The 111,287-nt window shown below is 31.7% G+C and overlaps 8 protein-coding genes, 1 long non-coding RNA gene and 3 other non-coding genes across 20 annotated transcripts; 4 read left to right on the top strand and 8 right to left on the bottom strand.

Moving 5' to 3' along the window:
• Positions 1 to 24,290: 24,290 nt before the first annotated feature.
• On the bottom strand, positions 24,291 to 34,079 carry LOC108483064 (regulator of nonsense transcripts 1 homolog). Its single transcript, XM_017786253.2, has 29 exons — positions 33,370 to 34,079; positions 31,932 to 32,183; positions 31,689 to 31,859; positions 31,529 to 31,579; positions 31,312 to 31,404; positions 31,074 to 31,169; positions 30,843 to 30,893; positions 30,645 to 30,763; positions 29,982 to 30,090; positions 29,754 to 29,876; positions 29,604 to 29,675; positions 29,425 to 29,496; positions 29,273 to 29,339; positions 28,908 to 29,050; positions 28,758 to 28,829; positions 28,536 to 28,664; positions 28,280 to 28,435; positions 28,002 to 28,115; positions 27,803 to 27,901; positions 27,625 to 27,702; positions 27,227 to 27,361; positions 27,022 to 27,096; positions 26,758 to 26,875; positions 26,210 to 26,571; positions 26,060 to 26,116; positions 25,906 to 25,977; positions 25,438 to 25,569; positions 25,239 to 25,358; positions 24,291 to 25,026 (listed from the first exon to the last, which is right to left on the bottom strand). Exons 1-29 carry the CDS (start codon positions 33,886 to 33,888, stop codon positions 24,895 to 24,897), a joined length of 3,789 nt encoding a protein of 1,262 aa, XP_017641742.1. The 5' UTR covers positions 33,889 to 34,079; the 3' UTR covers positions 24,291 to 24,894.
• A 7,010-nt stretch (positions 34,080 to 41,089) lies between these two features.
• Positions 41,090 to 45,166, bottom strand: LOC108480126 (nuclear intron maturase 2, mitochondrial). The gene is made up of 2 exons (XM_017783007.2): positions 42,723 to 45,166; positions 41,090 to 41,362 (listed from the first exon to the last, which is right to left on the bottom strand). Exons 1-2 carry the CDS (start codon positions 44,894 to 44,896, stop codon positions 41,323 to 41,325), a joined length of 2,214 nt encoding a protein of 737 aa, XP_017638496.1. The 5' UTR covers positions 44,897 to 45,166; the 3' UTR covers positions 41,090 to 41,322.
• LOC108480127 (putative invertase inhibitor) lies at positions 41,272 to 41,934 on the top strand. The gene has a single exon (XM_017783008.2). The coding sequence runs from the start codon at positions 41,272 to 41,274 to the stop codon at positions 41,806 to 41,808; it is 537 nt and encodes a 178-aa protein (XP_017638497.1). The 3' UTR covers positions 41,809 to 41,934.
• Positions 45,167 to 46,339: 1,173 nt separating the features above from the next.
• On the top strand, positions 46,340 to 47,530 carry LOC108480704 (transcription factor MAMYB). Its single transcript, XM_017783781.2, has one exon. The coding sequence runs from the start codon at positions 46,400 to 46,402 to the stop codon at positions 47,324 to 47,326; it is 927 nt and encodes a 308-aa protein (XP_017639270.1). The 5' UTR covers positions 46,340 to 46,399; the 3' UTR covers positions 47,327 to 47,530.
• An 814-nt stretch (positions 47,531 to 48,344) lies between these two features.
• Positions 48,345 to 51,319, bottom strand: LOC108482081 (vacuolar protein sorting-associated protein 55 homolog). The gene is made up of 5 exons (XM_017785188.2): positions 51,146 to 51,319; positions 50,567 to 50,697; positions 49,985 to 50,024; positions 48,792 to 48,876; positions 48,345 to 48,705 (listed from the first exon to the last, which is right to left on the bottom strand). The coding sequence occupies exons 2-5, from the start codon at positions 50,663 to 50,665 to the stop codon at positions 48,513 to 48,515; spliced, it is 417 nt and encodes a 138-aa protein (XP_017640677.1). The 5' UTR covers positions 50,666 to 50,697; positions 51,146 to 51,319; the 3' UTR covers positions 48,345 to 48,512.
• A 996-nt stretch (positions 51,320 to 52,315) lies between these two features.
• On the top strand, positions 52,316 to 59,335 carry LOC108480577 (probable methyltransferase PMT2). The gene is given in 15 exon segments (XM_053025714.1): positions 52,316 to 52,720; positions 53,578 to 53,705; positions 53,784 to 53,855; positions 53,969 to 54,114; positions 54,195 to 54,309; positions 54,395 to 54,475; positions 54,845 to 54,982; positions 55,132 to 55,219; positions 55,425 to 55,538; positions 56,956 to 56,993; positions 57,246 to 57,692; positions 57,694 to 58,123; positions 58,126 to 58,165; positions 58,675 to 58,752; positions 58,837 to 59,335. Coding segments are annotated over 15 exon segments (2,409 nt in total). The 5' UTR covers positions 52,316 to 52,473; the 3' UTR covers positions 59,084 to 59,335.
• A 24,581-nt stretch (positions 59,336 to 83,916) lies between these two features.
• Positions 83,917 to 89,093, top strand: LOC108480274 (two-component response regulator-like APRR2). 8 transcript variants are annotated; one of them, XM_053025696.1, is made up of 12 exons: positions 83,917 to 84,179; positions 84,825 to 85,007; positions 85,806 to 85,888; positions 86,104 to 86,170; positions 86,276 to 86,322; positions 86,489 to 86,566; positions 86,675 to 87,181; positions 87,264 to 87,404; positions 87,545 to 87,802; positions 87,927 to 87,995; positions 88,098 to 88,172; positions 88,645 to 89,093. In XM_053025696.1, coding segments are annotated over exons 1-12 (1,671 nt in total). In that variant the 5' UTR covers positions 83,917 to 84,178; the 3' UTR covers positions 88,807 to 89,093. The 8 variants fall into 8 exon arrangements, with proteins under 8 accessions (XP_052881656.1, XP_052881664.1, XP_052881658.1 ...); XM_053025704.1 differs by having other exon boundaries at positions 83,917 to 84,214; XM_053025698.1 differs by having other exon boundaries at positions 83,918 to 84,179; positions 85,848 to 85,888.
• A 701-nt stretch (positions 89,094 to 89,794) lies between these two features.
• On the bottom strand, positions 89,795 to 92,188 carry LOC108480472 (uncharacterized). Of its 2 annotated transcripts, none has more exons than XR_001870621.2 (2): positions 92,047 to 92,188; positions 89,795 to 90,224 (listed from the first exon to the last, which is right to left on the bottom strand). It is a non-coding gene; the product is annotated as an uncharacterized LOC108480472 (long non-coding RNA). The 2 variants fall into 2 exon arrangements; XR_001870622.2 differs by lacking the exon at positions 92,047 to 92,188 and adding an exon at positions 91,867 to 92,038.
• LOC128281750 (small nucleolar RNA Z101) lies at positions 91,701 to 91,797 on the bottom strand. Its single transcript, XR_008272015.1, has one exon. It is a non-coding gene; the product is annotated as a small nucleolar RNA Z101 (small nucleolar RNA).
• Positions 91,856 to 91,934, bottom strand: LOC128281763 (small nucleolar RNA snoR14). Its single transcript, XR_008272032.1, has one exon. It is a non-coding gene; the product is annotated as a small nucleolar RNA snoR14 (small nucleolar RNA).
• LOC128281757 (small nucleolar RNA U61) lies at positions 92,015 to 92,095 on the bottom strand. Its single transcript, XR_008272024.1, has one exon. It is a non-coding gene; the product is annotated as a small nucleolar RNA U61 (small nucleolar RNA).
• Positions 92,189 to 95,623: 3,435 nt separating the features above from the next.
• On the bottom strand, positions 95,624 to 99,479 carry LOC108481780 (protein NRT1/ PTR FAMILY 7.3-like). Its single transcript, XM_017784862.2, has 5 exons — positions 99,394 to 99,479; positions 99,150 to 99,267; positions 98,311 to 98,528; positions 97,120 to 97,682; positions 95,624 to 96,559 (listed from the first exon to the last, which is right to left on the bottom strand). The coding sequence occupies exons 1-5, from the start codon at positions 99,418 to 99,420 to the stop codon at positions 95,683 to 95,685; spliced, it is 1,803 nt and encodes a 600-aa protein (XP_017640351.1). The 5' UTR covers positions 99,421 to 99,479; the 3' UTR covers positions 95,624 to 95,682.
• Between the last annotated feature and the right edge of the window lie 11,808 nt (positions 99,480 to 111,287).

The raw sequence follows: 111,287 nt of genomic DNA, 5'->3' as shown, positions 1-111,287 counted from the left end.
TAGAAAAAAAGTGTCAAACTTATGTACAGTAAGAAAATTGAGAAATTAGTTCATCAATTTTAATTTGCTAGAATTTGATCATTGTATATTACAAAAACTAGAAATTAGTATTAGAAATCGGAAAAATTTATGAAAAAACATCAAGAAAAAAAATCTAAAATGTACTATAAAAACAGACAAAAACGTGCCATAGAAACATACCTAAGTTGATCACCATCAAAATAAAAGATTTAAATTAGATTCAAGTAACCATACAGCTGGGGAACAAATCTAATCTAGGCATACAAAGAACATAGATGATCTGTCAATCTCCTTTTTTTGCAAGGAAATCTGCCTAGCCATTAGCTTCTCTAAAGGTAAAAACGAAGGAAATGTCATGTACCATGCTCACAAAATGATCAATTGACTTGAAAGTTTCTGCTAGTCTCCATGGTCATGTCACCGAGTTCGTACACCATGCGTAAACAACCAATGAATCAGTTTCAATAATCAGTTTTCGACAGCTCTCTCACCTTGAATTTGTAAAAATGCTTAAAGCATGCTTAATTGCAAGACGCTTTGCTGCAGCTGAGTCCCATCAATGTTCAACTTCATACAACTAGGTTGGGGTGGCGACTGAGTCACATTGCCTCTATCATGTCTCATCCTCATTATACATTTGTTGAGTGTTTGTTTTCCTGGGTCTCCTTCAGGTAGCTAACATTCATATATATATATATATATATATATATATATATATATATGACACGGTTTCTTGATATGATGTGTTAGGGTAATTAAGTACCATGCGTAGCTATACATTATCCTTCTTAAGAATTATACCTGTCTTAACAAAGAGCTTGTAAATCGTGATGCACTCAACGGCCTGTATTGAATATCAGATATGACGAACTCTATTGAACATCGAACAAATTAACACATGGTATATGCTTAATGAGTTGAGTTAACATGTGACCATTCTATATTATATATATAACAATTATCAACTTTTTATGCCAAACTTTATATATTCAACATTAAATTATTACTAATGATATATCACAAATTATCAAAGTCGAAAGTGTATAATGCAATTATGCAAATAATCTTTTTTTTGTTTTTACAATCATAAATTGATTTGAAACCTTTATTAAAGAGGTGGCAATTAATTAATTTTTTACTTTTTTTAAAGCAATATTTTAAAAAAATTATTACATTTAAAATTTATAATTCATTTCAACCTAAAAAGATTTTAGAACAATTGTTAATACAATTTATAATATTAATATTAATCTTTTGTTTGAGGGAGTTAATTTTTGTGTGTTGTAGGCTTGTAACTTACATTTTCATGAGAGAAAAACTTATGTGTGATGTGAATCATCATTAATTTCCAAGAAATATATATCATATCATATAAACTCATGAAATAAGGAGCATTGCCTTTGGGTTGAAGACATAAACTTTGCTTCATATATTTTTTTAATGCTAATCCAACTAATTTTCATTTTCTTGTACAATTCATAAAAAAAATCTTCTTTTTTGTAGACAGAAACTTTCAATTTTAATATTGAGTAAATTAATCCCACTCAAAAAATTGAAATAATTTAATCCCTATCGATTTCAAAAATGAGCAACTAAGTACAATTAATCATGGTGTTAATGTTTTTCATCAATTGTAAATATTACAGGCTGAATTTATTAAATCATGATCAAATTGACAAAATACATAAATGTTGCAGGCTAAATTTATTAAATCAAGCCCAAATTGACATATTGTGTAAACTTTGAGAGCTAAATTTATTATTATACTATTAAAATTTTTGCAACATTGTGATTAATTATCCTTAATTACTCAATTTTGAAATTAACAAAAATCAAATTAATTTTATTTAAAAAAAAGTCAATTTACTCAATATCATACCTTGATTTTTCAATTATCTCAATCTCTCGTTTATTTTCCCACCTTCCAAACACCAATATCTCAACCTTTCTCTTTCCAATATTATTTTTCTTTTTTCCTTGGACTTTGCTTTCTTTACATTGGCATTTGGCATTTGGCATCATCCTTATTCCCAACACTTCCCAACAGTCTTCCCACTGCTTTTGCCTTTTCTTCAAACTAATTAATATAAAATCACTGCCAACCTTACCCATTTTCCAATCCACAATATACTATATATCATTTTCCATGTCCCAATATATATATATAAATACATTTGCATTGCAGCTACTACTATTTTTAATTTTCAATTTATTTTATCTATCATTTTCCATGTCCTAACCCCCTTCCCGTTAATTGGTATAACTTGAGTGCTAAACCTATGAAATTCATCATGATAATAAAGAAATTATATTGCTTGATTGTAAAATTCTTAGTTTTAGAGGATAAAATTAGATGCTTATATGTTTGTTTAAATAGATTTTACATATATTTCATTAAAAGAATTTTTGAAACACTTGAGTAAACAAATAAAGATAATACATCTGAATGGTTTGATTATTTCATACAATGCATGCTTATATGTATAATATTAATATGAATTAGTGGGTTGATAGTTGATAAAGTCATGATTAAGAGTGATAAACTGGTTGTTAGTTGATATTATTGGGAAGAATTCGAGTCTTGTGTCACTTATTTAGTTTGATAAAAAAAATGAAACATAAAAATCATTTTCATATGCTTAATTTTAAATTAGTGGTCTCCAACTATACATTTGTTGTCAATTTAGTAAAGAATTGATACCTAATTCAAGCCAATAGGAACCTCTCAACTATTTCCTAATAGGTTTGCCACTCCTTAATTGGTTAATGAGCTTATTGCTAAAAGTAATGGGAGAGTGAGATAGTGATTGATTATTAACATTATTATAATATAATTAAGTTATTCAATAATTTTGATTTCTAAGCAAGACCCAATTGTAATTCACAAAAAGAAAAAAATAAGTGGGATTTACCTATTTCTATTCTTTTTACAAGAGCTCCATGTATGCTTTATTGATCTTAGAGTTCTTGTAATATATACATTTGGAATTGGTAAATTTGAAAAACTTATAGATGGTGAAAAACCATTGATGTTTTGATGGCAAAGTATGAAGTAATAATATTTTTATTGAAAATAACTTGGAAAATGGCAAGAAAAAGAGAGGTAGAAATAAATATTGATGATAATTTCAATAGGGAGGGAGGTGGTTGATATAGTTGATATAATTAATTATATGAGAGAGCCTTGAAAGTACTTTGGCATCTCTTCTTTTTCCTAGTGATAATGCTAGTCACAAGAAAATGGGCAACAACAAAAGGGAAAAACTTAAAGGAAAATGAAATAAAACAAAGAATTAATTTGAAATTGAAAGTGGTAATGTATATATATGTATATGTATATGGGTGGAACATTGCATTTGCTGCAAAGAATCAAAGCTTTCACTGCAAAAAAAAAAAAAAAAATCCTCTTTCTATATTGATTGTGGGCACATTATCTGTCATTTGTTGGCTCCCTTCGTATCTAATTAATTTTATTTTAAGATTTTCATTAGCCAAATCTTGATGAATTAGTACTGTAGTCCGAAATTAGGGTATCCATCATTGACAATAGCGACTAATCTCTTGGTTTTAGTATTCTTTAAAGACGTAAACGGTTAGCCACAAAATGTGTTTTATTTCAATGAACGAGGATCGAACCCCCGACAATCTTTTTGCTTTGATGTTCTTTGAAGAGGTAAACAGCTAACCACAAAATGTGTTCCATTCTTATGAGCGAGAATCAAACCCTCGACCATATGATTAAGGGATAAAATAAGTAACCACCACGACGCACCTTGTGATTTGATTTTGATACATTAATTAATTATATACTGTTGTAAATTAAATGGATGTCATAACCCCCTTTAAGCATATTAAAGTAATGAGACAAAACTCTTTATTTAATTTATAATCAAGAGATTATTAAATAGAGTAACTAAGAAACTTTAATTCATTAAATGTAATACCTTTATTAATTGAATGTAAATGAACTTATAAATAGCACATTGTAAGTGAAAATAAAATAATGAAATTCTCTCGTATTTAATTTCATCCTCTTTTATTATTGTTTTATTAATTTTTCTATAACACATTATCAGACGAGCTTCTACGAGTTCATAGTGAAGTTCACGTCATTTCGACTTTATATAATTTGCCCGTATAACTCCCGTTAAACTATATACGGTATAATATTTTCATAATTCTTTTATTTTATTTTCTAGATGAAATATTTGCTTTGGGTAACATTTGCACATTTATTTTTACAACTAAAATCTAATAATGATAATTATATATACATGTTTTTTTTATTAAAAGAAATTTCAATAATTTAATTTGTGTTAAGTTATTATCATGACTATTCCTCTTTATGCCAATATTTGACATACATATTATTATTTAGCAAATTTGGTATATATAATTGAATTATTTTACGATTGAGAATACTTATTAATTTACTAATATTTTTTTATTTTGATTCAAGTGATTATAATGTCAAATCTTGCCAAACTTGAATTTATGCCTTAGACATCTCGGGCAAGAACTATTTGTCATGGGTGTTAGATGCTGAAATTCACCTAGATGCTAAAGGTCTAGGAAATACTATATTAGCAGATAAAGAAGCATCTAATCAAGACAAGGCAAAAGCAATGATTTTCATCCGTCATCATCGCATGAAGGATTAAAAGTGGAATATCTCACCGTGAAAGACCCTCTTGAGTTGTGGAAAATTTTGAAAGAACGATTTGACCATCGAAACGTGATACTCCCTAAAGCTCGTTATGATTGGATGCACTTACGGTTGCAAGATTTTAAGACGTAAGTGAATACAATTCAGAACTTTTCAAAATTAGTTCTCAACTAAAATTATGTGGAGAAAACATAAGCGATGAGGACTTGTTAGAGAAAACATTTTCAACCTTTCACGCTACTAATGTTCTCTGCAGCACAATACCACGAAAAAGGTTTTAAAAGGTATTCTGAATTGATTTCATGCCTTTTGGTGGCTGAACAAAATAATGAGCTATTAATGAAAAATCATGGAATTCGCCCCACTGGTTCTGCACCATTCCCTGAAGTGAATGTAGCAGTACATAATAATTATGAAAATAGAAAATATAGAAGTCGCGGCCGTGGTAGTGGACGTAGTGGGGGACGTGGTCGAAGACGTATTAGTAATTGTTATCATGGTGGTCATAACAATGATACTTCTAACCACCAGAAAAAGAATAACAATGAAAGACAAGAAAGAAGTGGTCAAAATAATCCTTCAAAGATTGTTGAGAATATATGCTACCAATGTGGTATGAAGGGGCATTGGTCACGTACCTGTCGTACGTCTGAGCATTTAGTGAAACTTTATCAAGCATCCATTAAAAGGAAGGGAAAGCATATGGAGACAAATTTTATATCCCAAAATGATGAAATAGAGGCAAAAGATGAAGATATTCACTATAATAATAAAACTGACCATGCCTACGAGGATGATAAATTTAATGACCTTAATAATATAACTCACCTAGATGTGGTAGATTTCTTTGAGAATCATTAGAAAAATTGATGTTATTTTGACATTTTTTTAAAGTATATTTTATTTTCTTGCATAAAAAAATAATTTATATATTTAATAAATATTTGTAATGTTTCTCATATTATATTTTGTTTGTTTTTATGAAGAATATGAATATTCAACAAAATTTCGATAGACCCAAAATCAATGAAGACATGTGTCTTGCAGATAGTGCTACAACACATACGATACTCAAAAATAAAAATATTTTTCTCATTTGACAATGAGTAATGCCCATGTTAATACAATATCGGGTAGTTCAAAACTTATTGAAGGCTCTCGAAGAGCTATTATATTATTACCTAAAGGTACAGAATTTATTATTGATGATGCTTTATATTCCACCAAGTCTCAAAGAAATTTATTGAGTTTTAAAGATATTCGTCTTAATGGATATAATATTGAGACTATGAATGAGAAAAATGTTGAATATCTATATATTACAAATGTTGAATGTGGAAAGAAATATATTTTGGAAAGGCTACCTACTTTTTCATCAGGTTTATATTATGCACATATTAGTGCAATTGAATCATATGTTACTACAAACCAGAAGTTTGGAGAACCACATACTTTTACTATTTGGCATGACCGATTAGGCCATCCCGGATCTATTATGATGCGAAAAATCATCGAGAATTCAATTGGACACCCATTAAAGAACCAAAAGATTCTTGAATTCAAGGATTTATCTTGTGTCGCTTGTTCTCAAGGAAAATTGATTATTAGACCATCACCAGCTAAAGTTGGGATTGAATCTCCAACATTTCTAGAACGTATTCAAGGTGATATATGTGGGCCCATTCATCCACCATGTGGACCATTCAGATATTTTATGGTATTAATAGATGCATCTAGTAGGTGGTCACATGTATGCTTATTATGGATTCGCAACCTGGCGTTTGCGAGACTACTTGCTCAAATAATTCGATTAAGAGCACAATTTCCAGATTATGCAATCAAAACCATTCGTCTTGATAATGCTGGTGAGTTTACATCCCAAGCTTTTAATGATTATTGTATGTCAATTGGGATAAAAGTTGAACATTCTGTAGCTCATGTTCATACACAAAATGGTTTAGCTGAATCATTTATCAAACGCCTCCAACTAATAGCTCGGCCATTGCTTATAAGAACAAAACTCCCTGTTACAGCTTGGGGATATGCTATTTTGCATGCAGCAGCACTTGTGCACTTAAGGCCAACAAGTTATAATAAGTACTCCCCATTACAATTGGCTTTTGGTCAGGAGCCAAATATTTCCCATCTTAGAATTTTTGGATGTGCAGTATATGTTCCAATTGCTCCACCACAACGCACAAAGATGGGTCCTCAAAGGAGGTTGGGAATATATGTTGGTTATGAATCTCCTTCTATAATTAAATATGTTGAACCATTAACTGGAGATTTATTTATTGCATGATTTATTGATTGTTATTTTGATGAGACAATATTCCCAACATTAGGGGGAGAGAAAATACAACTGGTCAAAGAAATTACATGGAATGGATCATCATTATCTCAATTAGATCCTCGTACAAGTCAATGTAAACAAGAAGTTCAAAGGATTATACATTTGCAAAACATTGCCAATCAACTGCCAGATTCATTTACTGACCTAAAGAGAATTACAAAATCTCACATACCAGCTGAAAATGCTCCAATACGAACTGATATCCCAATAAGGCAAATTGTTAGTGCAAAAGAAAGTAATCCACGCTTGAAGCGTGGAAGGCCAATCGGTTCCAAAGATAAAAATCCTCGTAAAAGGAAAGGATCAATTATTCAAGATGGTAATATTGTGGAGGCAAATGCCCCAGAAGAGTCCAAAGATATAACTAATCAAAAAACCCCAGAAGAGGTTCAGGTACCTGAAAAAGATCTTAAATAAATTTTATATGGATAAAGCACATCCATTGGGTACCCCGATGGTTGTACGATCGTTAGATTTTAATAAAGATCAATTTCGTCCTTGTGAGAATGATGAAGAGTTTCTTGGTCCTGAAGTACCATATCTAAGTGCCATAGGAGCATTGATGTATCTTGTAAATAACACAAGACCTGATATAGCTTTTGCTATAAACTTGTTAGCAAGATTTAGTTCTTCTTCAACACGTAGACATTGGAATGGAATTAAACATGTATTTAGATATCTTAGAGGGACCATTGATATGGGGTTATTTTATTCAAATGATTCAAAATCCCTATTAGTTGGTTATGCTGATGCTGGATATTTATCGGATCCACATAAAGGTCGATATCAAATGGAATATTTATTTACATGTGGAGGTATTGCCATATCATGGCGTTCGACAAAGCAAACATTAGTTGCTGCCTCTTCAAATCATGCTGAAATAATTGCAATGCATGAGGCAAGCCGAGAGTGTGTTTGGCTAAGGTTACTAACCCAACATATCCAGAAGATATGTAATTTGCCTTTACAGGAAAATATGCCAACTATCTTATACGAAGATAATGCAGCATGTATAGCTCAATTAAAAGGTGGTTATTTCAAAGGTGACAGAACGAAATATATTTCACCAAAATTATTCTTCACTCATGATCTTGAGAAGAAAAGGTGATATAGAAGTTCAACAAATTCGTTCTAGTGATAATTTAGCAGATCTTTTTACCAAGGCATTGCCAACTTCAACATTTAAAAGACTACGAAACAAGATTGGAATGCGTCGACTCAAAGATATAATGTGATGTCGCCATTAGGGGGAGTCTAAAACATGTTGTACTCTTTTCCTTTAACTAAGGTTTTGTGCCACTGGGTTTTCCTGTTAAAGGTTTTTAACGAGGCAACTTATAATAGGAGATTGTGTACTTTTTTCCTTCATTAGGTTTTTATCCCACATGGTTTTTCCTAACAAAGGTTTTAATGAGGCACATTCTTATTTAAAAGACATCCAAGGGGGAGTGTTGTAAATTAAATGGATGTCATAACCGCCTTTAAGCATATTAAAGTAATGAGATAAAACTCTTTACTTAATTTATAATCAAGAGATTATTAAATAGAGTAATTAAGAAACTTTAATTCATTAAATGTAATACCTTTATTAATTGAATGTGAATGAACTTATAAATAGCACATTGTAAGTGAAAATAAAATAATGAAATTCTCTCGTATTTTCATCCTCTTTTATTTATTGTTTTATTAATTTTTCTATAACATATACTAGTTTTTAAGAATATGTGATTTGCACTTGTATTTATGTGTTTAATTATTTTAATATAATTAAGTGATAATCAATTTAAAGTATTAAATATAATTTAATATAAATTTAAATTTTAATTAAGTGATAATAATTGTAACACTTGTAATAAAAAATCATTTAAAATTCTTGATAAAAAATATAATCTAAAAAGCTTTAAACATAATTTAAATATAGTCTAATGTAATAAAAAAAACCCAAAAATTTGATTAATAAAATTGCTTATATTTCAATTAGAGATGTTATAGAATTATAATAAACCGATTGAGTTGGCATTGACATTATTGACAAGACAGGAGGATGTAGATTTAAACATGCTAAAATATATTATTCTCCTATTTAAGGGTTGAAAAAAGCTATGGGTAATTATAGACATTGTATAAATAAAAATAAATATAATAAGAACTTATAATAATATTAATGTTACCATAATAATATAATTTCTTAGAACCCAATTTAAGAATTTTGAAAATTTCCTATTAATGCTAAGAGCCCCTCCCCGCAAAGAAATTCAAATTCGTATCATTAATAAATATCACATTTTTTTATGCAATGGAAAAAGAAATTTTTATATATAAAGAAAATCCCTGAAAATATTACACCATTCATAATGAATGTTGAGAAAGTTTGGTTAAAGAGCAGAAGTCATAAATACAAGGGAAAGAAAACAGTGGTCATTTAATCCAAATTATAAGTGATCGTACAAGGCTTAACTATGAACTTAATTGGTAATTTACATTTTTAATATTGTTGATTCATTGGATCAATGGATTTAGTGGTGGAGGAGATTCTGATCTAACAGTAGAGAAGAAGAAGTCGGTCCTCTCTTTTAAAATGTCTGTAGAATTTTTATTATATAATAAGGGTCAGACCCCGAGTTGGAGTCCGGATCAGATTATTTTTATTATAATCATATAACAAATATAAAATATTTATTGATATTAATTAAGTTAATATTAGTATAAATTCTTTTTAAAAGTGATAATTAAGTAATAATTTGGTTAATGGGTGACTATCTATCTATATATTTCTATAATATTCGGCTTGAATTGATATCATGAGTTAATCTATCATCAATTCGATTAAGAAAAGATTTAAAATTATTTTTAGAAACTATTTATACTATTATTATAATAATAGGGTAAAAAGATTTCTCGGTCTATTTTAATTTCTAAATTGAGTAAATTGGTCCTCTCAAAAGAATTAGAGTAATTTAATCCTTGTTAATTTCAAAAGTGAGTAATCAAGGACAATTAATCACAACATTAATGTCTTCAGTCAATTATACATAATTTTGATTGTATAATTACAAATTTAGCCTTTTTGTTTACATTTTTGTCATTTTAGCCTTAATTCTAAAAATTCCAACAAAATCAACCTCAACATTTACACATTTGCACAAATGTTGTGGAATAAATTTGTTAAATTAGGATTAAATTGACAAAATGTGTAAACTTTAAGGGCTAAACTTATTATCATACCAATCAAAATCATATACAATTGATGGAAAATATTAACGTCATGATTAATTGTCTTTAGTTGCTCACTTTTGAAATTGACAAGGATTAAATTGTTTTGATTTTATTAGAGGGACCAATTTGCTCAATTTCAAAATTGAGAGGGACTGAAAAGATTTTTTTATCTAATAATGACTTTTTTTTTCTTTTCACATATTTTTTAATGAAATTTTTAAATAAAACAATTAAAAATACCAGATAAAATAACTAAGAATCCAAAGATGGAATGGGCAAAAATAACAAATTAATATGTATGTGGCAAAATCTAGTATTAATTAATTGTACCAAACATTTTTCTTACAAAATTTGAGATATTTTTTCACTGAGACCCTCCATACTCATTGCTGACACTAAATCTCAATTAAATTTAGAATGAAACAATTGGTTTAAATCTAAGGCAAAATTCTTTCAATTTCAATTTTTGAAATTTTATTTATATAAAACTTTTTACGTACTCAATAAAAATTGACTTTCACTCTGACATTTTATCTCTTCTGGCTACTGACACTGTAGCACCAATTAGGGTTTGTATGTTGGGGCCAACTTTCAAGGACACAATTACCCTTGCAGTTCTTGCCAGTCACAATTAAGAATGTGCTTCAATTTGAGAGCTTTTTTTATCCCTTTTTTTGGGAATATATAACATCAGCATTTCCATCTTTTTTTAACAAAATATTTTATAGTTTTTAGAGTAAGTTTATAATTGTGGTTTATGATTGGTTAATTAATTAATGAAATATTAAAATTTAAGTAAAAATATATTTAATAATTAAATTTTATATAATAAATAAGGAAATTATTATAATAGACGTTGATAATAAAAATATAGAGTCACTTAATTTTCTTTTCAAAAGTTAATTATGCCTCATTTACTATTCTTTTCGAATTTTTAAAATTCAATTTATTTTTATTTGTGCTTTGAATTTAGTTTTATTTATTCAATTTAAAATTAAATTTTAATTAATAACATTATTAATAATTTTTTTAAATTTAAATGTGGTATTTAAAAATTTTAAGGTTTAATTTATAAATTAAAATTTAATTGATAAAAATATTCACATTTAATAAAAATAATTAATAGCATCATTAATTGAATTTTAATTTTTAAATTTATACGGAAAAATTAAATTTCGAAAATTAAGGCTTTGTTTAATATAAAGGATGATTTCATGTGCTTCCTAATTGTTCCTAAATGTGTTTCCTTACAAAATGTCTGATTCAAAACAACAAATGGATTAAACTATATATTTTTTTACAATCTCAATTGGTTTTTTCCAATTTGGTCCCTGAATTTTTTTTTCACTTTAGTTTTGAATTTGAAAAATTTTCTTAATTTGGTTCTTTTCATTTAAAAGTAATGACGTGACATTATGAGATTATGACATAATCACCTGAAATTAAAAAAATTATATAAAATCTAAAAATACAAAAAAAATATTTTTTATTGAATTTAATCTTTGATAAAACTGGTGCTTTGATTTTGATTGTTAGATTATTAGATCATATCAAAATTCAACTAGTAAAAAAAATTCATTAAGGCTAGATCGAGTGATGAAGAGTTAGATGTCTTTAAGTAAAGTTTTGAGTACGTATGAGTCTTATGAATAAAGAAAATAATATTAGAAAGCTTTACTCCACCTATCTTGACTTAAAATTGAATCATAATCAATTTTAACTATCGATTATGGGATTCATCTTACATTTTAAACCAATAAAAACTAAAAAAAAAACAAGTAATCTAATCCATGAATAAATACAACTTCAACCATTACCTGTCTTTAATTTTACAATGTTTAATAATAATCAAACACCTAATTGATAATATCAGCAATTGATCATCATTTTGGTCAATTTTGGGGGCAAATAATTAAAATTGTCACTAAACCATGAAACTGAATCCCAAAAAGATTTCAGCCAATAAAAAGGAATCCCAAAAAGAAAAGAAAATCATTTTTTAAAAGGAAAATATGAAAACGCCATGCAAATTGTCAAAATTGACATTATGAAAGGTGTTGGTTAAATTGATGTAAAGATTTGATTTGGAACAATAATTTAATTTGAAGATTCAATTAAAATATTTTGAAGTTTAAGAATTAATTTAAATTTTTTATAGAATTAAGCCTAACAAACCTAAAATTTTGGAAATAACAAAAAAAATTATATATTATAATTTTAGATATAATATCAAATACAATAAAAAAGTAGATTAATATATAATTGAAGTATTTATTAATAAATTAAAATAAAGTAAATAGATATAAAAAATTAATTTTATTTGTGGTTGTGGTGTTAAAAAATCATTAATAATATACCCAAGATGAACCTATATAAATAAGATTAATTATTCTTTATATTGGTAGTGAAAAAAAAACTCCACAAGTGATATAGGATTACGAAGTTAAAATATATTAAAAATTAAATAGAAAAGGATAATTATTTGATACACAATTAATAGAGTTTTTAGATTCTACAAGCAGATTAAGGATGTGACAAGTATCACGTTTATTTATATAAATATTTTTTTATGTTTTTTACTATACCTTATAATATACTTGTTAAAATCTCAACCCACTATAAAGTCTAAAAAACTCCATTAGTGGTGTATCAAATAAAACGAGTTGAAGGTGTGACAAGTGTCACATTTATTTATATAAATATTTTTTTATTACACTCTATAATACATTTGTCAAACCCTCAATTCGCTCGTGGAGTCGAAAATATTCCACTGATGCTCACATGACATGTACCTAAACTATTTGTCAAAATTTTAATTTCACTACAAATGTACCTAATAATAATCCTATAAATAACAATTATATTATAGCACACCCGTGATGTAGGTGAAAAATAGAATTATGTAAAAAATAATATAAAAATAAATGAGGTTTTGGTTGTGTATTTTTTATATATATAAAAGATACAAAAAGATAAAATACCCTCAAAATAATATAATTTACTTTGTAAAGCAATAATATTTTAATCATTATCCAATTGAATTGGTATTCGATTGACTTGCTACACCAACTCAATCTAGGGCGAATTTAAGGGTGGCAGGCAGCAACCTCAGCTCTCCTAAAAATGATAAATTATAATTCAGCCCTTTTATAAATAATAAAATTATAAATTAATATACGGTAAAATTGTACTTTGTCCTCCCAAAAATAAAAAAGATTATGTTCAGTCTTTTAAAAAAAATGATGAAATAAAAATTAATACTTGATAAAATTATATTTTCACCTTTCAAAAATTTATAATTCAATTTCGATCCTTTAAAAAATTTATGGGTTCACCACGGAATAACTTAATATATATTATAGATTATATAACTTTGTTTTTTCTATTTATATCTTATTTTTTTTGATGAGTAGATGAAGTGGTGAGAAAGGAAAGCTAAGTATGGGGTCACCCATGGCATTCATTGTGCTAAAACTAATAATATGAAGAAGGGGCAGGTACACCAATATAAATAGCCCTTTTTGTAATTAGGGCTAAATTGTCTTCTTCAACAAGAAAAGGGTCCCAATACTTTCCAAAATCTGAATCAATGTGTGTATCAGAATATATTTTTTTTCAGCAACTATTATAAAATCCATGATAGTTGAAATCAACCACATCATATGCTCCACATGTGACTAATTGGGACACATAAATAAAAGAAAAATTCCAAGTATTTTACTATAAAATTTTATCACATTTGGATCCATCCATCCATCCACCCATTTTAAATCTTCAATTTATGTATTCCAATCACTTTTGATATTTTTATATTGTATCTATACTATTATTTAACAATTTGATTAAGTTCGTGTTATATATCAATCAAGTCTCGATCTAATTATGAAATTATCAAAATTTTATTATTTTTACAAAGTAAGAATATTATTTTAAAGATATTTATCTTTTATGTAAAACTTAAAAAAATACGTACACATGATGAGATTCGAACCCAGAACAACATAACTTTCACTATCTGTTCTTTTTTATACAATGCTTAAAATTACTCATACTCGCTCCCCAACCTTTAAATAGGAGGATAATGCGCTTCAGCGCATTCAAACCCACATCCTCCTATGCTGGCAACAATACCCATACTAATTAAGTTAAGACTCAATCGACTACTATAATCTAATTTTAATTATTTTTTTATGTTGTATAATCATTCAAAATTATCTTCTTTCCCTTCCTCCACTTCATGTTTGATATTATATTATACATTATATACACATTATATTAAAATTAATATTTTAATCCCATGTCTTAATCTCTTCCTTAATTCTCTATTTTTATAGTGGATTAGGCTATTGCTTACAACTTGATTTTAGCAACAACCCCAAATTAGAAGGTGGGTTTTCCTTAGTTGTAGAGATTGATTACGAGACAATTTGAAAATAGAAAAAAATAATAATAAAGATGAGAAGATGAACATTTGACATTTCATCCATTTGTCCTCTTCTTTCGGTGGTGGTTTAGGGTTAAAAGAAAATTTGAAAGTTTAGTTTAAACATTTTTCTTCTTCTTAATTGGATTAGGTTAGGTATTCACCCTCTACCATAGGTGTTTTCGTTTATTTTATGATATAAAACTAATTATATCTGAAATAAGGTGCTATTTAAATAAAACCCTATTATTAGTGATAACTCTTAAAGCTAATACATTTTAATGGTAATGTTGAGGTCTTGAGATTTTAAGTTCGACTCCCACCATAATTTACTCCAAACATATTTATTTTAGTTTAGATCTAAATATAATTCCCTTACCAATTTAATTACCAATTTAATTGGTGCATGATATTATTGGTTCGGGTTATAATTATTTAAACATGTTATTTGTAATTATAATTAGACATATAATTTTTGTAATTTCTTAAAAATAATACATTATATAATTCTTTTAAATGATAATTAAAATAATAGTTAACCGAAACCTTAAACACAACTTAATTAAATCTTTAAAACAATTAAGAAGAAAATTAACAAATAATAATAATAGTTTATCTCATATGCTTGGGCTTACTCTAAGCAACTATGATTGGACAACAAACGATAAATATCATTTTCTTTAATGTGTATAAAATGATGATTCAAATTTTTATCAAACATTCATTTTACACGAATTCAAACCCTTTAATCCTTACCTCTTACCTCTTTTATAAGAAAAAAACATCACTACACCATCACATTTACATGATAGTTTTAATTACCAAATTGAAAAACATCAAATATATGGGACAACATAGGCACCGGCAATTAAACATGAATCCTCCAATGTCTTAATCAAATATAATAAATTATTATATTAAAAAGAGGGTTATAATTTGGGCAACTAATTTGTGGAATAAAATCCCTCCCTCTTGCTTCTTGTGATACCTACTTTGGCCATATATATATATATATCAAATTTGTCATTAGAGTCCAAAATTTCAAACTTATTTATGTGTTATTCGAAGGTAGTTTATTTTTTTGTGTAGTGATAAGATATATTATATTTTTAAAGGGAGATACAAATTTAAGGTTTGAAGATGACATTGCCGGAAATAATAGTTACAAATCCCGAACATGTACTGTAAAATGATCATGAAGAATACTAATAAAAATTAATCTCATCATTTTCATTTACTAGTTAATCTCTTTAATTGAACTTTTAAATAACATAATAGTCCTAATATCACACGCTAATGATAAGATAAAATTGTTCTCATAAGGATCATTTGCATTAATTTTAAAAATTTTAAGCAGGTGTTTCGTTCGTGATTCATTGTCAATGTATAAATTTATACATTAATAATTTATTAAATACAAATTTTATATATTGATTTATATTTAATCAACTGTTAATGTAAATATACATCTATACACTGACAATGAATTATGTGATGTACCTACTAAAAAGTGCAATTAAACTAGTTATTTTTATTTGTTTTAAAGATTTTAACAATTTATGGAAGTATAGTTTTGTTTCAATATGTAGATTTATATACCATATAAGCCTTATATATCGGAGGCGACACTGAGGGTTAAAGAACCATGACTCCCAAAAAATGAAAACTTTCAGTTTTGTCTCTCTAAATATAATAAAATTATAATTTAATCTATAGTAAAATTGTACTTTGACCTCTCTAAATTCGAAAATAACTCTATTTAGTCTCTTGAAAAATTAAAGGAATTATAAATTAACACATGATAAAATTACATTTTAATCTCTCAAAAATTTTACAATTTAATTTCAATTTTACCTTGGAAATAATAATTGTGAATGCCGACAACATATATTTATTGCATGTTGGTCCAAAGAAGATCCTTTTCACTTTAATGTACTATCCAACCTCATTTGAATTGTTTCTTTGCCCCAAAAAAATGTTTGTTTTCTTTGACTTGTCAAGTTCATTCCTTCACACAAAACTTAATGATCTGATACCTTTGCTCAGCTACTCATCCCTTCAACATTTATTTTTATTTTATTTTTATTTTACATATATATATTAGCTAATTAGTAGGTTTTCAAATAGCTTGAAAGTTTTACCAAAAAGTTGAAAATTCCAATCTATTTCCTATTCCTCTAATAAAATAATGTAAGAGATTGATGATCAATTTTTGTGCTAATGGCTAATGAGATTAGGCCATGGATCAAATTGACTAAATTCAATAATTTTGAATATAATATGGACAAAGTTGATAATTTTAGATTAGGAGATTTGGAATAAAAAGAATCAAATTCTAAGTTTTAAGTATCAAAGAAATAATTCGATTTTGTTTTACCTCGATTGGCATAGGCATTATTGTTAATGTAGGAGGATGTGGGTTCGAGTGCGTTGAAACGCATTATCCTCCTATTTATGAGTTGAGGATGGACTGTAGATAGTTCTTGGCATTGTATTAAAAAGAGCAGATATGATAGAACCTATAATGAGATTGTTGAAAAAAAAATCAAAGAAATAACAATATAAATATAATAAACTATCAAAGTCTAAAACATAAAGTTTTAATTTATTCAAATTCGTTTAAATACATAATTTTATAAACTATTATTATATTTAGGAGATATAATTATGGGTTAATCATTCTATTATGCTGAAATTTAAGATTTAATCCCTTAACTTTAATTTGGCATGATTCGATCCCTTTACTTTTATAATGTTATTAAGAGGTCCAAATTGATAACACTGTTAGTAGTTGTTGTTAAGTGATGATGTGGATTAATTTTTACAATTACTCAATCACACAATCAAGGCCATGTAGAAATGCAATCAAACATATTCAACATATAATAAATTTACATGTAAGTTGAATGTTTAAGATTATTTAAAATAAATTTCATTTAATCACTTTAACGGTTATAGTGTTATCAATTGAACTTACTAATAACATTATAAAAATATAGGGACTAAATTATGCGAAATTTAATCGTAATTTTCAACATAGTAGATGGACTAATGTCAGAAATAGACCTTTTTTTGGTGTGTCTAGTGCCTCAATATTATCCCTTACAAAATGTTTGATTCAAAACCACAAACGGATTAAACTATATATTATCCATAATCCCAATTTTAGAGATAAAACAACATTTAGTCCTTCAAATTGGTATTCATTTCAATTTGGTCCTTAAATGTTTTTTGTCCACTTAGTTTTGGAATATGGAAACTTTTCTTAATCTAGTCCTCTAAATTAGGATTCTGTTTAGGAGTAATGACGTGACATTCTGAGATTATGACATCATCACCTGGAAATTTAAAAAAAAAAAACCTTATATAAAATCTAAAAATACCAAAAAAAATACAAATTATAATTTTTTTATTGTTATAAATAAATTCAAGTGATGGCATGATACAATCTCAAAGTATCATGTTATTATTTCTTAACAAAATAAAAGTTCAAAAACTAAATTAAGAAAAGCTTCCAATTTTCAAAATTAATGTCCAGGGACCAAAATGAGAAAAAAATCAAATTCAGAAACTAAATCTTACTTTATCCCTAAATTTTATGTGTTCAACAAAGAGAGAAGCCACAAATTAATTAGAATATATGCTTTGGGCTAATGGTAAATGGGGACAAACAATTTTGTAGATGTTTTTAGGGTTTTTAAGGCATAGTAGGGACCATGAAGGGGAGAGGCAGGCACCGATGTTGAATATTTATTAATGCTTTTTCATTGGATTATCTCCTCGGCTTTGCTTTTTCTTAACTACCCTTTTATTTTCTTCATTTTTGGTCCCTTTCAATAATAATAACCTGACAAATGTTTAGAGATTTGGTTAGAATTAAAATTTTACCAAATTCTTTTAGTGAAGTTATTATGTTAGACTAAGAAATTGGATCAAATTAGTTGGCTCAGTCTTTGCATAGGATTCACTTTTTTTGACTGAAATGTGAAAATTATTTTAGGAGGACCATAAATGAATTATAAATTTAAGGGTCAAAATATAATTTTATCATTATACTAGTATGTAATTTCATAAAAAAAAATTAAAGAGTTAAATAGTAAAACTACTATTTGAGGGGCCAAGGCCACTGTCTGCCTCCTTTGCTTTCGTCTCTACCTGCAATTTATTTTAATTTAAGTTGGGTTAATTTAGATTTTAAATATTTTTAGTCAACTTTAACTCAGATTAATTTTGTGTTCGAAACATTTTGAGTTTGGATCGTGTTGGACCGTTTGGGTTCGGATTTTCTAGGTCGCATTATATTTGGTTCCGATGATTTAAAGTTTTATTATTTGAGTTTAACACTCAAGTTTGAATTATTTTGGGTTGAGGTGGTTGAAATTATTTCTATTTGTGTTTAACTCAGAATTGACGTGTCCACCCTGCATTAAACACATTTTTAGTTTTGTAGATGATTTCTTTGAAATAAAAGGTTTAATTGTGGTTTTAATCCTTTTACTATATGAAAATTTGATATTTTATCTCTCTCTTCTTTAATTTGGCATATTTTGACTCTTTACTTTTATAATATTAATAGGTCTAAATTGATACTTTTATTTAGGTTTAAATTTAAAAAATCTTATAAAATAATTTTTAAAAAATTAATTGAACCCCTAATAAAATACTACACTGAATAAGGGTCTTAATTGAAGACTAGCAATCATTTAAATTCTTGAAATGAACTTTTCCATTGAAGGCCCTAATCCGTTAAGTGATAACGTGACAATTAATTTCTATTATGACTCTAAGTAAGTTTAACTTCTTAATTAGTTTTTTTAATTATTTTACTAGAGTTTTTCTGACATTTAAACCTTAACATAATATGGTCCTTATAACTCTATAATGTTAATATTAGATCCCCATTCCCCACTCCCCACCCCACACCCTCCTCTCAATAAAAAAAATTCACGTCATCACCATTAATGATAGTGATTGACATTATTATCAATTTAGATTTATTACCAACATTATAAAACTCGATCAGTTATAATTAAACATTATATCAAATTATAAAGATTAAATCTTGAATTTTTAACGTAATAAAAAGTCTAAAACTATAATTAAACAAATAACTTGATTTTTCAATTAAAAAGTTTCAATGACATTTTAGGAGAATAATAAAGAGTATGGCATAATGGAACTAGAAGTGGGTCTCAAGGTAATTAAGTGATTCTTATCAACCAGATAAATATATTTGAAAATCGCGGATTTTGTATTGAGAATTTAATTGTATTTTATTTTTTTATAGAAAAATAGATAAATTGGTCATTTCTGTAAAAATTGCATTCATTAGTACTGTTAAAACTTGGTGTGGCTGACAGAATAACCGGACAGTGGCATGTGATTTGCCACATGTACCTCATACTTATGTACATAGACTGGTTTTGATAGTAAAAATAATGAAACTTTTAATGGAAAAATCAACTTACTCTTTGATCAAACGTACATGAACTAATTAGAGAAGACAAAATGTAATCTGACTCTTAATATAGAGATGTATATGTTACTTTTACCTATATTTGAAATATTGCACGAATAATGTTGAAACCCTCAAAGTGGTCCAGCGGGGGATATTGACAACAAGGCTCATTATCACTATGGAAAAAGCTTTGGCAATCAAACAGACACACACAGTTGGAACCATGAAAACCAGTGGCATTCAAATTTGGCCATCCCATCACAGCTCTAAAAATAAACATCAATGAATAAACAATTATAGAGAGAAGCCATGTCTCTTGGCTGCAAATACACATGGGAAGACTTTTCTATAAATATATGCTAACTCAACCAAACCAAAAACAATGACAGGAAATGATGATGCTTCCTTCTCAATCTCACCTTTCTTGATAATCACTAGGAACAATATATATATATATTATTTTCATATTTATAAATATGATTAGCCTTTGGAAAGCATGCGAGAGGGTAGAAGAATTATGGAAGTCATTGTATTAGAAGTTAGATTCTATTTAGAAAATGGACAAATTAGTCTCTATATGTTAGATCAAAGAGAAATTTAATTCTTTTTGTTAAAAATTTTATTCATTTATATTGTTAAAAACTAGTGTGGCTGACGGAATAACCAGACAGTGACATGTGATATGCCATGTATACCTCATATTGATGTACAAGGATTAGTTTTCATTTCTCGTATCAAACCGATGTACATAACTTATGTTTTAGTCTAAGAATAATTTTATTTAAGAGATATATTTTCAAAGTTTGATTTTGATGATTTTTTTTTATTTGTTTGAATTCATGTGTCACAATTGATCACTAAGAAAAATTGGGTTTTAAACTTTGATTATCCAATAAAAATTCCCCACTTAGGAGTAGCATTATCAAGATACTCCATAGCATTTTCTTGGCTATACCATTTATTTTGTTTTTTAAGGTAGGCTAATAATTTAGTCTTTAAACGAATCAAAAATCAATTAGGACAAGGAATCATGATTAAGATCAATTTGGTTGAGTGCACATTGGCCATGATAATGGAGTGAGGGTTGGATTGAAAGAAATATATATACCAAAGGTCCCTTGAAAAAAAGTTGATGTTGAGATGAGTATAGCCTTTGAAATTGAAAGCATTTGATAGCCTTGTTTCAGGGGGAGGAGGGAATTGGCCATTGATCTCCACCAACAAAATATGAAAAGGAATAAAGAAAAGAAAATAATTTTTTAAATAAAGGCAAATGCCCATTATGAAACCTACAACAAAGCTTAATGGCTCAACTGAATCTTGCAGGTAGTAGCAAAAATTAGGGAAGAAAAAGAGATGGAATTTCTTTGTCATAATGGGATTTGCTTTTAAACCCCAATTTAGCAATCTTTCTTTGAAGACTCAACTGGATTGTTTAACCAATATAACTTTGATTCAAAGATAAATAATGAATAAGGACATTTGATTGTCTCATTATTATTTTTTTTTCTCATTTTTTCTTTTTCTTTTTCAATTTCATTTTTTTAATTTTTTCCTAGTGGTAAAGGGTCGAAGCTTAGGATTTTTAAAAGATCGAATTAGAGATTGATATCAACTGAAAACTTAATATTAGTACTTTGTTATTTCACTCGTGATTCAATCAATATCCCATTGTTCAACTTGAACATGCCATTTTGTGTTTTTACGGCTAATATCTTATTTGGTACCTACATTTAGTTTTAATATTCAATTTGGTACTTGAAAATTTTTTTTGTCCTAATTTAGTACTTGAGTTTGTCTTCAATGTTCACTTTTGGTACTGATTATTTTCAATTAGATACTTGAGTTTAGCTTCAATGTTCAATTTGGTATTGAGCTTCTTTTTTTTTTTTTAATCCTAGTTAAGCTCTTATATTTTTTACTAAAGCACACATGCCAAACATCCATTATGTCGTGTGGTCTAGGTACCAACCCGAACATTGAAACCAAATGCATGTACTAAATTGGGATAAAAAAAAACTCAAATACTAAATTGAACATTAAAATTAAACACAAGTACCAAATAGTATATTAAAATTTTTTTAACAAGATGTTAAAGGTATTATCTAATCAAGGCACTTAGAAAACCAAAGTTTAACGGTATTATCTAATCAAGACACTTAGAAAACCAAAGAAAACAAAAGAAAAGCTTTGTCCCCATGGAATTAAGTGTCGATATTAATTAAGGACATGATACTATTGGGAAATCACAAATTTCAAACCTTCTTTATTGAAAGGTTTAAGCATAATATTTAGGCTTAAATATAAGATAATATTAGGGTTAACAATAAACAAATGGGGTTGACAAGTATAAAGATGAGATATGAAGAAAGTGAATGATATATATACTTTAAGGTGGTCGGCTAACTTTTACTTGGCCTAAAGAAAGAAAATGTTGAGTGCTGCTGCCATAAGCATGGGTTTTTTTTTTCTTTATTTTATTTTTTGGTTGGAAAGTCAAACATCAAACATCTAATGTATATTGATACTAATTTTATACCAGTAAATATTTGATATAATGGTAAGATATATTACATCCTAAATGGAAGAATTCAGATTCAATTTTGAATATGATATTATAGGAAAAGAAATCATGAACCACAAAATAATTAATCTTTATAAACAATAAAACAGACATGGAATACATTAATTCCAAAACATGGTTAATATACTACTTGGTACCTATATTTGGCTTTAATGTTTAATTTTATATTTAACTTTTTTTGCCATAATTTGGTACTCAAGTCTGGGTTTAATGTTCAATTCAGTACTTAAATTTTTCTTTTATCCTAATTAAGTACCTATATTTTTTACTAGAGCACACATGTCGAATACTTTATTGGGCAACATGATGTTTAGTCCGTCTATCAAATTGAACATTAAAGCCAAACTTAAGTACTAAATTGGGACAAAAAACTAAAACGCCAAATTGAACATTAAAATTAAATATAAATATCAAATAGTAAATCAACCCAACTAAATTATCTTATGACATGGATCTTTCAACTTTCATGTTTGTGATTACCTTCGGGCCGTCATGTTTACTGAAAATGAAGCATGGCTTGATTTTTAGGGCTTTAAAATCCAAAGATGGGAAAACAATTTCATGGGTTGATAACCCTCTCATTGTTAAACCATGGTGCTTAAGGTGGCAAACGGGCAGGTTCGAGTAAGTGAATATTAATGTTTAGACATTCATTGGACTCTAATGGCTTGAACCAAAGTAGCCGAAAATGTTCTCTACATCGAGCATTGATGCCCTCAACATTTCGTAAACTTACTTTTGACAATGTCTTTTTTTTTTTTTTTTTGCACCTTCATGGCTTATAATTAAAGAACATTCATGGATGTGAATCTTATGGCAAAGGGTTAAAGATATTTGAGAGAAATTTATGCAGAGAAGTGATTACCCATGAAAGTAGGGTTATCACATAACGTTCTGTATTAATCTTTTGATTTTTTCAGCTTTTTGTTCAGCATAAAGTTGAACTTATTGTTAAGAGATCACAAATCATTTTAGGAAAGAAATCTACCATAAAAACTCTTGTATTAAAAGTCAATTATATTTTGCTTTCTCCACTCAAGAAATGGATAAATTAGTTCATAAACATTAAATCAAAAAAATTTTAACCCATTCTGTTAAAAATTTCATCTATTTGTATTATTAAAAACTGGTGTAGATACAAAATAACCAAACAATGAGACATAAATGTCATTTGAATATTCCAATAACTTAGCTGAATTTTTACTGCAGATTCCCATACATTGCCATTTAACTTGCTTGATAGGATATCATGAAAAAATAAAATTCATCATTTGGATTTCTTGAGTACTAATAAATAAGGGGAAAGAAACATTGGTGTTTGCAGAGAGTCAGCAATCTCAAGTACACCTGTGTCTGAGTTTTAAAAGAAAGATTGAACACCAGGCTCATTATGAGCCATTATGACATCTCTACAGTCAAAACAAACCCAATTTCTGAACCGCAGCTCTTAACCTAACGGCACCAACTGTTCACCCCAACACCCATTTCGTGGGTTCGAATCACAAAAAAAACCCTGTTTGTGGTTTGTATAGTGTGAACTCATTGTATATATACGGAAAAAAAAAACAATTTCTCATAACAAAGCCATCAACAACATTTTATATGCAAAGTAGAGTGTCAACAAACACCAAGAACACTTTCCAACATATTGGCCTTGTCTACTAGCGGTAGTTAAAGAGTATAATTACATTTCAGGTTGAGCTGAAAGGGTCAGCCGATATTCCCCAGCAGCACGCTATACAAAATGTTTCTTCACCTGTAACTGCCTCTCTGTATCTATAATGGGTTTTTTATCCCATAAGTTAAACCAACGGGCTGCCATCTTTAATATCGAACCCTTTTGACAAAACCTACCATGTAATGCTCTTTTGATCAATAACATTTCTTCAAAATAGGTATTTGGGGGTTATCCTTTTCTTTTCACAGCCCTGGATGCACTCCCCAGTGTTTGCACATAGTCCCCATAACCATCTTACTCTTACTTCTATTTATACTTATTCCCACCATAAGGAATTGTATCTTACAGGTTATGGACAGAAATTTAACTGACCTCAAAACAGGCAAACGGTTAAGCATCTTCGGAGTTGTATGTTTTGGGCAAACAAGGACAGCACAAACCAAGTTGCTGATTGCAAAAGACTATAACCCATCAAAGCAATATGCATCTTTATTCTTAACCGTTATAGTGAAATTTCTGGTTTTGGGAGCCCTGGTCCTGCTGAGGCTGCTGTTGAGGAGCAGGCAAGTTCAGTGGCTGTGTGTTGTAGTGGGAAAAGGGCTGGGAGTAGAGAGAATTCATCAAGCCCTGGACACAGATAGCCATATACTCTCCGTTTAATACAAGAACGAAGATAAAAAACTCACATATGTAACATAATGATCTCACAATATTACTGTTCTCTAACTGGACAAGCATTAAAAAGCAACTTCCTAATTAGGAAACAGATTTTAAATATTGCCTACTTTAACATTTAGTTGACAATTATTCTCTATCAATAAACGAAGATATGAACCAACCTGGGACTGAAGCTGGTTTGGATTAGACACGCCGAAGTGGCTTTGAGATGCATCATCATGAGAAGGGTCATTAAAGCCAGCCTGAGTAAACAGGCCTTGTGATCCATGATTCATGTAGTCCTGTAAAATTATGAATTTTGTCAGGAAGGAAAAATGGGAAAAAATATAAACTAATCACACCACAGCACGTTGGGCAAACCTGAGACATGAAATCATTTCCAGAACCAAAACGAGAATATCCAGCTTGAGAATTCTGGTTTAGGAAGTTCCCTGGAAACCCGCTCTGTGCTCCTTGTGTAACGTAATCAACAGCATATCCACTCTGAGAAGCCTACAAACAAACACATAAGCAACCAAAATTTTAGAACAAGTTCTATTTATAGAACAAAGAGAAGAAAGAAATTTATGCAAAACAGATTATTCTGAACATATTCAATAGCCCTACAACGCCCTCAGGAAACATCCAGTTTAATTGCCATGATACTGCTTTTTTAAAATGTTTCTATCCCCTTGTTTATTTTAAGACCATAACACTGAGGATCGGCAAGTTAGCAATGACCCACTGATGCAATCTCTTATAAAGTTCAAAGTTGATACCAAGCAAACCCCGCTAACTGATTTATGTCATACTGAACTATTAATAAAAATACTAGTTAAGAGCCTATACCTGTGTAGAAAAATCAGCAATGTTATAAGGGACATGTGAGCCTTGGCTTTTGAAGTCTTCACCCAAGAAGTCCTGTGTGATTCTAAGTTGTTATCAAGAACATAAATTGCAATTATTGAAGAAAAAACAGAAGATTCCAGAAAAGAATAAGTACCTGGGACATTCCTCCCATTGAAAATCCATCACGGAAAGCTTGACTCGGCCCTTGGACCTATTATAGATGATAAACACACTTAGTTCCACAATGTCAAAGAGAAGGGACAAGAACTAAAACAAAAATAGAAGGGAACAATCAAGTACAAACATTGTTAACAAATCCAGGTTGAGATAATGGACCACCCACGGATGGCTGGCTATTTGGATTCTCCAGAGGGAAGTTGAAAGAAGATCCAATAGTTCCAATGTTTTGCTGTGTGCCTTGCTGCTGTGGAAGATGACTACCGATAGGAGCACCACCATTACCACGCCCAGCCCCAAAGCCTCGAGTTCCAGGTTGAGGTACCTGAGGAACAGCTCCCACTGGTCCATGTACAGCTCCACGAGCAGGAATAGCGTAAGGCTGAGGACCAGGAAAAGGTGGAAGTGGAACCCGAGGCATTGGGAACCCAGAAGGGTGCACTCCAGGCTTGTGAGTACCATTAGGTGGACCAGGAGGCATATAAGCACCTGTAATTGATAACATAAGAAGGTCCACAGATATTTATATCCGTTAACAATAATACAAGTTCCCAAGGCATATTCTACAGCTATTGTGCAAGTCAGTAAAAGACGCATCACTTGCAGGTGTCCAAACTCCACAGTGGTAAAATGAAATACATGTAGCATGCACACTCAATATACTCAAAAGCTTACCCCGAGCACGACTGCCTCTTCTATCAGCATTTGGACTCGGTGAGGCAGGAGACCCAAAATTATCACTAGGCACAATCCCAGGTCCACCTCCAAAGAAAAGTCTCCGGTCATTGTAAATCTACAAGAAACACAAACATCATTTAAATTCACATTATCCTTGACAACCTCTGATAACTAAAGGTAAATGAGAACGGCAATTAACAAAAGCAAAAGCTAGAAACTTGAACAGATAATAGGCACCATCCTTTCATTCCATGCACAAACCTTTTTGGGCTTTTGGAATTGAACCATACTCTGCTTCAAGTTATTGAGGGGTCCTTCAACCAGGCACTCATGTTCCTGCAAATTTTAACAGAAAGGGATCAGAGACAAAGATAGTAAAATTCTCAGGGCACAATTAACAACAGGCAACCTTAACATTCACATACATACTGTGCTAGCGTTGTTACAAAGACAAATAGAAAGATACCTTGTAATGTGTCAATAAACCGTTCCACAAAGCTTGTTTGCTAAGAACTTTAGGATTTCCAAGAATTACTATACCATATCGAGCACGTGTTAGGGCAACATTAAGCCTGCGAGGATCATTTAGAAATCCGATACCCTAAAAGATTGGACAAAACAGTTAAGCAACAATAGTTTTTCTCATATTAAAGCATAAATAGACAATCAGATAAGGTTATAGTATTAGTATTAAACATTGAATGAACACCATAACCAGAGGCTGATCTGAAATTATAAAGCAGGTGAAACAGTTTTAGGCTTTTAGCAAAACTTATGGATGCTCAAAATTGAGAATTACTTTGACATAAAAGACTGATAAATTCAGTCAGAAAGCAAAGCTATATCTCATATATGTTGACTAACCTGATGCTCATTACTTCTCACACAAGACAAGATGATGTAATCTTTTTCCCGTCCTTGGAAAGAATCGACACTTGCAACCTTATATAAACCCCCAAAGTTTCAAAAAAAAAAAAAGTTAATTACAGTACGAAAAACATCATAACAGCATTTATTCTTTAAATTCAAAGCTACAAATAACCTCGATTTCCTTGTAAAGCTGCTGTCTCAAAGCACCATTTCTTGACATATAATTCACAATATACGCCCTTTGTCCCTCATAAGGTGTTATGACCCCAATCTATAATATTTTAAAATAGTTGTTAACGAAAGTTATAATGCTGACTGATATAGATGTGTAAAAAAACTTTATTAAAAAGGAAAGAAGTCCACAAAATCACCTGACTAGGAACAACCCCACTCCTCAAGAATGTGGTAACAATCTTTTCAACATTTGCAGCCTCAGTTCTATTAAGATATGATGTTCCACTAGCACTAATCTCCTCTTGCCCCATCTAAAACAAAATTATGTAATTACAAAACAAACCATGGGATATATAAAGAACTCAACTGTAGGCAAATTAAATCAAATGTGATGCCCTTTCCATCCTCATCCCTCCAAACCAACACACAGCTATGGATAAAAAAGAATATGAATACCTAAACACAGTTCCAATACCTGTACATAAAAAAACATGGGACGATTGGGCACAGGCCAAGGGAAATCAATGCCCGAAGATTGCCTTTCATTGATTGTCACTCCATTTTGTAAGGTGCCCTCATAGAAGCTGTTAGAAGGAAACTCTGACAAACATGGGTGCATACGATATTGAACCTAAAAATAGAACAGAAACATTTACTATAAGACAGACATGTTTTCTATCAGCAATTACATACAAATGAAGGGCAAAACCAACAAAAAAATAGGGCATCACCTGCAATCTAATTGGCTTAACACCAAGTAAAATTAGACGTTCAAACAAAGACTGTGCTAATCCAGCACGGGCAGCTTTCTTGCACATAATAACAGGACCAAGTTGGCAATGATCACCAACAAGAACAACCTAAAATAAAAATACAAATGTTAGAAAACCAAGCAAGAAAATTTCAAGGGAAACAAGAGAAATCATATCTTGATAAGTTAGACAATCTGTTACCTGCTTCGCACCAAGAACTAAAGGAATGAGACACTCAGGTTCCGTCGCCTGAGTAGATTCATCAATAAGTACCTAATAAAGAGAAAAAAGGATATAAGAGCTTTTATTTTTTTAGAGATCGTCAAAAATTACATGTCTGATTTATTCAACCTGGCGGAACCTAAAATTAGCCAATCTAGGATCTCCAGCCCCAACACAAGTGCAACAAATGACATCAGCACTTTGGGATATTTCCCTCTCAGTTGCTCGCTTCAGTGCTTTATATTTTTTCTCATCACTGCTTGACAACTCACCTGTAAATAGTGCAATTAAACAAAATCCAGCATAAGTAAAATTTAATTTTCAAGCAAGACATGAACATTCATTGTCACTCTACAAGTTAATTGAAAACCTCCTTTTCATCACAGTCTAACCACGGCCATGTCCCAGTAACTCTAACTGGAACATTTTCATCAAAAAAATATCCATCTAAATAGATCATTTCTCATCATTAAGAACAGGAAAATTATCCCAACCTTGTTCATCTTTCAATTGTTGTAACTTGTGAAGTTCACTCTTCTCAGATGTGTCAAGATGTTGAACCTGCATGCAGTAATTGCCAACTTGAATAATGCTATGCACAACAAATGAGGAACAGCAGAGATAACGAAATTTAGACAACACAAACCTGATAATGCAGGGTCAAATGTTCAACAGGAGAACTTACAGCTTCTCTTGATTTTGCACAAAGTCTTACAACCTTTAGACAAAAGACATAATTAGGAACAAGTATCAATTTACATACAAATAAAGTAAGACAAAACATTGTCAATGCAATTAACTTGACCACCAGCAGAATTTCTCTACCTTTAACCCAGTGGCACTTATCTTTTCAGCTAGCTGATCAACAGCAACATTACTTGGAGCGCAGACCAGAACCTGATAAGAGACTGAAATATCAGAAACAGAGACAAAATAAAAGATGAACTATAAGAAGAATTGCATTGAAGCTCCTACCTGCCCCTGACCCTGTTTAGCCATGTGATATACAATGGCAGCAGAAGTAACAGTTTTTCCAGTTCCAGGGGGACCTTGAATCAAGCTTATAGGCTTCTGAAGAACACTCTTCACAGCAAAAACCTGTCCATCAAAGAAAGGTCAACACAACTTGACACAAATTCAAAGAAAAATGTTATATAGCACAAATCAACATATGAAGCCAAGAAAATGACAAAAGTGCCATACTTGGGATGCATTCAATTCAGGCAGACCAGGGGCACCAAAACGACGAGGCAGTGCATTGCGAACCATCTGCACCTCAACCTCGTGACCAAGCAGGTGATGGTAAATATATCTGCAAGAATAAACCAATTAATTTACATAGAAGGGACTAACAATTCAAGTACAGAAGATGCATGACCTTTGGGATAAATAACAAGACAGAAGCTAAGACTAAAGTGGACAACTTTTCCTTGAATAACAAGAGAATAAAATCAATGAGACCTCGTCGGCATCTGACTGAACAGAACAAATGTTTTATGACAAAACTTTATGTGATACAAAAAAGTATCTCAACCATGCCTAACCTATATCTAACAACCGTATCTGTCAAAAAAAAAAACCTATATCTAACCAAACTTAAAACATGCTTAAGAAACTATACCCAGAAAATATACTAAATATGAACCCTCAAAGTCGTAAATATAACAAGTCAACAAGTTAAACAGAACCATCTTTTTTTCTAAAGTAAAAATCTTTTATTTCCTCTATTGATTTATTAAAAATGCTACTGCGGTACATGAAGCAAAAGAAATACAAACAGAAAACTGGAAAATTTATACATAAGCCGCTAGTTACCGTAACAATATATACAAGCAAATACAAAGAAAACAAAATCAGCAAGCCTACCCACTAACACTAGTTTCATCAACTGCAAATGTTTTCATTGCCCCTTGCATTCGGTCAAAACTTGTACTCTTCCACACAAAATCAACACTGAACCCATGGTTCACATCAACAGGAACTCCCTGCACCAAAATAATTACCGATGTTTAAATACCTCCCAAAAGACAAAATCAACCAACAAAATAGAGAGATCAAAACTACCTGACTAGCACGGAGCTCAAGCGCAACCTCTTCTTGTGCCGTTAGCTTGATCTGAAACAACAGAAAGATCATCTATACGTACATTTCTCATAAGTACACCAGATGCACAAATCTTATTCAGGAATACCACAAAATCATGTTTTATACAAATAACACATAGAATCAATGGCACATATATACAGGCATATATTAACACAAGAATTAAATGGGCAAGCTCAAGGGGACACATACCACATGCCCAACAGACTGCCATGCAGGATGAGCAGCATCTCCTGAATAACGCAGACGCAACTCATCACCAGGTACTAGACGCAGCTCATTGTCTTCCTACAAAACCAGAAAATCAGATTTAACATTTATCAAACTCTAAAACTAAAAGAGACCTCATAATTCAAAGGGAAAGGTGGTGATGATCAGCCAAGAACACCTTTGGGTAATAGAATTAATTCAGAGAAAACAATTAAAGCACCTTTGGAAAGACAAAATATGCAATACGCTTCTTGTTTAACCCAATATCCCATCGAACTGTAACATTATCCTTGCTTTGAGATTCTTTCATCATCTGCAGAAAACAAAATTTTCAATTAGACATGAGTATATTTTTAGAAGATAAAAAGGATATTGCACAGACAATTGAACTAAGGGCACTTCGATGGAGATAAGAAGTGTGAACACAATATACATACTTTGTCATAATCAGCTTCAAGCTTGATAAGTGGAGCAAAAACATTTTGATACTGCAAAGGCACCAACTTAATTAGTAAACTACATTATAACAAGAAACTTCTTGTCTTTCCACAATAGTAAAGCACAGAAAAAATGATGCAATCTTTGCAAATTGGGAACCTGATAAGCATCTTCATACTTCAAGGCCACAGGCTGTGGTTCATCATCTACACCAGGCTTCTCAAGATCTTCAAGGGAGGCATCAGGATTTGTCTTCCAAAGCTCTTCTACCTTGTTTATTTGTTGAGCACTTATTTGCCGCGCCCGTAGCTGTTCTTTTTCAGATGGGATCTGTATAACTGAAATGTATTAGAAAGCCCTTAAATGAATTGGTTATTTTCATGTGATTGGGGAAATACTAACCTTAACCAGCCACTGGAGAAAGCACCTATCATCAATAAGGGGGCACCACTGACTCAAGTCCCAATTCATGTCTTTCAAAGCATTTACATTCAAACAAGGTTCTCTACAAAGAAGAACAACAACACTCTCTGTCTTAGCAGATATAAAACCAAGAAGGAAGACATTTCTGCATCCACAGTTGTAGCATTCAAGAATTGTTTCTCCCAAAGGACTATCCTTATGGAGGCAAACTTCCTTGTGTTTAGCTCGTACCTATACAGCAACAAAAAACAAACTCATTAATCAACAGCACCTGGTGACTAGCCCCAACTGGAGAATCTACAACACTAGTTCATACTCAATTTATCAGTTAATAACACATATATTTACTAAAAGCAATTCGTATGCAAATATATGTACAACAAGCTATAGAATGTACACAACTAAAGGGAATTTTTACAAATTGAATAACACCATGGCTATATGAAAATTGCTTGCCTTGGCAAGCTTGAGTAGCAAAGTACATTTTCGAAACTTAGTCAAGCAAGCAACAAAAAGTTGCCAGGTTTTGTGGGTTCACAAATGAAAGGTATACTAGAAGAGGAAAAAGAACAAACAAGGACGGCATACAGAAAAAACAGTCCAAGCTAAAGAAAGAAATGATTACAGTATGGGCATGCTTAACATTAGCAACAATGAATGGTGGTCCTCAGCATGTGTGAATGTATTTAAAAACTATTCCTAAAGCAAAGCATAATCGTAATCATGTTGCAATTCCAACAAGAAAAAGGTCTTGTCTCATGGTATAGAATAAAGGCCTGACTTCTGATTACCGTCTATTATCCTTTTCTGTCAACAACTATCAATCAGGACCTAATCACAAACAAGCCATAATCAAACATAAAGACACGTCTGAATATTTTTAGAGAATGTCTAACTGCTTTTGGTCTTATAAGCAAACTCTTTATTCAAGCGGGAAAAAGAAAAATTCTAAATACTAGCATCTCATCTCAAGTGTGTAACCGCTTCCCAACAATCTCAAAGGGAAAGATGGAAATAAATTGTCTTCAATAAATCAAATGTAAGTTTCATTAATCTTAGAATAGTTATAAGAGGCACGCATGATGCCATAATTTCATGTATCCAAGTAACTGAAACATAACTTCTGACCAAGAATCTTGCATTTTGTGATTGAATCAAAATTTGTTGCAGAATTACCTAGTTTAAACTTTAAAGTGCATCTATTAACTTGATGCCAGTAACAAGTACCAACAATCATCTCCTTTATCAATCTACGAACACATTTATAATAAACTCAACAAAATCCAAAGCAAACACCCTAAAAGAAAGGCACCATTCCCACTTAAGGGGAAAAAATATATGTTCATTAAAACTTAATCAGCACACTAGTTCTCAAACAATATATGTCAACGAATAAAAGGGGAAAAAAAGAACTCACAAGATGATTAACAATATGCGATCCCGACGTATTCCCTCTTGAATTACAAAACCATTTCCTACATGAAGGAACATTACAACGAACCACACAAGCCGGATTAGAAACCCCACAATATCGACAAGCGTGTTCCGCGAAATCCCCTTTACCATACTCATAACCGCCATCCTCATCCCCAACCGTCTCCTCAAAATTCAATCCACTAATCCCCGTCGCTAACGAATCAACCACGGCCACACTATTGCTAACACTATTGCTATTGCTGTTATTATTATTGCTCGTCGCGCCACGGCCAGCGCCTTTCGGAACGCTAGAAGGAGAAGAGGACGCGGGAGTGTCGGAATGGTGGTCTGAGGCTGAACGATCAGCGACAGTAGCGTCAGAAGGCGTCGGCCAAGAACGAATCGGATCACGGAAGTCGCCGTACTCGAAATCGGACTCTCCTTGGGTGTTGAATTCGAGGAAGGTATAAGCATCGGTGGCAGGGTCAGGTTGCGACGCCGTATCGAATTGAGAATCCATTGAATGGAAAGGTTTCAGTGCTCCGAATTCGTTAAGTTTGATAATTACTAATGGGATTTTTGGCTTTATTTCTTGAATTAGGGTTAGGGTTTGGTGGGGGAAAGAATGAAGTGAAAAAAAAAATCGAACTGGGGGAGAAAGGGAAAGAAAAAGAAAAAGGTGAAATTTGCGTTAAATATGGAATGTGCTTTAGAGAGAGTTGTGTATGAGCGCGAATAAATAGCGCGTGGAGGAAAAACGCTGGTGTAAGGGAAACGTTATCCACGTACACATAACGCGCGGTTTTATTGTGTGGTGGAGGGAAAATTCAGCTGAAATCATTAAATTAATTAACCTTTATTATTTAATTTAATTTAATTTAATTTAATTTAATTTATAATGGAGGAGCTCTAATATGTAAAACAGTTTCGTTAGTTTGCGTAACTGTGTTGTTGGTTCATCTAGTTGGGTTCATACAAAGTATTTATATTAATTTTTAAATTTAAATCTAATATAACTTGAAGTATAGATTTATTTTTACTTATATCCGACTCAATTTAAGAAAAATAAATTCAGTCTATTCATATTTGATTTTTTATGTTAATTTTTATTTAAAGATAATTTTTTAAAATATAATACATTAACATTAAAAATATTAAAATAAAAATTTTGTAACACATTAAAAATATTTATATTAAAAATACTACCTTCAATATAATAAATGTTTTATTATATTAAAATACAAATAAATACAATAAATATTTTATTGTATTATATATAAGTTTTAAAATTTTATATTTTGAGGTGGATTATTTAGTTAGATAAAAAATTATGTTTTGGGTTATGGGTTTAATTATTATTGGGTTAGGGACTTAATATAAATATAAATATATATAATTATTATTTAACATATATATAATTAATATAATGTTTTTTATAACATAATATATTCGGGTCAAGCTAAACTCGGGCAAAAAAAAAATCTTGCCCAAGGCCCGATCCATATAGAAAACATGTTTTAAATTTTACTCAAGCCCATTTTTCAGGCCTCATGTTTTGTCCAAAACCTCCCATTTCTTTGGTGGGCCTTCGGGTCTGGGTAGGTGACTTGACTTATGAGCAGGTTTAGGCTCCATCTATGGATTAGAGGCAATGTATATAGAATCGAACCAATGGTTAAATCAGTCAGGTCATGGATTCATCAGCTTAATTGGTTTGATTGATTCATTCGGTTCGATTAAATAAATTATTAAAAATAATTATAAAATATATATGTTAAAATTTTGGTTCAACCAACCAGTTCAATACCCTTTTTCGGACCAATTCCTTGTCCAAAACAGTCTGGTTCAAACAACCTTGATTAAAGGTGTTCATAGATTAGGTAGGGTAACATACTTTATGTTTACTCAAACCTAACCCGAAATATTTATATTATTTTCAATTTAATATTTAATTTTTATTTTTCATGTTTTAAAAATTTTATATAGATATCTTAAGATTTTTTAAATATTTACATTATAATGTTACGTATTACTATAGATTCAGTTTTTTATGTGTTATAAAGTAATAATATATAAAAATAACATAATATATCATATTATAAATATAGAAAATAGGTGGAGCTCGAACTTTGAATGTTCAAGCTTAAGCTCGACTTGTATTTTAAACATGCCTAATTTTTTTCCCCAAACTCATTTTTCTAGCGTAATATTTTTGCCTAAACTTGCTCAATTTTCGAGCGACCCTTCAGGCTTAGGTGGGTAACTCAATCCAATAATAAGTTTACTCTAGATTAAAAATAGTGTTGGTTGATGCGATGTCATTTTTAAGTTTGGTTGTTTTAATGTGATCACTCGACTTAATTTATATGATTGGCTCAAATGTTGGAGTACCTCAATGATCGAACATGATATCGTTCTTCTTTTCACTATTTATTGCATACCTCATTCTTTTTTGTTCATCAAAAAGTAAATTAAGTTTAGGAATAAGTTGCTAGAAACGTTAGACTTAATGCTTATATAAATGATCGGATGGTTCGTCCCAAGGACAAAGCCAAAACCTTTTGCTAGGAGGGCCTTAAATTAAATAATAAAATTTTAAAGGAATTAAGGTACAATTCTACTAATGTATTTACTAAAACTTGGTATGTGTATATGTATATGTCATGGGTTGCAGTTCAAACGCTGTAACCATTGCACCAAATGCGTCCAATGGAGGTCTATTGCTTATATGAGAATTATTTGGCCCACAAGAATTGGCCCGATTTAGTAAGCTATTGGAGAAGCCTGTCAGCTTAAAGCCTGGGTGACCCAATGATGAAGATATTGCAATATAAAGCTATATTGGTAAATATGAGAACTAATATTTGAAGATTGATAGGAATCATATCTTGTAAAGATTAGATTAGATTTGATATTTTGTAATATTGTAAATCCCTAAAATCAAGAGACAGGTTAATTTCGTCCGTCAATGTAACTTGATCTTGACCGTTGGTTTTGGGGGAGCTCAACTATAAACAGAGAGTCTCCCCTCACTTGTAATTCACTCTATTGATCCATTGTAACTTAAATTCTTAAGAGCAATATAATTCTTGGAGAGTATTTACTCAAACACCTCTCGTGCATTTTTTTCTATGGCTTTCTATTGTTCTTTTGTAGCTTATTTTGGCATAATTGCTTCCGCTATACAAATTAGTGCCTTGGAGGAATTCTAAAGAAATCCTCACTTGTGGTGGTTAGGCTGACTTAAGCGAGTTTGAAACAAACGGATTGTCTAAGGCCGTACGGATTGTGAGACAAAAGATCTAGTCCCGTGACATATACACATAAATATCATGCAAGTGAAATCTAATCGCTAGGAGCCATTGAAGATGAACTTGAGCAGTTGCAACCATTAAGTTTGTGCTGAAAAATGGCCTTGCAATCCTAGTATTGATACTTACCAATAGGGTATCGATACCTCTCGTAAAAGTAGTCATCATAAGGGCAGATATCGATTCATATAGAGTAGGTATTAGTACCTACTAGGTATGTATTATTACCTAGCCTCTCAATTTGACTCTAAGGTTACCGACTTTCAATGTATCGATACCTAGACCTCTAGTATCGAAATTTAGCTACCAAGATGCATTAAAAACATTTTAAACACATTGAAACAAATTGGTATTAACTCAAAAACATTTGGTACAAGTTGAAATACATGTTATTGAGTATTTTGCAAGTATTGAAAATGTTTAATTACTAAATGACTTGGTAATAAAATTGATCTTAAATGTTGCTATATCAAAAGCTTGAGATGTCAAAGCTAACAATTTCTCCTTCTTCTTCTTTTTTTATATAACAAAAGTTTAAGAGAATTTTGCATTTTGAAAATCCCAAAATCATTTAGATCCTTTCAAAATTAAAGTAAACGTATAACATTACAAATTGTATCAAAATTCATGTATAAATTTTTTTAAACATTGATCTTATTACAAGTTCATATCATATCTGCTCTTTTTTATACAATGACTAGAATTACCCATAGCCCCTCTCCAACCCTTAAGTAGGAAGATAATGAGCTTCAACGCAATCAAACCCATATCCTCTTACACTGACAACAATACCAATCAAGTTAAGACTCAATCAACAAATTCATATGTGATTTTAATATTTATCCCTAGTGATGGCGTAAGCTAATTGTGAAATACATAAATATTAGGTTTTATATTTAAGAAGAATAAGTTAAAGATGTCTACCAAAACAATAATCATTTTGTTTGCTACTTGTGAAGAACAATGGAAAAGGATGCAATGTTGGGTAGCTAACCAAATTGCACAATCTTGTATGGGAATTAGGACAATTTGCACATGAAAGAGGATTATAAGTTCCTTAAGAAATCAAAGCAATGTCTCCATCTTCTTTGCTGGGATTGTTTAGCCTTTAATTACTTCTCTTCAACCATCACTTTCTCATAACCTCCATTTAATTTAACATCTTCCTAGACCTAATCGATTTGAGCAGACCTCAATTAATGAGAGAAGTTTAAGTTTGATTCAAAACTCAATTCGAACTTTGATCAAAGGTTATTGTAAAAGTTCGTATTGAGAGTTAACTGAGTATCAACTCTATTAATAAAAGACTTAAAAGCTTTAAATATAAGTACTGGGTACAAAAAGTTTTTTATTCCACAAGCGGAATTGAGATTTTATCATGTGTTTTATTTATTTATTTTTTAAATACAACTTAAGGATACATGTAATCTATAATTATCTTTTTTAAATGTAACAAATATTTTATAAATATATTTTTATCAGAGATGAATATAAGGGCAGGTGGTATTGGCTCAACCCATAAAATGAAAAATTACTTTTAATCCCTTAAAATGATGAAATCATGAGTTAATACATGATAAAATTATACTTTTATTTTTAAAAATTATAATTTTTTATATAAAATTTTAAATAAAACAATTCACACCACAACTAAAATAAATCAGGTTTATAGAAAAACCTATTTCCTCTTCTTCTTTTTTAAACACTACTATTTTGTTTTAAAATTTTACCATTGATTTATATATATTTAGTCAAATTTTGCTGTTGGTCCTTATACTCAGTGTAAGTTATGAATTTAATTCTTATACTTTAATTTAATTAATCTTAATTTATGTACTTTTCAAATTTTAAAATTCCAGTCCTAATCCAAACTGTAGTAGCTAAATTTGTTTAGTTAAATTCTTATGATAGTCTTGTACTATGCATAAGATTGTAAATTTAGTTTATGTTCTCCAATTAGATTATTCTTACTCTCTATGCTTTTTGAATCTTGAAAATTCAATATTAATGCAAACAACAATGTTAAATCTACCAATTGATTTTTTGAAAGTAATATATGAAAATAACAAACTGACATAACATTACACATATGATAATATATTTGTTGCATTAAATTTTAGAAATAACAAAATTTAATAAATTTAAATAGCTACTATTAGACCAAAATTAAAATTTAAAAAGTACATAAATTAAATCCGTACAATTAAAAAACATTTAAAAGCAAATTCTCATAAATTATTAATTAATATATAAAAGAATAGTTGTGCCTTTTAATTTATCTCAAAATATGCTGAAAAAAACCTCTTTAAAAACTATTTTTAAAATACTACTATATTTCAATAACCCATTATTTATTTAAATTATGTTATAACTCACACATTATGAATGTTGATAACTCCTATAATATTTAAAGTATTTATTATATCAATGCAAAGATGCATAACCTTAAAAAAGAGTAACCTCTAATTTATTGTTGGTTAATTTTCCCATAATTATTTTTAATTTTTCGAGTTAATGATAAAAATCATTACGAGTTGTTACGTATACATTCGCTGCGTCTAAAGTATACACAACTATTTTTTTGTTTTCAAATATATATATTTTACAACGGTTTAATTTGTTTGTCTAAATATATTTTAGTTATCATAAAATCGATTGAAAAATAAATTAGCAACAATGTAAATTTATATTCTAAACCTTTTACACAACAATATTTAATTATTATCGAATATTATTTTGTGACGACATTTATTACATTACACAAAGATTAAATGTCATTGATAAAAATATTATTTTATTTTATGGTTGTCAAATAATTTACGGAACAACAATAATATAAAAGTTAAATTTTACGTAAATTTTATTATAATATTTTTATTTACTTTTTTTTTATATGAGTGTAGTATCATGATTATTAATTTTTGTTTTTTTGATACAATGCCTAAGAAGATAAGAGAATAATGCACTTCAACGCACTTAAACTCACGTCCTCTAATACTGATGATAAAACCGGTATTAACTGAGCTAAAACTCAATTTAATTATATATTTTGTTGATTAATTTGATAAATGAATGCCATCATTTATTTTGTGTGCTTTCGAGATGCCACAAATAATGACACAAACGAAGCTTGTAATTCACCTAAGAAATGAACGTAGAAGTTTTCTCTTTTACCTTTCTATTTTTTTTCTTGAATATATATATATATGTTAGTTAGTTTGTTTTATTTAATTATTTTATAATTTATATTTTTTAAAAAAACATTATTCATTTAAATTATATATCTATATTTATTTAAGTCTTTTTATATGCTTATATCTAAACTTTACAATTAGGTCTATATTGACACCTGAACTTTTTTTTGGTCCACTTTAGTCATTGAACTTGAATTTTGTCAATATTTGATGAAGCAATTAGTGTTACTAGAATACGATCGGATTGAATGGATCGGGAATTGATTGATATAACCGTTCGAACAAAAGCGTTGAATCGATTAACTTGGAAATTACTTTAAATTGGTAAAAATAAAAAAAAAAGTGGGACAAAAATTGATAATTGAAAAGGGTGAGCCAGTTTATTTTATTTTATTTTTATATTTTTATAAAGTTTAATTATTTATTTAGTTGTTGTTGATTCGAAAGTTGAACCAATTGAACTAATTGAATTAAGAATTGATGGCTTAACCTGTTCAATCGCCATCTAATTATTAAAATACTGAATATGAAACTCTAAAATTGTACCACATCCTCAATTGAAAATTTATACAAATGGCAAAATAGACAAAAAGTTGTCAAGCTTAGGGACCAAAAATCATATTATCCCTTTTATATAAAATCAAGAAAAAAAATACATGCTTATGATAGAATTTTAAGACACCAAATATTCACGATTCCAACTTTATTATTTCAACCGAAGTAGTATTTTATTTTTATATCAATTCTTAATAAATATATTGCACAATTATTTTCACCCACTTTCCGAGTATGCCTATATACATGTATATGTAAACGAGAGATCCAATATCTCCATCATATCAATCGTATAAAAATTACAAAAGGTGTAAAATAATACAATTGAATTGGTAAAATATTAATGTATAAAATTACAAAAATGTGTAAAATTATTTTAGTTTTATACTAATGTAAATGAATCAAGACCAGTAAATATAACCGGATATCACATGATATGATATTAATTAAAGTATTTAATGATAAAATTAAAAGAAAATTTTGCATTTAAAGTATTTACTTATACGAAATCCCAAAAATAATAATGCATTAATTATAATTCTTTTACTATATATATATTTTAACAATTATATTATTCATATTACTGAAAATGGAGACCAACCTTAAATACAGATAGATTGCTTGCCAAATTAGCCTTAAAATATGAAATTGCTCATAGCCATTCTTTTAACTGACCAATCTTTAAAAAAACAATGCAAGAATCCCAACAGAAAGCTACAATATGATACGTTACTTGTATCCCTTACTATATGAAAATTTCCATTCATATAAATTCTCAACATCACCACATCCATTTTCATTTCAACACACACATACACACATACATATATATAAACACCAAATATGAAGAAATCCCACCTTTTTTCTCTTGTTTTCTTCTACCTTCTGCTTGTTTCAGTGAGCTGTGATGTTATCCATGATTCTTGTGACAAAGCTGCAAAGGGTGATCCCAATATCAAGTTTGACTTTTGTGTATCAAGTTTTGAAGGGAACCCCAAAGCTAAAACGGCTACCGGGGTTGCAGATTTGGTTAAAGTAGCCATAGAAACAAGCATGGCTAATGCGACGAGCACTGGTTTGATAATATCTAAGCTTTTGGATAACAAAACCCTTGATACATATGCAAGGAATTGCTTAGAAGATTGCTCTGAGCTTTATTCAGGTGCAGGGTCTAGTATACAAAGTGGTGGGAAAGCTTTTGAAGGTAAAGATTATGGAACAGCTAATGCAGAAATAAGTTCAGCCATGGATGCACCGGATACTTGTGAAGAGCAGTTTAAAGAGAAGAAAGGGTATGTGTCACCATTGACAAAGGAAAACAACAATTTCTTTCAGCTACTTGCAATCGTAGTTTCATTCATGAATCTGGTACCAAAATGATGAACAATATACTAACATGATCCTCATATACTGAATGTCATATCAATAATTAAGCACAACTTGCCATCTTTGTTCTTGTATTTCCCTTTTGGGTATTTTCTTTTAATGAAAGAAAAAGGGTTTATATATTGTTTTTCTTCTTCTTTCTTGAGTTTCTTAACTCTTAAGTTGAAGATGCTTTTTAGGTGAATCTACTTAAGAGGTCCCTCTGTTATTGGGACTTGATCAAATTAGAAAAAGGCCAAGGGCAAGGGCAAAGCCAGAAAATTGCCGGGGGGGGGGGGGTTGCAATTTTACCATTATACTAACTTGAAATTCATAAACTTCAAATGGACTAAAAGGCATATTTACCATTTTTTGGGAGGGCTACGCCCTTGAATAAGGCCAAATCGGAACAGAGTTAACATTTTTAAAGTTTTTATGGTTTTGTTGAACAGCAATTGAAAAAAATAAATAAATTTCAAGATATTTTTTATATAGTAAATGTTAACTCTGCTACAATTTGAACTTATTTTATTCTTTTTAATAGTACAAGGACTAAATTGATCCATTTAATAATAGACTAATTTGATCTAGTTCTTATAATATAGGGACTTTCTAAGTACTTTAACCATGCTTTTTATAACTAGATTGATAACTCTATGTTGCTATGATACTCACACTTGAATTCGAGTAATGGATATGTTCAAAAGACACCAATAGTTGGATGCATGCAACTTGCATGTATTGTGATACCAACAAAGAAAAGTGATCATATTCAAATCATATGCATCTTTGGAGAAGATAAACTTGTCAAAAGATCCACCATTTCAATATATTTGATAAGCATGTGTATATATGAATAAAACCAATACATATTCCACTAACAAAGGAACTCAAAAAAGTATTTTTAATCACTGGTTATAAAATCTTACATTTGTGAAGCATGAAGCCTTTCTTCGGATTCCTCTTGTTCCTTGTTCTTCGGATCATCGTTCTCACGATTTGAGCTCGACAACAAACCAGCACTTTTTACTAGGGAAAGTTGATCCATCACAATTGCATTTCTTTTGTAATTCCATACTAGCATCGATATGTAGTCCTGCGGTGAAACAAGTCCCTGCTCTTGAATGCAACCTTTTTGCTCTTCCAGAGTTTTTGGATCGTCGAGCCTTATATATTCAATTAATGCCTTCTCATGATCAGGCCTCCAATTGCTAGGGAAAGGCGTATAATCAGTCTCGGGAATCAGAGACATCCTTGTATACTGAAGGCCATCAATTGACTCAGCAAGACCCATTCTTAGTAGATTCTGGTACTCAGGTGACTGTCCTTTCCTCTCCTTCAAAGGACGACTCAGATTTCTTGCACCAATTTTATAAACCTTTGCTCGTGAACGAAGCTTGTACTTTGCAGCATAGAGCTTTGCTAGGGAACCCCTAATGATATAGGAACAAAAATTAACAACTTTTTTCCGGTTGTCGGCATATCTATACCACTCCACCATTGTTGACAAGAACTTGTTCATTTGAGCATTGGTGTGAGCTTGAGTTGCATGGAACATTCTAAAACATGGTTGTGGGTCTGGTTCCCTATCACCCTTAAGAAAGTTTAACTTCCTAAATTGCTTGATGCATTGTTTCAAGCTCGCCGTGACAGATAAAAGGGTCCCAACACCTTTCTCACTAATAATCTTACCACCGGTTGCCGTGTACCGAAGAGTTGGATATACCACTCTCCGACAAAGTACATGGTCGAGAAACATAATACCTTTGGTTATGTGTTCAACCGGGAGGCTCTCATTATCAAGCTTGATCATATATTTCTGATCACAAAACTCGATTAACTGTTTTCTCAGCGTCGCTGCATCTGCTCTTGGTCCACGGATACCAATCAAAATATGACCTCCATACCGTATATAATCCATCTTCCGTGTCTTATCCGGTCCACTTGTTGGTACAAATTCTGGCCAAGATGTATTCCCTTGTTCTGCTTCTCCTTCAGGACTATTCCATATAACATCACTCTTTGATGGACGATAAAAATCCTTAATCTTACCTTCCATCCACCGGTCCAATTCATCAAGACATATATTAGCCAATAGTGGGCTAAGAATTCCACAATGCCCCCATGAAGGAAGTTTCTCTGCCTCCTCGGGTGCAAAACCAAAAAATGTCTCCAACCAATAAGGATCAGGTTTCGGTTCATCCTCAGCCAACACTTTCTTCTTCTGATACTTCCTCTTTGTCTTTTTCTTCTTTTCCATCCCATCAATGGGACTCGTTATTACCGGTGTAACTAATGCAAGCTTGATTAAATCAATAACCTTCTTATCCCTCACATCCCTCATCAAAGCACTTATCACCAACCCCACTTTCAATCCATCTAAAATTGGACTTAAATCGCCTTTTATATACCATAAATAACCGGCAAAATTTCTCCTAATCACCCTCAATACTGTATGAGCATTCCTCCCAGGCCTAAACGCAAATGACTTCTGTGAGAAGCGGGCCTCATATATTGGCTCTAAAATCATAAGCAAAACCTCCTGCACTAACTTATCTTGAAACGGAGCAGGTTGCGTAGTCGTTAAAATCGCCTTAATCTTCCTCTTCGATAAAGATTCGTAATCCGTCTTATCTTTAGGTGATTTTATAAAGAACTCTAACCTAGCACCCCACTTAAACCTATTATCAAGAACAGCATTTCTCAAAGCTAACAAATCTTCCAACGCGGACCTAGTGATTGAACTACGAGGCACATACGATCCTATTTCATCAGCACAAACTTTCTGATAAGCCAACACCCATAATTCGAATCTACGAAGGTACGAGATCAAATTGGAAACCAACCTATCAGGTTCTCTAAAATTCTCAACCCACATTTGAGAACAAACCGATACACCATCTTCTTTCATTAGGTTCATAGGGTCATCGGGATCCGGCACACGCCGGTGCACCGGAGTAAACGAAAACAATCGAAACAAAGCAAACCCATTTGTTCCACGGGCAAAGGGATTCAATTGGGAGTAAAGTTGGGTGGCTTGGGTAGGGATAATACTGGGACTTTTTAGAACTTGAAAGGTGAAAACTGTGATTCTTCGATGCATTTGGGGATTATGAACTAAACTACTACAAATTCATGCCATTTCTTGGATTTAATAACTAAATAACTATTAACCCTAAATTTGAAGGTACAAATCGAAATGAAAAATGAAACTGATACTACAAAAAGAAAAATCCTTACTTGAAATAATTGAAGAACCCTAAAACAAAACCCATCCTTTTTTTCCTCTCCTGGCAGCTAAAGGCGCTTTGAAATTGAGTAAACCCTTGCTAAACCCTGGCTGGCTTTTCTTTGGATATTTCCTTACCGATAGTGCCCCTTGCTTTTTTCTGTAATTACATTTGTCTACCCCTTGGGCCTTGCTTGGAAAAATGGTTAAATTCTATAAAAGGTCCTTGTATTTGTGTATCTTTCAGATTCAATCTTTTTACTATTCCAAACGTATATTTTCAATTTTACAACCCAACTTTTTGGGTTAATTTGATATGATTTGTTTTCAACGTGTAATGATATGACACATGCATCTTGATTTATTTATAATTAAATAAATTTATTTAATTTGATATAATTTAATCTATTTATTTTATAATATTATCAATATGTATAAATCAATATTACTATTAAATATAACATAAAATTTTATTATTATTTAGTCACAATTCCGTAAAATTTAATCAATTATATTTAACTAATAATAAATATACAGATTAATATTTTAAAAGTAACAATTAAAGATATTATCAATTTAGATATATTAATTAATAATATTATAAAAATAAAACACTCAAATAACCAAAGCATATTAAAATCAATCTTATTTATGAAGCATCTTCAATGGATCACCTTGGCACGACTGCTATATTAATTAATATTAATATTTTTCTCTAATTTAAGATATTTTTCTTAAGGGTTATATTACATTTTACTTTATTTATTAAAAATGACTAAATTAATCTCTGCATGTTAGATTAAAGAGCAAACTGGTTGTCTATATTAAAAATTTCATCAAATTCTAATGTTAAAAAATTAACGTAACTGACAAAATATCTAAACAATTACACGCAATGTACCATATATACATTATACTAATGCACAGAGACTAGTTTTTGATAATAAAAATTAGCACAATTTTTTAACAAAATGATCAGTTTATTTATTAATTTGATGTACAAAGATCAATTTACTCATGTTTATACTAGGAAAGGTAAAGTATAATCTAACTTAGAGAAAGTATCAGTGAGCTGGTAGAGAGATCTAACCTTAAAATATAAAATTTCACGACCCTTTACAATTTGAAACGTATTTTAATTTTCAAAAAATATATAATTTAATTTTGATCTCTAAATTTTTTTTGGTTTCGACTCTGATGTTACTTTTAGTAATATTTTTAACTGATTTTAAATAATTTGCTCAAAAATCAATTAATTTTTTTTCGGTTCGGGTAAAATTGTTAAAAAAAAGAAAAGAAAAGGATATAAATAGAGAAAGTCGTTACCTTTCTTCCATTTAACCATCGTCATCCCTTTATTTTCTCTGTGAAAAAATCATGGAGTTTTTGGACGAAGACGCTAGACCCAGATTCCTCTTCCAATCAAAGCCTCAATCTTCTTCTTCCTCCGAGCGACCCTCCCCACAAAAACCCTCAAAACCATTCCTTTTCATTTCCCTTTCAATCTCTTCCATTATCCTCTCCCTTGCCCTCTTCTCCATTGAATCCGAACCCTTCAAATCTCTCCTCTTTTGGCTCTCTTTCTCCCTTTTCCTCGGCCCATTCGCCCCTCCTTCCCTCACCGGCGGTGACATCCGTGTCGGCGTTGGCCCCACCATCCCTGATCCCATCGAACAAGACCCACAACCCGAGACTGAATCTAAGAAAAAATCATCTCAAAAACGTTCAAAGCCTGATAAAATCGATGAACCAATTGGAAATCCTGGGGAGTTAGCTGGAAACGGAAATGGGTTTTCAGATTCAAAGGTGAAAAGCAAAGAGTCGAAGAAAAAAGAAGATCTGGGGAGCAATTTCGATGGGGAAGGTAAGGAATGGAGTGAAACTGAAATTGAGATTTTGAAGAAACAAATGGTGAAAAACCCAGTGGGGAAACCAGGTAGATGGGAAGCTATAGCTTCAGCATTTAAAGGGAAATATAAAACAGATAGTGTGATTAAAAAAGCAAAGGAGCTAGGTGAGAAAAAAATAGATGATAGTGATTCATATGCTCAGTTTTTGAAGAATAGGAAACCAGTTGATACGAGGATCAATGATGAAAATGAAGCAGTGATAAAGGCTAATTGGAATTCAGGGGAAGATATTGCTTTACTCAATGCTTTGAAAACTTTTCCTAAAGATGTAACAATGAGATGGGAAAAGATTTCTGCTGCTGTACCTGGGAAATCAAAAGCTGCTTGTATGAAAAGAGTTGCTGAACTGAAAAAGGATTTTAGGAGCTCTAAAGCTAGTAATGGTGGGAATTAAAATAGGGTTTTGGAGCTTTTTTTTTTGAAGAATTTTTGGAGGTAAATTGAATGTTTCTGCTAATTATATTCATGTTATTGAGAGAATTTATATTTCACTTGCATGTATTTTATATGGGATTTTAATTTCATTGGTGAATGTGTTATAAGGCTTTAAGCTTTTCACTATTATATGAAAATTAATTTATGGCATTAGCTTTTGGTATTTGGAAATGTGTCAATTTGATTTCTGTCTTCAGTTCTATTGGCATTGTGTTATGATTATAGAGATAAAAGCTCTCGTCCTTACATGAAAGAATAAATTGATCTTTCAATTTCTGATTATTTTTTTTACTATGAATTTTTAACAAAAATAATAATTTACTGATTAAAGATGTAATGATTAATTTGCTATTTTTAGAAAAGATAAAATATAATCTAATTTCTAATATAAGTACTTTCATGGTATTTTTACCAAATATAGATTATCATTTATATGCCATACAAGATCATTAATGAATTGCTGAGCTTTAGCTCAGTTTGCATTGTTTTCAATTCAACAATTAAAAAGATGTGTGTTCAAGTGTTTAAGCATGAACTATACTTTGATTTAAGGGTTTGAAGTATAACCCTCAAAAAGCTCGCAAATCCAACCATAGGTTTTCTCTCGGTTCATTGGCTACTTGAAATCCCCAACCCTAAAACTATCAAAGCCCAACGACACCCCAAAACAGTTATGGGAATATCACGGTGTTCAAGTTCGAGCAGATAAGATAACCGTAGTCAGATTCTGCCTTTTGTCCGATGAGCTCGGTGACTTGAAACCTCAAACCTGAACACTACCAAAACCCAACGACACCCCAGAACAAGCTCTGGGAATGTCACAGGCTTCAAGTTCGGGCAGATAAGATAACCGTAGCCAGATTCTGCCCCACGTCCTGCGAGCTAGAGCTTTGTCCATATAAAGATTACTTTATAGAGATGATTGTAATTCTAGGAACTCAAACTAGGTTTTCTTAAAGACAACAAGCATATATATATAGAGGATCAAGAATAAAGTGGGTTTCTCATTTTTTTTGGTGTAATAAATGTTCAAAGACAATAATGGCACACATTATACAAAGAACAAACATGAATGAAGCTTGTCAAAACAGGAAAAGGTATAGCATCCTATGAACAAATTTTTACAGTGCTTTCAACATGATTTTTCAGAAGAAACTGTAATCATCATCATTGTTCATTCGAATATAAAACATTATGGCCAGTACAAAAACGAAAAATGATGAAAGTTCCATTGCCAATGCGCCCCAACTGATAACTCCGGCATGTTTTAAGATAGCTGGTATAGCAATGCTTCCTATTGCAGAAGCTCCGGCCAAGAACTTTGTTGCATTCACCCAACTGTTACATGTGTTTGTTGCAAATAACAATAGCGACAACAAGCTAACCGGAAAAGAGGATAAAAATCTTAGGGTAAAAGAAGTTACCTGTTGCCAGATTCAGATAAAAGGGAATAACCGTCAGAGCCAGCAAAGAACATCAATGGCATTGGAAGAAGAACATACATTATTACTGCAAAGCATTGCAGCATGTCAGCATATGCTTAAATGAAGTAATATGATCAACCACTTGAAGATTGACATGAAAATCCCTGCTTATACACACACCCTTGCACATAACTGGTCAAATTCAAGTTTTGGTCCCTTTATTATGCTCAAATTTCAGATTTAATCCATAGACTTTTTTCCTATGGAGTACAACTGCAATCATATCAATTGACAATGACAAAGATATTACATCCGAACCACTCACAAGCAAAATCAAACATGACAAAGCACAAACCGGACATAACCTACTCGAACCAGAATAAATCTGGGCAGGACCACACGTGGTGTAATTTAAGCCAGAATAAATCTAGACAACGCCTACACATAATTTACACAAGGTGGTACTTGAACCCGGGCAAGGTTTGGGCCTCAGCTTTTGTCATCTATGCCAACTGCCAAGGCCTCATTGCCATGGACTTTAATTTGGCATAATTTGGTCCATTTAATTTTATAATGTCGTCAGTTAATCCGAAGAGCTAACAACGTTAACATTGCTGGTTAAAATACTTATTTGGATCTTTTCTTAAAAGCATCCCTTCTAACTCATCATTCATATGAATTTTTTGACTGGAAGGAGTGCTTTTAAGAAAAATCCATGTCAACATTTTAACCAAAATAGTTAACAATATCAACTATTTGGACTAAATTAATAATAATATGAAAGTAGAGTCAAATTATTCTAAATTAAAGTATAGGGACTGAGTCCAGATTTCAGTAGAGGGACAAAAACCATAATTTGACCACATAAACATCGTCTCTATCATGCATTTAAGCAATAAACCAATGAGCACTGTGAAATTTTAACAAATTACAGGGTAAAGTCACACAACAAGAAAGAAATTAACCTGAAAGAACTGTGTGGATGATAGATTTCTACATGCATAATGCATGTTATACATTACTTCATAGATTGAAAAACAAGCATCAATCATGGGCAACCATGGAAAAAAGTTACAAAGTCGAAATTTTAAAATCTTAAACTCGGAAAAAGAACAAAATTCATTTGAGCAAAACTAAATTTTCAATGACTAGTAACATAAAAGCATGATCATAAGCTTCACAAATTCACTTACCAGTCAACATCGGCCACCAATTATTGTACAAAGCACATGCCTAACACATTCATACACAAGGAATCAAATCAGAAGAAACATATATAAAACAATGCAAAAGGTAGTTAATAATTATTGAAGGGAGGTCGGACTCTCTCTTGAAAGAAGTCCTTGAACTGTCGTCCGCTTGGGAGCCTACGGACCCCTCAACAGAAGGTATTGTCCTCGTGTCGGGGTTTTTTCCCCAGCCTCCGCGGAGAGCTGCTGTACGGTTGGCGGAAGGGGGCGTCTTGGTTGACAGAGATACTACCTGCAAGCTCACGAAAAAGGTGTTTGTAATGGGAGTATGAATCCCCACAGGCACATTCTCCATAATAATTCACATGCTCAATACTAACACCTCTCCAGTGAGCTTGTAGGTCATATCTCCACTAACCGAGTCGCCTACTATGTGAACCATACAGCGGCTCTCCATGGAGACTGGGGACAATACCTTTCCTTGAGGGGTCCGTAGGCTCCCAAGCGGACAACACTTCGAGGACTTCTCCCAAAAGAAAGTCCGACACCTCCCCTCAACAATAATCAACAGATAAAACTGCTAACCAAGATTTGCAATATGATTCCGCCCGAAACTAAAATCGCCAAAACCACAAGTTTTCCGGTCTGTAAGCAGTTGTGTAAATAACCCGGTAAATCGGCCATAATTGAACTCGTCTCACCTCCTATAGAATTACCTGAAAATGTATGTATTATCAGCAGAAAATTCAAAAGCTACCAGCAAATTTAGAACCTAAAAAGAATGCTGATTATGGCATTTCTCCGTATACCCATCAAAGTTTTTTACCCATGAAGTTCATTTCATATATCAGTGTAAGTCCTTTTTTCATTTCTTAATACTTAAGAGCTTAAAGAAGTGGATTTTCTCATCTTACGTTAATTTCTTTTGAAGCCACACCCTTTACAAGATTTAAAAAAAAAAAAACTCCATTTGTTAAATTCCATTAAAACCCAAGAAAGGAAATATATATAAACATGAAACTTAAAATACCCAAAACCAGGAATCTACTATAAACCCCCAAAAAATTCACAATTTTCCAAAATTAGTTGATTAATGTAAAGGAGCAATGAAGTATGCAAATATAATGAATTCAGGGGAAAAAGGAATTAGATTGAATACTTTACCGGGAGTATATGATGAAAATTTGAGGGAAATTAGGGTTTTGATTGAATTCGATTCTGCAGTGTACCCATTAGGAATATCTTAGCAGAGAAATTGGATGGTTTTTCTTTAAAGCACCTACAGAACAGAGTAAACTAGTTTTGTGTTAACTTGATCACAGTTGTATAAAAAAGGCTAAATATACAGATTAGTCCCTAACACAAATTTTGGTCCAATGTGTAATGTAATACATGAAATTTTTTGTACATAAAATTTTTATAAATCACTAACACCATTATCAAATTAGCATTATTTTATATCGATATATTGCATATATAAATAACTATATTGATCCAATATACAAAAATAAATATATGTATTCATTTCTTTAAATGTATATAATTGAATCAAAATCAAAATTTTATATATATATATGAACTAAATTCAAGTTACATACATATAATTGCACTAAATTAAAATTCATGTTTCAAATTTGATATTTATTCCATTTTTCTTTCATTATTTTACACAATTAAAAATATAAAATATTTAAAAATGATATTCAATATCAAATTATAATAAAATAATAAATAATGAAATAATAAAATCATATATATAAGATAATAATATTAAATTATTAGGTTAAACTACATTCAATGTCACTAAACTATTAGTAAATATACGTTTTGGCTACTCAACTTCAAAAAGTTATAAAATAATCATCGAATTATTCAAAAAATTTCATTTAAGCCCCTTGACTGTTAAAATCGTTGTTATATGGTTTTCTTTGTTCGCACCGTCTACACCAATTAAAGGCTCTCATTGTCCTTCTCTTCTATAGTTCAGGTTTTTCATGAAACAACTTTAAATGGCATAAATTTGTGAACTAAAATCTAAATAAGTTTTTATTCGATCTCTAGTATTTATTGTCAGATCAACTTGGATCTAATGTATATTCTTATACTAGTCGATAAGTATTGATTCACTATACTGATCATCGAACCGTCGCTTGAACCTCGATAGCCGGAATTCTTTAAATAAAAAACTTAACAGCCTACTGGCTTAAACAAAATCTTTCAAATAATTCAATGACTTAAACGAAAACTTTTAAACAGTTTAGTGATCATTTTGTAACTTTTTAACTTTAAATAACAAAAATATAAAGTTAGTAATAGTTTAGTGATATTGGGTGTAATTTAACCAAAGTCAAATAAAGGAATTAGAGAGGCTTTGTTTTTCTTAGTTTCATTCATTCATTCCCTCCCTCTCTGTTTTTAGCAGTGAAAAATTTCAAAGGAAAAAATTAACATCATTTGATATCGATCTAACCTTCAGAAAAAGAAAAAAGAAAATGTCTTCAACACGCAAAAAGCGTCCAAAATCCAAGCATAATTCATATTCAAAAAATTCTTCATTGAACTCCATACTCGAACCACCCCAAAGCTTATTCCCTTCAAAAGGCGAGTTCTTGCGTCTCATTACCGTACTTGCAATCGCATCCGCTGTAGCTCTCTCCTGTAATTACTTCCTTACCTTCTTTACCTCCACCTCTAAACCCTTTTGTGATAGTAACTTAGACCCCATCGATTCATTCTCAGGTATAATTCTTTTATCCCCCCTTCTTTTCTGGGTGTTTCTTTGTTTTTGTTTAACTTTGCTTTCTGGGCATCTTTTATTATGATTTTGTACTCATCCTGTTTGTTTAGTTTGAGTTTTGTTTGTAGTTTTAGCTATGGGAACTTTTTATTGGGTTTATTGGTTGATATGAATTTGTGTGTAACTTGAGATTTTCAATTTTTTTTTGCTCATAATGTGTGAATCAATGTTCCTCTTGTATATTTCTTATATGATGGCAAAAGTCTTCGAAGTGTTGTTGCAGCTGGCCGGATCTTCAACAATGGCAGGTATTGTCTCTGGGTCGTCTTTGCTGAGACCTGTGTATGGTTCATGGATGGAGAGTGCCTCTAGGAAACGGGTTATACGCGGCACACGACTACTTACCATGGGTACGTGAACCATACACGCCCCTCGGTAGAGGCGGGAGACAAAATCTTGGCACAACCCGAGAACAATACCTACCATAATCTTTGAACTATTGTTACAGCTGGTCGGATCCTCATCAATGGCAGGTATAGTCTTTGGGTTGTCTTTGCCGAGAGCTGTGTATTGTTCATAGAGGGGGAGTGCCTCAAGGCAACGTTTCATGCGTGGGCACACAGCCACCCACCAAAGGGATGTAAACTGTACACGGCTCTCAGTAGGGGCGGGAGACAAAATCATGGCACAACTCAGGAACAATACCTATCATTGTTGGTGTCCGACTGGCTGCTCAGCGGACAACACTCTGAAGACTTCTCTCAAAGAAGTCAGCCCTCCTCAAACACTATGTAGTTTTAGTTTTAAATTTGCTGCTCCAAAGTGATAGATTCCAACTCACAAATGTGTATTGCTACAGATTCTTGTGAGCCTTGTCCAAGTAATGGGAAATGTTATGAAGGCAAATTGGAATGTATTTATGGTTATAGAAGACATGGAAAGCTGTGTATAGAAGACCGAGATATCGATGAAACAGCTAAGAAACTTGTGTGTTATTAATATCTTACTCATTTTAGAATATTATATGCAATTTTTTGTCTTCTGATTATCATTTATGTGTTACAGTCTGAATCTGTAGAAGCTGGCCTTTGTGAAGCTTATGCTCAAGTTTTGTGCTATGGGACTGGGACAGTTTGGGTATCTCATGATATTCGATTTCATATAATATCAGATGTATAATACAGGAAATTATGTATCCTAGAAACTGTAAATTACTGATGTCTATTGTTCTAAATATGTATATGTTTCAGGTTCGAGAAAATGATATTTGGAATGATTTAGACAGACACAAGTTGATGCAAAATGTTGGTTCAGACCATACCACATATGTGTATATGAAAAGAAGGGCAATGCAGACAATAGCTAAACTATTGGAGACAAGAGCAAATCTACATGGGTATGCTTATCAACGTTTCTTTTTTATGCTTCGGCATTTTGAGATATTTAATTTACATTTCTCTTGTTTTCTTTTTACAGGTTACATGAATTCAAGTGTCCAGATGCTCTGGCAGAGCATTACAAACCTTTGACCTGTCGTTTTCGTGAATTGGTCTCCAAGCATTCTCTTATTATCATGCTTATTTGTGCTGGGGTAGTCCCTTCTAAAAGCTATTCTTTGAATGCTTTAGTTATAGTATCAAAATTTTGAAAGTTGTTAACGATATTTAGCTTTATAGCTTATAGGGTGTGCAGTATTGTTCTTGAAAGTCCGTCAAAGAATGTATATTTCGGCTAGAGCTGAGGAGCTTTACAATCAGGTGCACAAATTTTTCTATGTACAGTTATAGTCAATTAACGGTTTATTTTCTGTACATGCTGCATGTCAGACTGTTTTGGATATGGTCTTTTGTATTTTGGTTTAATATGTTAATCAAAATTCTCGGCATTATTTTACCTAGTGCTCATGGACATTTTGCTGAGATAGATTCCAAATGGATGTAGTTAGATAACCGTCCTCATTGTTATATGTAGGAAATGATTGGTTAAAAACATTTCCCGCTTTCATCCCTAAATCTCGAGTTAAACCATTTTAATGTGATTCTGAAAAGTCAGGTGAAAAATGGTCTTGGATGCTTTTCATATAAACAAAGAGAAAAAAATTGGTAATGAAGTTTTCTACTTGTTAGGTCTGCAACATGCTCGAGGAGAATGCATTGGGGTCAAAGAATGTCGATGGTGAAGGTGAATCATGGGTTGTTGCCTCATGGTTACGAGATCATCTTCTTTTGCCTAGGGAAAGAAAGGATCCTCAGTTATGGAAAAAGGTGTTTTTTCTTACTTGATTTGATTTTATTTTTCCATATTGAAGTTTGAACTGCCGGTAGATTGTAGACTTGTAGTCAAGTAATCTGTAAGGTTTTAAGAAACAATTACTTCTTTAATGTTGATATCAGCTTTCAACTTTTCTTTTCAGGTTGAGGAATTAGTACAGGATGATTCTCGAGTAGATCGTTACCCCAAGCTCGTTAAGGGTGAATCAAAAGTGGTGTGGGAATGGCAAGGTTCGAAAATTTTTATTTGAGAAGCTTCAAAATTGCCAAAACTCATGTCTGTTGTCATTTTATGTTTAACTGTTAGTCGGAGGAGCTTCTTGAGAACAATAAACCTACCATCTGATATTTTACTTGATGCTAGCTCAGTGTTGGTACTAGCATCTTTGGAGTGACTTTTTCTGATCCTAACACATTCTTTTTAATTTCTTTGTAGTTGAAGGTTCTTTGAGCTCTTCGGGGAGGAGAAAAAAGGGGGAGGGAATCGAACTAAAATCAAATGAAGGCATCAACACAAACATAAACCAATCCAGCCGCACATTGAAGACTGGTGCGCTTTTAGCACATATTGTCCATTATGCTTCATGTTCTCTTTTCAATTTGGTTTCATATTTGTCTAATGTGGTAAAAGTACCATAGAGACTCTTTTACTAAGAGTCGGATTGTATTTTGCCTCTACTAAAAAAATGAGCAAATTAGTCCTGTATGTTAAATTAAAGAGTAAACTGGTCCTATTAAAAGATTGATTCATTTCTACCGTTAAAAACTGGCTTTTGTACGTCAACATGATGTACACGTGGCACACCACGTGTTACTATCTGGTTATTGTGTCAGCTATGCCAGTTTTTAACAGTAGAAATAGATGGAATTTTTAACAAAAATGATTAGTTTACTCTTTGATCTAACATATAAAGACAAATTTGCCTATTTTTTGAGTAAATGGAGGCAAAATGCAATCTAATTCGTACTGGGGCTTTCACGGTACTTTTAACATCTAATGTATATATATACACAACCAAAATGTTCATTGCAGAACCTAAAACATTGATCTTTTGACATGGGAATGTCCTGGAAAAATGATTAGAACAGCCTCTTTTGAACCCCTATGGTCTGAAAAAACAAGTCTAGAGCCTGGCAAAGCAGAAGCCTTTGATGACATTCATTATAGCTTTTAAGAACAGGGTTTTTGGCAGAGTAATCAAAGGTCTAAAAGACAATGATAAACCATTTGACAGTGGATCTACAAGCATTGGGAGATTGTGTCCCTTAGCAGCAGCTGCAGACCCACCAGGCTTTTGTAATTGTAAACCATTGAACAGTATGCAGCATACATAGCATAGCTTTTTTTGGCTCATCTGATGCATCATAACAACAAATAGGCATATCCAAATCAAGGGATTTTGGTGTGTTCTTGTCTATGTTGTAATCTATTTCTCTTCCCTTTCATTCTTGTTTTAGACACTCAAAATCAGAGATATTGAGTCTATAGTTAAAGATTGGAATTTTTTTTTCTCATTTCAGTCAATAAATTTCTTTTTTGTTTTTTCTGTCTCAAACCTAAGCACGCATCCACCTAAACTATACCATACAGGCACAATCTGTGGAGATTGGGATTGTGGTGAATATCCGCGACCAATAGGCCAAAATTGGTCAAATGCTAAGGTTAAAATAAATTTCTGATTTAAATGGATTTCATGGTGGCGGGATTAGTAATAATCAAATCTAAAAATTTCGTGGGCTTGGCAAAAGCAAGTCCATCTCTAAAACCCCAAAATTTGACCACCAGATTAATAGTGTGATCAATGAAACAATATGAGCCAACGACCCAATTTCGTCTAGAGTTAAATTCCTTTTTATAATATATTAGTGTCTGTATTTGTGCAATGCACAGATCTATAAAATATTGTAAAAAATAAGTGAATTTTTTTAATTAATTATAATTGATGCCTCAGTCATCCTGATTGTAGATGGTCCTGTCCGAACAGCATTGGACACCGGCTGCGGGGTATGTTTTTACGCATTTGCTTTCTTTTGGGGTCGGAGTTGAGGGCTAGATAGTTGTTTAGTCATTTTCAATGCAGCTCGCTTGTTAGTATCATTTTCTCTGTTTATCTTGTGCCGATCCTGAGCTTATGATAGAATACATGTTGTCTTGGTTTTATATATAGTGTTTGTGTGTCATGAACCTTCATTCTCTTATATTCTATCGTCTGTCTCCATCGTATTACCCTTAATAATAGAACCGATGATAATGTAGGTAGCAAGTTGGGGTGCTTATATGCTGAAGAGAAACATTCTGGCTATGTCATTTGCGCCTTGGGATAATCACGAAGCACAAGTGCAGTTTGCACTGGAACGACGTGTGCCTGCCGTTATTGGTGTTCTTGGATCATCTAGAGCATTGGATATGCCTCGACGTTCTCGGTGCCTAGTACCGTGGACTTCAAATGGTAAGTGGTAATTATCTAGAAGGATGTTGAGCTTCAAAACAATCCGGAAATTGATGAGCTTTCTACATGTGTACTTGTTTAAATGGAAGTCGACAGAACTGGGTTCGATTAATTGGAAGACCTACTATAAAACTTGGAAACGATCTAAGGAAGATCTCAACGCGGAACAGAGAAAGATGGAAGAGTTAGCTGAACTTGTTTGTTGGGAGAAAAAATACGAGAAGGGATATATTGCTATTTGGCGAAAAAGAGTTTAACTATAAATCTTGTCGTAGGAAGTCTATCAATATGTGTAAACCGAGGACGCAGAAGATGATGCATGGTGAGTTTAGTATTGTCATTGTAATTCTTTCATATTTGGCATTTAGGTACACGAAAATGGAAACGTGCATAACCCCGTTCCCTAAGGTTAGTAGCGCGAGCAAAGTGGCGTGCGGGAAGTTGGAGAAGTTCCCTGCTAGGCCTTTTGCTGTTCCTTCTTGGATAACCGAAGGACTTGTTGAATCTTACCAAGAAGACAATAAACTTTCGAAGAAACACGTGAACGCTTACAGATGGATAGATAAATTGATCGGTACTACGAGATATAGAAATGTGATGGACATGAATGCAGGCCTCGGAGGATTTGCAGCAACACCCGAATCACCGAAACAGTGGGTGATGGATGTCGTGCCCACAATTGCTAAGATGTTTACGAGAGAGGTCTAATCGGAATATATCATGACTGGTATGGCTCTTAGTAAATTTTCTCTAAAACTCAACAAACATGCATGTTGATACTGTAGAGGGTAAAAGTACCATAGATGTTCCTATATTAGGAGTCGGATTGTATTTTACCGTCTCTATTAGAAAAATAGACAGATTTGTTCTTATAGATTAGATTAAAAAATAAATTAGACATTCTGTTAAAAATTTCATCCATCTATTTGTACTGTTAAAAACTAGTCCTTCACATGTATCTCATATTGATGTACAGGAGCATAGTAGAAATGAATAAAATTTTTAATAGAAAGAACCGATTTGTTCTTTGATTTAACGTATAATGATTAATTTACTTATTTTTTAAGTAAAGGAAACAAAATACAATTTAATTCATAATATAATGACCTCCATATACTTTTACCTACGGTAGAGCTAGTGACCTTTTAAGGGCATTGGAATATTACTAGTAAAAACTTCGATAATGAACCCTCACAAATTCTTTTAATGACATTTTTGGTTTCTCGTTTGTTAAAGGTGTGAAGGTTTCTCAACATACTCGGGAATATATGACCTTATTCATGCTAATGGTGTTTTTAGCTTGTACGAAAACAAGTAAGTCGGCTTTAATCATCTTCCATGAAAGTGTTCCATTATCTATCTCTGAACAAGTTTATACATAAATAATTATACATATAGGTGTAAATTTGAAGACATGCTTTTGGAAATGGACCAGACTTTGCGGTCTTAAGGTGCTGTAATCTTCCGGGACGATGTCGATGTTATAAACAAGGTTAGCTCAATTGCTAAAGGCATGAGATGGGATATAAAGATGGTGGATGATGCAGATGAAGGTGGTCCCCTTGTAACAGAGAAAATACTAGTTGCGGTTAAACAATACTGGGTCGGTAGCAACGGAGGAAACAGTACTGTCAATGACGAATAAACCGTTTCAACAAGTTATATTATTTATTTCGAAGGAAATTACAAAATCCAGACCAAGATATCAACCGGTGATTAAGGTGGGAAAGTGACTCAGAGCTTTGGTTAAAGGGATGTGGTTTTAGATTGAATTAGTATAATATAACACTCAAATTTTGAAGATGATATTATTGAGAAGGTAATTATAAACCTTAAACAGAAGCTGAAAAATGAGTATGAAAAATGAATATGAAAAATATTATGATGCTATCCAAAAGCAAAATATAATGGTTGGCCCGCTTGGTGGCTAACAACTGATTGATTCATAAGCAAAAATGGATTATCTCAGGTGCCATTTGGTGAATGGTAGGTCACTTTCATTTTCTATGGTTGCACCATGGCTATGGTAGGGGTAGGCCATTTCATGTCTAGGTAAAAAAGTTTTCAGAAGTTTCTCAATTTCCATTTTAAGTAAATTGATTTTTTTAAAGAATAAAAGTATTAATTTAAAAAATGAGTAATTAAATATAATAAATTACATTATTTATATTTTTCGTCAATTGAATATAATTTTAATTGATATAATTATAAATTTAGCATTTTAAATTTACACATTCGATAATTTTGCCTTGATTTAACAATTTTAATCGCCAACATTTATGCAAATGTATAAATATTGAGGATAAATTTGTTGATTTTTTAAAATTAAAACCAAATTGACAAAATATATGAACATCGAAAACTAAATTTGTTATTATACCAATAAAATTTATGTATAATTGATGAAGACATTAACATTGTTATTAATTGTTTTAGTTACTCTCTTTAAAATTGACAGAAATTAAATTATTTGAAATTTTTGAGATCGATCAAATTACTCAATTTCAAAATAAATTCAATTTTCTAATGCATTCCATATTTATAACCCTTCTAATAATATCTACATTCGTAACTTTGATATCTTTTAATTAAAATTTTAAATTTAAATTTTGTAAATAAAAAAAAACGAAAATGACAAAGTTTCTCTCTTATTTAATGGTTTAACTTAATTTGACCCCAAATTTTTGTTGAAATCCAAAAATAATCATCGAAAAAAAAAACCCTCTTTAATCTTAGACAAGACATTGAAATTTTGGATAGTTTTGTTTAAACATGTTTGTCCCTTGTGGCCAGCTAATCTAGCTAGGTTCACCGGTATCCAATGACCCACGGCAACAGACCAAATGGCCTACATATTGTGGTGAATTTAGGTCGTCAAAGGCTTTTGATGATTACCACTATGGGTAAATGCTAAAATTAGAGCCAAACTTTTTAGGAATTGTTTAAATCGTTTTTGTTTGAGTATTTTTATATATGTTTAATTTTATATAATTATCTTGAAATATTTGACTTTTTATATAAATAACTCGTAAAAAGTTCGATATTAGTTTAAGTATTTAGCCATAAATTTTCTATTTTTACTTTCATTGTGTATCTTAATTTTTTTTCACTCACCCCGTCAAATTTAATGAACCTTAAAGCTCTTACTAATTTGATACAATGAATTAGGTCAATATTTCTCGATGATCAATTCGGTAATTAGTAGCAGATATGGCCTTAACCCCTTCAATTAAATAGAACAATGTCAATTTTAATCTCTCTCAATTATGAAGTATTCATTTTAAACATTTTTAAAATGTCTCAAATCTCAATATCGAATTTTTAACTTTTCCCAATAAGCAATGATCCTCTCTTAACTCTAATAAACTTGTCAAAGCAATATAGCCACAAATTCGAACATAACTAATAAAACGGATATAAAAATAAAAAAATTAAAAATAACATATAAAATATCATCTTTTATATATAACAAAATCAACTTGATAAATAAGGTTGGATAATTACAACATTTATATAACTTATTCTATTTAGAATTTACCTGTAATTATTTTAAATCTAATTAGTTTGATTCAATGCCGAAAAATATAAACATCTAATTTCTTTATGTTTATTTTACGATTCATATTGGAGATTTGTGGTTGTTCTTTTTAATAATGTTGTTTATAAAATTTAAAGTTCTCTAATCCGAAGTGCAATGTATCTTACTCGTTGAGCGTTTGGAAATATAAATAGTTCTCTTATAATAGAAAATACTTTAATTTGATATAATTTTACCTATACTCGTTTTACAGTGTTGATGTATACTTTTTTTTAAAATTACATATTAACCGAATGCTTCAAACAATTTAATCCAATAAACTTACACTTTAAGATTTTTTTTAAATCTAATAAAATTTAAATTATACCAAATTAAAATAAAAGATTAAATCGTAAATTTTTGTATATATAAGGACCAAAACTATAAATTTTCAACCGCGACATTCTGTCTATATCAAACTATCAATAATTTTTAAATGTCTCTATTTTTCTAGAAAAACAAATTCAAATTTTACGAAACATTCGAAAATTTAAAACATATCAATGTCAGAAAAACATATATTCTAATTACGTTTTTATAAAAATCACAACAAAATTTTTTTAAATTTAAAAGTCTATGTCTAATATCATTAATAATATTTTTTTAAAATTCGTTGATGTAAAATTTTAAATATTTTTTTATACAAGTTAAGCCTCGTGTAGAATTTTTTACTCGATCTCAGCTTGATCCAAATCGGTATGAACTTTATTTTTACTATTGTTTTAGCAACATTTGTTTGTTAAATTGTAACATTTTGTATTACTTTTTTATATTTGTTTTAATATTTTTAGTATATGGTTTTACAATTCTTTTATATGAAAGAATAATCTAATTTTTTTAATACGGACAAGTCGGGTCGAACTCGAGTTTAACATTTTTAATTTAAGTCAAGCTTAGAAAGAATTTTAGGCTTATTTTTCAAGCAGAGTCAAACCTAAACCTAAAAAGCATACTTAAAAAATTACATCAAATCGACCTGAATCCATAATCAGGTCTAATCAAATAAAGCTCAGATTAAATTAAGACCCGAAATGAATGAGACTCTTAAAAAGAAGAGCAAAATTACTCCAAAATTGTTTTTTTAATATTTTTTAATCTGTTCAATCGATTCCAAATTTAAAAATTGTTCCCAACGACCCACTTAAAAAGTCGTTGTCGAAACCATTTTTTTGAAAACGGGAAATCGACTTTTGGAAACGAAAAGTTGAGAGTCTCCGCCAATCGTTTTTAATAGGGTGTGATTGGATCACCTCAAAACACGGTCGTTTTTAATAAATAAATAAATTTTTCAAAACGACGATTTTGGTCTGCGAAAATAGAAAATCGGTTCGGGAGTCAGTTACGTACAAGGAAGGATTAGCACCCTCGACACACCCAAAATTGGTACTTGATTGATTTTTTAGTATCTTAATGTCGAAAATTAAAGATTTGGACAGAGTTCAAAACGCGATCCTCCTTTTATTGGCTTTTAAAACATTTAGGTAAGTTAAATGTGCATTAAAGACCATCTCACCTCAAGGTAAAACATTACATCCAGTACGTTAGGACACAACATTTTTTACCCTCAATTGTGAGCTTGCCTTTAAAACGTGCCTTTTAGCCTTAAGAGGATATTCGAATATTCAAAACAAACAAAGAAAGCGAAACCCAGTACGTTAGGGCACGATTCTTCGAATTCTTTAAATACCAAACATTGCCTTTATTTTGAAAATTTTTTAGAGTGAACTGGTAAGAGGATATTCGAATATTCAAGACAAACAAAGAAAGCGAAACCCAGTACGTTAGGGCACGATTCTTCGAATTTTTTAAATACCGAACATTGCCTTTATTTTGAAAAATTTTGAGAGAAGATCAATGGATAAATGAATTAAGGACATAGATTTTTTTTAAAAATGATGATAATAGACAACATGAAAATAATAATATGAGAATAATGCTAACCATATATAAATAATAAAAATAATAATAATAGTAATTAATAGAAATAATTAATAAAACAACAGTAATAATAAATACAATAATGTAATAAACATTGTGCTAATAGTATTAATAATAATATTAAAAACATGATGATAATAACAAAAAGTATGTTGACGATAACATTAAATATGGGGAATAATAGTAAAAAAAAAATTAGAATAACAATGTTAAATTAGTAATAGTGAGAAATAGTAAATAATAATTTGATATAAAAATGATAACCGATAATAAACAATAGTATAAAAAATAATATAATAAGTCTATGTATAATAGAAATTTATATTTAAAATAATTAACTTCGCTTAAAAATATATATATATTTACATAATAAATATATAATAATAAATAAATAATATAATAATATGAAACATAACTCAAATTAATTAAATTAATAAAAATAAAAGATATATATAAAATAATGAGAATAAAGCTCAAATTAATTAATTTAACAGTAAAATAACAAAAATAAAAAAAGGGTTAAATTGAATTAAAAATGAAAACTTTGGGGCTAAATCAGAAAGGAAATAAAATTAGAGGTAAACTCCCTCTCTTTTCCCTTCTTTCGTTTGTGTAAAGAAAAAAATGTGAACGCCAAAGTAAACAAAATTGAATAATATAAAAAGTTACCTTAAAAATCTGATTTGTATTCTCTTTGATTTCGTTTGTGTATTCTCTAAAAAAATTCCTCTCCCATTACAATAGTTTTTCCATGGCTTTTATAGCCAAATTTTACAACTTATAACAAGTAGGGTGATGGAGTTAGCGGGGGTGATGGAGGTAGTGGATGGTTTAGTAGGGTGTGGGGGTGATGGAGGTAGTGGATGGTTTAGTAGGGTAATGGAGTTAGTGGTCGGTTTAGTGGGGTGTTTAATTTGGGCTGGTTTGATTGGGCCCGGGTAGAAATTTGGTCCTACAGTTGCCCCTCTTTGCTCATTGTCGTGTAACGAGAATAGAGCAAAGATTTTAGAAGGGCCAAATTTGTCTGGGCTGGCTGAGTCTTGTCTTCATTGCCGCAACCCACCGCACCTTATTGCTTCAAAACGCTCCGTTGCTGCTTCACAAAGATGTGATCTGCTGTAATTTGATCTGTTTTACTCCCGCCAAGAAAGATAAGATCTGGTATGTTTAGCCTGCCCACTCTCGCCGGTGAAGATAAGGCTAGTGGTGAAATCGCTCCATTGCCGATACATGGAGATAAGATTCATCAAAATTTGATCTGCTTTGCTCCTTTCGTGAAGATAAGATCTAGTATATAGCCTGCTCCACTCCCTTTCGGTGAAGATAAGGCTAGTGGTGAAATCGCTCCATTGCCGATACATGGAGATAAGATTCACCAAAACTTGATCTGCTTCGCTCGCCTTTCGTGAAGATAAGAACTAGTATTTAGCCTGCTCCACCTCGCTTTCGGTGAAGATAAGGTTGGTGGTGAAATCGCTCCATTGCCGATACATGGAGATAAGACTTGCCAAAATTTGATCTGCTTCACTCATGCTCAGCGAAGATAAGATCTAGTATTTAGCCCGCTCACTCCTCGCCATCGAAGATAAGGTGGTGGTCAAGTCCGTCCATTGCCGATATATGGAGATAAGACTTGCCAAAATTTGATCTGCTTCACTCCTGCTCAGTGAAGATAAGATCTAGTATGTTTAGCCTGCTCCACTCTTACTCAGTAAAGATAAGGCTGGTGGCAGGGATCTGCTCCATTGCCGATACATGGAGATAAGACTTGCCAAATTTTGATCTGCTTCACTTCTGCTCAGTGAAGATAAGATCTAGTATGTTTAGTCTGCTCCACTCCTGCTCAGTGAAGATAAGGCTGGTGATTGGAATTTGCTCCATCGTCGGTATGTGGAGATAAGATTCGCCAAAATTTGATCTGCTTCGCTCCTGCTCAGCGAAGATAAGATCTGTCAAAATTTGATCTATTCCACTCTTGCTAGTGGGATAAGATCTACTATATTTAACCTGTTCCACTCCTGGCCAGTGGGATAAGGCTTGCCAAAATCTATAATTTTAATCAATCTTGCTACACTGTCCACTGGGGAATCCATCTGTAGAAGTGATTTCCTGTGGTTTATGCTTATGCTAAATGATTAGGATGCTATGATCAACATGAATCAAATGCCCCTAACTAAATGTATTATGAATGACATTTGTACGAATGCAGAATGTCATGAAAATAATCCCATTTTAATGCTTGGGCTACCATTACTCACTGTCTGTTAAGGCTATCGCTTCACTGACATGAGTCTTTCTTGTTCAACTGCTACTTTCCGATAGAAAACTCATAGAAATAATCCATTTTGTTCAACTGGTTTGCCCCACTATAATTTCCAGGTCCAGTCCACTGTACTTCATGGGATATAAGGCTTGCACCATCTTCAAACTCTCCTACTGCAACTCGAGGGAATATAATCTGATTTCTCTTCAATTCATTCCCTCCGCAATTTTAAGGGTACATGATTTGACTCTTCTTCCATTAATTTGGTCTGCTACACCATTCCTTGGGTGTCATGACCAAATGTATATGCTTGATATTTGCATGGATGCAAAATACCATCTTTCTCTCGAGAATGATCCCCTTTTAAAGCTTGGGTTTACATAGCTTGCTATTCGTCAAGATTGTACCTTCGATGCAATATTTTTCTCTGATATATTTGAAAGAAAATCTTAAGGGGTAGTCCCTCAGACAATTCCAACCCTTAGGCTCAGTAAATTCTAAACAACAGTCTTGTTTCAAGTTCCCGTATTGTTTAGAAACTTCTAGAGTCATAAGCAGAATCTCCTTTGTAGAAATATTTTAATTTATATTTCAATGCGAAATGCTTGAAAGAGATCATGGTAAGGGATAAGAATGAAATTAATTAAGAGTATAACTCGCAACAATTAAAGTAATCGGAGATATCCAAGGTAATAAAATAAAAATGATTGGGGCGTATCTCAAAAAGAATAAGGCAACCAATGATAGTAAACATGGGTAAGATAGAAAATAAAGTGCCCCAAATATCGCAGCCTGAGCTTCTTTGTACAAACTTCTTGATGACCATTTGAGCTCAACATGTGTTTAGGTGATCCGAAGTACTTTGTCAATACCCCAAGATGTAGTATACTTTCTCATTGTTAACTCAGGCATAGTAAGACTACTGTATGCCCCACTTTAGATCCAAATTTGAGCCGTCCTTTTCGGGTTTTCAACTTAAATCCCCTTTGGTCTCAAAGCACTCTTTGCGGGTTTTCGCCTTGGCCCCTCCTTTGCTTTTCTTTTCTTTCTCTTTTTTGTTTTTCTCTTCGTTTTCCTTTTCCTTTTTTCTCTTTCCTTTTTCTCTTTTTTTTTTGAAAGTGAAGTATTCTTCAATTAAATCCAAGTTTACAGGGTCAGGCAAGTTCTTGCCATTTATCTTAATCAACATCAATGCCCCCACCAGGGATAAGGTCATTCCCAATTTGACATCTATTTTCACTGAGATCCTTTTGTATGGGAAGGATCCTTCTCAAAACTAAGTTTCCTTGATGAAATTTCTGGAATGATCTTTTCGTCATCACTTCGTATCATTTGACCGTAACGGATAATTTTCGACCTCCTTTTTCAATCAGGTTCACTTGATCATCGGAATTGGATTTACTCAACTCTGACGAAACTCATGGTGAAGAGACCTTGCCAAAATTGCATTTATTCCATAAATCAGCAAAAAACGTTACCCCGGTGGAGGTTCTGATAGAGGCTCCTATGATCCTTTTTTTTTGCACCGTTCATTTTCGGGCGATATGGCATTTAACATTGAACAGCCCGGATGCTTCAAATATCGTACTGCTATTTAAATTTAGTACATCGTCAGATATGGTCCCTTTCGGTACTCCATACTAACATAGAAAATATTGGCTATTGACCTCGCATCATTGACATATGAGGCAGCTTCTGTCCACTTGGCAACATAATCAACGACCACAAAAAGAATCGATACTCGTCAGAGGTTTTTGGCGAAATCAGCCTGATGGCACACATGCCCTATATAGAAGAAGATTATGGGTTTCACTGATTCTTTGCAACATGAGGTTTGCTTCTCATCTTGTTCACCGTCATCAACAGATTAGGAGATAAGCTACAATCTTAGTCATCTTCAAAGTCTTGAGGTCCCACTAAACACATATTTCGCTCAAAAGGAGATTCTAAGTTAGCAACAGTGTCACTCATATCATTGATATCTAGAGACATGTTATAAGGATGAAAGAAAATTTGAAGAACAAGAGAAACCAAGAATATTTACTCGTGTGGTATGATCATGAATGAAATGGTAAAGAACAGATGTTTGAAATAAGGAACAAAAGAATGTATTTCATTGAAATAAAGACGCTAGACATAAGCCTATTTCACAAAAGGATTCTTATTGCCTCTAGGCTTAAAGCAACAAGTGTGTTTTGAATATGACTCTAGATTAGCCCTAAAAAATACACAGATCTCTTCCACCGTCCAATTGTTTAAAACACTCCCAAGTATGCAAAGGTGAATGCCTGTCAAATTCTTTTCTCCGCATAATTGATTATTGCGTTTACCCTCTCATCAGCATGGTTGGGTAACAGATTTTCTATGCCAGACCTGTTGTCGAACTTCACAATACCCATTTCAACAAGTTTTTCGACTAACTTTTTAAAAGGGATGCAATTTTCTATCGACTTCAACGGGTTTTGAGTAGAACGGTGCTACAACATGTGCATCAAATTGTAATGAACCGAAAGTTACGGTATCGAAAATTGAGTCTTGAGTACTGTTTCCGTGAAATTTATTCATGAATATTTATTAGAAATATTTATGAATTATAGTTGAATGGTTATTTAGTGTTTAATTAAGTGAAGTAGCTTGAATTTAGTTTAAAGGATTAAATTGCATAAGGAATAAAAGTTTAATTATAGATTAAAGAAGTAAAAGGGACTAATCTAGCAATTAGACCTTAAGTGCCATGTGTGTGAATGTATGATATAACATGTGTAATAGTTGGTATATATGTGTAATAGCTATAAGATATTTTATGTTATAGCTATTACACATGTTAATTTATATTTTTATAGGTTAATAATAATATAATATTGTATAATGAATAAATAATAATGAGTAAAGAAACATAGAAAGAGTTACAGAGAGCAAACGTGAGAAAGAAAGAAGGAAAGAAAGAAAGAAAAAGAAAAGGGAAATTTGAGGATTAAGGCCCTAAAGTTTAATTGGTAAGTTGTTTTAGCTCATTTTCTTATGATCTTTATGTTTATGGATGCCTAATTCAAAGTTCTACATGTATGAGGTTAAAATGAAGAAAAATAGAAAATTTTTAGATATTGATTTAGTTGAATAAATTGAGGTTTTATGGGTTAAATTGATAGGAATTGAAGTTAGAAGTGAAAATTGAGTGATTTATTAAAAGAATTCTAAGTTAGGTTTAAATAGGGATTAAGTTGAATAGAGCTCAAAATTTATATTTTATAATGAATTTTATGAGTTAGAAATTGTTAATGAGTTGATTAAAAGAGAATATGAAGCTTAAGTTAAAGAAAAAGATTAGTAATGGAAAAAGGACGAAATTGGAATTTTTGTAAAAGTTTGATAGAAAGTGAAAATGTGTTTTATGAATTAGTATATTGATGAATTTTAATTGTATGATTGTTAGTAGCAAACGTAGCACGGATACGTCATCAAAGAAGGAAAAGAGAAAGTGAACGAAGATATCGATTAAATTCGATAAATAGTGGTTTGTATTTCTATAAACCGAGCTTAATCGTTATTGCTATATTTGATATTTATATTGTATGAAAATGTGAATGAGGTAAGTATTTTTACCATATTGAAATGAATGTGATTTTGAATACCCTATTAACGAGTGTCGGGCTAGTCGGATATAGTTGACATGTCATAGGAATTGGAAGTATTGGGATATTCGACATTGAGTCGATGAGACACTATGTGTCGACTCATCGTTAAAGTTCGGATTTGTTCCGATGAAGTACTTTGTGTACTATAATGTTAAAGTTCGGATTTATTCCGATGAAGCCCTATGTGCTTATCCCGAGTGTGGGTTGGATCCGTGTATCCGTCGATGTCCGAGTTATGTTAATAAGGGTAAATAAAGTAAAGGTTATTAAAGTCTTGATTGATATTGAATAATAGTAATAATGTGTTTGAATTACCATGTTTTAAAGTTGATTAAGCTATTGTTTATAGAAATACCACTGAGAGTATTCTCAGCAGACGGTTTGTTTCGTGCGCAGCAGCTAGGTCGAAAGTATAAGGACTCAAACATACAAGCCGATCCCCAAACTCAAATTGGTGAAGTTTCTATCTTTTTGGAAAATGGCATTGTACCTAGGATGTCTTTTGGTTATATTGAAAGTATCTAAGTTGTTAAATGATATTTTGGTATGTTTTGTAAATGTTACCAAAACCTTAAGAATGGTATGTTTTGATATGTTAGTGAAGAGTAATAAGAGGAATTGTTGGTAAATGTTGTAGAAAGAAGAAATGAAGATGTTATAAACTTAGTTATCAACATTTTATACTAAAATAGATTTGGACAGTAACAGTAGTCCAACTTTGAAAATATACCAAAATAGTATAAAGTGAATTAGATGATGAATAAAATATGTAATTGAAGCTTAATGAATCTATTTTATATGGAAGAAACAAAATTGGTAAAAGAGTTGTATTTTATGAGATATTTACGTTTTGGTGAAACAGGGTTAGAACAATTTCTGGATTCCCTGTTCTGACTTTATAAATTCACCATAAATTGTGTATTAAGAATTAGGACTCAAACTTTATTTGTATGGATTCGTTATTGAGTCTATTTTTAATTGAAACAAATGGAATAGTCATTGAATTTCTGTACAGGAAGAAATTTGATTCGTAGTGCACAAGGGTCAGAGTAGCTGAACCCTGAAACAGGGGAAACTTCTTATAATAAACTGTACTAATTGGCCTGACCAAAAATTCTAGAAAAAAATTAGTAAGTAGATATATGAGTCTAGTTTCAGGGAAAATTTACGGAATTGGATTTTGAGTTTCATAACTCGAGATATGATTTTTTTAGCGACTGTGACGCAGATGGATAGTTTACTACGAAAACTGTTTAAGTGCTAAGATAAGTTTTGTAATGTCTCCTGCTTGACTCCGGCAACGGTCTCGGGTAGGGGGGACGTTATAATATTGATTGGTATCAGAGCTATTTAGGTTTAGTCGGTTCTAGGACTAAATCGAATGTCAATGGGAATCTAGAGGTACATGCCATTATCGAGTCAAATTTGAGTTGGGATTGGATGTTGATATGTTTGTTGAATATTTTGTTTTATAGCATTAAGAATGTCGATAAAAGCATTGAGGATACTGATCAAGAGATGTATAGTGAAGATGATGAACCGTATAATGTGAATGAATCGAGTCTGCAACTCCAAGTGTGAATCCAGAGGAAATCAACCGAATGTTGGAAGTGACAATATGAAGTCTTTAGAATAATCGCCGATGCCCTTCAAAAGTGGTAGGAACTATGCTTTACGTCCTCTATCCCTACTACCCAAGAGCTCCAATTAAAGAATTGAGAAAATATGGAGCTACAGAATTTTTGGGTGCTAAGGAATTGATTCGACTATCGCTGAAAATTGGTTAAAGACTACAAAGAGAGTTCAAGCAACTTGAATGTACACCACAAGAAAGCTTAGTGTGTGTTGTCTCATTACTGCAAGAGGAAGCTTTAGTATGGTGGAAATCGGTGATTGAGAATGTACTTGAGGAACAGATAAGTTGGGACTTCTTTCAAAAGAGTTTCAAAATAAGTATTTGGGAGAAATGTACATAGAAGACAAAAGACAAGAGTTCTTAACACTGAAACAAGGTGAGATGCTTATAGTGGATTATGAACGAGAATTTCGAGATTGAGCAGATATGCCATCGAGTTTGTACCGATGAAGCCGACCGATGTAAAAGATTTTTAAGAGGATTACGTGATGAATTTAGACTACGCTTGATGCCTCTTAGAATCACCGAGTTTATGGATTTAATGGAAAGAGCTAAGATGATTGAACAAATTCTTGGAAGGGATAAAAGTCCGAAGTTGCTCATTCGATCGAAAACGTCCCGAATGGTTAGTTCAAGTCCGCAGACCTAAGCGGTCAAAGGAATCACGAGGTAATTGGAGATTTAGTTCTCGATCGAAAGGAGTGATCGAGGTCGGAAAAGATGATCATCGTGTCTCTGGCAAGATCCAAGTCCGATTCGAATCTGAAATTCCAATATGTGAGCATTGTGGAAACCGACACAAAGAGGAGTGTAGAAAATTGACTGGAGGTTGTTTCGTTGTGGAGCTACCGATCACTTTATTAAAGATTGCCCAAAGATATCTCGGAACAACACCGACAGAGTGCAAAGATCTGAATTTGCTTCCAGAGGTCGGGATCAGCCAAGTAGTTCGTTTGCTAGAGGTGGTACTAGAAGAACTAGTGAGAGTGCTACACAACAATCAAGCTAGAGCTCCACTCGAGCGTATGTTGTGAGGACTCGAGAAGAGAAAGATGCTCACGATGTGGTGACGGTATATTCTTATTGAATTCAAGACCCGCTTATGCTTTAATAGACCACAGGTCATCACATTCATATGTTAATCTGAAAGTAGTTGAGACAAAAAATTAGAGTTTGAATTGTCTAAAGTTATAATAGAAGTGTCTAGTCCATTGGGACAAACTACTTTAGTGAACCATATATGTCAAAGATGTTCGTTAATGATTCAAGATAGAATATTCCTGTTGATCTCGTTGATTATGCCATTTGGCGACTTTGATGTTATTTTGGGAATGGACCTGGTTATCGAACATGGAGTGATTTTAGATCGTTATAAGAAGAAGTTTATTGTTCGAATGAAAGTGAAGATAGAATTGAAGTAAATGGTATTCGGACTAGTGGATCAATTCGTATTGTTTGACCATTAAAGCTAGCAAGCTTCTTCATCGAGGTTGTAATGCTTTCTTAGCATATGTGATTAATTCGGATTCGGTTGAAAGTCGATGTAGTAAAATTCGGACTGTATGTGAATTTTCTGATGTATTCCCTGAGGAATTACCTGGATTACCCCCTGATCGAGAGGTAGAATTTGTGATTGAAGTCTACCAGTCTAGATCCGATCGATACCTCCGCACAGTATGGCACCTCTCGAGCTAAAGGAATTAAAAGTACAGTTGCAAGACTTATTGGACAGAGGTTTTATACGACCTAGTACATCACCATGGGGAGCTCCAATGTTATTTGTTAAGAAGAAAGATGGGTCGATGCGATTGTGCATTGATTATCGACAACTCAACAAATTGACTGTCAAGAACAAGTATCCACTTCCCCGAATAGATGATTTGTTTGATCAACTGAAAGGAGCTTCCGTATTTTCAAAGATTGATCTAAGGTTGGGATACTATCGGTTGAAAGTAAAAGAGTGCGACATATTGAAGACGGCATTCGCATGCGAGGTATGGGCATTATGAATTTTAGTGATGCCATTTGGATGACAAATGCCCTGCCGCTTTTATGGATCTTATGAATCGGATTTTCAACCATACTTGGATCGGTTCAGTAGTAGTTTTTATCGACGATATTTTGGTGTATTCCAAGTCGAAAAAGATCATGAGCAACATCTCCGATTGTTTTGCAAATACTACGAGAAAAGCAATTGTACGGAAAATTGAGCAAGTGTGAATTCGTTATCGAAGTTGTGTTTCTTGGTCATGTCGTATCGCGGATGGAATTAGAGTGGATCCAAAGAAGATTGAAGCAGTTATTCGGTGGAAAGTTCCTAAGAATGTATCGAGGTACGAAGTTTTCTCGGATTGGCTGGTTACTATCGAAGATTCGTCAACGGATTTTCAAAGATAGCCTTACCGATGACCAAGCTACTACAGAAAAATATTTCATTTGTTTGGAATGAGCAATGTCAGAAAAGTTTTGAAGCATTAAAACGAATGTTAACAAAGGCACCGGTGTTGACTTTACCAGAATCAGAAAGAGATTTTGTAGTGTATGGTGATGCTTCATTGAGTGGATCGGGATGTGTCTTGATGCGAACGGAAAGTCATTGCTTATGCTTCACGGCAATCGAAACCGCATGAACGCAACTATCCAACTCATGATTTAGAATTAGCAATTGTAATTTTGCCTTGAAGATTTGGAGGCACTATCTTTATGGTGAAAAGTGCTATGTTTATACGGATCATAAAAGTTTGAAGTATCTACTTTCACAAAAGATTTGAATCGAGACAAAGGCGTTGGATAGAGCTTCTAAAAGACTATGATTGTGTCATAGACTATCATCCGTGGAAGGCTAATGTAGTAGCCGACGACCGAGTAGAAAAGTGCGATTGAATTACGAGCAATGTTTGCACAACTTAGTATCATGAAGATGGAAGCCTTTTGGTGAATTAAGAATAAAGCCGGTAATGTTTGATCGAATCAGATCAGCACAGTTAGAAGATGATAAGTTGTTAAAGAAAAGAGATGATTCGGAATGGTACAATGAAAATTTTAGCATTGATGGAAATGGTCGCTTAAGATTTCGAATCGAATTTGCATTCGAATAATTCGAGTTGAAAGAGTTAATTCTTGAGAAGCTCATAATAGTCCATTTGCATTTCATCCCTGGAGGTATGAAAATGTATCGTGATTTGCGTGAATTGTATTGGTGGTCGGAATGAAAAGGATATAATCGAATATGTGGCAAAGTGTTTGACTTGTCAACGAGTGAAGGTAGAACATCAAGTTCCATCGGATTACTTCAACCCATCAATATTCCCGAATGGAAATGGGACCGAATAACGATGGACTTTGTGACGGGATTACCGATGTCTACAAGTAAAAAGAATGCTATTTGGGTAATAGTTGATCGACTTACGAAGTTAGCTCATTTCTTAGTTGTGAGAACCGATTGGTCGTTAAAGAAACTTCTTTGAGGTTTATGTTCGGAAATCATTAGATTACATGGTATTCCAAAATCAATAATTTCGACAGAGATCCAAGGTTTACGTCAAGGTTTTGGAAGCAATTACATGAATCTTTCGGTTTTCGACTTCCTTTTAGTACGACTTTTCATCCACGCATCGATGGTCAATCCGAACGGGTAATACAAATTTTAGAAGATATGCTTGAGCTCTGTATGATTGATTTTGAGTCTAACTGGAATATTATTTGTCATTAGCCAATTTGTGTATAATAATAGTTTCGATCAAGTATCTGATGGCACCGTATGAGGCTTTGTATGGACGAAGATGCCGATCACCCGTATGTTGGATGAATCGAATGAGAAGAAGATGATTGGACTGAATTGGTTCAAGAAACGGAAAGTACGATTAAGAAAATTCGGAAAGATTGAAAACTGCTTTTGATAGACAGAAATTGTATGCAGATTTGAAACGACGGGATATTGAATACTCAGTCGGGGATAAAGTATTTTAAAGGTTTCACCTTGGAAGAAAATTCTAAGATTTGGTCAAAAAGGAAAATTAAGTCCTCGTTTTATTGGGCCTTACGGGTTATTGAGAGAATTGGACCGATGAGCGTATCGATTGGCCTTACCTCCGAACTACGAGAAAATGCACGATGTTTTCCATGTTTCTATGCTAAGAAGATATCGATCGGATCCTTCACATGTTATTACGACCGAGAATGTAGAGATTCGACCTGACTTATCGTATGAAGAAGAACCAGTTGAGATTCTAGCACGAGAGGTAAAAGAATTACGTAATAAACGTATTCCTTTAGTAAAAGTGCTATGGCGAAGTCACAGTGTTGAAGAAGCTACATGGGAACCAGAAGAAACGATGAGATCTCAATACCCCCATCTCTTTTCAGGTAAATTTCGAGGACGAAATTTATTAAGGGGGAGAGAATTGTAATGAACCGAAAGTTACGGTATCGGAAATTGAGTCTTGAGTATTGTTTCCGTGAAATTTATTCATGAATATTTATTAGAAATATTTATGAATTATAGTTGAATGGTTATTTAGTGTTTAATTAAGTGAAGTAGCTTGATTTAGTTTAAAGGATTAAATTGCATAAGGAATAAAAGTTTAATTATAGATTAAAGAAGTAAAAGGGACTAATCTAGCAATTAGACCCTAAGTGCCATGTGTGTGAATGTATGATATAACATGTGTAATAGTTGGTATATATGTGTAATAGCTATAAGATATTTTATGTTATAGCTATTACACATGTTAATTTATATTTTTATAGGTTAATAATAATATAATATTGTATAATGAATAAATAATAATGAGTAAAGAAACATAGAAAGAGTTACAGAGAGCAAACGTGAGAAAGAAAGAAGGAAAGAAAGAAAGAAAAGAAAAGGAAATTTGAGGATTAAGGCCCTAAAGTTTAATTGGTAAGTTGTTTTAGCTCATTTTCGTATGATTTTTATGTTTATGGATGCCTAATTCAAAGTTCTACATGTATGAGGTTAAAATGAAGAAAAATAGAAAATTTTTAGATATTGATTTAGTTGAATAAATTGAGGTTTTATGGGTTAAATTGATAGGAATTGAAGTTAGAAGTGAAAATTGAGTGATTTATTAAAAGAATTCTAAGTTAGGTTTAAATAGGGATTAAGTTGAATAGAGCTCAAAATTTATATTTTATAATGAATTTTATGAGTTAGAAATTGTTAATGAGTTGATTAAAAGAGAATATGAAGCTTAAGTTAAAGAAAAAAGATTAGTAATGGAAAAAGGACGAAATTGGAATTTTTGTAAAAGTTTGATAGAAAGTGAAAATGTGTTTTATGAATTAGTATATTGATGAATTTTAATTGTATGATTGTTAGTAGCAAACGTAGCACCGGATACGTCATCAAAGAAGGAAAAGAGAAAGTGAACGAAGATATCGATTAAATTCGATAAATAGTGGTTTGTATTTCTATAAACCGAGCTTAATCGTTATTGCTATATTTGATATTTATATTGTATGAAAATGTGAATGAGGTAAGTATTTTTACCATATTGAAATGAATGTGATTTTGAATACCCTATTAACAGTGTCGGGCTAGTCGGATATAGTTGACATGTCATAGGAATTGGAAGTATTGGGATATTCCGACATTGAGTCGATGAGACACTATGTGTCGACTCATCGTTAAAGTTCGGATTTGTTCCGATGAAGTACTTTGTGTACTATAATGTTAAAGTTCGGATTTATTCGATGAAGCCCTATGTGCTTATCCCGGAGTGTGGGTTGGATCCGTGTATCCGTCGATGTCCGAGTTATGTTAATAAGGGTAAATAAAGTAAAGGTTATTAAAGTCTTGATTGATATTGAATAATAGTAATAATGTGTTTGAATTACCATGTTTTAAAGTTGATTAAGCTATTGTTTATAGAAATACCACTGAGAGTATTCTCAGCGCACGGTTTGTTTCGTCGCATGCAGCTAGGTACTGAAAGTATAAGGACTCAAGATACAAGCCGATCCCCAAACTTAAATTGGTGAAGTTTCTATCTTTTGGAAAATGGCATTGTACCTAGGATGTCTTTTGGTTATATTGAAAGTATCTAAGTTGTTAAATGATATTTTGGTATGTTTTGTAAATGTTACCAAAACCTTAAGAATGGTATGTTTTGATATGTTAGTGAAGAGTAATAAGAGGAATTGTTGGTAAATGTTGTAGAAAGAAGAAATGAAGATGTTATAAACCTAGTTATCAACATTTTATACTAAAATAGATTTGGACAGTAACAGTAGTCCAACTTTGAAAATATACCAAAAATAGTATAAAGTGAATTAGATGATGAATAAAATATGTAATTGAAGCTTAATGAATCTATTTTTATATGGAAGAAACAAAATTGGTAAAAGAGTTGTATTTTATGAGATATTTACGTTTTGGTGAAACAGGGTTAGAACAATTTCTGGATTCCCTGTTCTGACTTTAGAAATTCACCATAAATTGTGTATTAAGAATTAGGACTCAAACTTTATTTGTATGGATTCCTTATTGAGTCTATTTTAATTGAAACAAATGGAATAGTCATTGGATTTCTGTACAGGAAGAAATTTGATTCATAGTGCACAAGGGTCAGAGTAGCTGAACCCTGAAACAGGGGAGACTTCTTATAATAAACTGTACTAATTGGCCTGACCAAAAATTCTAGAAAAAAATTAGTAAGTAGATATATGAGTCTAGTTTCAGGGAAAATTTACGGAATTGGATTTCGAGTTTCGTAACTCGATATATGATTTTTTTAGCGACTGTGACGCAGATGGATAGTTTACTACGAAAACTGTTTAAGTGCTAAGATAAGTTTTGTAATGTCTCCTGCTTGACTCCGGCAACGGTCTCGGGTAGGGGGGACGTTACACAAATAATCTTTTGTATAGCTCTTTATATGTCACTGGGATAGGGGTAAACTGTATCATCTCCGTATTTCTCTTTATGCTGGGCTCTTGCCTTGGTGCAACTTGTTGGCCTGTGACTACAGTTCTCGACTGATTAATGGTGACAGGTTTTGAATAGCCTGAGCTCACATTGCTTACCTCGCTTTCCTTTTCCTTTAGGGCTGACCCTCTCGTGCTTTCCCCCGTTTCTATCTTCCCGCACCTTATTGCATTTTCTATCATTTCACCAGATATCACTATGTCTGTGAAACTCTTAGTCGCACTCCCTAACATATGATTAATGAAAGGTGCCTTCAAGGCATTAATAAACAACATAATCGTTTCTTTTTCCAGTAGTGGTGGTTGGACTTGCGTAGCGACCTCCCTCCACCTCTGAGCGTACTGCCGAAAACTTTCGCTTGACTTCTTCTCCATATTCTGGAGTGTAATCCAGTCGAGCGCTATATCCGTTAGATGACCATACTGCTTCATGAAGGCCTATGCTAAGTCCTTCCATGATTTGACTTGAGCCCGACTTAACTGATTGTACCATTTAGCCGCGGGCCCAGTCAAACTATCTTGAAAATAGTGAATCAACAATTGGTCGTTGTTGACATATCCTGTCATTCTCCGGTAGAACATTGTAATGTGAGCCTCGGGGTAGCTGGTTCCATTATATCTTTCAAATTCTGACATCTTGAACTTCGGAGGAAGTACTAAGTCCGAGACCAAACTGAGTTCCTTTGCGTCAACTCCGCAATAATGATCAGCACTTTCTAGCTCCTTGAACTTCTCCTCTATCCATTTGCACCGATCCTCGAGCTGCTTTGGGAGCTTCACCTTTACTTTTTCCCTTTCAACTTCATCGAAATCAGGGATCGTGGGATTTGCCATATTGTCTCCAGGGTTAGAGCACGAGCCCGTTGGAAAGTTTACCGGTGCCGAAGTGCCGGCTTGATACAGAGGTTTAACATTAACAGACACCCTTGGTTGCTGTGTTTGAATGTTTACTAGGGAAAAGCTTGTAGGACATGCAGAGTCATCGTTGTCATTTCCAGTATCACCCATAGGGCCCTTTCCTTTGTCAGACCCTCCCTTCAGCAGCTGTGTCAGCTGGCTCATCATGTTGTTCTGTGACTCCAGCATTTTTTTCTGGGACTCCAGCATTTGATCCCTCATCTCCTGCTGGATCCTAGCCAGCTGTTCTTGCATTTGAGCTTGTAGTTGCTCCTGTATCTCCTTTTGCATTTGTTCTAATTTCTCTAACCTCTGATCCATATCCCTTGTTTTCCTCCGTGTATAGTAACGATATTCCAGTGTAACTTAAAAATCTCTAATTAATAGGGTTCTTTTGTGCAACTTAATGTTTATGATGCTATGCTATGCAATGCAAATGCATGACATGGATGCAAAAAGAAGACATTGATTCGAATTCAATTCCATTTAGAAAACTTCACTAAAAAACAAAATCTTTTACATAAAAGGAATTACATATACGGTCTTGCCCTAACACCCAAAGCTTTTATTTTCCTAAGAAGGCAGACTAACTCTCGTCTTCGATCTGACTCTAACTTATATTTAACTCCTAGCACATCTGCTTGGACCGCCAAAGTCTGCAAATGATCAACCACCTTTCGCATCTGAGCTATAGCTTCGCTCATGAGGTAATCTCTATCTCGGACCTGATCCTGAGATCGGTGAAGTTGCTCTCTTAGTTGCTCATTATTTGCTTCCAATAATTCAATTTGATTCTCACAGTTCTAAAGTGTAGTCTCAAGTTCTTCTACTTTCCCTTTCAAATTCTCGATCTTACTTAGGCTAGCCCTTAATTCATTCACTGAGTTACGACTCCAATGTTACTATAGTACCGTTTCTAACTCTGCCACTCGAGCTCTTAACATCTGTTTTTCATTCTGGCAATCATTCAAACTCTTTTTACAAGTGACTTCTCGAGCTTGAGCATCATGGAACTTTTTCTCCCACCAATCAACCCTAACCTTTTCCTCTTGAATTTCTTACCTCCACTGTTCAGACGTTTTACCCAAGCCAGCATTTCTCATTGACTTATACAGATGCTTGTAATCAGTCTTCAGACTGTCCAGGTCTTCCTCAACCTCTCTCTTTCTCTTTCTCAAATTCTCAACCTCGGATTTTTGAACATCAACATCCAGCTTCAAGTACACTTTTTCCTCCTCCAATTGCTCTCTTTTCTTTTCTAACTTTGAGGTCCTCTTTTCGAAGTCTTGTTTTATGATTTCCAATTTGGAGGGGACCACTCGCAGATATTCCTCTATCAGTCGAGCTTCGTCTAAATTCGGCCTCGGGATATTGTCCTTAACCCTTCTACTCCACCAGTCATTATACACAGGAGTTACCATTAGATTCATAGCAACTCCTTTTATCCAGCAGGTTTGGTTCCAGGCATTATAAATCTCGCAGCTCTTTTTCTTGAAGTCTTTCTCCCCATACGAGAACCCACTCTGAGCTAGCCCATGCGTCATTGGTATAAATTATCTCGATCTATATTGTCTCAATACAAACAGAGGGGCGTATCCAATGGCTCCCCAAATCCCCAACAAATGGACCCAATCATAACTCCCACATCGGTAGAGAATCTCATCGGAAACCATCCAAGGGGCTTTCCATTCGATATCCTCCTCTTGGAGATTTTGAAGTATCGCCATCCATTTTTTCTCTTTTATGTCATCTCTTCTCGATATGGTCACTATCTCCTTCAAAGGTGAGTAATCTCCGAGAAAAGGTCGGTAAGAGGTCTTTTCTACTCTCCAAAAGTGGCTATGAAACCATACTAACAAGAGTTGTGCACACCCAATAAATCTGCTTTCACCTGCCCTCCGACATGCACTCAAAGATCTGAAAGTCTTGGCCAAGATTGCAGGAATAGGAGTGACTCATTTACCAAATCGGTCAAATAGATCAGCGACTGCTTCATTTACATACCTTAAAGCCTTAGGGAAAATAACCAAACCATAAACGCTCAAGGCGAAAACATCAACTCTTTTCTTCATATCAGGGTGTACCAGGATCAGATCTCTCAAATTTTTCCAAGGGATGCACTTTCCATTGCCTTTCTGCTGGACTCGAGCTGCAACCCACTGCTCACTCATCCCAGTGATGTTCATCAACCTCTTTACAAAGGTTGGGTATTAACAGCTCTAGAATAAATCTTATCAATTTGAAACCTCGGACAACGAAGCAAGGCTGTATATTCCTCGGCAGTAGGTGCTAGATCCACCTTTTCGAAAGTAAAACAACTGTAGGCGGAATTCCAAAATTGAGCCATGGCGCGGAACAAATACCTATCTACCTTAACATCGAGGAGATAAGGAATATCACCATAATTACAGTAGAGTAGCTGCTTCATCTCCTTATCCCAACGACTCCATAATTCTTTCAATTCTTGAAGATCATTCTGAACTATACTAATACAGGTAAAGTCCCATAACTCTGACGTGTACTCCTTTGTCAAACTGTCAACTTTCTCTAATTGTGTATTCCCCAACCATCTTTGGACAAACGCGTTGTCTTTCACTTTATCAAGGAATTCGTTTTTCATGGCAAAACTTTCTATTAGTAACCGAACCGTATATCGACACTCCCCTTTTATGATGAAAATGTTATGCAATCACTATTAAAGAAAGAAGGAAGAACACAAGTCAGAATCATGTATAAGAATAGAAATCAAAACAATCAAGAAATTATCAAACGCCTATTCGGGAAACCACTAGGGCTAGGTGTAATTCTACCTAAAGCGGGTTCCTACAGCTCACTATATGTGGTTTAGTTCTAGAGTAAAGGTACCTGAACCAGCAGATTCCTTAACCCTTGTCCATTATAGGTTCATATGGATCAAGTTCGGTTCAGGGGAATACATTTCCTTATGCCCGTGCGGAGGTGAAAACCTCACAAAGACATAAGTACGGATGTATTCTGGAAGCGATCCCCTAGCCCATGCGGAGGTGAAAACCTCACGAAAGCATAGTTTCTCACTCCCACTTAAAAGGTGTGACCACAACGGTCATGCAATATGATGCGAAAGTATATAAAGAAATTCAACGAAAAAACAAACTCAACAAGGACACAGAAAATGCAAAGCGAGGATCGTGTATTTTTAGAAAAACCGAATTTCTAAATTTCGACAAGAGGATAGAAAATAATCAATTTATAGCTCGACTCTCTTATTGGTCCCCAGTAGAGCCGCCAAGCTGTCAAAACCATTTTTTTGAAAACGAGAAATCGACTTTTGAAAATGAAAAGTTGGGAGTCGTCACCAATCGTTTTTAATAGGGTGTGATTGGATCACCTCAAAAAACGGTCGTTTTTAATAAATAAATAAATTTTTCAAAACGACGGTTTTGGTCTGCGAAAATAGAAAACCAGTTCCGGAGTCAGTTACGTACGAGGAAGGATTAGCACCCTCGACATGCCCAAAATTGGTACTTGATTGATTATTTAGTGTCTTAATGTCGAAAATTAAAGATTTGGACAGAGTTCAAAACGCGATCCTCCTTTTATTGGCTTTTAAAACATTTAGGTAAGTCAAATGTGCATTAAAGACCATCTCACCTCAAGGTAAAACATTACATCCAGTACGTTAGGACACAACATTTTTTACCCTCAATTGTGAGCTTGCCTTTAAAACGTGTGTTTTAGCCTTAAGAGGATATTCGAATATTCAAAACAAACAAAGAAAGCGAAACCCAGTATGTTAGGGCATGATTCTTCGAATTCTTTAAATACCGAACATTGCCTTTATTTTGAAAATTTTTTAGAGTGAACTGGTAAGAGGATATTCGAATATTCAAGACAAACAAAGAAAGCGAAACCCAGTACGTTAGGGCACGATTCTTCGAATTCTTTAAATACCGAATATTGCCTTTATTTTGAAAATTTTAAAAGAAGATCAATGGATAAATGAATTAAGGACATAGATTTTTTTAAAAATGATGATAATAGACAACATGAAAATAATAATATGAGAATAATGCTAACCATATATAAATAATAAAAATAATAATAATAGTAATTAATAGAAATAATTAATAAAACAACAGTAATAATAAATACAATAATGTAATAAACATTGTGCTAATAGTATTAATAATAATATTAAAAACATGATGATAATAACAAAAATATGTTGAAGATAACATTAAATATGGGGATAATAGTAAAAAAAATTGAAATAACAATGTTAAATTAGTAATAGTGAGAAATAGTAAATAATAATTTGATACAAAATGGTAATAGATAATAAACAATGGTATAAAAAATAATATAATAAGTCTATGTATAATAGAAATTTATATTTAAAATAATTAACTTCGCTTAAATATATATATATATATATATATTTACATAATAAATATATAATAATAAATAATATAATAATATGAAACATAACTCAAATTAATTAAAATAATAGAAAATAAAAATATATAAAATAATGAGAATAAAGCTCAAATTAATTAATTTAACAGTAAAATAACAAAAATAAAAAAGGGTTAAATTGAATTAAAAATGAAAACTTTGGGGCTAAATCAGAAAGGAAATAAAATCAGAGGTAAACTCCCTCTCTTTTCCCTTCTTTCGTTTGTGTAAAGAAAAAAATGTGAACACCAAAGTAAACAAAATTGAATAATATAAAAAGTTACCTTAAAAATCTGATTTGTATTCTCTTTAATTTCGTATGTGTATTCTCTAAAAAAATTCCTCCTCCATTACAATAGTTTTTCCATGGCTTTTATAGCTAAATTTTACAACTTATAACAAGTAGGGTGATGGAGTTAGCGGGGGTGATGGAATTAGTGGATGGTTTAGTAGGGTATGGGGGTGATGGAGTTAGTGGTCGGCTTAGTGGGGTGTTTAATTTGAACTGATTTGATTAGACCCGGGCAGAAATTTAATCCTACAGTAGTTCAATACCCAATTCGAATCAATAGACCAACCAGATGGTTGACAAAAACATTAACCACAAATTATATACTATGCTGATAAACACATAAAGGTTTATATCAATTTATTAGGTGAATTTGATGTGGACAATTTTATAAATATATAAAATAAAGTATGCAAAACATTAAAAGTTGTTCCTAGCATCTTAGATTCTGTTTTTATCTTTTTATTCAATAATAGTTCCAATACTTACAACTTGACAAAGAAATTGGTGAAAGTATCCTACAGGTCCCTACATTAAAAATTAGATTTAATTTATCTTTTACTTAAAAAAATAACGAATGAGTCCTTACACATTAGATTAAAGAGAAAATTAATTATTTTATTAAAATTATGTTTATTTCTACAGTTGAATAATAGAATAACCAAAATATGTACCTTATTCTGATGCACGTGACTTAATTTTTAAGAATAAAAATAAATAAATTCTTTAATAAAATGATTAATTTATTTTTTATTAATTTATTTTTTATCTTACATACATTAATTAATTTATTTTTAAATTTTTTTTGAACAAGATAAAATCATGGACCCTTGTAGATTAGGAGGAACACTATTCTCCTAAAAAGCCGAGGGGGGGGGGTGAAAATGAAAAAGTTTAATGATTTTTCTTCTTTATTTGCATATTCTGTGGCCTATAGGGAATTGATAACAACAGTACACAAAAATTGACATCGTCTCTCTCACACAAGCACCGCACTTAAAAAATACTTTTTTTTTACCTTTCTTAAAGCTTTCATTGCATGCTGATGCTGTAGCCATAACCAAAAGCAAGAGCTTTATGAGGTGAAATATATTTTTTTTTAAAAAACCCATTTGTCTTCCATTGAAGTCAGTTCCAAGTTCTTTCTGGGTTTTTTTTTTTGGTAATTTATATTTTGTTGCATGCAATTGAGTTTTTTCTGGAAACTAGAAAAAAAGGGTCCTTTTTTTTCTAAAATTTTTGGTCACTTTGATATTTGTTCTTTGCATGCATGAAATGGGGTTTTAGTATGATTTTGATTTTTTTAAATGGTTAGTTCCTTTGAATATACATGTGTTCTTATGCATTTTAAGGAGATCTTAAATGGGTTCTTTCTCTAATTCTATTATTCTTTGCTACTATGTAACTAATTATCATCATCATTCCTTTAATTAGTAATCAACAAAAAGGTCTTTTCTTTTTTTAATTCTTTATTTGGCAAATCATCAAGTACTTGATGCTGCATGCATATAACAAAATCTATCATGCATTAGCCTTTAAAATAATGTATTTTTGTTCAATAAAGTCCTTTTATGAGTCAAAATTTAGTCTTTCATTTGCAACCTTTGCATTTGTAATGGGGTCATCAACACTAAAAGTTGTTTAATTTGGTTGAATTTGTGTAAAAATTGGATCTTGCTTCATGATTTTTGTTCTCTTTGATTTGATCATTAGATCAAAGATTCAACCTTTCTGTTTTTTTTTTGAAATAATCAGATTTTTTTTATGAACAGTGATTTGCAGTACTTGTTGGTGGTTGCTTAAGAAAGGATGCCACAAACCAGCTATGGTTTGCACTGCTAACGATTTATCAACATGGAAGGATTTCCCAAAAGGTCTTAAAATCCTTCTTCTTGATGGAGACACCAATTCTGCAAATGAGCTAAAATCAAAGCTTGAAGCTATGGACTATATTGGTCAGAATCTCCCCTTTTGTTAGTTGAATTCATTTTATATTGTCCTCAATGCATCTACTATTGTTCCATTGCTTTAGATTGGGAGTTTTTTTTGGGTTCTTTGGAAGTTTGGTTTAGGATGTAACCGTGGATAAGGGGCCAAAGATGAATTATAAATTATTGTCAAATGCAATTTTACCATTATATTAACATGTAATTTTATAAAAACTTTAAGGGTTTAAATGAAAAATCTACTATTTTTTGGGGGGCTAAGATGTAATCATACATGAAACTTGGAAATTTTGCAATCACAAGCTATATAAAAAGGAATAAAATTTGCCAATGAGGCCTTGGCTCAGTTGGCAAAGGTGGATCCTGAGTACCCAAGTTTGAGATCTACCATGCACAATTATATACATAGGTTCCAAGACTTATCATGTGAGATTGGACTTTATTTTTTACACTTGAAAAAAAACAAAAGGAATCAAATTTATTGCATTTACTTAGAATATGCTATAAATAGATCTCCACATGTTGAACCAAACCAACAAAAGTAATTGCTTTTTTCTCTTTTTGGTAGTATTAATGTTTTAAAACTTAATTTGATGAAAAATGTATAAGCTTTCTCTTTTAAGTGGTGGGGGTGCTTTTAAAAAAGTTCAAACTTTTCTTATACTATTAATATATATATTATGTTCTTGGTATAGTTCCATACATAGCAAATGGCAATTAAGTCTTTAATGTGACATTTGTTTATATTACCTGCTTTTGTATCTCTTTTAATGTATGATAAAAGTTATTGATTTACTGTGCCTTTAGCAGTTTATGCTTTCCATGACGAAAATGAAGCTATTTTGGCAGTTTCGAGTAGACCTGAAAGCTTCCATGTAGCCATTGTAGAGGTAATAAATGAACTTTAGTTTCTACAACAATTTCTGGTTAACACGAAGCATGGTTCAAATGTTGATGATTTGTCGTAACTCGTAAGCACATGTGTTTTGGAAATATTTTTGCCATTCTTGTTTTGTTATGCTCGAGATAAATTCAACAAGGCTGAGCCATCACTTGCTTCATTAGAATACCATTTAGTTTGAATATGTATCTGATCTCTTCACAGGTTAGTACGGACATTAACAATGGGAGTTTCAAGTTTCTTGAAACGGCAAAGGACTTGCCTACCATTAGTAAGTTCAGAAACTATACACCAATCCCAGTTGTTGAACATATTGTCAAGTTCATTGAGTTACTAATGCATTTGTAACTCCTTTTTTTTTTTTTTTTTGTTTCAGTGACTTCGAACATTCATTGTATTGGCACCATGATGAAGTGCATAGCGGTAAGTTTTATTCTCACCTACCATTTACTGAACAGTTTTACGTGTATTTTCAGGTGCACCGTGCGCATATGTGTGCATCAACGTTGTCAACCGTAGACCCTAAATTTGTTTCTACATATCATTATTGCTAAATACGAGTGGAATGTTTTGAAAACATTTTTTACAGCTTGGTGCGGTTGAATTCCTTAAGAAACCACTTTCTGAGGATAAACTAAGGAATATATGGCAGCATGTGGTTCATAAGGTTGGTGTGGAATCCCGATGCCGCTTGAATTTCTCTCAAATTTATATGTAAGGTGCAATCAAGGTACTACAATACGGGAATTCTCATTTTTTATTAGTCCATTTACAGGCATTCAATACAGGAGGGAATGACCTTACTGAATCACTAAAACCCGTTAAAGAATCCGTGGTTTCGATGTTACAACAACAACCGGAAAATCTAAAACCTAAAAACGAAGACTCGGAAAAAACAGAAGATGCATCTATGATTCATGAAAATGACAGTGAACCACCTGCAGGTAATGATAAGTACCCGGCTCCTTCAACACCACAATTAGAACAGGGAGGAAGATTGTTAGACGATAGAGATTGCCAAGATCATACTCATTGCTCGATAGAAAAAGAGAGCGGGGAGCAAGATGGAGAAACCGAATCAGTCGAAACTACCAGTGGCAATACAACTGCAACAGGTGGCCAACCTCAGGGACCGAGTGAGACCAATGTAAAAGAGGAGGATGACTCAGTTGATGGTACCATGGGCGAGAGTCCGCAAAACCGAGTAGATAGCAAAGGTTCTGATGTTGTTGCTGAAAAGCCAAGTTCATGTCCTGATAAAGCTAATCGGAAAAAATTGAAGGTAATGCTGATTTACATACAATTGCATGTGATTGTAGATGTTGATTTGTACTTTTTTTTGTTCTCGTTGTTTGTATTATCAGGTAGATTGGACACCCGAACTGCATAAGAAATTTGTTCAAGCAGTGGACCAACTTGGTATCGATCAAGCTATCCCGTCTCGAATACTAGAGCTAATGAAAGTAGAAGGCTTGACGAGGCATAATGTGGCAAGTCATCTCCAGGTTGGTAATATATATTATTTGTTTGTGGAACAGAAATATATATATATACTCGGACTGGTAATATATATATTCTATATTACTTGGATTACGGTTCTAGTGTTAGATACGGGTAATGAGCCTCCCGTTTGTTTGCGGAACAGAAATATCGAATGCAGAGGAGACACATGTTACCTAAGGAGGATGATCGAAGATGGCTACAAAGACCTCAAATGCAAAGAATTTGTAATTATCCGCATAAACCGATCATGGCCTTCCCTCCATATCACCATGTCCCGGTTGGTCCAGTCTATCCCATGTGGGGAGCACCTTCTCATCCACCCACCATCCAGATGTGGGGCACCCAAGGTTACCCCCCATGGCAACCAACGGAAAGTTGGCATTGGAAGCCTTATCCTGGGGTGAGTTTATTATCGTCTACAATTCCATCTTTTCAATAGTCCAAGCTATGAAATCGTGAAATGCAGCTATATATATATATATATATATATATATTATATGCATGATCGATTTTTTTGGTTTCAGGTGCATGCTGATGCATGGGGTTGCCCGGTTATGCCGCCACCTCAAGGATATTTCTCTACATTCCCTCAAGTGAGTATTTAGCTACCTAGTTTAATGATACTTGTTTAGATTATCTGGAAAAACAAAAATCTGGTGTTTTTATATGATTGAAGTGCATGAATGAATATGTAGAATGCGTCCGGGTTTCAACCGTGCAATGTGGACAAAAGAAATGGCATGCCACAAACCTTAGTTGAACATCATCCGGTATGTATTCCGCCATTTTTTGTTTCAGTACCATAAGGTTGTACTATTCACAAATTTGGAATTTAGTCATACTTTTCAAATTCTAAAATTCAAGTCCAATTATTAATAATGTTTAAATTATTTTGTGAAATTTAGGTTCATTAAAACGTCATTTTTGTAGTTACATAGCGACTTATGAGAACGTTATTTTACTCGGTTATCGTGATTGCAAGTGTGATTAGAAATGAGGTGATTGAGTAGGTAAAAATCATTATCTCTTGAGTTTGACCCTAAACCAAACTTTGAGTCACTTCGAAATTGAACTTGAAATAACTCGGATCTTTGAATTCGAATTTAGACTTCAAACCTTAAACTCGAATGACCCTACCCAAAAAAACTAAACTATCAAACTATTTGAATCCTCATCGAATAATTTGAACCTGAATGACTCGCCCTGGTTTATCCCCTAATTTGTGTTTTGTTTGAATGCCAGGAAGAGGAGGTGATTGACAAGATGGTGAAAGAAGCAATAAACAAACCATGGCTACCATTGCCATTAGGTCTAAAGCCTCCTTCCACTGATAGTGTTCTTGCTGAACTTTATAGACAAGGCATCTCCACCGTCCCTCCTCACATCAATGCTTCCGGCCGTTAGTTCATGTTGACATGAAACTATAGCTTTGAGATTTTTTTCCCAAATTTTAGAACTCTTTCAGAAGGAAAGCACGTGCCTTTGGAGCGCGTGGTTCAATGTTTTTCTTTCTTTTGTTGATAGCATCATTTCACAGGTGGACACGAAGTAGGAAAAAGAAGTTTGTTAAACTATGTCATAAGTCCCCATACTTGTTGTAAATTTATTTTTAAGAATTAGTTCTGTTTTACACTGGGATTAAATTCTTGACAATAAGAAATTACAAGGAATAAAATTTAAAATTTTGAATAGTAGAGGGGGTTTTTAACAAAAAAAGGACAAAACCGATGTCTATTGCATTTGCAAGAGTGAAAAAGACAGCGTGTAGTGGGTTTCATAGTGACAAGAAAATGGAGGGAGTAGAAGGGGCCACATAGATGCAATTTGGACCGCACATTTGGGTCATTTAATGTTGATGAATTAGCGGAAGAAGAGATTGGATTTGGACAGTGGTAGGGTTAATACGTCTATTTGTAATAATAAAAATGGAAACTTTGAGAGTGCTGAAATTATTTCTATAGAATAAAATTTAGTGATTTTTTTTTTTTATCTTTTGGATTCTTATAAACTTACTCTGATTAAATAAATTTTGTTTCTGACTTTAAATTAAATTTTCAATTATTTTAAGTTTAAGCCTTAATTATTATTAAATAAAAATAATCTTCAAAAACTTGCATTTTGATCATCTTGATTAAGATAGAATTTCCATTTTTTTTCAATTATTGATTTTACAAGCAAAAATCGAACTCGATCACATTATTAAAAGATAAAAGGAAATTTGAATTAATTTACAATAAAGTTAAAAACAATTTTAGTCAGAGTAAATATTAAATTAAAATAATATCTATTAAAATGGGCTTGCACTAATACATTTTAGACTAGATACAATTTTGCATTTTATAGTTGAAACAAAAAAGGAAACCTTGGGCTCATCTAGTGATAACACAAAACATCCACATAAGAATATACTGAACCAGCATATCAAAATCTTAATTACATGTATGCATTCTTCAAAACATTGTACACCATATAGCAAGGTGAGAGATCTTTCTCAAAAAGACAATATAATAAAGAAATCTATCATGTACAAACTACAAAAACTTGTTCAGATTCCCTCCACAAATTATGTGCTCACTCCTATGCATACCTTTTGTTCATCCTAAATAAGAAAATAGACAAAATGTATCATCTTCTCTCCTGCACCTTAGGCGTACAATGGACATGCAAAACAAGTGTGCAAATCATAAAAATCTTATTAACAAACAAGGTTAAGATTTATATAAGTTTTTAAAGAAAGAGTGCAAAGACCATTACCGATGTCGGAAGAAAACAGGCGACACCCTCCAAACCGTTCCAAGAGAAATCTCATATGGTTGTGGAACCTAAATAAAAAAATTCTTATAGGTGTTTAGAAAGTGTCGTATATTCTTACTACCACATCATCATTTTAACTTATTTTAATAAATTTCCCCAATTCAAAATATAAAAATAATGCTCATGATTAGTCAATTTGTTATTTTCTTGCCCCAAATGGTTTTAAAGCATTGTGACCCTTCCAAATAATGATGTAGCCATCATGTTTAGAGAGCTACAAGCTCAAATCATTGAGAGCATGACATAATACTAATAATAGTTACTCATTTATGACATGGCATAAGAACAATAGTAACTAAAGAATAGAACTTCCATTCAAAGTTTAAAGTGACATAAATATCTAAGTGCTTAAAGTAATAATTAGTGATTTAAAATATGGCATAAGACTAATAATAACTAAACAATAGGACTTTCATTCAAAATTTAGCATGACCTAAGTAAATTACTACTTAGGATATGCTAAACTTTAAATGAAAGACCTATAATCAGCTATTAAAGCCTACAACCACTTAGCAAAGAAACATACTAAAATTCTAATTCTTCAAACAATGAAAGCATAGTTTCAATGCAATGACAATTTGAGTAAGAACTAAACAACCATACACTAGTTTTTATCTAAACACCATTATTAAATAAGCCTAATAAAATCCTAATTTCTTCAAAAAAGCCCTTGCAAATGAGACCATACATTCAAAAACAATGACAATTTGATACCTCCACCACTACCTCATTGAGCATTTTTTTCTTCTTTTTGAGTAAGAATTAAACAAAACTCATCTAAACAGAGTTCAACCGAACTTTCAATAGTTTTAACTCAAGCAGCAACACAGCCACAATGTAAAAAACTAATGGTAATGCAAATTTTATTAATCAAAACTTAAAAATAATATTCAGTATGTTAACAAGTTAACCTAATGAGCAATCTGAAAAACAGTTCAACTAGAAAACACCAAAGCATATATAATACTTAAAAAAGAAAGGAACTTGTTATTACTACAAAATGCTTTGCCAAAGTTGTGGATTTAGTCCTTGTACTTTTATCTGAAAAATTAATTGGTTTGATAAACAAACAAGGCTAAATTCTACTTTTAATCCCTCTGCTTTGAGAAATTATAGATTTAATCTTTCTACTTTTCAAAATTTAAAATTTCAATCCTCAACAAATAATAACTGTTAAAATTGACCAATTCGAAAGGTACAAAGACTAAATACAAAATACACAACTTTCTCAAAGTGGAGACTAATAACAGAATTTAACCTAAAACCAAATTAAAGAGAATCAATGCATTGAATAGCTGAGCAGAGATATAATAATGTTCTAATTAATAGCATGCAATTCAATGAAAGCATCTAAAACATGATTAATACATGCATAGCCATCATTAAATTTGATAAACGGCTCTATGAACTAAACAAAAGATTTGGTATTATTTAGCTAATAATATTTCTAAAAAACAGTAAAAAAAAAAAAGAAAAAGAAAAGAAGCGGGTATCATGTCTCCAAGCTGATTTACCATCAAAGAAATACTAATTCAGACGCAAATTACCCATTAAACAATTGAGATTCATCAGACACCCAGAATATATTTCAAGTTAAAAAACCCTAAATTTTCAAAAAAAAAAAGAGGGGAAATAAAAAGCGATCAGAACCTGTCGGAACTTCAATGTAACATCAAATTATTAGATCAGTGAATTACGAGTTTCTATCATCACATCGCTTTTGTTTCTCCCTTTCTTTTAAAAAAATTAAAAAAGAAGACATTTTTTAAAAATTTTAAAAGAAGAATCGGATTTTTGTGAGCTCAGAACTTCTTAGAGGGATTGTGTTACCGTCATAGATGAATCCTCTGGTACACAGAATAATTGTTCATCACTGCAATTAGTTCTACAAAACAAAGAGGAAGATAATTATTGAGAAAAAATAAATGAATCGCGTGAAGATCTGATAAGCTGATGAGTGAAATGAGTATTTATAGATGCAGAGAGAAACCCTAGCAGACTCCTTTTAGTAAATTAGTACATTAGTCCCTAAATTATCATTTTTTTATTAGTTGGCATTATTTTTGGAGTAAATTAAGACAAAATTTAAGGTGAATTTGAAAAATTAAGGTATAATTTAAGGGTCAATTTACAAAAAAAACCTTTTTTTGATAAGCAAATTTATGGGGTTCAAAAATATCAATATCTAATCTTACTAATATTAGTTATATCAATGTTGAAATGGTAAAGCGGATTAATATGAATTTTGGATTGCTGGTTTCTCAAAAAATATTAGTTATTGTTTGGTGATTATGGTTGAATTTTACGGTGCACTACAACGACTTCAAATAGTGTGGAATCTCAACCTAAAACAAGCTATTCAAGTGATCCAAGTAAATGGAGGTGAGCAACATTATTCAACTCTGACACGAGCAATTAATGATCTACTTTAACATCCTTGGATGGTTCGAATTTCACATATCTTCAGAGAAGACAACAAGGTAGCTAATGGTTTGGCAACATTGACATTCTCGAGACCTTTGGGTAATTTTATATTCATGCAACAATCAAATGGAAAATTTCAACTATTACATGATGATTATTCTGGAAAAGCTTGAACCTGTCTAGTTTAGTTTCACTATATCCATCTTTTGTAAATAAAAAAAAAAAGTAAAAAATTTCAATTATTTAGTTGATATTAACATTGGATATCTAAACAACATTTACCTATGTTCATTTTAGTTTTGCTTGATACCTGGTTTGGTCCTTATATAATACATAAATTGTTATTAATTTTAGCATTTGAGAATATTTCAATTTGGTACTTATATTTTCATTTGGTTTATAATGTTACCCAAACCCATTTTTGTTAAAATATTTATGTAGTAATAAAGAGTTAATAAAAATTTGTTACGTGTCTAAAATATCATCTTAGAGATAGAGGAGAATCTAGGGGGGCTAACATGGCCCCAACCCCCTAAAATAAAAATTTGCTATTTAGGCCCTCTAAGTTTTATTTTAAAATTTTAAATTAGTAAAAGTAAAATTACACTTTGTCCCCTAAAATTATAAAAATTTGATTTAATCCTTTAAAAATTATAAAGATATAAACTATAAAAAATAAAAATTCCATTCGCCCCCTAAAAAATTATTCTGGTTTCGCCCTTGCTCAGAGCCACATCATCAACGACAACTCATAATAAATGAAAATTACTATGATAATAATTATATCCACTTATAAATATAATTTCAACTACCTAGACATGTTTGGCTGACATATTAAATTTTAATTTATTAGGTCGCAATGGGTAGTATATATTGTAATTACACTGGTACATAAATCCAATTACCTTATTTAAGAATTATATAATGGTAAATCTCTCACATCGGAGACACTATTAAGTGAGAGTTGATTCTCTAACTGTGTAGACTTTAGAATATCTATTTTAACAAGTATTAATTATTATTAAAATTATCAATAATACTTTAGAGTTCATCATATATAATATATTAAAGTAGTCGACAATACGGTTACTAATAAAAAAATAAGAAAAACAAACAGCTTATGCAATTTTATCTAATTGTTCTAGTATTCTATATTTATTGGGATATTTCCCTCTCTAACATTTGGCATACTCCATATAATCATATGCTAGTCATTGACCAAGTTTGCTATCATCTGAATTTGTATCATTAAGATTATCAATATATTCTTCTTCCATGTGCTCTTCAAAGTTCAAGATATAGATTGTCCCAATTCCATAATACAATGTTTAGAACTACCCATAACTCATAGGAGTGAGTAAAATTCATTTCGACTCGAAAAAAAATTCAAAATTTGAATTATTAGAATCAAGTTAATCGAATTAACTCAAATTTTTTTTAAAATTTTGAGTTTGAATCGAGTTGAGTTTTCAAATTCGAATAATTCGAATAAATCACACTACCCCACCTCTAAACCATTATTCGAAGAGAGGTGAAAAGCATAAATTTATCTATTTAAAAACCGTATGATTGTGAGGAATTGAGTGAGTACTTATCCATCTATTGAGAGGAACCTATGTAGAGAAAATTATTGTGTAATCAAATTGTTTTAATAGTCTGTACTAAATTTTTATTGAGGAAAATCGTAGTCGGAAAAGCACTTTCATTGCAATTGTATGGGAGTGAAGTTGCAACAAGCATCAGGAAAATTGAGCTTAAATAATCTCTTATACTGTAAAAATTATAATAAATTACTCTTTAAGCGAATCTTGTAAACGTAAGATTGAATCTAGATTAACCAGTTGACTATATTCATTGTTTACTTTTTTTTAGTTGTAAGTTATTTCATTAAGTCACAACTCATGGTAAGGCAACAACAATTACATCAAAGTGTAAGTGTTGTAGATATCTAGTCAAGATTATTCTAATGTCATGAAATAACCTTGTTCCAAGAATTTATACTACCCATAAAGCTTGCTAATTTGACGGTAAAAGTGTCATGGAGGTTACTGTATTAAGAATTAGGTTATATTTTGTCTCTATTATTAAAAAAATAAGCAAATTAGTCCCTATACGTTAGAACAAAAAGAAAAGTGATTCTTACTATTAAAAATTTCATCAATTCCTACGGTTAAAAATTGGTGTTGCTAACAAAATAACTAAATAGTTACATGTGGCATGTCACATGCTCATCATTTTGACATACAAAGACCAATTTTAATTGTAAAATGAATAAAATTTTAACAAAATAATCAAATAGTTACACAAATAAAATAAAATAAAAATTAAAATTAAAACTTTATTAATCATTAAGCCCAAATATTTTTGAAGACCCAAAATATTTTACACAAAATCGGTTTTAGCTAAAATTGAGATTAAAAAAAGCCCCAACATCATGTTTAACCAAAAAAAAATCAAATTAAAAGCCCAAAATGTTTAAAATCAATAAAATAGGCCACTAACTAAATGTGCTCAAGCATTCAATTTAATCCAATCAACATGTAATTTTATGGGCTTTTGAGGCTCACTAAAGTAATTTCGAACTCTAAATAACTTAACATGTAATAATCTGAATTAGAAATATTTACAGGTTGGGTTGAGTCGACTTTAAGGATGATATTAATACATTTTATACATTCTTAAATTTAGCCCGTCTTTAAATATAAGTTTTATCCAAGCCCATCCATATTTGTCAATAGTTAATCCAAATCCATTTTAAACTTGTTCATATTATTTTTAAGCTTTGGGTCTTGAATGTTCAAGTTGAACTCATATTTTAAACAAACTTATTTTTTTCTAAGCTCATTTTCTGAGTCTAATGTTTTTAACTAAATCTACTAAAATTTTAGATAAATCTTCGAATTTGATGAGTAGTTCAACTTTATACATAGATCTAATTTAAATGCTTAATACATACAACAAAAGCCTTGCCAAAGCTCATAAATTTCATTCAAACACATATAGAATTTCTTTGTAAATGGGGAATATACATAGTACATATCATCACACTTTATTAAAGCTACCTCTCTCATCATCATTTTCATCACCTTTTCCTTCAAGCTTAATACATTTATACCATCTAGCACATGCTATATAAACAACCAAATCGATGGTTGTTAAACCAGCCAATAGAAAATAAAATCTATCTAAATGACCCTTATTGAGATTCCCTGGTATCCAACCAGGCATATGATCTTCAGTTGAAATCTTCATCACCATTGTCACGAGCAAGCTACTAACATAGTTCCCTAATGATATTGATGTCATACATAGTGCACTTCCGAAGCTTTTTAACCCGTCGGGTGTTTGTGCGTTGAAGAACTCGAGCTGGCCGACGTACATGAATACCTCCGATGCGCCAATAAATGCGTATTGAGGGACTTGCCAAAATATACTCAAGGAACTTGAGCCTTCAGAATGGATACAATCTTTGTTAGCATACTTTAATCTATAGCATTCTACAATTCCAGCTGAAACCATTGCTAGTATTGCTATGATGAGTCCGATTCCCATCCTTTGAAGCTCAGTGAGTCCTCGGGAACTCTTTTTTCGTAACCGGCTTACAAGTGGATCGAGGATTCGTCGGTAAAGGAATATGAACAACGCGACGCTGAGAATGTCGAAGCTAGACATGCTGGCGGGTGGGATACGGAAGTTCAAGACAATGACTTTCATTGCAGCGCCTTGCTCCACGAAGAGTGAGGCCATTTGTGTGAAGACAACAGAGTAGATTATGGTGCAAAGCCATATTGGGAGTAATCTTAGTATGCATTTAACTTCTTCAACTTGTGTAACAGGGCAAAGACGCCATGGTGTATAAATTCCCTTCTTTTGATCATCTATATCCCTTGTACTTATGTATGCTGCTTTGTCCAAGAACCTATACACAAGATCAAAATTTGAGCAGTCAAATATGACCCGAACTTAAATACCCGGTTCAATGAATTCAAACTCAACTCTACTTTATTTGTTCCTAACACTTAACCTGAAGCAAAAGTAATTTAAACACCAATGATCAAATAAGTAACCTGAAATGATTTGATTTGAATTTGAGTGTCAAACACAAATGATTCAAAACCGAAATGACCTAAATTAAAAACCTAAACTCAAAATGATTGGCCAAGTAACCTAACTTGAAGAAAAAATAACCTAAACACAAAATGATCAAATAAGTAATTGGAAGTGATCATTTGAAATCAATTGTCAAATACAAATGATCTAAATTTGAAATGACTCAATTTGAAAAATCCAAATTCTAAATAAAAATTATTCGAACTCGAGTGTCAAACATGAAGAAAAAAATATCCACAATAAAATTTAAAATAACTCGAATTTAAAAAAAAAATCCAAAAAGATTCAATTCAAAAAACACTTATAAACTCAAAATCGTAACCCAAAAACAGTTAGAATTTGAAGATTGGATTATGGTTAGATAATTACTTGAATTCATTGGTGTGGAGAATCTTTCTATTGCCATTGATAGAAGAATCATTTCGATCCACATCAAACAAGCTATCAGCATCAAGTGGCATATCAATGTTGCATTTCTTTGTTGCAGCCACAAGGACTTGACTGAACCTTGATAGTGGGTTCCCACTTGGCTTGAAATGCCTGTACCTGGTGGTTCCAGCTAGGAACAAAACAAGTGCAGCCAAGGCAGAACCACTTGACACCCAAAATCCAAGTGCCCACATCCCTTCATCTTCAAAATACCCCAAGATGGTGTTGGAGAAAAGTGACCCAAGGTTCAAAGCTAAGTAAAAGTAGCTAAAAAAGGCAACCTTGGAGTGACCTTCTTTAAGGTCGTTTTCATCGAATTGATCAGCCCCAAATGTAGCAATGTTTGGTTGATACCCTCCATTCCCTAGTGCAACTAAGTAGATTGAGAGGTAAAACAGAGCTATCTCAAAGCCTGAATGTGACCCACATTTTGTTTCTTCATCTCCACACCCTTTTGGTTTAATCAAGAAAAGGTATGATGATAGTGATAGTGACACCAATCCCTGCCATTTGAGGTTTTTCAAGGAATATATTTATATACATATTTAGGAATCATGTAGGTGCAATATTTGGATAATTCCATTTTAACACATATTATATTAATTAGTCTTTTTGTCAGCTTAGATGGTAATTTAAGTATTAAATGTCGGTATTATGTGGAATATGTGTAAAATATAAATCAAATTATAAACATTATGTAATTATTATATAAACATATTTGATCCGACACGTTAAAAACATAATTAATGAAAGATTAAATTTTTTTTTATCTTTCTTAACATTTTATATCTAAGTTGTTCTTGTAGTAAATACACATGCTTATAATTTAATTCGTTCAAAGTCGAATCCAAATAGATAGGCAGGCTTGTATTTTAGTCTCCAAAAGTTACAATTTTATCTCACAAAAAAATATAATTCAATTCTATCTCCTAAAGCAATTTCCAACTTTAACCCTATTTGTGTTTTAAGGAATTTTTACCTCATATTTAAGCTAACATTTAATATCAGCTAATGACTAAACTGACAAAAGAACACAAAATCTCATTTTCAAATTTAGATTATAGGTGGAATAAACTTTTGTCAAATTTATGCAAATATCCCATTTTTTTAGAATAAGAAGAGTTAACTTACAATGACAAAGATGACTTGAAAGATGGCACAAGTTTTGTATCTTCCCCAATAGGAATCACTGAGGAAAGCACCAACAAGAGAGAAAATGTAGACAGTGCCTGTCCATTTGCTGACATTGTTAGCAGCATCAGCATTGTTTTGGCCCAACACTCTTGTGAGGAACAGCACCAAATTCACCCCTACTCCAAAGAAAGCTAGGGTTGCTAGCCCTTGGTTCACTGCTCAATTTATTAATCCAAAAACATCAATAAACCATATGTGCAAGAGAAAAAGAAAAAAAAAAGATGATAAAATAGAAGATTTTTCCATTGGCTTTCACGTTAAGATCACGTTTAGCAACTGAAAAAGAACATGCAAATTATTCTCTGCACTCTGCAGAAAAGGAATAATGGAGGAGGACACGTGGCAAGAACCCAAGTCATGCAAAATCACAAAGGGGTGTTGTTTACGTGTTATGAATGTCTTTTTTCCCTTAATAGAAAGTTCTCTCCTCTCATTATTTCTGTTCATTTCCTTTTCCTTTCTACTAAACTCAGAGATTTGCGCCAACTGAAGATTTGAATATAATGAAAAAACTCAGTAAATGATATATATATATATATAAGTGTGTGTGTGTGTGTGTGTATAGAAGTATAGATGGTGATATATATGGATTCTGGACCCATGTATCCAAGTTTATGAGATCAGAAGCTGTTCTATATGATCTTTGGATAGTGAGACACTGCCTTACTGTTATTTACTGGTATTAAGTACAATGAAAAATGCTAAAGCTAATCTAAGGATATATATATGTTGTGTGTATGTATATATATATATATATATATATATGAAGAGCTTACAGAGAATGATAATTCCAGCAGTCCATTGTCCAGATTTTGCTTTTATAGCAGGTTGGCCATGCCAATCAATAGTTCCATCTTTAGTGCATGCTTCTTCTTGTTCCTGTTTCAACTCCACCTGCTTTATTGTTAAAATGATATTGATTAACATTTGCATGTAAATCTATCCACCATGTCTTTTGTATAAGCTAATAATGATATATAGTAAGAAAAAAAAAGTATATAAGGCTGAGGTTATACTGACCTCTTTACAAACCTCTGAGCAAGCCATTTTTGTGGTGTAATGTAGAAGATGAAAGCCAATATGATCACTAAGGGAGGAGAGAGTTTTGGAGAAGAAGGAGAAGAGAGGGAGGTGAATAAATAGAAGTGGCGAAGGTGATTTCAACGGTGGAGATTTTGCGTGGAAAAAGCAAAAAGGGGAATGCCCACATGGCCAAATCAACAAAGAGAAAAATATATATTATACTATATTATATTTTATAAGATTATATGCAACATGTTTGGATTGAGAAAGTGATGGGTTTTGGGGTGGTGTAGGGGATGTTTTAACATGTTTATTTTTTATTTTTTTTTAATGTCTAGTTGTTTGGATTGATGAAGAATATGGGATTTCTTTTGGGGTCCCTCTCCAATATCCATGATGTGTCTCTCGTTGGGTTTTATTTGATATTGACAACAGATTTGAGACACTTGAAATTCTTCCTTGTTTCCAAGAATTTAATTGGTTTACTAGTAAATTCCTCGGGTAGCTTGCTAGGTATAACTGTTTATATTTAGTATATCTATCCAACGTAAGTTAATCTGAAATATAAGAATATTTGAGTAAAAATATTAAATTAGAAAAATAAGTTTAGGTAAAAAGAAAAAATTAAACCCTTTTAAAATATAGATTGGGTTCAAGTTTGGATATTCAAGGTTTGAGTTTGACCTGTTTTATGTTATATTATTTTTATATATTATGTAATTCATAACACATAAAAATTAAATATATAGTAGTATATAATACTATTACTATGATGTAAGCATTTAAAATGGTCAATGTGACTATATGTAAAATTTTAATAAATAAAAATATTAAATTAAAAATAATATAAATATATTTTTAAAATTTTTTAAAAATAATATGCAGACCTAAAATGGTCTTGGGTTAGTCATTTACAAATATGGATAAATTTGGGCAAAATTTTAAGCTCATATTTTGGCCAGGCCGAGTTTCGACAAGCATAAAGTGTGTTAATATCATGTATAGGCTAAGTTCGAACCTGCCCTGACCCGACCCATGAACATCTTTATTGCCAGGTAAGTCTTTAATGGATTAAAATGCATGTATGACAACACCTCAAGTAATAGTATCATTGAGGACTTTATATTAGGAGTTAAATTACATTTTGCCCCATTTATACAAAAATTGGGTAAAATAGTCGTTATACGCTAGATCAAAGAGTAAATTAGTTATTCTGTTAAAATCACATCCAATTTTAGGGTTAAAAATTGGTTATTGTATGTCAGCATGAGGTATAAGTAGCATGCCACATGACACTTTTTGGTTGTTCTATCAACTACACAAGTTTTTAATAGTACAAATAGATAAAAATTTTAACAGAAAGGATCAATTTGCTCTTTAATCTAGTGTACATAGACTAATTTGCCCATTTTTTAAGTAGTAATGGCAAAATTCAATCTGACTCCTACTACAAGGACCTCTATAATACTTTTACCCAACAACTCATAATAGGAATTATACATTATAGGTCTCAAACCTAGGTACTCTAGATGCAAGATCTCTACTTTTCCCAACTATGTCAAAACCTATAATAATTTTGATTTTCATAGATATAAAAAAAAGCATTAAGTATTTAAATAACAATATGATGTAATAATGTAAGGTTAAGATTGAAAACTAGGCTACATTAACTTAATTAATTATACGTTGCTAGCTAGTTTTTACATGTTTTATTCGACATTGATATTTGTGGACACTGTCACCCACATGCACGTACGTTGTAAGATGAAGAACAACAAAAAGACATTAATTATGTCGGTTTTTGCTTAAAGTTCACTTATAAAAATAAAATTTATAAATAAGCCCTCGTGGCTAGTCCTTTAAAAATTATATACCACATCAACATTGGAAGAATTAAAAGAAATAAGTTTTTTTAGATTTTGTACGATTATAATTAGGTTTTAAATCTTCCACTTCCCTCTTTGGATATTTCATATTAAAATAAAGAAAAAACAATTTATTCGAACTAAATTCGTGTTGATTTTATTTTTACTAAAAGCTAGATTATATTTTTCATATATGTTAGATTAGATAGTAAATTGATCATTCCGTTAAAAATCTATCCTTATTTACTATTAAAACAAGTGTCGTTTTTAATTATTTTATTAATCATGTCGGTTTTCAATAGTAAAATGAATAAAATTTTTGATCTAATATTCAGAGACTAATTTATCTATTTTTGAATAACAAAACACAAAATTCTCGTCTAATATTTTTGCAAAAATTATTACACCAAGACCTAACATCCCTAATTTTCCACATCTATCAACATAAAAAGAAAATAGAAAAGAGACAAAATTATTTTAGTGATAAATTTGTTCAAATTAATGCGTGGGGGGCACCATTATCAGCATTAAAAAATATGTCATAATTGAGGCCATGGTAGTCCCATTATTTATATCTCATTGTTAGTTAATTTGTAAAAATAAATAAATAAATAAATATATTTTTTTTTTTGTTCTCAAAGTTGAAACACCAATCCACCTTCATGGTAGGTAAAAATATAATAATAATAATAAGTTATTTTCCCTAGGAGAGTTGATATGGCAAAAGGCAAAAAGGAATTTTATGATAGTGAAATGCAATAGCTCGTATTCTCTGACTTGTGTCCCAATGGCACTAACTTATCAATGACGTCCAAACCTAAAATCCTCGTAGATACAATAGATTTATTCTAATTTTTGTAATAATAAATCATTAATAATATGTATACAAAGAGTGGCTTATCATCCTCATCCATGCTCATACCCCATATCTTCACCTTAGTTTTATAATATTAATATATTTTGAATTGCAACATTCTATACAATAATAAGATTCATTGTATTCTTCAAGGAAAATATAAATTCGCCTTTGAAGATGACATTATAGGAAAGAATAATCACGAATCTCGAATATAAATCGTAAAATAAATATGGAGAATTCCAATTAGAAATTAATAGATTTAAGAAGCTTAATACTTGTTTTGGCTTTTGTATTATAGTGAAGTTTCCACTTAGATCCTTTTACTATTTTTTTAAAAATATTTTTGTATACTTTATTTTCATTTTGTCCATCATGTTAACCCATTGATCGTTTTTGTTAAAAAAAATCCCGTGCCCGTGTGACTGTTTAAGCCAATAAATGAAAACATAAAGACAATAGTAAAAGGGCCAAAATGAAAATTTCATTATAATATACAAGGACCAAAATATATATTAAGCCAATTTAAGGACCTAATATGATTGACGGAGTACCAAAACGAAAATTTTACTATAATACAAATGTCAAAACATGTATTAAATCTATTTAAAAATATATTTAAGTCTAAATTATTTCCAATGAGACAATATTTTAATAGTAAGATTGAGGTTCTTGGAAATACGAGATATTATATTTTGATTTCATCTTGTAAATTATTAGTGGATTCTCAATTTAGATTTATTATGCTTTAAGTTACATAATGTGTGAATTCGGTCGTATTTTGTAATATTGATTTTGATTATAATTATTCAATTGCGTTTTTTGTAATTGTAACGGGGATTAAACCAGGGGCGTAGATAGGGGGCTGACATGTGCCCCGGCCCCCTTAAAATGTAAAATTGTATTTTTGGCCCTTTAAATTTTTTAAAAATTTTAAATTAGTAAAGGTAAAATTTTACTTTGGTCCCCCTAAAATTATAAAAATTTGATTTAATCCTTTACAAATTATAAAGATCTAAACTATAGAAAATTTAAATTTCATCCGCCCCTAAAAAAATTTTCTGGCTTCGCCCCTCGATTAAACTTACATAATTAAAAAAACGTAATATCAAATTTAACCTTTAACATTTACATCTTTTGTCAATTTGACCCTTATTCTTATTTTGAGCTAAATTTAACATCCAACCTTTTCAAAAGAGTTGTATTATTGTTCTTTTAGCAGAAATACTGACTAAAATATTAGATTTTTAAAAATTGCAACCCATATGACAATTCTCATATACTCCATGGTTTTTTGAATTTTTATGAACCTTTTACAACTTTTCTTTTTTGAATTTTTCTTTTTTTTATTTTTAAAATTATTTGTTGACGTGTCATATAAAATAAATAGTGCCATTTCAGCCTGAAGTGTACGTGAGTTGTTATACTAGTTGCCATGCCAGCATTGTTGAAAATAATTAATGTTTTAGTAATCATTTCTTTAAAAGAACGATTTGACTCATTTTGAAAGGCAAATGGCCAAATATAGCTCAAGAAAAGAATATGAACCAAACTGACAAAAAAATACAAATATAAAGAACTAAATTTAATATTATACCTTTAAAAAAACTTCAAATTATCCTTAAAAAAAGTCAAATTAAGTGATCTACTTCCCTTCCAACACAAGAGTCAGATTCCACTTATATTCTTTTAAAATTTTCAAAAAACCCATCAACTTCAGTACCAAATTTATAGGAATAATAATACCCATTTCATATTAGGGATTTGAATGATTCATCGTAAGTTGGTATTTTGAGGCAGACAGTTACCTGATTTAGTCCATGTATGCTTATCACCATTTTTCTAAATTATCTTTAATCTTCAGCTTTTATGGAAAGGAAAATCTTCCCTTTATTTAACCACAACCAAAAGTCATCCATTATTTTATCTGAGATTATATATAGAGAGAGAGAGTTTTGGGTCTTAAAATTCAATCATATTTTCTTTTTTGATATGTGTTGTTTTTTGTTTTTTTTTTTTTTTATAGTGGGATTATGTCATTGATATCCATGAACATAAAGGAAAAAAACTTTGTTGAATTTGTGGGCGATAATAATATTTGATTTCATTTGTATGATGGAAATTAGATCATGATGGTGGGGTATTTATAAACAAAAAACGAATCACTAATATTATAATCTTCCTCAAGATAGATCATGTCTCTTTGCCACTAGCCGGGAACAATGGCCTAACCTATTGGGTCCTTTTTCAATAATTGTAATGTTGCATGCTCAAGCTAAAAGTCGCTAAATTGAAAATTTATCAGTTCATCATATGTATCTTAGGTTGAATTTTGATGAGTAATTCATTTACTTACAGTTCCCTTATATTTATTGATTATCTAATATTTAACTAATATTAAGTTACCTTATATAGTTGAATCATAATGCAAAAAAACAATTTATATTAATAGATAATCTAAATAATTCATATTCAGATCGAATTTGAATAAATTAATTAAAAATTATTATGCCGTTTATCAAGTCCTAAGCAACAACTCCCCTTACCAACAACATATATCTACTTCCCTTTTATTCATGGAAACTCCTTTCGAAGGTCTTGTATATAGTAAAAGACTTCAAGGTTCTACTATTTGATGTGATGATGCTAAGTGTTCAAGAAATTAAGCTCCTTTTGAAGATGAGCAAGAGTGTGCCTCTTGAATAGCATTCAGAGACTATATTGCAGCAGTTGTGAGCACATCATGTAACTCAAATTTCTCATGATTCTCACTTGGTTTCGCTAGTGCAAATGGTGGTAGTACGTCATTAACATGACTTCCAACAAAGAACTTGACAAAATATTTCAGCTCATCTGCCGTCAAATAGTATTTAATAGTTGTGACTTTCTTTTGGCTTCCCATTACTTGATAAATTAGAGAAGGAAATGGCAAATCATGTAACTGCAGATTTTGACAATCTTCCTTACTTTTTCTCTTTTCTCACTCATAAGAATGATGTTGTGATTTATGTTATAACAATTTTTATCAAAGTTGGTCATTCAATAGGCTCATATATGTTCACGGTTTAATTTACATATTTTAAAAATAATTTATATCAAATTTGAATTGACAATTAACATCTAAATTAATAATTAAATTAAAAAAAATTAATGATACGAGATTAATATTTTAAAGATTGAATTAAAATATTTCGACCACTGAAGTGAGCGCATGCAATATCGTTTATTTGAATACAGCTTGCACCATAAAGCTATAAAATTATCACTGTTATATACGCATATATTATAATATAAGTATGAATATGATTCCTATTTTTGCTTTAAAGTTAACAAATAATATAGCTGACTTGACTTAGCCACTTGGATGGAGGTTTAGTATGCATGATTTTAGGCTTGAAATGTATTACTATTATTATTTAGCTCATACCACACTATAAACAAATAGACATGATTGATATTATATTGTAATTCTTAGAGTAGTAATTGCATTTTTTGTAATTATAAAAGATTGTAATTTTTAGATGTGTTTGACTAACAAAGTGTAATTACATCGTAATTTCCTATGTTATATTTAGTAATATAAATTGTAATTACATAGCTACATAATTTAAACATGTGCAGATATAGCATTTCTATTTATATATGTCTTTCTTTTATTCCATTATAACGCTCTAATAGAGACAAGACATGGCATGCTCTATCAAAATTCTATTTTTCTTTTATTTTAATCTATTCAATGAAAAATTGAAACACGATAATTTCTTGCTGATTCCCTATGGACATCATATCTAGATAGATAAAACACCTCATTAGATAACTATAACGTGTAACAACTTATGCTCGGGGTTTACATAGACTGATAATTGATGTTATATTATTATAATATACTTGAAATTAAGAAAGTTTTTTATTGAAAAAAATCAATTTAGTTATGTATCCAGTTTTATTTTCTTATACCATTAGAAAAAGACAAGTGAAGAAGAATCGTCCATTTTAAAAAAATACTAATTACTATAAAAATTATTAGTTTGATAAAAATAATTTTTAAACAAGTAACAAAAATTAAAATCAAATCGTCATATGTATTATGTATTATGAAGTGTTCTAATTATACTTAAGATCTATTAATTACAATGTTTATTCAAACATGTCAACTTATGTAATTTTAAATAATTACACTCAAATTCAATTACTAAACAGTTTTTCAATCACTAAAATAATTACCTATCCTAATAATATTGTTCGATAATTATGGTTAAAACAATCATAGTTTTTAGGAAAAATTATTTATTAGTAATAAGTGGAAGCAGCTTAAATCAAAGGTGAAACGAAAAAGTTACTCTAAACTACATTCTTTTAATTATTATAATAATATTATTATTAATTGAACTAAAACTCAATTTACAAAATTACATCTAAGTTGCAACATTTATATTTGGCATCGCAGTCTTCTAACCCAAGGGGTTGTTGATGGCGCCTTGATGTCACGGCGTCCCTTTGCCCCTACCTCCTGTTTCCATGCCACGACCTTGGAATTCATGCCAAGATACCACCTAATAATGCAACGACCTTAGGCCAATTTTTTTTCATTTTCACATTTTGGCCAAGTCGCGAACTTATGATGAGTCTAAATTCACCTCTTTTAGTCTGCTTAGCATCAATGCTCTCATCTTTACACCCATCAAATTCAAATATAGAATAAAAACAAAAATTAAAACTAAACACACAAAATGGTTAAATAAAAACAAATCAGAAGTAAAATCCTTGTAATAACAAATTTAATTCTGAAATTGCCTAGTTGGAAGCACTAGTTTTAACGTTGTCGCTCGATGACCTTAATTTTTTCAACAAGGTGGCTCATAAGTAACACCACCAAAATTCTCCTTCGTTGAAGTTAGGCTAAATTTCCACGCGTCTCTTATTCTTCAACCAAAACATCAAGTCTCTTTTTGACTGCTTCTTTTTCCTACAATTGGAGCTCAAAAATTTCATTAGTCGAGAAAGATTAATTATCATCTAAAGTGCTCACCGAATAACTTCGTCAATAAGTATATATCCAAAGTATCGTGCTCATCACAAACTAAAATGTTATTAGCTTAAAAACCCCGTTCATTAACACTCAACTTCATTCTCAATTTGCATTCTAAGCTCACCTTTCTCGACATCAATTTGAGTTTTAGAAGTTGCTAAAATATTCATCCTATGCTCAAAGGCATATTAGGGTTAGCTTCATAGTCTAAAACTACAAAGTTAGTAGGCAAAATAAATTTTTCGACCTTTACTAAAACATTGTCAGTTACTCCGATTGGATAGACTAAAGTTTGATAAGTTAACTGAAGAGCAATGAGAGTAGGCTTACAATTATCCATACCTAGCTTATGTTATATAGATAGCGGAATAAGATTAATTCTAGCCTCTAAATCACATGAAGCTTTCCAACATATGAATCTCCAATTGTAACTCAGACAATAAACATACCCGTGTCCTTAAGATTTGGAAGGATTTTGTAGATATCAATGTACAATCAACATTCTCGTCAATTAAGGGTGGCTTTGGATGAACTATTAGGTGCGATACATTTAGCTTATTTTTTGTTTCACGTTACAATATTGTTAGGATATTTAATTTCACCGTCACTATTATTTTTATACTAACTGGAAATAAACGCACCACCTATCAAATAGCAATCATTTCATAACCATGAATCATTCACTGGCTTAATTAAGTGCATCAGAGAGCAATCAGATTGCCAACTTCGACTTCCTCATAACTCACCTTTTCCCCTTCTTGCAGATACACTCATCTTCCAAGCTCCCAATTCAAAAGTGCATTAACAAAGATAATCATTATTTTTTTAACTTGAAGAAATTAATATCTCAAGTCAAAATAAGGGTAATTTTATCTTACTATATTATTTTTTTAACTTTCTATCTACATAGAAAATTAACTTTCCCACCAATTATCAAGGGAACCACTTTCTATTATTCGTGGAAAAATAACTCTCAAGCGAATATTACATTCCAAGTAAAATAAACACTTTTTTTTTATATACCAAACATTAATTCCTTAAAAAGTTAAAACTTTTCAATCATACCAAACACTTTTTAAATGTTTGATCATGCCAGTAAAATTTTTGCGCTAAAAAATCTATATCCATTAATAAAAAAAACTATGTACTTAAAACTTAATTAAAGTACTCATAATTTCTCATCATTTAAGAGGAAAAAATAACTCTAAAATTTATATAATATAAAATAGTATGTTTAGTGTGGCAAGTCAATGTTAATGCAAAGCATATACATCAGAGAAAATTGAGAAAATAAAAAACACTTCTCATAACTTTTCTATCTCTTACTTTTATCTCTTCACTTTATTATAGACAATCACCTTCCCAATTACCTACACAAAACGATCAAAATATGTGGAGGTGAAGTAGACTATTGAAGAAGACAAAGTGGCTAATTAACATCTTAATTCATTATATTTAATTTAAGTGGGTTTCATTAATATGATCAATCAAATCGTCTACATTCATCCATATATTCTTTTCTTTTGTATATACTAACTTTTCACTTTCACATTCCACTTTTAAGTTTTTTTTTTTTTTGGTTCATTCACTTTTAAGTAATTGTGGTGATGAAGAAAACCACAATGAAGTTAAATTAAAACTTAGGGTTTTAGGCCAATCCCTAGAAATTGCCAAAAGCAGGCCTATAACAAATGGACAAAACATGAGAGAAATCATGTGTTCTACATATATTATAGTGAATTGAGGCGTTGAGTTGGGTGAATTCGATTTTAACTTTTTTGAAAAATATTAATTTGGGTTAGTTTTAGGTGAGGATTATTTTGTGTTTGTATTTTTTTGAATTCAAATAATTTTGGATGCAGTTCATTTGGGTGCCAGTCGAAGTTGAATGAGGTCTTTCGAGTTTTGTCATTTAATCTAGCACTTGATTTGGGGTTATTTTGGGTTGCTTATTCGAGTCATTTTGAGATTGAATCATTTTGGGTTCATGTCATTTCAAGTTTAGACCATTTTGGACCCAAGTGATCATCCGGGTGCCAGTCGAAATTCAACAGGTCATTTCAAGTTTTGTCATTCAATTTGGCACTCTAGTAGGGGTCATTTGGGTTACTTGTTCAAGTCATTTCGAGTTTGGATTATTTTGGGTTCATGTCATTTCAAGATCAAAACATTTTGGATTTAGGTAATCTAAGTGCCATTCGGAGTTCAGTGGGGTCATTTCAGTTTTTTCATTTTATTTGGCACTCAAGTTGTGGTCATTTTGGGTTATTTCGTGTTATTTCAAGTTTGGATCATCTCGAGTTTAAACCATTTTGAATTCAAACTATCTGAGTACCCATCAAAGTTTAGTAGGATCATTTTGCGTGTTTTCATTCAATTTGACACTCAAATTAGGATCATTTTAAATTACTTGATTGAGTCATTTTAAATTTAAATATTTTAGGTTTAGATCATTTCTAATTCAAATCATTTTTATATCAAAGCTAGACATGTTGGAATCATTAACTTTTAATGGTAAAAATATGAATTGAATTCGTATTCAAATTGATTATATCAAGTTTTAAAATTCAGAACAATGGGGTGAAACAGCTAATTTCCTTGAAGGTTCATAATAGGTTCAATACTGTGCCCTCCAAGCAAAATAGTACAGTGTAATGGGACAATGAAACAAAATTGACTGTGTGCCAAGTCACCTTTGATTATTTAAGCCTGATCCTCCCTGTAATAATTAAAAAAAAAAAAAAAACAGAAGGCAGTGGTGACCCAAACAGCCCTGCCGTTGATGTAAGAACAATGGCATATTATCATAAAACAACATTACAAATAAGTAGCTGACTCGATATCCACCAACTTATATGATATAAGCACTGAGCCAACCTCCATTGGGTGTCATAAATTATCAAAAAAACCTTTATGTTAAATGATGTTATTATTGGAAAGGGAATTAATTGTTGTTGGGAATCTTATATATTCGGGTAAATATGCAGACTTTGTCTAGCAGCAGGAATCTGAGTTTTATTTATTATAAGAAGTAAAAACATGGTTTTTTTTAATTAATGTAAGAATTGGAATCTTAAATCAAACAAACAGAAAATAAAAAATATAGAATCTATGTCCTACCTATGAAAATTAATCAGTTTGTGTTCCAAGTTGTTTCCTTTCAAATAGTTCTTTCAAGAATATTCGAAGAAGTTTAACTTTGAACTTCGGATTTTGAATCAATTTGATTTATTATAATAAAAAAAATTAATAATCTAGAAATGTTTAATTTAAATTTGAATTGATCGAAATTTTAAAATGATCAAAATTCAAAATAATTTGAAATGAACTTTCGTGTTTGGTCTGATGGTTAAGAGATATTCACTAATAGAACCCATCCGAGTTTGAGCCTTCGAAGGGGCAAGAGATAGACCTTTATTTGAGCAGCTTCCTTTGGACGTAATGTGTGTTAGTGGTGTGAGTATGTCCTTACCATATGTATATGTAAGCACCAACCTTCTAATTATGCAATATCAAAAAAAATAATTCGAAATGATCTAACACGAAATGCTCGAACCTTGAAACTAAATGACCTAAGCTTCAAATAATCCAAATTAGAAACAATCCAAACTTAAAACAACCAAAAATTCAAATTTTTATCTGAAATTTAACTTGTCCAATTCACATTCTACTTCAAAGGCTCTACTCAAAGTTGATACAGCTTTTGGGCCATATTCAGTACCAAGAACTTGGGCTTAAAAGATCATGGTCTTTCCTCAAATTAAGAAGCATTTTGTGCCAAATATCATGTTTAATCATTCGATTGACTTGGAGGACAAAGGAAGTTTGAAGTGATAAATATACTTATGTTTATCTTTATCCTATCCTTATGTTTTAAGAGTTTTGGAGTTGATGGTAAGTTGTTCTATAAAGAGATTTATTTGAATATTTTTCAGCTAATTTATGAAGATAATTATCAGCATTTAAGTTAGTAATAAGTTCTTATCTCTTGGCTGCTTATCACGTTGGAGAACAGCTTATAAATAGGTTGATTGATCGACTTTTTTCTTCAACCATTTTGGGTGTTTTAGACACTCCTTGTTTAGAGGTTCTTTATGGAGAGATATTATATGTAACATGAGGTATTTAGGGAGAGTGATTT

Source organism: Gossypium arboreum, chromosome 1, assembly GCF_025698485.1.
Source record: "Gossypium arboreum isolate Shixiya-1 chromosome 1, ASM2569848v2, whole genome shotgun sequence".
Taxonomy (NCBI): Eukaryota; Viridiplantae; Streptophyta; class Magnoliopsida; order Malvales; family Malvaceae; genus Gossypium; species Gossypium arboreum.
Note: the sequence above shows the minus strand (reverse complement) of the source record. Positions and strands in the feature narration are given on the sequence as shown.

What these genes read in the sequence shown, in the direction of transcription:
- LOC108480126 (XM_017783007.2), bottom strand. Translation starts at nt 44,896, where the DNA reads ATGCATCGAAGAATCACAGTTTTCACCTTTCAAGTTCTAAAAAGTCCC. An exon ending in AGGCTTCATGCTTCACAAAT is followed by an intron (nt 41,363 to 42,722) that starts GTAAGATTTTAT and finishes CACCCTTTGCAG; the next exon opens with CTTTGTCACAAGAATCATGG.
- LOC108483064 (XM_017786253.2), bottom strand. Translation starts at nt 33,888, where the DNA reads ATGGATTCTCAATTCGATACGGCGTCGCAACCTGACCCTGCCACCGAT. An exon ending in TTCTCCAGTGGCTGGTTAAG is followed by an intron (nt 31,860 to 31,931) that starts GTTAGTATTTCC and finishes TCAGTTATACAG; the next exon opens with ATCCCATCTGAAAAAGAACA. An exon ending in CAATGGGAGGAATGTCCCAG is followed by an intron (nt 25,978 to 26,059) that starts GTACTTATTCTT and finishes AGAATCACACAG; the next exon opens with GACTTCTTGGGTGAAGACTT.
- LOC108480274 (XM_053025696.1), top strand. An exon ending in CCATGATGAAGTGCATAGCG is followed by an intron (nt 86,323 to 86,488) that starts GTAAGTTTTATT and finishes CATTTTTTACAG; the next exon opens with CTTGGTGCGGTTGAATTCCT. An exon ending in CTAATCGGAAAAAATTGAAG is followed by an intron (nt 87,182 to 87,263) that starts GTAATGCTGATT and finishes TTGTATTATCAG; the next exon opens with GTAGATTGGACACCCGAACT.
- LOC108480127 (XM_017783008.2), top strand. Translation starts at nt 41,272, where the DNA reads ATGAAGAAATCCCACCTTTTTTCTCTTGTTTTCTTCTACCTTCTGCTT.
- LOC108482081 (XM_017785188.2), bottom strand. Translation starts at nt 50,665, where the DNA reads ATGGCCGATTTACCGGGTTATTTACACAACTGCTTACAGACCGGAAAA. An exon ending in GAATCATATTGCAAATCTTG is followed by an intron (nt 50,025 to 50,566) that starts GTTAGCAGTTTT and finishes TGAATGTGTTAG; the next exon opens with GCATGTGCTTTGTACAATAA. An exon ending in TTATCTGAATCTGGCAACAG is followed by an intron (nt 48,706 to 48,791) that starts GTAACTTCTTTT and finishes CACATGTAACAG; the next exon opens with TTGGGTGAATGCAACAAAGT.
- LOC108481780 (XM_017784862.2), bottom strand. Translation starts at nt 99,420, where the DNA reads ATGGCTTGCTCAGAGGTTTGTAAAGAG. An exon ending in GCTCAGAGGTTTGTAAAGAG is followed by an intron (nt 99,268 to 99,393) that starts GTCAGTATAACC and finishes ACAATAAAGCAG; the next exon opens with GTGGAGTTGAAACAGGAACA. An exon ending in CTCCACACCAATGAATTCAA is followed by an intron (nt 96,560 to 97,119) that starts GTAATTATCTAA and finishes TCTTGTGTATAG; the next exon opens with GTTCTTGGACAAAGCAGCAT.
- LOC108480704 (XM_017783781.2), top strand. Translation starts at nt 46,400, where the DNA reads ATGGAGTTTTTGGACGAAGACGCTAGACCCAGATTCCTCTTCCAATCA.